Source organism: Mauremys reevesii, linkage group 3, assembly GCF_016161935.1.
Source record: "Mauremys reevesii isolate NIE-2019 linkage group 3, ASM1616193v1, whole genome shotgun sequence".
Classification (NCBI taxonomy): domain Eukaryota; kingdom Metazoa; phylum Chordata; order Testudines; family Geoemydidae; genus Mauremys; species Mauremys reevesii.
In genome coordinates, this window is record NC_052625.1 from 59063171 (window position 1) to 59177919 (window position 114749).

Here is a 114749-nt window from a genome sequence, read left to right on the forward strand (position 1 = left end):
CAATCTCCCTACTCCCCGAATAGGCCCTGCTAGAAAAGGAAAGCCAGACATTCTGTGTGCATTGAGGGGGTGCAGGGAGCTGATGGGCTTCCTGGATTTCAGCTCCCCCCGTTTATCAGTTGTTGCCACAGAACAACACAGGCAGCAATATGATCCTGTATAGCAGGATCAGATTGTGTATGAGAAACCCACCTTGATTCTTTTTTGTTTTAATAAGAAACACTTCCTTCTGCTACATAGCGAGTGATCTCTCTTGAAACCCCCCTGTAGAAATTCCCCTTCCAAGGTTTATAGCGTGTGTGGAGGGGGGAGAGGGAGACAGGGCTTATCCTGCCACTCCAGAACCCACACAGTGGTTTGGGGGATGGGGTGGCTCGCTGCCCCCTTCGATTTCCCTTTAAATGGAAGCCCTGCCCACTGAAATTGACACAGTCCTCCTTGGCTGGCCAATGGGAGCCTTGGCTGGGTGTTCTGTTTGTTACAAGTTTCACATTGCTGGAAGACACAGAGACTGAGAGAAACAGAGAGTCAGTGTGTGTGTGAGGGAGCGTGGATGAGGGGGGGAAGAGAGCGAAGAGGGGCGCGACAGAGAAAGAGAGAGAGGGAGGATGCCTGTTTGGAGCAGCAGGCATCAAGGAGAGAGAGAGATGGCATATTAGACCATTACCATGAGCAGAGCCCAGGGCCTCTGCTAAACAGCTTTTCCATTTCTTAAATAAAAACATATTCCACCAAATGTCTCCTGTCCCTTGCAGAGCCCTGCCAGCTGGTACCTTCACTCCTTCTGCAGCCTGTAGAAAGAAGGGAAGTTTAATTTTGTTTAAGTGTTGAAAAGGGATTTTTTTCAAGTGAGGGCCAAAAGACAGAGAGTGGTGGTGGAGGAGGAAGGGGAGGGGCAGTGCTGAAATCAGGGTAGCTGAAGCTTGGTCGCCTTTAGGAGGTCTGTGTACCTGGGGGGGCTGCTTGAATGCAAGCTATTCTGAGTGCCTCCAAGCAAAGCTGCAGCAGCAACAGCTCAGCAGATGTAGATGTGTGCGAGTGTGCATGCTTAACCCTTTCTTCGCTCCCTGGATTTATACCATGCTGAAGATCTTAACCAAAAAGCTCAGGGACCAGAGTTTGAATGAGATCCAGCCTTTCCAGCTAAAGGTAAGAAAAGCTCCCAGCATGTCTTTTTTTGGGGGGGAGGGGGGGGTCATGGTGCAGCTAATTAATAAGAGGGATAATAAAGCTATTAACTTTCAGCATTCTGTGTCCGGGGTCAGTTGCCTTTCACCCTGCTCAGAGTGCCAGTCAGGGTTGGAATTGGCCTGTACTGCATTAATGTTATTAAGACCTATTCCTTTGAATGCAGGCCTGCCTTTTTGCCAAGGCAGGATATAATATAGAAGGCGTGTGTGGTGGAGAAACATATATATTGGTCTTTTAGACTAGTAATATTTTTAATAAGGTGCATGTTTGAGTGCCGAAGTTGCCTAGCAGAGGGGTGTGTGTGTGTATCTATATCTATATAGGTATCTAAAATCACACCTCTTTGATGTTGCAGTAGCACCTAGAGATCTCAGCCAGGTTGGAGCTCCATTGTGGTAGGCACTGTGTAAACATTACTACTCTGAGCTCCATTCTCTTCAATATTTTTGCAGTTCTCTTTCTCCTGGATCTGAAGGCCAGAATCAGGCCTGGAGTTTGCAGCCTGGCTCACTTCACTGACCTAAGGCTTTCTGTACCTTGCTTCTATCCATGTTTAGTTTGTACTGGAAAGCTAGGGACTGCAGACTCAGGCCAATGTATATCCAAGCCCCCTCTGCAAAAGGCAAGGAGGAATTTATCAACCATATGTTGTGAAATAAAAATGGAGCCAGGGTGAGAGGCATACACAAAGTGCCAGGTTCTGGTTCGGGACACTGGGGGGTGAATCTGGAGTAATCCCACTGAAATCAGTGGAGTTTCACTGGATTTGCATTGGTGCCAGTGAGATCAGAATCTGGCCCCAAATCAAAGAAGGGGCCAGGGAAAAGTAGCAGCCTTTATTGCCTGGTTTGGGGGCGGGGGTGCTATGCAGCGGTCTCCAGTGGAGTCTTTTGTATGCATTACACAGGGGCAGATTGTAGTATGCATCTGTGCTCCTGCATAGTTGCTCTGGCTAGATTGGTGGCAACTTTTTGAGAAATGGGGCTGATATTTCCTCCACGTTCTATGTCCCGTTCACTTCTTCCAGTTTGGATTGTGGATTCTGTTGTTTGGAGGCAATAGGAACATTACTTTAGATTGTGTCTGATTGATCCCATGCAGGACATGCTTTGTGCGTGGGCAGCGCGCAGGGCTATTTCTTTGGGCCTTGTGTGGCTCTAGCCATCTTTTGTTTTAATTTTCTTTCTGAATCTTGAATTCCAAAACCTGCAAGATTTCTGGGGCTGCAAATGAGACACTGAGAACCAACAGGGCCCCACAGGCTTTCAGGATGCACATATGCATCCACAGAAACCGGCGCTATAAGCATCAGCCATTTTATTCACACAAGTGTCAAGATTCTGCGGCACAAACAAGCGAGTTGCATTTTTGAAGGCCTCTTGTTACAGCCTTTAGATCTCAGTGTCTCCAAAGCCTGACACTTAGGCCTGTGCAAGTGTCATTGCAACCTGCTGGAGTTGCTCGTACAATGACTGGCACAAACGTGCGTGGGCACGAAGCCAGAGTTTCCACACTCTGGACTCAAACATGCCTTAATGGCCACTGGGGGCAATGTGGAGCTGAACCACTGTGGGGAGCTCTGGGTGGGATTTTACTTCAGGCCAGCATCCCTTCCTCACTGCTTCATAGAGTACACATTACTATCCCTTGGGTGTCTGGCCAGATCTTCTAGTGGCTGTTGACTTGGGGAAGGTACCACCGGGGACATGTGGAGTACCTGTGCTTTGGAGAGTTGTGTCTGGGGCCTGCCCAAACCCCCCACCCGCTCCCTTACATACTCCGGGAGCAGCTGGTCACAAACGGGCCCTCTGAGCTCCACATTCTTGGAGAACACGTCAGCATCTTCTCAGCTTCCCAATTTGCACATTTTGCTGCATGTGTGATGCATGTATTCTTGGGTTTCGAAACAGCCTTGGGCGAGTAATTGTAAGTTTAAAGGGGCCAGTCCTGCAGGCAGTGAAGTCAGTGGGAGTTTTGCCATGAATGGGAGTAAGATCAGGTCTATTGTTGTCAGACTAAGGATGAGTGAATCACTTTGGATAAAATAAGATCTGACCTCCAGCCAAAACCCAAACCAAGCAATTTCTGAACTTTTTTTTTTTTTTTTTTTTTAAATCTGGTTAGCTGATTCCACCCACGTTGTCAGGCGCTTCTGCACTTCACATGCTTGCTGGAAGTTCCTAATACTATGGAACAGACTGTTCTTAACGTTTCTAGCGCTACTGGAAGCAGGCAGTACTGAAATCTTGCAACTGAGAGTGTTCTTCAGTGGATTTTCAGTCCAATTTTGCAGACTCAAGACGTTCAGAAAGATTTTTAGATTGGCACTCAAACTTTTGGATGCTTCTCAGAATAGAGCCCCTGAACATTTTGTGGATCTAACTAATGGTACTGCATGTAATAAATGGGCTTAGTGTGTTTGGTCATGTTCCTTTAGTGGCTGGCCTCATTGAGAATAAGAACCTGCCTACCATAGCAGCTGATGGAATTACTACTCTAGCTCATGCAGGTGCTGCTTGTGCTGTCAGTGCTGGAGGCCCTGGGTTCTATTCCTACTAAAGGTGGGGTCTTTACACATGTGGCCATACATTTCTTACACTGAGCCATCCCATACAGCTTCACCTGTTGCCTCTGTCATCTGATCATATTTGCTAGAAAGGAGGACCAACTTGAAACCTGAAATACAAAACCTTCCAAAACTTGGTGGAGTGTTAGAAATCTAGAGGCAAAGCCAGATCTGAATTTTACAGTTTGGGATCCATCTTCTGTGACAACAGGCTGCTGTAGAACAGACTCTGTAGGGGTGGGGAGGGTGTCTAGGGGAAAGAGAAAGGGAGTTTAAATTTGTGAGCAGCATTCTGTTGAAATTTTCCAAGTGAGGGAATAAGAGAGAACCACACCCCTCCATACCCCTGCTTTTTAGGCCTCAACCAGGCCTCCAGAATTGAACCACTGAAGCAGGTGGTTAGACATCCCAATGAGTGCAGTTATTTGTACCCCCATGTGACACACTGGCAAGTGATCCCCTGTTCTTTGCTAACAACTCTTGTCTCAGACCTGACAAACTCACTACATCAAGTACATTGCTTACAGGGTATTTATCCATAAAGAGTAACATGTAAGGTCTCTGTTGAAAACTTGCAACTTAGCGACATTCATAATCATAGTGTTATGTGTGTATGTGTGGTATGCAAGGAATAATGTAATTATATTGAAGTTTATGCCCTCGCGGTCTTAAGGTTAAAAGGCGTCACCAGGAAATGATGTTACTGAGTGACGGCTTGTTCATGCAGGAGGGAGTTGCCAGTCCTCCCTAGTTAGCTGGTGAGGTAATGCCAGGCTCAGTTGTCTACCATTGCTCCATCCCAGAACAGTCAATGGAAAAACATCAAAGGCAACTGCAAACAGTCAAAGCCACTGGGAGGTAAAAAAGGACCATTACAACAGACAAGGGGGGATTGCCCTGACTATGAATAGAGACAAATGAGTGTTCCGATATAACACAGAGGGAGGAGAGGCACTCTGGATCCATTCACTGAGGAGACATCTTGTTGAGCTGGGGTGTTTTCATGTACGTTTGGATCCTGGTTCCTGTGAAACCAGCCCACTCTGCAACAGACTGAACTTTGGGGGGAAAGCCTAGTGTATTAGATAGGAAAGGTAACTATTAATACATATAGGCACTAGTTTGTGTTTTCTGATTTTGTTTTGTATTGTAACCATTTGTTTCCATCGCTCTCTCTTGTTTCTAGGGGAATCACTATGCTTTCTTAAATAAACCTTCCTTTGTTTCATTACAAGTGCTGTATATTATTACGAGTGGTGGTTTAAGGGAAACCTAATAAACTGGGGCACAGAGGATCTGGGATTTCTGTGAGTAGCCAGTGTCAGGGGCTGGGAGTCACAGGGCACTGCTTCAAAAGGACGCCGTGACTGGGGTGCACTTCTTGTTAATCTGCAGGGCAAAGGCTGGGCTGGCTTAGCCCAGAGGGGAGTGTTTGAATGGTTAATAAGCTGGTGGTATTAGGGAGCTAATACCCATTTACCACGGTCAGGGTAAGCCTTCCACTCACTAGAAGCAGAAGATAAGGTGACTCACAGTCCTGGGTATGCAGAGAACCATCACACTCCAGTTTTGGGTTGGCTGCATTGGAGATCACTTCTGGAAGAACTAGGCCTAGGTACATGGGATAAATAAGGTACAGGTAACAAAGCATGCAAAAATATACAGCGATAGGAACAAAATGGCTAATTGTGTCCAAATGAGTTTGCATGTGCAACTGTAGCACTCTTTTTACTCTCACAAATCACACACATGCATTTTTTTTCCATCCACAATTAACAGTTTGCACCACTGCATGCATATGTAGTTGGTGCAATTTACGAGTCGAGTTTTTAAGCCTAGATTTCAAGCTTTTCGGGGCAGAGACTGTGTGTTCATTGCATGTCTATACGTCTGTCAAACTAGGGCCTTGAGTGGTGTGCCTACGTGCTACTGCAGTGCAAATAATCAATGATAGATTGAAATACCTAGCCCAAGGTGCACAAAATTAATAGCTTTGATGCATCCATCACAGGTTCTAGCCTATTACTTTTTATTCACACCATGACAGCAGTGAATGTTTGACAACACAGTAATTGTTGAATTACTGTAACATCAACACCTTTATTGTTATGTGGGGAGGGATAACTCAATGGCTTGGGCGTTGGCCTGCTAAACCCAAGGTTGTGAGTTTAATCCTTGATGGGGGCACTTAGGGATCTGGGGCAAATTAGTACTTGGTCCTGCTAGTGAAGGCAGGGCTCTGGACTCAATTTGACCCTTCAGGGTCCCTTCCAGTTCTAGGAGATAGGTAACCTCCATATATAAACATGTTATTTTAATCCAGAAATATTACTGAAATGACTGTATCTGGAATACTAATTCTGTACTGGCATGAAGCACTATTTTCTGGTTAGGGGAACGAGAAGGGTGTCCACTTTTTAGCCCATGAAAGGAAGGTAAATGCTGTTCTCATCTGAGTCTCATTGTAACGGAGAACAGCCTCTCATGGCTGCTCAGTGCATACAGCAATATGGTCTAGTCAGTAGAGAAGTCACCTCAACAGACCACTCACTCCTTCAATTATTTCCCCCTGGCATCTGCCTCCAGAATCAGCGATGGGATTCTGCTGTGACCTCTGGGGTTTTGATGGGTCCCAGCAAGAAGCCATGGACAGATTTTGAGTCCTGGGTGAAAAAGGTGGAGAACCACTGGTCGAGTGGGCTGAACATGGGACTGGCAGACAGGGACTTCTGACCCTGCTCTGACTCACTACTCTGTATTGCCATGGGCATGCCACTTAACTGCTCTGGCCATTTACTGGGTCTCAATTTGGCCCCTCTCTCTCTCTCTCTCTCTTTCCCCATCTGTAAGATGAGGAAAATAGTATTTACCATCTAGCTCATTACTAATGCTGAATGGGTTCCCTTACAAAGCGCTGCATAAGTGCTCATGATTATTATTCGTCAGGGCAGAGTATTGGCTTTCTGATTTTTCTGCTGCTGCTGCAGTTGTATGCTCCAGCTATCCGCTGGCCTCCTACCAGATTGCTCATTCAGCTGATGAAAGTCTTGCTCAATGGAATTTATTTTCATCCCTGTCTCCTTAGGAGGCTATTCCCCCATCCCTTTCTGCTTGCTGCTCATGCTCGTTTAGCTCTTCCCATCACAAAGAATTAATTCCCTTAAGATTGTCAGGCTCCGTTTTAAAATCTGAACTGAAGACATTTTCCTTTCCTCATCACTGTTTGTAGCTTTATGCTATTTTGGTTAGTTTCAGTCTTATTGGGGAGTCAAGCAGTAACTAAGGACCCAATTTAACGAGGTACTTTAAAGCAATGTGCCTAATTTAAGTGTGTAAGTACACCTTCGGATTTCAATGAACTGTTAATGTGCTTAAAGTTAAGCATATGCTTAAGTACCTGGTGGAATTGGGGCCTAAAATACCACCATCAGGTTAAAATGAGATCCTTAGTTGATCTATATAGCAGTATTGCCAACCCACAACCATTCAAAATCATGACTCAGGAGGTTGCCAAAAGTCATGAGATTGGCTTAGAAGTCATGAGACCTTGAACAAATCTGGGGTTGCTTCTGGGTTTTGAACTTTTAGGACTCACATTTGCCAGCTTTTCTCCTCTGTCATGAGGGCTAGAAACTTAAATAAACAAAAATAAAAACCTGAAAACTGAGATTTTCATATAATCTCGTAACTTCCGAAACTGAGGATTTAAGAAAAATATCACTCAGTGTGAGGCTTGTGTAATGTGAGAAGCCAGTGAAGCAACACTGATTTATAGCTGATAAAGATCTAACCTGTAGTTTTAAAAAAGAAATGTCCTTAGCTGTGGGTCAAGAAGGGACCTCAGGGTTTGTCCCTATATTTACTAATCCCTGAGTTTATTGAATCTAAAAATTAAAAAAATCCTAATATTCTTTACCCTCATTGTAACACTATTCATTTACTTTTTGAATTTCAATGAAAATAGATTGGTCCATTTGCTCTGGTTTGTGGTTCATTTTGAGCTGGGTTCCCTTCCCGGATGTCAGGCAGCAGCAAACACGCATAGAAGTGTGTCTAAAATGCACCACAAGCGTTCAAGGTGCTACCCGAAGCCCTCCATCTGTGTTTGGCTTTGCATGTTTGGCCCTCACCACTGGTCCAAGCAACCTTCCTGGTTCCTCCTTATTTTTTTTTTTCCATCCTTAAAAGTCCAAGAGCAAGTTTGGCATCTCTGTCTTTTTCAGGCTGGAGTGGATTCGTCTGAGTGATGATTTCTCTTATCTGTGTTGGAGGTCATAACTTGCAGTTGCGTACACGGGCGTGAGGTGGAAGAGGAAACCTTTGAATGGGGAATTTCCTCTCTCGATATAGGAGTGCCAGACTGCTAGCCAGATACTGCAATTTGGTGGGAAAGGGTCTGCAGTTGAGCTGGGGGAAAAAGAAATCCTCGTTTGCCCTTTCACCTATTACATACTAAACAACGTGTTTGTCCCAGGCGACCATCTAAAGTCAGCTTCATTATTTGGAGGAGATAAACAAGACAGTGTGGCAACTAAGAATTAATATTGCTGTTGGCACCATGGCCAGTGGTTTTAGGGGGCTGTGCTGCGGCCATATGTGTGTACGCTAGGGAGAGAGGGAGCCCAGTTGACAGACTGAGAGATCAACAGTTTCTACGTATATATTTTTGGCTAACAGAGGCCACTTCAGCTGGTTCGGATTGGACAGTTCTCTCTTGGGAAACCTGTCGATGGCATTACCGAATCAGCCTGCAGGGGTCGCTGTAGAGCAATGCAGCTCCCTCCCACTCTTTTTGCCTCCTCTCTTCCAGAGACTAGGCAATTTTTCCCCCTCTGACACAGCTTTCCCTGCCTTCTGCTAGCCTGAGTGAACGAGAAGACGACCCCAGGACTCCAGCTCAATGCACATTGTATAGCATTGGCCACCAGGTTGGCTGGCAGGGTTGCTACTCATCTTGAATTGCATGAGTCTAACCTGCAAAGATAAAAGCAATCCCCCAGTTTCTGTTTGGGGCATCACTGGATTGCAATGCAACATTGGGATATGGAAAGGTTAGGTTATGCTGGCCTGTTACCACTGGACCAGATCATGTGTGTGATGGGGAGGAAACCCTGCTGGCTGGTTCTTGTGCTGCAAGGTCAAATTCTTCCAAATGGGAGACCCTGGGGAAAATCTGCTGGCTGGTTGGAAGGGATCCAAAGTACATAGGGTCACCCCAAATTTCTGGTCCTGATTTTTTGCCAGCAGCATCTCATGTGATCTGAGCTTGTGGGCACCAAACCTGGACAACTGTGTGGCTAACAAGCTCTGGGTTTTACTTTGGAGACATTTGAACAGGTGGACCCAAGATCTGATCCTGAACAGCAAGTCCTACATTCTTGGCTCTCTTGATGGGGAAACGCAAGAGACCTGATGTAAATCCCTAGGGGAAGGGGCACTTAGATCTGCTGGCCCTGAAAGGGTTAAACAGGGATTTATCTGGGTTGCCTGAAACATCTGCGCTGCCCCTTACAATGCATTTTCCAGCTTGACTGTAATACTGTCGTTCGTGTGTGTGTGTGTGTGTGTGTGTCTAATGCGATTCCACCTGGTTGAGTAGAGATTATTGTCAAGCGAGATCTCCCAACACAGGGAGCTTCTCGTCAGCTAACGACACCTCTCTCGGGGACAGCAGGCGCCTTGACTGGATCTCTTAGGGAGGGGGCGGGTCAGAAGCACCGTTATCAATTACACTGTTTGAGCCAAGTACTGTTTGGCTGTGATTGTCTGACTGAGGGGCCCAGGAGGTTCTGGGGAGTCATTGAAAACCGTCAACTGAACTGGCCTTTTGCCAAATGATCTCTGCTCGGCACAAATACAGTAACTCCCGACTTAATGTCCTCTCGCTTAACGTTGTTTCGATCTTACGTCCCTGCTCAATTGCAGAACATGCTCCGTTTAAAGTTGTGCAATGCTTCACTATAACGTTGTTTGGCTGCTTGCTTTGTCCACAGCTGGCAACCCCCCTATCAGCTCCCCTACGCTCCCCAGCCACAGCACCTCCCGCCCACCGGCAGACCCCGCGGATCAGCGCTTTCCCCCTCCTCCCCCTGCCTCCTGCCCGTGGCAATCATCTGGCTTGCAGCATTCAGGAGGGAGGTGGGAGGAGTGAGGACTCGGCGTGCAGGCTCCCCCTCCCTCTCGAACGCCGCAAACCAGCTGATTGCTGCGGCCAGGAGGGAGGGGTGAGGCTGTGCGCCAAGTCCTCGCTCCTCCCCCCTCCCTCCTGCCTCCTGAACGCTGCCTCTACCAGCCCTTGAGGCTAACAACATATGGTTGGTTTGAGGAGACAATGTCACTGCCCCGGACCACCTGCAAATTCACTAGTCACCTCTAAGGTTGGTGCGTTCCAGGGCATAGGAACCCTACAATACTGGGCCCATACCATTCTGCTGCCTGGCAGGAAGGGCAGGCCTTGTCTTTGCCTGCAGGACCTTGGTGGTATTCAGCGGCATTCACCCTGCCCAGCAGGAAATGCCCAGCAGGACAGGAGGAATTTAAAGGCTTTATGGCTCCAGGGTGGCTGTACCTTTCACCCCTCGCTCCATCTCGCCATGGGTACCCTTCTATGTGCCCGGCCCAGCGCCGGCCCATCTCTCAAGGTGGAATGCAGCTGGTCACCCCACTCTTGTGGACACTTTCCCCTCCCATCTGCGATCACGCTGACTGCCTCCTCCCATTCATGAGCCTGTAATGTCCCAGTGGCAACTAGAGCCACTGCTGAGCTGGAAAAATAATACTGGGAAAGTATTTAGCAAATTGTAACTGTCTCTCAGTTCAGCCTAGCGGTGGGGAAGGAGGTGATCCAGCACCAGGGGCCCAGCCTGTCTGTGGGGTCTGTAGGATGCCCATTACTGTAGTGTCTGCTGGAGGCACCATAGAACGGTTGGGCAAACTGACCCGAGCCCCTTGCCTGAAATCCCAGCGGGAGGGGGCAGGAATGAGTTCCCCCAGCAATGTAATCAGCAGCAGGACTGGGGCCTCTGTCTCTCTCAGACAGGTTAGTCTTTGCCCACTGCAACCATTGAGACTAGCTCAGTTAAGCCTCTCTATAGGGCACACGTGATCTGGGCCTTCATTTAGTAGTGGCTGAGGTGATCTCTGAAGAGCCAGGGCTGAGCTACGCCTGTGCAGCAAGGAGCTCTGCAGTCTGAAGCACAGCGGTACCTATCCTAGGAAGCCAGCGTTCCAGAAGTGGCCTAGGTGTGCCATGGTGAGGTCCCATGGCCTACACACATTCATAGTGCAATCCAGGAGTGCAGGCCAGGGGTTCAGAAGGAGCATCTGTAGTGAACTCAGCTGCCTCAGATACTTACTGTCACCATTTTGGATGGAACAAGCTGCTGCTTGAGGAAAGGCAGGAGTTTTCCAGCTTGAAGGGGGAGAGTGAACTAGCGAGATTGAGGATGATTTGCAGTTAATCCCTTGCCCTTCCAGTCGCAAGGATGGTTTGTTTCATAAATGTATTTATACAGCCCCAGCTTCCCGCTGAGACGATGTGTGCGTCACGGGGAGTCCTGGAAACAGCAGGAGCAGATCTCTGATTCAACACACGTGTGCGTTGTGCACTCGCATATGTTCCCAGCCTCTCTGTCCTGAACGTAGTCACGCATGCACAGCAATGTTGTCACGCACACGCTTGCCCTCAGAGACGCATGCTTGCTAGCACAGGGAGGCGAACACAACCACCCATTCAAACACTTGCACGGACACACCAAAGCACATACCTTTGCTCTCACTCCCTGATGCTCCTGTGCACACACAACAGCCACACATCTATACTTGCACCCAGACACACTTCCAGACATACTGGCTTGCATTGTCACACGTGCACCGATGAACTGCCATTCACGCGCACACAGACATTATATGCACATTTGGCCCTCACGCTCCACCCCTGACCTGTAGCTTGGGGACACTTTTGTGTGTGTGTGTGTGTGTGTGAGAGAGAGAGAGAGAGAAAACTGGAGACTCCCCCATTCCCGCTAGTTTCACACACAGATGCAAACACCATTTCTTATGCAGTGAACGAAGAGGGAGCTAGTTGGCCTTTTTGGCACATATGAGCTTTTCCATCACCAATCCTGTTTCTGATGCAGACAACTCATTGATGGATGCTGTCATTTAGCATGAAGGATTGTTTGGACAGAGGCAAATTTGAGGCTAATATAAAGCATGGGTCATTCAGTGGACGCATGAAGCTGATGTTGGGAACACCTAAGAGAGCAGGGTATTATGGGTAAAGGTCAGGAGGAGCTAGGGAAGAGAATCTGTTCTCCACTTCAGAGGTTGCTTATGCACTGAAACATGAATGTTTATATCCTTCCAAAATGTGTGTTTAAATTTTACTGGAATACTGGAAATTCTTATCCATATAAATGTCCAGCCCTTATTTTTTTTTTTTTTCAATTTTGCTAATCTCTTGGCCTTAGCGATATCTTGTGGCAGTGAGTTCCACCAGCTAATTTTATGATGTGTGGAAAAATATTCAGTCTACCATGAAAGCAGCCCATCTGTCAGGGTTGAGGCACATTTCTTGGGTATCATGCAGGGGAAGCTTCACTGCTGCTTCTGCCTGTACAGTATCACTTCTGGAGATGAATGGAGGACTTCAGTTTCCAGGGCTGTCAGTCTGGCACCTTTCATCTGCACTCTTTTTTTTTTCTTTAAGCCTAACTATGATTTAAGATGTGGAGAGGTTTACTAATAAAATGAGAGATTAAAAGAACTAAAATACAGGCTAAATAACAACTATGGAGATGCATGATAGTTGTTTGCAGATATTTGTAAGGTGGAGAGACCAAAAAAGGAAAAGTAACTCTTGAGTGTGGCCTCTAGGGGTCTAACTATAGTAAGAGTATTGGGATGTAATTGAACAAAGGAAAAGGCGAGGCTGAGTATCAGGTGAAATATTCTACAGGTAAGAGCTGATGGATGGAGGAATGGCCTCCCCAGGGAAGTGCTGGGAAGAGATAGGATGACTTAGTAGGTATTTTCCATCTCTAATTGCTGTGATTCTGGAATTAGCCCTCACTTGGTGGTTTTGTGAACGCCATGTAAGGCAGAACGGAGCATAGCTTGTCTCGTGGCTAGTGCTAAAAACCTGTTTGTCTCAGTAAGATAAATAGTTATACAGATGGTAGAACCACATCTATCCATGTAGGCGTTTCTATCACACTGCTCGCCATACCAGAGTATGGGAGCACTTATGGGCACTCCTGTGGTATTACTGCCACAGGCTCAGTTTTTCCATTCTAATCATCATTAAAAGCACAGAGTACACTCTTTGGGGCAGGGACTGTCTCTTGCTGGGCCTGCCTTCACTGAAGTGTTAACTCCAGTTATCTCCACTGGAGTTACTCAGCTTGAGCGAGAGAAGTCACAGCGTGAAATGACACTCCAGCTGCTGTGGTAGGTAGCATGCTGAGACGTCTGAGGGCATGTCCCTAGGGTTGCCAACCCTCAAGGATTGTCCTGGAGTCTCCAGGAATTAAAGATTAATCTTTAATTAAAGATAATGTCATGTGATGAAACCGCCAGGAATTCATCCAACCAAAGTTGGCAACCCTACATGTTCCATGCTTCTTAGTACTGCTTAGTAAGCTGAGCCGCTCTGTGTATTCTTTCCCAGGGAATTGTTTGAGAACTTGCCTGCCCTTTCTGGGCACATGGGGCATTGTGGGAAGGCACTGGAGGACTAGCGATGCTCGAGGCGCTAACCTGCTTCCATACTGCAGAGTGGTCATGTTAGCAGCTGAAAAGTTTTAGCCTATCCCTCCTGCTAGGCCAGCCAGCTTGAGTTAACAGCAACCACACTTGAGTTCAGTGTGTGTGGACAGAACTCAAGTTAGGGGCAGCAATCCAGTTACAAGTTGAGTTAACTCTGATTTGAAGAGAAGCCCACTGTGTGTTTGTATAGCAAGTCCCACAATGGGGCTTCAGTCTCAGCTGGAGCCTCTGGGCACTGCTCTAATACAAATAATAGCTACATATTGCACTAGCCCTGTGGACAAATGGAGGACTTCATACTCCATGGCTGTTAACTTGGCACATCTCCTCAGCGCTAAATGTCCTTATTAAATTGTGCGTGTGTGTGTGTGCGTGCGCGTGCGCGCTCACACGCATAATGTAATCTTAGCTGCTGTGGAGAAACAAGCAACTGCATTGACTTCAGCAGCATGCCGAGCTCAGGAAAATCCAGCTCCCACTGTCATGGTTTGACAAGTAGTAGTGGGAAATTATCAAACCATCCAGAAGGAAAATGTTTTCCAGTTTCTAGCAGGGCATTGCAAATACAGGAGGGCGAGACGCAAATGTGAAGGGATGTAGGGAAGATTTGACAAAGCCCACTTACATCAGACTGCAGGATGGTGGTTGGGTTGATACAGATGCTGTGCCTGTGTTTGGTGCCAGCTGTAGACCTTCTCCACTCCTCTTATTTGTTTTTTCCACATATGGCCCCAGTGAAGTGAATTTTCTCCTGTACTGCTAGTCCCTGCGTGCACCTTCTGGGCTGTGTGACTCCAGTGACGTTTCCTGGGGACCAGTGAAGTATGAGAAGATGGATGTGTACCAACATCATGTGTGCATTCTACCTGGGTCACTATGCAATTTAAAAGGCAGCCTATTCAAAACTTTGAAAGGAAATATATTTTTTCCCCTCTCCTATACATAACTCATAATTAACCTGTGAGACTCATTGCCACAGGATACTGTTGTGGGCCAAGAGCCTAGCAGGATTCAGAAAAAGCTTTTGATAATTAGATGAATAATAGGACCACACACAGTTATTTTAGGTAGGATTAAAAATGTATAGAGGATGGAAAACTGTATGCTTTGGGTAACCACTAATTGCCTGGGGTTACAAAGTAAACTCCTCTACCGGCAGTTTATTCCAAAATTGCCCATTATGTGGGCTTTCTTGGGATTCTTGCATCTTCTTCTGAAGCATCTGGTGCTGGCCACTAGCAGAGATGGGATACGGGGATATCAGGTCTGAGCACGATGGTAATTCCTATGTGCCACATTCAGCAGCATTGCATGCACAGTCTCCATAGGCGTATCAGCACATTTGGCAGCACAGTAGGTGTGTTTTACCCAGCTAGCTGTGGAATGTTCAGCAGAATGTCAGATGTGTTCTATCTAGAATTGGATCCAAGCGGCAGCAATTTGATCCAGGACTCTGCTTCAGTCTGTCTCAGGCATAGGGGCCAGCCACCAAATTTAGATTAAAAAATTCCAAACCATCCCATAGCCCCCATGTTAGTGGGTGCTTGGATATGGGGTTTTGGTTCAGGCGCATTGGATGGCCAAATCCAGGTATATCTGGAATTGTCAGCAACATGAAATGTCTATTCCAAATATACCTGGAAGATCTGGCACCAGTCAAAGTGGCTGCTAAATCAAGTCACTGCTAATGGGGAAAGCCTATTGGTGGGGTGCTGGTGGGGGTTGAGTGGTGGCAAGCCATGTGTGTTTGTGGTGGCATGGCATGTGTGCCTGTAGGAAAGGGACATTGTGGGTGTTTTGGCTTTGGAGAAGAAGGTGTATATGTTGTATGGCCATGTGTAAGGTCCTTTATGGAAGAGTCCTATAGAGCATAATAGCAAATGAGAACCTTTCTAAAGATCTTTTTAATCTGTCCTATAGGATTTAATTCGTTATGAAATTTTGGGGGGTGGTTCTAAAAGACCTATAGAAGGAGTCTCTTTCTGTCATATTCTGTAGGCTTTTGGAAGTAAATTCTAGACAGCCCTATTCCATTTCTATAGGATCTAATTTGTGCCATCGCTGGTAAATTGCACTGGACTCTTCCAGAAAGCATGGCAGGGCGTGTATGTTCTTCGGTGGTTTGTGTGTTCCTAGAAGGAGCGAGTGGGTGCACATGGTGGGTGACTGGTCTAGGGCCATGTGTGTGGTTTGTAGGATGGTGTGGTTGTTGACAGGATGCGTGTGTGTTGGTGGGGGAGTTGGTGGCAGCACGGTGGGGAGGAGTTGGGGAAGTGGGCGTACGTGTGGGGTGGATGTGGAGACAGGTTGTGTGTGGTTACAGAGTGTGTGTGTTTGGGGAGATTGGGAGGAGGAGATGTGTTTGTGTTGTGGCATGGGTTCTCAAACTGGGCATCGTGACCCCTCAGGGGGTCACAAGGTTATTACATGGGGGGGTCACGAGCTGTCAGCCTCCACCCCAAACCACGCTTCACTCCAGCATTTATAATAGTGTTAAATATAAAAAAGAGAGTTTTTAGTTCATAAGGGGGGGGTCGCACTCACAGGCTTGATGTGTGAAAGGGGTCACCAATACAAAAGGTTGAGAACCACTGTGTTACGGGGACAGGTTGGGGAGGTGAGGTGGAAGCAGGCGGTGCGCGTTTGTTCTGGCTTTCGTAGCTGGGTACGTGGGGGTGGGGGTGGAGTTTGAGGTTGAAGAGGAGGATGTTTATGCAGGGTGTCTGCGTGGTGGCAGGATGAGTGTGGTTCATGGTGGTAGGTGGCTGCAGGATTTGAGTGGGAGAGGTTCGGGAAGTGGGAGTGGGCAGCAGAGGTGCAGGGGGCATCAGGTGTTTAATACCAACCTTCCCTTTCTGACTTCTCGCTTAGATCTCCTACCCCCCAAGTGATGAGGACAGCGACGACTCTGAGGGAGAGAACCAGGAGCTTGCTCAGATCGACAGAGGTAAAGGGACAAGGGAGTCGAGCATAAATCAAGGCTACCATGGTGGAAGTGCATTTTGCCTTGCCCCTCTGCCCTGATAGAGACCTGCCTTCCAGTTCATATTATCCCTCCTGCACCACAGCCAGTTCTACTGTCCTGCCTGCATCTCCCTAGCGGACGCTTTGCATACGCTCCCATCTCCATGCACATCCTCCTTAGCTTGACAACTTTTGCTCAGGAAGCCCTATAGGGCTGCTGGAATCAGCAGGGGTTGTAAACAACAGCTCACAAGGGTATCAATAGAAAGGATCCTTCTTAAGCTCCCTGTACATGAACAAGTTCCCGCCAGTGTACAAGTACACAATGGGACTAATTTCAGTTGTTCTATTCAAGCGGCTTTAAGCCAGTCTTGCACCCACATACTCTGAGACCACGCATAGCCCTGCTCAGCCCTGGCGTAAGTCAGAGCAGCCTTGAAGTCAGTGGGACTACTCACATCAATGAAACTGTGCAGATGTTTGCAGGACCAAGGCCACAGTTCTCTAAGCTGTTCACTAAAGGCTTGTCTTCACAGGGACCTAGCTACTGCCTCTCAGGGAGGTGGAATAATGACAGCAATGGGAGAACCTCTCCCATCGGTGTTGGTAGTGTCTACACTGAAGTGCACAGCGGTGCAGTTGCAATGGGTGCAGCTGTGCCACGGTAGGATTTCAAGTGTAGACAAAGCCCTTAATCCTCCTCTAAAAGGAGTGAAGATAAAGTGAACTAATTCCTCTTTACTTCTGAATGGGGCCATCCATGTAGCGGGGTTCATGCACTTTAACTTCACACCTTTAGGCTGTGGCTACACTTAGCACTTCAAAGCGCTGCCGCGGCAGCACTTTGAAGCGCTAAGTGTAGTCAAAGCGCCAGCGCTGGGAGAGAGCTCTCCCTGCGCTGTCCGTACTCCACCTCCCTGTGGGGAATAACGGACAGCTCTGGGAGCCGAGCTCCCAGCACTGGGGCTTTGACCACACTGGCGCTTTGCAGCGCCGCAGTTTGCAGCGCTGGAGAGGGTGTGTTTTCACACCCTGCTGCAGCGCTGCAAATTTGTAAGTGTAGCCAAGCCCTTAGTTAATTCAATTGAGTGTCCCTGTGGAGACAAGCCCTAAGTATCATTAACCTTCTGTTAATGGGCAGGGAAACAGTAGCTCAGGGAGGAGAAGGTCTCCGGGCATCTCACTGGCAGAGCTTAGAACCCAGTCTTCTGGCTTGCAATCCAGAGCCCTATCTACTGGACAATGCTTTCTCTTTGTAAGTTTCAGATAGCAGGCCTAGTTTTTATATAATATCATGTTACCCACCAAAAACTACATTAAAAGAACATGATTAATGTTGCCAAGTCTAGCTCTCAGAAGTTAGGAAGTGCTACAAGTAAGGTTTCCTGTGCTACCTTAAATCAGTCCCCTTGGGGGTATGCATTATGAGACAGTTTTTAATTACATGAGCACATACTGTTTTTCTTCCACAGGACCCCTGGCTCACTGAGAGCCCAGAATGTACAACACTCGCTGAATGAGAGCTTGTCAGTATTTTGTTTTCTCGTCATTGTTGAGTGTTGTTTATTTATTGCACACCGTTCAAACTCTGCTGTGAAGACACAATGATTCATTTCCTCCTGGGTTTTTCTATGGTGCTCATCACTACAGTATCAGAGTGCTTCGCAAAGATTAATGAATTTATTTTCCCAACACACCTGTGCCCCATCTGAGATACATAATACTTGATTTTTCAGAGAATTTATCATTGTCTAGCACTTTCTATGTCCAAAGCACAGCTCCCATTGGGATGAGCGCTCAATTCTGCAAATCAGATCCCAGGTTTTCAAGTCAGGCACCCAGAAAATGGGGAACACAGAATTCATGGCCACCTGTGGAAAGTTTGGTTGAAGTGATTTGCCCAGCACCACACAGGAACTCTATGGCAAAAGCAGGGATAGAATCCAATTCTCTAGATCAGCATTCGACTTCCTACATCATGAGTTCACTCCTTCTCCTTCCCCTGCCTCAGTGCACACCTGATTCTGTTGGAGTGACTTTTAGCCACTCTTGCACTCCACATACGAGGTAGGAGTTGTACAGGCCGCAGTCTCCTGCTTCACTATACAACCATGATTCATCTCCAGAGCATGGTCCATCCTGTGCACTGAATGATGCAGGGTCCTGTGGAAAAAATAGTGTACGTTCATGTAATTGAGACCATCTCATAATGCAGACACCAAGGGGGCTGACTTAAAGAAACACAGGCAACCTTACTTCTGGTGCTTCCTGACTTTTGAGAACATGACTTTGCAACCCTTCATATGGTTCTTTTAATTTAGTTTGTTCTGGGGGTGCCATTTCATAGGTTTCCTAAAAAGAAACGGAGAAAACAGAAATTCCATCATGTGGCATCAGATTGACACCCATGTGGGTCAGCAGCAGGGTTGAACCTTGAGATCCACCAGTGAGACCACTGCCACATGAGCTAACAAAGTAACGGGTAGCAGTAGCAGGTTGCCGTCCTTTCTGTGGACCAGCATTAGATGGGGATGAGACACATGGCCAATGGGTTTCACAGATATTTGCTGACAGAAGAGGGTTCATCTTGGGTTCCATTCCAGGCTCTAGAGAGGATTCCAGACTCTTCTGTCCATTTCCTCCCAAACTTGACCCCTTCTACCCTATATACTCCAACCTGTCCCAATCCTTCCTCTTCCCCGCTCTGGCTCCTTGTCCCACCCCAGTCTGTCCCACACCTGTCCTACCACTCACATTTCTCCTCCTTCCCTCAGAGAGAAGACGGAATTGCACACTGACCCCTCTTGCGACCAATCAGCTCCAGAACCAGGAGAATCAATGCTGTAAAGTCCGGGCCCTTTTCCATGCTAGCCTGGATCGCCACAGCTCGGAAGAGGAATTGGAGCGCATCAACCGAGAGTTTGCCACCGAGAAGCGGAAGTGGTCTCAGGTCAGCAGGCTTTCTTGCTGTGGTGACAGCAACAACACGTCCTCCAGTGACGAGGAAGTGAAGAACTTGTGTGGCATGTCCTTCCGGCCCGTGGTGGAACAAGCCGATGGTCTGCATGCTAGCCCCAGCCCAGTGCTGTTCAGTGCCTCCCCTCCTAAGAGACTCCAGCCCCTCGTGCGGAACCCAGCCTCCAGGCCGCTGATATTCACAAGTGTTGGGGCCGGCTTTGAGCAAGTCATGCCTTGTAAGAGACACCGGCAAGGCTATGGGGACAAGGTCAACAGACCCAGCCTTGACCTGGAAAAAATGCAGCAGGTAAGTCAGCTTCACACAATTCACAGGGGAGAGGCAATGCTTGATTTAGTCCTCAATTGAGCACGGGGATCTGCTCCAACAGGTGATTATAACTGAACCCCACTTGGTAATAGCGACCATAATATAATTACATTTAACATCCTTGTGAGGGCGGGAGGGAAACACCAAAGAACACCACCACAGCAGCATCTAACTTCAGAAAGGGGAACTACACAAACTGAGGAGGCTAGTTACATGGAAATTAAAAGGAACAGTCACAAGAGTGAAATGCCTGCTAGCTTAATGGAAACTTTTAAAAAACACCATAATAGAGGCTCAAATTAACTGTATACCCCAAATTAAAAAGAATAGTAAGAGGACCAAAAATGCCACCATGGCTAAACAGAGTAAAAGAAGTGGTTAGATGCAAAAAGGCATCCTTTAAAAATTGGAAGTCAAATCCTACTGAGGAAAATAGAAAGGAGCATAAACTTTGGCAAGTCAAGTCTAAACATATAATTAGGCAGGCCAAAAAAGAATTTGCAAAGCAACTAGCAAAAGACTCAAAAACTAAGCAAAAATTTTTTTTAAGTACATCAGAAGCAGGAAGCCTGCCAAACAACCAGTGGGGCCACTGGATGATTAGGATGCTAAAAGAGCACTTAAGGAAGACAAGGCCATTGCGGAGAAGCTAAATAAATTCTTTGCATTGGTCTTCACTGCAAAGGATGTGAGGGAGATATCCATAACTGAGCCATCTTTTTAAGTGACAAATCTGAGGAACTGTCCCAGATTAAGGTGTCAATGGAGATGATTTTTGGAACAAATTGATAAATTAAACAGTAATGTCACCAGGACAAGATGGTGTTCACCCAAGAGTTCTGAAGGAACTCAAATATGAAATTGAAGAAATACTAACTGTGGTATGTAACCTATCACTTAAATCACCTTCTGTACCAGATGCCTAGAGGATAGCGAATATGATGCCAATTTTTAAAAATGGCTCCAGAAGCGATCCTGGCAATTACAGGCTGATAAGCCTAACTTCAGTACCAGGCAAATTGGTTGAAACTACAGTAAAGAACAGAATTATCAGACACATAGATGAACATGATTTGTTGGGGAAGAGTCAACATGTTTTTTTGTAAAGGGAAATCATGCCTCATCAGTCTAATAGAATTCTCTGAGGGGGTCAACAAACGTGGACAAGGGTGATCCAGTGGATATAGCATACTTGGATTTTCAGAAAACCTTTGACAAGGTCCCTCACCAAAGGCTTTTAAGCAAAGTAAGCAGTTATGGGATAAAAAGGAAGGTCTTCTGATGGATCGGTAACTGGTTGAAAGACAGGAAACAAAGAGTAGGAATAAATGGCCAGTTTTCAGAATGGAGAGAGTTGTAAATAGTGGTGTCCCCAAGGGGTCTATACCGTATTGTTCAACATATTCATAAATGATCTGGAAAAAGGGGTAAACAGTGAGATGGCAAACTTTGCGGATGATACAAAATTACTCAAGATAGTTAAGTTAAAAGCAGACTGTGAAGCGTTACAAAGGGGTCTCACAAAACTGACTATGCAACAAAATGGTAGATGAAATTTGATGTTAATAAATGGAAAGTAATGCATATTGGAAAACATAACTATACATACAAAATGATGGGGTCTAAATTAGCTGTTACCACTCAAAGAAGAGATCTTGCAGTCACTGTGGATAGTTCTTTGAAAATATCCACTCAATGTGCAGTGGCAGTCAGAAAAGCTAATAGAATGTTAGGAACCATTAGGAAAGGGATAGATAACAAGACAGTAAATATAATGTCACTGTGTAAATCCATGATAGGCCCACATCTTGAATACTGCATGCAATTCTGGTCGCCCCATCTCAACAAAGTTATATTAGAAATGGAAAAGGTACCGAGAAGGGCAACAAAAATGATTAAGGATATGAAACAGCTTCCATATGAGGAAAGATTAAGAAGTCTGAGTCTATTCAGTTTAGAAAAGAGATAACCAAGGGGGGATGTGATAGAGGTTTATAAAATCATGAATGGTGTGGAGAAAGTGAATAAGGAAGTTTCATTTACCCCTTCACATAACACAGGAACCAGGGATCCCCCAATGAAGTTAATAGGCAGCAGTTTTAAAACAAACAAAAGAAGTACTTCACACAACACCCAGTCAACCTGTGGAACTTGTTGCCAGGGGATGTTGTGAAGGCCAAAAGTATAACTGGGTTAAAAAAAGAATTAGAAGTCATAGAGGATAGGTCAATCAATGGCTATTAGCCAAGGTGGTAAAGGATGCAACCCCTTGCTCTTGATGTGCCTAACTCTGACTATCAGATACTGGAACTGGATGACGGGGGATGGGATCACTCAATAAATTGTCCCGTTCTGTTCATTCTCTTTGAAGCACCTGGCATTGGCCACTGTCGGAAGACAGGATACTAAGCTAGAGGGACCATTGGTCTGACCCAGTATGGCCGTTCTTATGTTCTTATGACTTGAGAAGGAACCATTGCAAGCAGAGGGTAAATGGAGGCCTGGTTGCTGCTGAGGTAGAGGTAGTAACTCTGTACATTGCTTGACTTCATGTGAAGATCTCTTCAGTTGCATCATCAATCCATCCCTCTTCTCCTTTCTAGAATTTCAGATCCGTGGCCAGCTAGGGCTTCTTGTTTGAGGTAAAGGCTCCATTAGCTATACTGACTCTGTGCGACACTGTTGACCAGTCCTGATTTCCATCCATTAAGAGGGTGGAGGAGACACAGCCCCACTAGCCAGTTCATTGCACTATAGAGAGCCAGATTCAAATTGGCTGACTTCAGTGGAGTTATATCTACTATTTCCAGGTCTTAGGTTCACCGACAACATTCAGTTATTCAGAGGCAGGGATTGTTGGTAGCCCAGTATTTTTTTTTAAGTCTCATTGTATGAATAAATGTAGTTCTGTAAGTCAGACAATGTTGGATCCATTTCTGAAGGTTTTGGACTCTGGAGTCTACTTCTTCACTGACTCGTGTGGGTTTTACTCAGGTGTAACTATCGTCTTAAATGGCGTTGCTCCTGATTTCACAATGTTGTATCTGAGCAGGATGAAGACATATAAATCACTGGATCTTGCACTGACTCTTACTGAGTATAAATAAACTTGGTATTTGTGGGCTGAATAGATGTCCTGCTTCCGGTATGATTGGCTGAACTGTTTCATGCCTGTTTGATCTGTCTCCTTTCACTAGAATATTATCCCACTGTTGACTATCTCAACTCTCACCTTATTTGCTTTTCTTCCTGCACTGATGTAGTGTCAAGTTTTAAAATCCCACCAGGTGGAAAATGGGTGTCATATGCCTCTGGACATCTGGTGACCCCAGTTGAGTAAGGACAGAACCTCTTATTTTAATTGTGAATTTCCTGCCTTCAGGCCTCTAACTCAGACTTTTCCTGCTCTGTTTTTTGCGTTGATATACTGAATTTAGCCTTGTTAACAAGGCCCCTTTTCAACTTGTGTGAGGGTCCCACCAAAAGAAGGATCAAATCTGTTCTGTATCGTTAAAAAAAAAAATACAGAACAAAGGGCCCTTTTTCCCATTGTCTCCAAGACATCATCGCCCCTATCACAATAGCTACCCCCTCTCCATCACGGCTGGCATCATGTGCTCCATGAATGCATAATGCCCAGCCTCGTGATTTCAGCACATTACCCCCATCCGCCAGCCTCTCTGCCCTGCTCAACAAGCAATTAATGACAGAACATTCAGAGGGCCCAATCCTGTACTCCTGGTGCACCCAAAACATCCACTGACGCCTACAGAAGTGTTAGCTGTGCAAGGCGCACAGATCTGGGCCCTGCATAGTTAGAGAAGAAAAAACAGAAGAGCCAGTGCTCAGCTGAGCAAAATGCGTCAGTTTCGGGAGGTCTGCGTGTATGGTTGGAGGGACGGGGACCCTTACTTGGCACCTGACACAAGTCTTTAATCTCAGAGTCAGGGGCATGAATTGATTCTTCCCACGGTCGCTGCGCAGCACCATGATTACGAGTGTGCGTTGGCAACCGGTGAACTTCAAAAGGGTTGGAGGTTCCTTCGATTCAGCTTCCCAAACTGCTGAGGCTTTTCAGAACCCATGAAATGGAGGTGGGGAATCTTGCAGAAACAAGCTTCATCCTGGTACTTCCTGCTTTCAGCGACGATGGAAGCTCCACCAGACAGGCCTTTTTCACAGTAGTTCCTCTCTGCTCAGATCACAGCATGAGAACTGGGAAAGAAGAGTAGGCTGGAATTATTTTGAACAAGACGTTTTTGTTTTTTTTAATGAAACATTTTGCAAGTTGCCGTTTTAGAATTTTTTTGTGACTCTCTCTTTAAAGAAATTTTGATTGAGAACATTATTGACGCTTTTCATTTTCGGAACCCCCAGGTTTTGGTAAATGAAAAACTTCAATAGTGGTTTTGATTTAAAAAAAAAAAGGGTGGTGAGGAATAAAAATGGGTCAGTCCATCTTGACTCCTGCAAAATGGAAACATTTTTGCATTTTTTCACAATTTTATTTTTAAAAATATTGAACATAAGCTAACCAAACACTTGAAGGCTTAGAGCTTCATGATCACAGCCCAGAAGGGCTGTCTGGCCTCTCATTTATCCCCTCGTTGGTTGCTACTTGTGCCCAGTTTTGCAGGACAGACCCAAGTCCAGGGGAACTCCCCTGTATTCTGAGGACTAGTCTAAAAGCACCATTGAAGAGTGGTTACTGCCAGAAAAATCAGTATAGAAGTAACATGATTGAGTGGACTGTAGAGGCCATGTCTACACTACAGCTACTACAGTGGTTCAGATACGGCGCCATACACTTCCTACAGCAATGGAAGGGGATTTTCCATCACTGTAGGAATTTCACCTCCATGAGTGGCAGTACCTACTCTGACGGAAGCATTCTTCTGTAAGCCTAACAGTGTCTACACTGGAGGTTAGCTGACATAGCTATCGTGCTCAGGGGTATTTATTTTTCATGTGCTGAGTGCTGTAACTGTCAACCTGACTTTTAAGGCCTTAGTCTCCCCCGGTCATTTCAGATTCACTTTGCTTCAGCTAAATCAATGATCTTGTGATTAAAACACTTGGCTGGGACTTTAGAGATCTGATTTCAATTCCTGCTCTGCCACAGACTTCTTGTTTGACCTTGAGCAAGTCATTTAATTTTCCAGTTCCTCAGTTCCCCATCCATAAAATGGGAATAACCTAATAACCCTTTCTTTGACTGACTTGACTCTTTAGATCGCATGCTCTTCAGGGTAGACACTGTCTCTTTTGAAATGCTTGTACAACACTTGATGCAATGAAGCCCTGGTCTCTGGATACTGGTGTAATTCAAATGAGTAGTAATAAAAATGGCCAGGAGTTGCAGATGCCACCTGAGCTTTGAACTTCAAGCTGTTCCTTCTGCCTTGTTCATTATCTTTACTAATATAAATTCAGCCAGCAGAATGTAGTGGATGGTTTTGTTGGATGCAAGGAGGAAAATAAGCTGTCTTGCTTTCCTCCAGCTGCATTGGGTCTGCACGGCCAGCAGTGGGTGCTGGAAGTTGGCAGGTAGGACTCAGACAGGCAGGGAGCAAAAATGTGGGGCTGAGCAAGAAGGTGCCTGTTTGTCTTGGTGGAGTGGGGACTGCATGGTGTAGAGGCGGAGGTGGGATGCTGAGTCCTTCACCTCTATGTCAAACCCAGTCTAGGTTGAATAGTGACACAACGTGGATCCAGAGAGTCGCTTGGGTCTCTGTGAAATGAGACGGTGAGTCTCAGTCCTGTTCCCAGTGTCCAGGGAAATTGACACAATTGGCCTCTCCCTGGCAGTCTCTGAAGAGAGGCCAATGACTAGCTGGCTAAGTTCTCTGGAGCAGGGCCTGTCGGTTTGTCTGTGTTTATATAATGTCTAGCACAACATGGGGAGAGCTCCAAGATGCTACTATAATACAAATAATGGACTTTGAGTCTGAATTCCCCACTCCCCTCTGGAGGTATGGTGCCCCTGGGTCAGGACTGAAGCACATTTATGAGGTACAGTGTATGGGGGAAGCCTGACCTGCTGCTCCCCATACCTTACCGGTCCTGTGGATAGCCAGAGGATTCTGCTCTGGCCTCTCAGCCCAACCTAAACAGGTGGGGTTTTAAAAGAAGATCATTCTGGGCAGGTCCCTTCCCAGCATTACATCACAGCGTGATGGTGTGGCATTGTGCCATAGCAATGAGCTTGGACAAGTGGCAGCCCCATTCCCTGCCACGCCTGGTTGCCACACAGTCTCTGCCCTTTGGAGCTGGCATGATGCAATCAATAAACTCTTGCTTTGCTACTGCAGAGGATTAGAAAAATTAGCCTAGAAGATCTTTTTCCCATTCTTTCTTTTAATTGGGCTGAAAAGCCCTGGCATGTGCCGGCACACACGGCTCCCGTGAATAGCCTGTCCCAGCTGCCGCTTGATCATTGTCGTTGGGCAGCGCCTATGCCAGCTGCATGCGTTTCAGCGCGGGGTGTGCATGTCCCTGAAAGGCTGGGGCCGTTGTTCCCCTCTGGGGATGGGTGTGGCGTTTATTTGGAACTCCCAAACTCTGGGCAAGTCACTGCACCTCAGTGCCTCAGTTTCTTCATATATATATATATATATATAAAAGGGGATAATATCTTACTCCCAGAGGGTGATTTGGGGCGTAATTCATTCCTATTTGTGAAGTGCTTTCCAATCTGCAGCTGCAAGGGGCTACAGAGGAGGAAAACATTATCCGGTGTTTTCATTTGGAGCATATCCTGGGGGAGAAATGAAGCTCCCCCTGTTGACTTTGTATCCTCTCTGGCGGGTGGAGAAACCTTCAGTGTGTGAGCAAACGAAGCTGGGAGGAGGGCCTAGTGATCTCATACCAAATGTGAAGGGTCTGAGAAACATCTGCTCCACGGACTACTCGAGGCAATCCTCTCCTCTGGACTTATCCATGAAATCCACCCTTTGCTCCAGCTTCTGTATGGCTGCAGGTCACATTGCCATTCCTTTCTACTGCTGACGAATACTGGCATCTCAGGTGGAATAAACCTGCCATGCGGGGCAGCATTGAAAGCTCACCTGGCCCTCATGCTGGTCATATGAAGGAGCAGAAAAACAGTGGGAATTGTGTGTGTCTGCCCCACTGTGATGGGAATTCGGCACAGATTTAGCTCTGGTTGCTGAGCTGTAAACATGCAGCTGATTTCACTGCATTAAGTAAAAAGGGGACTGCAGGATGGTGGTGATTTACAAATCCCCATGGTGGCTGGGGCTTGCCCTTGTCTGGTAAATGGAGACAGGAAAAGCGGCCTCTGGACAGAGAAGACTCTAGAGCCCTTTTCACCTCCAGGTCACCAGTCTGAATCAAGCCCAGGTTGTTAATGACTGAAAATTATTACCGTCTGCCGCAGAGGCCGTGTGAGCCCATTGGGGGCCCTAAGCAGGAGTATTTTTGTGCTCCCCCCCAACACATACTAAATAGTGAAGAGGGGCCCCTTTGAGCTGCTCGGGATCCGGCCTAGACAATTGCTTAGTCTGCTTATCTGCTGCCTCTTTGGAGCCCTTCATCTGCTGCTTGATGGACCCTGCAAAACTCCTGTCACAGTTGGTGCTAACTTGTCACTACCTATGTTGTTCTTTTTTGTGGTTAAGTGGTGGACTTCAGTCTCCAGGGCTGTCCATCAAGAAATTCCCTGGCTTGAGTTTTGCAGGTGCTCAGACCAGATGATCCCAGTGGTCCCTTCTGGCCTTAAAAATCTATGAATCTTGCCCCTACAGCTCCTAATGGTTTCAGTGGAAGTTGTGGTCATTCAACAGCTCTGAAAATCAAGCTGTTGACCGAGTAGCGTAATGATAAGCACTGGAGTTTGAAAATGTGGGCCCTCAGCTGCTTTTGTGTCTAAATGCTGCTCCACATCCTGGTTGGAGCCGTATTGTGAGAAACCACGACAGCAGCAGCCTGATCCCCAGTGCACCATCCGTGTCCTGATTCCTGCTTTTCGTAACCCTCTGGCCTCTGCATTTACGAAATCCTGGATTCCCCCCCCAAATCGCATCTTGCAGTTCTGCCTTATCACAATGGAGAGTCTCCCGCCGCTCTGTGCCTTCCCCCAGCCAACATTCCGGGGTGATATGCCAGGCACAACGAGGGGTTCAGAGCATTGCGGGGGGGATGGGGAGAGGCTTGACTGCTGTGAGGCAATCCTAGGACTGTAGCAGTTTCGGACTGAAAAGATTTATTAGCTCATCCAATCCGTCAAGCCCACAAAGATCTATAGCCCTGCAGCAGAGAAGGGATCAGACATTACCACACTCACTGCTGACGAGGAATGGCAGACGGTTCCCATTCTCTCTCTCGCCCCCTGTCTCCGTTTCCCTGGAGGAGGCCGGGAGATGGTGGCTGTTGTGTTCTCTTGGTCCAATGTTTACTGGAGAGAATCTTTGGCTCTGTGCCCTCAGAGCTGACATCTGGTTTGCTGATTAAGACATGTATAGAGTCCGTGTAGGCAGATAGCAGGGAAGGGAGGGAGGGGTGCCATCTGAGAACACCCAGGCACTGGGAAGTAGAGAGAGGCTCAATGGGGAGGGTGTGGGCACCCCCACCCTGCCTCTGAGGAGGTGATTATAATTCTGCCAGCCAGCAGATCTCTCTCTCTCTCTCTTCCGTTTTGCCCTGTAAGTGTGCTGTGGATGGTTATCACTATGGAATACCTGGGAGATGTTTTCTGTGCAAACACACACGACAATGGAAACTCTTGTGCACTGGCATGGCTGGTTGAATCGGAGCAGGAGAGCTGCTCCTCAGCTAGGGATCAGCCACTGTTCTGCAGGAACAGCAAAGCTGTCTCTGAGCATGGGTCACCACAAATCCGTTGATGTGTGGGCTCCCTTCACACAGCTCTCTGGGTGCACATCAGTAATCCCGAGTTGTGAGCACCCCTCTGCTCTTCCAGTTCCTGCCCCCAGTCAGCTCTGCTATTGCCCCTCAGTGCTGAGTTGGAGCAGCTGCTGCTGCTCCATTTCTAGGTCTCCTTATAGCTGTGCTGCTAATGAACCCCAGTTCCCACCTTCTAGCATCTCCTGTTATTCCAGCCACAGCTCTCACAGTGCACTTCAGTCCTGATGTGGAATATATTTGCCATTCCATGCCTGGGCCCACACATCTCTGCTACTGTCCCTCAGTGCCTTCCTTCCGGTTTAGGTCCTGGCCTATCTTGAGCAAGTTAAGAGTTGCCTTTGTCATACATGCAATGGGAGTAGGCTGAAAGAGGGAGGATGGGTGAGTCTCCACATGGGTGCCTCTGTCAGGAAAGGACAGCTGTGCTTCGATCTTGTTCTCCCCAAGGGACCGGCAACACAGCATCACCTCCTCTGTGCTCTCCATCCCTATGAGCTTATGCAACTGAGAGAACTGCGTGGTGAATATAGCTGTTCTGAGCATCATGCTGTCTTAACACCACCCTTGCTATTACCGGCTAGCAGCAAACTCACATCTGTTCCTTCTGGGAGCAGATTCTGGAGCCTGTTGCCTTGATGACCTCCTGCTTTGGTTCCTGACTGAAGGCATGAGGGGGTGTCTCCTGAGGGAGCATGAGTCAGTCTCCTGAGATCTAGTGGTCGCATACCAAGCGAGAGGTTACACTTGGATTAATAGTCCCAGTCTCTCCTTCTCCAGGATAGCAGAGAATGGGAGCCCTGCAACAGTAATGCGGTCAGCCCCCATGGAGAAAGGCAGTGACCCAACAGCGACCCCTTCTGGCTACTTAACGGATGGCATCAGCAAGTCCCAAAGAGAGTCTTGTTCAGTCCTGACCATGCTTGTGGCTGCATTGCAGGGCTTTGAGAAGGGAAGGAAATCTGATGTGCATGGGCTGGGGGAGAATGAGTTGAAGGGAATGGAGACCCAGAGGAGCCCTCTGAGGAGCGAGAGAGGAAGCCATCTTGGGTGTATCGGGATCTTCAAAGAGACAGTAATAGCACCTGGCATTGGGGACACTAAACCGTGACCCTGAAGTTGAAGTTACTGGCTTTTAATTGGGGTTGGCAGGCTGGCTGGAGACCTTTCCAGCCTTGCTGTCTCCCTTTATCTCTGAGCCCTAGCCGCGGGTAAGAAGGCATTAGACTAAGACTGGTGCTCTGACTGCAGGCCAGAGGGAAAAGAGGTCAGGTGGGCACATTGGCATGGATACTTCGGACGTTGCCCTGTGCTGTATCAGCTCTGGAGTGTTTCCAGTAGCTATGGCTGGGCTGGAACTGAGATGTATATGTGCCTCTAGGGACCAAATCCGTGAGATGGGGTGGTCTAGCCCAAGCTACTGGTGAGAGGAGGCCTGGCCTGGCTGGTGAATGGAATGTAACTTTGCCCCCGAGCAAAAAGACGGGCCACTCACTGGGGCATCTGCATGGGGGAGGAGGGTGTTGGGGTCTGAACCTTACTGTCTTTGTCACTCAGACATATTGTTACATATGACAGTGCTTGGCAAAGCCTGACTCCTCCTCTCCACTGGGTGCCTGTCTGCCAGCGTCTGGAATTGTCCGTGTTTGACTGGCAGGCCGTGTGCAGGCCAGACATGTTCTCAAGGGTGGGGTTTTAAATCAAAGGCTGTCGTAATGCAAAAGTGACTTGGTTTAAATTGGTGACTTGAGGAGGAATGAGCAACTTTAACTGCGTGGACACGAGGGTGGATCCTTGGGAGCTGCGTTCCACTGGTATTTCCCCCCTGCTTTGCTTTCAGATAGCTGGGTGCTTCCTTTCTGCAGAGGGTTTCCCAAAGGCGTTCCTTCAACACAGCCCGGGAGGACAATGCCAGCTTTCTCCCTGGCTCTGCACTTGCCCCAGCTGGCTCTGAGGGCCCTGGTGGATTAAAAAGTTTTGCTGGGACCTGTTTGTACTTTCCGGCAGGACAAATTAGTAGATACTGCTTGGGAATGTACAGATGGGGTCTGGCCTATGCATTACAGCTCTTGGATAGAGAGAGGGGAGGGTTGGGTTGTTCCACCGACATTTTCCTTGGCATATCAGGGCTAGGGAGACAGCTTGGATTCTGAATGGACTGTTTGTCTGCCGGGCCCAACCCACCCTGGTGTGGGTGCTTCATTGTGATGCAAATACCGCACGTATCTGCACACTCCTCATTGCACTGTTGTAGGGGGAGCGGGCAGGCAGCTCCTCCATATGCTATTGCTGCCCGTGTTGTATTCGTTCTGTGGGTGAACCGATCTCAGTTTCCAGGCCTGGGAAGCCACACCTTTTGCTAGCATTGAAAGGCCCGAGCCCCAAATGGAATCCCCAGGGTACAGCATTGGTGGCGGAGGACCAGGAGCTGTTTGGGCAATGCAAGGCGCATGGCTGTTGGAACATGCTCCGCTATTCTCCACATAGTTCAGCTAATCCAAGATTAGTGTCAGCGATATGTTGCATTTTGGCTTGTATCCGAGGGTCTCAAAGCACTTTACACTCATTAATTAAATCTCACAACACCCCTGTGCGTTACTGTGTATCGCCATTATATAGATGGGGAAATTGAAGCAGAGAGGTTACGGGCCAGATTTTCAAGAGACCAGCTCCTATTTAGGCATCTAACTCAGTGGCCAGACTTTTGACAGAGGAACAGTGGGACCTGGCTGCTGAGTGCTCTTTGGCTGTAAGTGACTTGCCCAAAGTTATATAGAGTTGGTGCAGCTGTGGGAGCAGAACCCCAAAAGACGTACCTTTGCTCTAGTTATTATACCCGTTCCCTCCAGTAGCACCCTCCTGCACTTAACTGACAGCACCAAGCATTGCTGCAGTGAGAAGTGTCTGGATCACATCATCTCCCCATGCAGAGATCCTGGGTTCCAGAAGAGCAGCAGGGAAACGGGGGAGCGAGGGAACGACCGCAGCTTGGATTTGGAAGTGGTAGGAACAGGATGGTCTCACGACGATATGGGATTAGCAAGTAATGCCAGGATTTTGCACTCCCCTTGTGCAACGACAGAATTAGAGAGACTTATTACAGAGCTTGCCTGTGCCAAGTTTGAGAGTCTCTGTCGTTCCAGTTTGATGGGCAGGACTGGCTGTGCCATCAGGCCCATAACTAGAGTTAATACTCTAGGAAATATTATTTTGGAAAAGCTTTGGCTTGGGAGTCTGTGCAGCCCAGCTGTTACTAGCACAGCTGTCCTAGCATGGGCGGAGTTCATAACTTAGATTTTTCCTTCTTAACTCTGAGTAGCCCATCTCCTGTTGGTTCAAAGGAGACTCTTAAAAGTTACAAAACTGCACTTTTGTGGACCCATCTTGCCTTTCTTGCACGCATTGAAATCAGTGGGTGTTTTGCATGCAGGACCGGGACCTTTGTGTTTGAACCCTTAGGCTGAGATTTTTAAACCCCTCAGTGTTGGTCTAACTCTGCTCCCCCTGGAGTTAATGGGAGCAGAGTTAGGAGCCTTTGAAAATCTCACCCAGGCGCTATTCCCACACACACAGCTCTTTGTTGAGCTTCAGTTAATGTGGAGAAAGGTCAGTGGTTTAAAGGAAACCCCCTGAAAAGCAAACTGTAGTTTTAAAGTCACACATCGAGAAAATAGAGAATCTCTGCTGGCTAAAGGGAAGTGAAAAGAATAAAAATTGGAGAGTAGAGTTGGGAGATCTTCACCCCCCGACCACCACCACCATACCATGCCTATTTCTTATACAAAGTTGTCTCATATGGGAATGAGCTTGCAAAGCTTGGCATTCTCCTAAGGGCTGTAGGAATCCTGTAGTCTGTGTTGTAAAATCTATGGCCATGCCTACACTAGGAAAAAAGGTATGTTTTTTACAACAAGATAGATAACATTGTAAAATCCTAGTATAGCCAGGTCAACCTGTAGTTTTACCTCTATGTAGCTGGTTAAGGTGAACCCTAGTTGCCCAGGTACATCAAGGTAAATCTACAGCTTGCCCTGCCTACATTAGGATTTTATAACACATTAGCTATCTTGTTGTAAAAACACACCCTTTTCTTAGTGCGGACATGACCTTTGGCTACAACTGCAGAGTTTGCAAGCTCTGTAGGGTAGAAATCCCCTTGTATGTTTGCCAGATGCTCTTGCAGGCTTTGGCTTAACGGTGCATGGGGCGAATGTGGTGTTCAGGAAGCATCTGGCAGGTTGGTAGATAATTTCCGAAGCTCATATAACTGGGCCCGCACTGTGGAAATGCGGAAATGTCCACAACGTGAGAGCACCTCTGATTTTGCCTCCCCCGCCCCGTTTCATTCAAATACCTGGTCCAATTTTCCTGGATAAATTCTGTGTTGCTGTAAATTCACACTTGTGACATTGCAGGCAGGGTGGTTTGGTGAAGCTGTTGGAGATCAGGGAGTATAATGAGGTTTATAACGGAAGGCTTGTTTCAGCCTTTACCGCTGAGGAGTTTAGTGTCACTCTGTACTGGAGAAAGAGACGAGACACATGCACACCGATGCAGAGAGAAAGAACACACTCTGCCCAGCTAGGTGATAAGCTGGTACGTTCAGCATATCTTAATGCAAACCTCCAAAGCAAAGCTGGAGTGTTTTGTTAGGTACTCACTGCCTGACATGTCGCTGTGATATCATGATGGGTGCAGTTTGGTTGTAGTTTATTTATAACACAAAGTGTTCTTAAAACATTCTTTCAGTTTAATCAGGGTTCTCCTCATTCCCTGAATCACACATTTAGCCCTCTTGTCTCTTCTTGAAATGCTTTTTGGAGGAGTGAGCCTAATTGTCAAGGATGGAATTGGTGCCATCTTGGAAAAGGGCTTTTGGAAAATACATTGTGCACTGATGAAGATAGCGATAGTACAGGATCCTGTTAAGTATGCCTATGTCTTTTCTCCAATTTTGATCATCACCATAGTGTTCTTTCTGGAATATCTAACTGAGTCATCCTGCATGGGGTGCTTGAAAGGCATTTTATGTTGCCTTAATCCTTCCCTTCTGCTCGCTACATTTTGCAAGCTCTCCAACTACAGGCAGATGCTCTGAATATTCTACAGGGAGACCTCAGAGAGGAGTGAAACCATAAACCACAAGAGGTTGAAAAACACCAGGTTATTTTCCTCCGAGTGTGGCTGCTGGGTGTGTGGTGGGGCTGTTGGGTGAGACAGAAAGCAGCAGGAGTTAGCAATTTTGAAACTTGCGTACATTGCTCGTTCTGCAGTACACAACTCTCCACTAAATTCAGCCACTAGTTTCTTTTGCCTTCCAAACTTCTGGATCCAAATAATTTGTATTAAAATACATAGGCATGTGCAGCGGGCCAGAACACAACGTTTGAAGTTCAAATTTGCATCTGTACTCTGAATATTGCTATTATGGATTGAATCAAAATCTTGGCTCCAAAGGCATCACTGAGGCAGCAGCTTGTTTCAGGCAAAGTGCTGGGAATGAACTTGATTGAAATAAGACCCTGACATACACTAAGATCACTAATGCAGAGGATGCAGTTAGGCAAAGAGAGGCAGAAGTAGGTTCAAGAGAGGTCTGATGAAGTCCAAATGGAGCTCTCTTGCCATAAGAAGTTTAAAATGGTGTGACGTGTGGCGGCTGATGTGTGCTAACAGCCATGGGCAAGGATAACTGCTGAAGCTCAGTCTGGTATGGGTTGAAGTGTGTATGTGGGTACGGGGAAGAGTGCTGCCTATCGAATTGCCCACTCTGCTTCCTGAGTATCTAGCTCCTATTGGCCTGTTTCTCCGCCACCATGCACCACCTGCAGTGATTTAGAATGGAGCTAAGTGGATGTAAAATGCTACCCGATCCAAATAGTGCTTGGAGACTGCAGCAATGAGGGCCACATACATACGTGCACTGAAAGACCGACAAAAGGCTAGGCAGTGGAATAGCAAGTCTTGTGTGTTCCGTAGTGATTACTCAACCAGGTGCCAGATCTAGCCCTTTCAGCACGTGAGATCAAACTCCATCACAGCCCTACGTGCTGTTGCCGCAGATGGTGCCCTAACCCCCCTGCCAGCTAGTGAAACGATCGTGATGTGAAGCAGGTGCAGACAGGGTTCCGTTGCATTCAGGCCTCGTGCAAGTCTCAGGCAGCCGAGCAACTGCTGGGGAGAATGTTCTGCAAACACAGCGGTTAATTACGTGTCCTATAAATGGATTAGCTCACTGGAGAGTGAGATCCTTTTATCCTATTAGCCAGCCAGCAACTCCAGTGTGTTCCCCTGTGTCGTTATTATGTACGTGGTGTTCAGAAGGGAATATGAGGCAAGTGAATGGCGGAGAGCAAATGGGTTAGTCCGGCATTTCCCGCTATTATTTATTATTTTATTTATTATTCTAGTCGTCGTCTTCTATTATTCTCATCCCCTGGTAGCTCATAATGCTATGAGAAGTAGTCCCTTCAGTCTGTTAATCATCCTGGCCTGTAATTTCTAATATAGTATTTATTTATGCAAAAGTGTGCTCATTTGCATACACAAATGAAGTTAATCCTTCATAAACAAGCCCAGTCATGTGAAGGTGAAAGGCTTGCTAAGACACTGATGGGGTGTCGTTATGTGGGTGCGCGTATGTTGGGAGGGAGGGACGGCGCTTAGAACCATGTGCTCAGGAGATCAAGCAAACCCCAGGGTCTCAGCAGCGGCCTGTGTGTCTGTTTTATGCAGCCTTGTTTTGGCTTCACAGAGCCCTTGATGCAGTCAAAAGAATGAGCTTTGGCCTCTTTAGAGCTGCTCCACCATGCAGACATTTAAATCTTAGGTGAAGATCAGATCTTGTGGGGGGTTTTTGACACCCCCCGCCCCCCATAAATGGCTGCCTGCTGGATTAACAAAGCAGCCTGTGGCAACATAAACTCAGTGGGCTAGATCCTGAGCTGAAGAGAGGCGAGGAAGGTGGCCCTAAGTCACCTGAGGCTGCTGAAAGACCCCGGTGTCACTCAGAGCAATGTGAAGGCTACACTTTACACTGGCTGGAGAGATCCCATTGTAGGGATCTTTGTGCTGCTGATCAAGGATCCGCTGACCCAAATGACAGTCCCCTACTTGACAATCTTTTCATACGCCCCTCATATGTGGGGGAGGGGAATGGAGGCAGGTGCCGCAGAGCTTGCAGTGCTGGTTTTATGCCACCTAGACATTCCCCTGGGCTAGGACAGCCTTCTGGCTGCTTTGAGCCGCCTCAGGGCCCAGGGATCTGTCCCATTAAACACAAATACACAGTATTGCCCACCACATGCATTCAAACATTGTAAGTCAGGGTCCAAAAAATCATGAGATTTCACGAACAGTTAACCATTGGGTTGCTTTCATGTGTCTTCTAAGCCTTTAGGCTGCCCTTGCTTCTTGTTTTCAAGCTTTTCTCTGCAGTCATAGTGGCTAGAAACTTACTTTTAAAAAAAGTGAAAGCTGAGATTCTCATGCAGTCTGTTGATTCCAGCAGCTGGGGCTTTAAGAAACAAAACACCTGATATTATAAGGCTCTGAATAAAATTCTGAGAGTTGACAGCAGTGAATACTTGAAACACCACTATAAATGCTGGATTTAACAACATTCAGATTATAGGTTCCTTATTGCGGGTGATGAATGAGTCAGAAAGGACCAGATCAGACCAGGCTCTTGGATCAGAGTGGAAAGGTTTCAGGGCTGGCAGCTGGGGAAAAAAAAACCCTTTTCTAACCTTGCAAAGTGTGTAGATTTGGTCTGGTATCACTGCAAGACAATATACATTGTCAGTGGTGCTTACAGAGCCACTTTTTAGAGTACACCTGCCCTTTAAAGGGGCACTTGCTCTCAGATAATTTTAAAGCTTAACATTTAGATCCTATTTTCTTCAAAAAGTTTTATAAATCAGATATAATAACAGAAATTTCTTCAGAGTATGTAATGGATGTGTGACTTAAGCATTGGGCACCATTGTTACTGTGGGGTTTGCATATGTATGGTATGGAGAAGAGAACTCTGAACCCACGGTTTCAAAACACCAGCCTCAGCCACTTATACGCTAATGGAGAATCTATCTACTTATATGGCCCCCCAATGCCAAACAGAGCTGTAAAGGGTTCTGTCACCACCTGGCCTGTAATTTCAGGGTGCTGTGGTGCCATATGGCTATGGTTCAGATCCAGGAGTGCCGGCAGCCTTTTTGGCGCCCTAGGCGGCAGAAGGTCCCGCCCCCAAAATGGCACCCCCAACAGAGGTGGCGGAAGGTCCTGCCCCCGAAATACCGTCGACGACTGCGGCGGCCGAACATCCGGCCACCGCAGTCACCGCCCCCCAAATGTCCACGCCCTAGGTGACCGCCTAGGTCGCTTAATGGGTTGCGCCGGCCCTGTTCAGATCCCTGACACCAGTAGCCAGCCTACAAGCATAAGGTCTCAGCTTGGTGCTCACCAGCCTAGTTACTCATTGCAGGATGATACAAACAGCCCATCCCGTACCAGGTCTCCCCAAATCTGTCCTCCCCGTGTTCTTCAGTACCAGACATGTTGACCCTTCCCTTCCGGTTTGTAACCTCCAAAGGCATGAATCCTGCCTTCCAGGTATCAGTTCATTTTGGCACACATACTCCACACAGTTTGCACAATGGAGACCTGTTTAGAATAAAAATAAAGCAAAAGTTTATTTAATAAAAAACCAACAGATTCAAAGATCAGATAGCGAGGGAGAGCAAACATATTTACAAGTTACACAGAAAATAAACGTAAAGATGCAACCTCAGGCTTTACACTTTGGTATTAGACAAAATCCCTTTTCTAATACAAGTTACCTAACGCCTTTGAACAGTTTCCCAGAGTATCCACTAGCTATAAGAGGGATCCACCTAGATGCTGTTCTCAGTTGCTGGATGACCAGCCTCCATTCCAAGCCTCTTTTTAAAAGGCTTTTTCCTTTCTCCCCCCTCTCTCAGACAATGTTGCCTCATGGTTATTCACAGTGGGGAATTCCCTCTTGGCATGATTGCCAGGATGTCTCAATGTCTTCCCATTAACTGTCCATTATTTTTTGTCCTGGGCTGGACATTGGATGGTTATTTGAAGCCAGTTCTGTGTAGACATCTGACTTGGGAAGCGCCTCTCCTCGCCTAACTGCTCACCACCCTGCAGGGAGGTGGAGTTGGAGTTTGTGAGCACAGTTTTCTATGCAGACAAATTCATAAATTTATAACCATGGTCTGTATACATGTCTTGTAGTGACCATCAAGTTCAGAATATTATAAGCTTTCATAAAAGACCTTACTTGATATATTTTATAATATAATACAGTATGCAATCAGAGGGTTTAACGGCTTATTTGGGGGTTTAAACCTTCTGTTTTCCTCTGGAGGTTCCTTCAATTTTGATTTTTCATGAGTTCCTCACAATTTTTAATGTATTTCTCCTTCCAGCACTCCTGTGATGTAGGAAAGTGCTATTGTCCCCAAGTTTCAGATGGAGTATTGCAGCGCAGAGAGAGTAAGTGACTTGCCCAAGGTCACACAGGAAGTCTGTAGTGGAGCAGGGAATTGCACATGGTTTTCTGGAGTCCTAGGCTAGCTCCCTAAGTCACAGTACTAGTCTGATTTATATTCACTAGGGTCCTCCAGCCACTAGAGGGCTATGTATGCAGAAAGGCATCAGCAGGTCTGACTTTCCATTCAGCAGAGGGCCGTGTTGCATATATACATGAAGAAGTGCATTGCAAAGGCTCCTAAAGTTCTGGAGGGGAAAGTTTTGATTTGGAGCAATTGAAGGGATTTTATTTTGGCACCAAAAGAGTACATTTTGGCGCTGTTAACAAACATTGGGCACTATTGAGGCTAAGGTAATCACTTTTCCCATCATAATATACAGGGCCACAGACTTCCTTGATCAGCAGGTATTTACTGCGGAAGAAAGCAGCAAACTACCAACAAAACGAGTTCATTTCCACCTTTTGTTGATTTCCCGAGTATGCAGTATATGCAGTATAGGGACGTCTAGTGCCTGAACAGCATAACTGCAAGGACATGTCATTACATCCCTGAGCCTCTTGTGCTCTGCATAATGCAGTCACCTAACCTGTGTTGCCTAAGGGCATCCTGTTAGCTGGTTGCTTTTCTGGCCAGGGCTTAGTCTCAAGTATAGATGATAGTGTCACCCCCCCAGTGGCCCCAGCCTGTATTGCCTCTAAATCCCCGTGCTATTTGCAGGTTGGCACTCATATCTGATTAACTTTAGAAATCCCAGTACAACTGCTAGGCATTTGTGTTGATTGTCTGTGTGTGTCTATGCTTCCTTCTCCTGGAGAGAACCTGCTCAGTTGTATGTAATTATGTTGCCCATGAAGCCTAAATAAGCTGCTCCTTTAGCTTAAGTTGTAAGTGACCTTTATTTTGGGAGCAGAAGTTTCTGAACTCTGTCCCTCCTGATGTCCAGCTAAAAGATAACGGTTGACAAGGAAGTCGGTTCTTGCAGTGATTTCTTTCCTGTCCAGGGACTGCAGTGGAGGTTCCCTAGCCCGAGAAGTCCCTGTGTTGCTGTTGAAGGAACAATCCTGCATATACACTTTAATTTACTCTATTGCCTGATTTGTGTTAACAATTTAACCCCTTTACAGCACTCAGGACCATCATGCAAACTAACAAGAAAACCTTGGATGGGCACATGTTGGGCCATATGGCTGAGAGGTACGCCCGAATTCACTCTTCTCTTTTGCGGTGCTGCAGCACTTGAAAGGGAGTGAGAAAGTGGTGCAGGAGATGTCTGCCATTGGCAGGACTGTTACCCCAGTGGAAACATTGCTGGCAGGATTGCAGCTCACATCTAAGCCAGGACTTATTCGTTAATATTTCCAAGGGTCTCTGGCGGTGACTGCAAAAGTGAGATGAACCATGTAGACATCAGATAATATGCTAGGCGAGACTGGACATTCCCTATGGACTGCACTGGACCTGGCACCAGGAACCTGGGGAGGAAATGTCAGATTGGCAACAATGAATCAGAAGCCTGTGAGCTGTTTCTGAAGACCCCCTTCCAGGCTTGACAGCTGTGAAACTAGAACCCCAGACATTTCAGCAGGGTCTGGCAAACAGGAGAGTTAACTTGTTGTCTAAGCAGTGGCTAATCTTGGAACATACTGTACAGATGAGCTGGAGTGAAAGGGATTTAATGAATGCTGCCTCCGTGTTTATTTTTCACCTTCCAGGTGTCTGCGTTTTCAAACAGGGCATTTCCATGTGCAAATGGAGTTTTGCTTGCGTAAGGCCCGAGAGAAAACTGAGAAAGGACTTTAATATTTGGCTGTAAGTGAATAGATGGACCTGCTGACATGCTCTGCAGATCAACAGGCATGGGCCAAATTGTCAGGTCAAATCAGGAAGTGAATGCAGAGCTGAGGACTCTCCCCTGAGGATGTCCAGCTCCCTGGCCTCAGAAATCAAATCTTAGGGATGTTAGCAAAGATGCCTTTGCTGATCTTGCCAATTTCAGCAGTGCATAAGGAGATGAGCTGTCTGTAAAGGTACCTGGAGCCCATATGTTATAGAGACAACCCAGAAACAATAGAGAGGACGTACATTCAGACAATCCATTCCCTAGAGAGATCATAGCTCTATGCAAGTGGGTAACTGCACTTTGTACTAGCTGTAGCTTCCAAGTGATATTCAAGGGTGGTCCCCAAAAAAGTCTGTGGGATTCTCTGGTGTCACTGATGCTATCTTGGACTTTAAAAACAGATGGGATCCAGAAGCACTGTCAGATTGCAGACCTCACCGAGCTGTGATGCAGAAATTAGGGTTCTGGTCTATTTTGTTCTATTCTAGATTGGTTCCTACAGCGTCCTCCTCACTATAGGATCTGAGCACCTTCCAGCAGTGCATTAAGTAAGGTGACTAACATCTGTCATCTGTGGTTTGTTTAGTCTCTCATCCTCTCCCTGGGGTGGGGTGGGGGAGAATTTTGTGTGTAGTGAAGTAGTTGCTTCCCCATACTTAAGCTCAAATTTTCATGTGCCCCCTGATTTTGACTCTCTAACCTCAGATGACACATAGGATCTGATCTTCAGAGGTGCTGAAGATCCACTACTGTAATTGAAATCAAGGGGAACTGTAGATGCTCATACCTCCTAAATGCAGGCCCAATATGCCACCCATTTCTGGCAATAAAATAGATTCTAACATCCTTGGCTGCATATGAGATATTGCTGCATGTTAAATGGCTGCTGGATTCACCTACACAGGCACCACACTGGTAACCCTACTGAAAAATAATACACTATCAGCCCATAACCCTGGGGAGAGGTGGGGAGGGGGGTAATACTAGAGTAAGCTGCAGTGATTTTGACCTTTACCATGGAATACCATTGAATTTCTTTAAGGGAGTATTAGAGAGACAAGGTGGGCGAGGTAATATCTTTTACTGGACCAACGTCTGTTGGTTCAAGTTACACACAGCTCTTTTTCAGGTCCCAGAAGTTGGTCCAATGAAAAACATTACCTCACTCACTCTAATAGCTTGGGACCAACACGGCTACAGCACCGCCTACATGTGAGGGAGTATCTCTTTCTTGTGTATGTATTATTAATTATAGGTTTCCCATTATGCTTATCTCCAAAGATAGTATCTGAGTTCCTCAAAACCATTGATGGACATAGCATCACAAAACCCACTGGAGGGAAGGAGGGAAGTATTACCACCCCATTTTACAGATGGGGCAGCTGCTGAGACACAGAGCTTAAGGAGCACACTTTCCAAAGGGTCCATTAAAGGATGTTAGAATCTATTTTATTGCAAGACAGAAAGATGAGGGATGGGCCAGGATACCTGAATTATCCCATACTCCTTTTCCAAAAGTCCCAGGATGTCTGCAAGGTCTAGTTGAGCAGCTCCCAGAGCTGGGTCGAAGACATTTTGGTGTAACATTTTATGTGAAAGACAGCACCCTGCAGTGTTAGTCCTGGGCAGGGACCCAAGTCCAAGTGTGGGACATGAGCTCACAGAGCTTGATTCATTGTTGTGCTAGCCATAAAGCCAGTGGATCCAGCCACTGGGAAACATAGGCGGCGAGTTATATGGGCCCGTGGTGCTCGTGCTCCACTAATATTCAGGAACGTGGGCCTGGCTCCACCAATGATTGGGCTTATATTTTCAGAGCCGTCCCATCCATAGGCTGGACCGGGGCAACTGCCCTGGGCCATGCACTTTGGGGAGCCCCATGCTTCAAGGGGCCGTGAGGTCCAGGGCAGACTGGGGGGTTCTGGGGGGCCTGGCAATGGCAGCAGCGAGCAACACGGACCCAGCCTGCCCTGCTCCACTCTGCCCCGCCTGTTCCTGCCTCTGTTCTGCCCTGCCCCCACTCCACCCCTTCCCCCAAACCACTGCCCCGCCTCCTTCCGCCCCTGCTCCGCCCCCTCCTGCCGCCATTCCACCAAGCCCCCTCCCTGCCTCTTTCTGGCTTCCAACTCCTTGATGCTGGGAGCCAGGAGGGCAGGGTGGAGCCGGCTGGGGCCGGCTCGCTCGCTGTTGCCAGTGCCAGGCCTCCCACTAACCACCCAGGCTGCTCTGGACCCCACATCCCCCTGAAGCATGGGGCCCCATCCTATGGACACGATGGCTCATCTTGGACCCATTCTGGGCACCACCAAAAATTATACAAACCTGGTGCCCATGCGTGGGGAATTTCCTTCATACAGTGGAATTGGGCTAGAGCAAGGGATTGATTTCCCTCCCCCCCCCGGTAACCTTCTCCTGCTGTAGGGGGCATAGCTGAGGGAAAGAGTACATGACCCCAGTGACACTGGCCTCTGGCTATTCCCAGCTGCCTCAATGGCCCCTAGGGGTAGCCTGGTGTAAATTAAGGCAGCCCTGAGAATAGGGGAGGTGTAAAAGTGGTGAAAAGCTGCCTTAGCCTTCCTTCTTTAACCCATCTTGATTTCTGTGTTGAGCGGAGCAAAATGGTCCATCTATTTTCTTCCTATCTGTCTAATCTAATCTAGCTAATTAATAATCTGTCTAATCTGCATCTGTCGACTTGCCTCTCTGATTCCCCCCACTATCCAGTCTGAGCCTGATTCTGATCCCACTACCTGGTGTAAATCTGGAGCCAGTGGAGTTACTCCAGATTTACACCAGTGAAATCTGACCTTTTCCCCCATGTTTTTTTTGCATTGTAGGCTCCTCACCAGACCGAAGCATTTGTGCCCAAGCTCTAGCAACATTGCTTAGTGCTAAGGAATTCAAAAATCAAACACCCAACCCAAGTCTTGACAATAGGGAAATCACTCTTTGTTCTCTCCCGACTCACAAGGTGGTGAAACCTGCCTTCTGCTTTGGGGAAATCTCTTGCCAAGTAAATGAAATGAAGAGACAAGTGAGGCTTGCTTTTCTGTTGTCCTGCACCCCGTGCAGTGATTCACACCAGTGCAAAGCACAGCTATTGTGATCAGAGGTGCTGGAACTGTGGGCTCTGCGGCACCCCCACGCTCGAAGTAGTTTCCATCACATTACATGGTTTACAGTTTAGTTCAATAGCCCTCAGCACCCCCGCTGTACAAATTGTTCGAGCGCTCCTGATTGTGATCTGGCCGCTTGGTACCGCTCTGCTGCAGTGTATGTGACTGCACAAGGTGCAGGGAGTCAGGCTCTGAGATGATTTTATGGAGAAACTGTGGGGTGGCAGGGGAAGGAGAATCTGAAGGAGCCAGGTCTGATGCTGAGCTCTGATTGTGCCCGGCAGGCTCCTGGCAGGGAGGGCAGTGTATGGGAGGGCAGTCCTTGGCCAGTTATTGGAGATGGCCTATCCCCACCTCCCCAGTCATTCTTTCTGGCCTTGTTTTATATAGAGTCCAGCGAAAATCCCATTTTGTGCTGATGGGGTGAGGGATGGGGTGAGGCTGCAGCGTGTTAGATGGCATGGGCATCCCATCCCCCCACCGCGACCCTGCCTGCACCCTGCCACGCGGTGAGACGTAGGTGGAACTCAGTCAAGCAGAAGCCTGCAGCAGCAGCAGCGTGCCTCACAATAGCCACTTTGTGCTGGGGCCTGACCTCATCTGTCCGCCACGCTGCAGCTGCTCCCTCCCTTGCACCGCGTTAACCCTCGGCACGCCGGGCCAGACGCAATAATTGCTGGGGAGGTGGGAGGGAGTCGCTTCGTTCCTTCGCTGGTGCTGTTGGCTAGGGTGTGGTGGGTTGCTGTTCCCACCCTAATGACGGGTCTGGTGTCCTGGTCTCCTGGAGCGCCTGCAGAGGAGCGACACTGTGTGGTTGCCCTAGAGGAACCTCACCTCGTCCACATGCTGCACTTTACTTTTTGGCAGCGGCGGTTCTTGTCCCTAAAGAGGATTAGTGCCCCTGAAAAGTGACAGCCCTGGAGGCTGAACCCTGGACAAGGAGAGCTTCTCCAACCTTGGCCATCTGTCTCATCCCACCTCTAAGGGCAAGAGGGGAGCTCTTTTGGTGGCCCCATTGAGTCCTTTGCTTCTCTGATGGCTCTGCCAACAAGGGGGCCAGTGCGTCATGGTTTTGGTGATGTGGATGCCCACCCAGTGGGAACTGGACTGTGAGCCCCCCCACTCCTTTTGCTTCAGACACCAAGGAGCCATCGGAGGGCCGTGGCTTTCCACAGCTAGTGCCCTGGGTCTAATTTGGCCTGTTGCTCTAGAGGTGAAAGGATTGCCCATTGCCAGTCCCCTGAGCAATCTAGTCCTCAACCATCCAGTTCTTCGTATATATTTCCCCTCCCCTTTGCTTACCCAATACTCTCCCTTCTCTCTCAGCCCCAAATCCTCCTGATCCCCACTCTCTGCAAGTTTGAAAGCTTCTGCTATGCTTAAAAAGTGTAATGGCCAGTTACAGTGATGTCTCCAAGTGCCATACGTTCCCTTTGCTTCACAAGTTAAAGTGGGTGTCTTAGAAGGAAGAACGCACAGGGCAAGACACCGGAGGCTTCTTTAAAGGTGACCCGCAAAGGGGGGGAAATGGTCTCTGCCTTTTTTTACTTCTTTATGATGGATAAAAAAAAAAAAAAAACCCTGAAAAGTCCTTTTCCAAAAATTGTTTCCCTGCATGTTATTTTTACTTTAGAAAACCAGACCTTGCCTGCCCTGTTTTTCCTAGAAGACTCTATGGACTACTGGAGAACTAGTAAGGGTATGATATCCTCTCTAGCATGGAAAGTAAACCTGGCTGAGGACAAGTGATTTTTAATCAGACTGTTGAAATTTTTTTGCTTCTTTGTGAACACCTATTTAACTCCAACCCCTGACAAAAAACCCACACACCTTCAATAAAAGCGGAGACCGCTCCCAGTCCTCCACAAAACCAGGGAAGGGCAGATCTGACATTCCTCATATTATAACAAAGGCCTGATCTGCACATATAGTTACAGCAGTTAAACTACAAGGTGTGTTTTAAAATCATTGTCATTAAACTGGTGCAAAACCTCTAGATGGACATTCTCCATTCACTTTCAACTTGGTTTATTTCAATTGATCTTAAACCGATCTCTTGTTCATTTAAATTAAATTGATGTAAACCAATATTAAACTGAATTAAGATTCTTCACACAGGAGTTTGCACCAATTTAACTAAATTGATGTAAAAAAATTTTTTTGTTCTATTGAGTGCAACTTTGGAGTGGAAAGAAGCCCAGTGGTTAAAAAAAAGAACAAAACAATCTATTCTGGTTTGTTTTAAGTTGTGGGGATAGTAAAAATGAAACCAAGATTTCTAAAAATTGTTTGATGTAGAAATATTTGAGGCTAAATAGGCATATGGGTAGAGAGTTAAGGCTGGTTTTCAAAGTGTAGTGTGATATTTTACACTTGTACATTGAAGAGATTGTCTCAGCTGCAAGTGAATTTGATTATTAAGCCACGGCACTTTCCTTTCACTGTTCATTTCCATAGTTTTAAATGCTCATTTTCTAAAAACTGTAACATGATTTAGAATTCGTATCTTTTAACATTCATGTTAATTAGTGAAGCAGCCTTAACTTAAAGGGTAATTATGTTTTTTGTCTGTTAATATAGATTGCAAAGAACTTGTAGCATGGTAGCTTGTGTGTGGTTGTATAAACATAAATGTGCAGTGACTTCTACTGGACAGAAACAGAACTGCTCCAAAACATGTCATAGGCTCTATATTGCTAATGCCTACATGGAGATTTCTGCTGTAGCACAAGTGTTTAGGAGGGTGGTGCTTTAAGAGCAGCAGGCTCAGTGTTTTGTCTCTGCTGTTTACATGCCACTCTGAATGGCTGTGATATACAGCCAAGTCCTAGGGGATCATGGGTTAGTTGCAATATTTTATTCAGTGGCTATGTAACTCTCTAAGTGATTGTATTGAATCACTGCAATTTTCTTTTAAATCCCAGTCTGGGATAAAGGGGATCGCTGTGTGTGCTCTTGTGTGCAGGAGGTGGAGTGGGTGGGAGGATTTCTTAGGCTGAACTGCTTACGTTGTGCTCAGAAATTTAACCCTCAGTCAGCTCATTCAGTCTTCACTTCAGAGCGGCTCAGCATGCAGTCCTGGAAGAAACTTTTCTTTTCTTCAGTCAGTTTGGTTTTGCCTTCACTTTGGGAGCCACTGCCCTGTTGCAATATGTTCTCCATTGCTCTGATAACTGTAGTTAAGCTTCTAAAGCCTACAGTCAATTTGAGGTCGACAGGAAGGACATTTTAGTTTAAATGAGGGGTTGGGAGTAGGAAAGGTGCCTCTTTCATCCCATTCCCTTTATTGCCAAGGGAAGAAGGATAGTCTTGGCTCAGAATCAGCATCCAATTTTATTCCCAACTCTGTCACTCATTTGCTAGTTTGTGACTGCAGGCAAATCATGTCACCACTCTCTGCCTCAGTTTCCCCATCTGCAAAATGGGAAATTAATGGTAACTGGGCGTGCCACCTCTCTTATGGGCCTTTCCTCCAGCTTTAAGCTGCTCCAAGTCATGCAGCTACGTTAATGTTACTTCAGCCATGTCTGTACCTATGTGTCTATGAATTAATGAGTCTCTGCTTCTCAGAGCCGGACCAAAAGCCCTAGAGAGCCAGGATGAGAAGGGGCTGCCTTGGAAAGTCCCCACGTTGTTGCTAGGCAGCAGCATGCTTTAGCTTCCTAATCTGAAAGGCAGCACTTGGGCTTGGCAAGGAACTGGCTCTGGAACAGGGAACCAGAGGGATGTAAAACCATACAAAGAGGCTTGACTTTATTTTGTACTTGTACCATTGCTGGGGTGCTGCAGCCCTCCATGGAGAGGGGTGATGGCAGCGTTATCAGGAGCAAAGTAGCAAGAAATTTCACTGGATAAAATAACAGCTGGATCCACCCTTATTTTGAGGGGCAAAAACATTTAATTCCCCACCATTTCATGCCCCTCTGCGCCTCCTTGATCCTCACGGCAAAGCTGAAATGCTGCAACACAGTTGCTCTCCCAAGCAGAAGCCTGACAGCAGAGATTTATGGCCCAGCTTTGCAGACTCATAGACTTTAAGGTCAGAAGGGACCATTATGATCATCTAGTCTGACCTCCTGCACAATGCAGGCCACAGAATCTTCCAAGAGCCTGGGTGGGGCACGCATAGAGGCATGGAGTTTCGGCCAGAAGGGCCCACCAGCTCCATCTAGTCTGACCTTCTGTACATCACAGGCCACCCGCACCCCTCAACAGCCACACACTTGATCTGACAACTAAAATGAGACCAAAGTATTACAGCCCACAGGAGACTAGACCATTATGTGCGACAGGCAGAGAATCGAAGGGACTGAGATGCACCAGTTCTTATCCAAACCTCAGACCCTCTTGGAGTTCCCTCATCCCTACATTTTACTTCTGTACCCAGGGAAAGTCCAGCATGGGGCATACCAGAGAGGTCATTACCAAGTAACAAGTCCATGGCTGCCTAGGACTTCATAGCTACCAACATGCTGTCTGCTTGGAACTTCATAGCAGAAGCAGGGATGGAACTAAGATCTTCTCACTCTTAAAGCTTAGCCCTACTACTTTAGGTAAAAGAGAATCTCCATTTATCTGTTAGCAGTATAGGGCTTATGAGACAGCTGAGCAATACTAGTTCCATTCACTGGGCTCTGTCCATCCATCTGTCTGTTCACTCCCCCCTAAGCCAGTTCATTAAAATATGTAGTATTTAGTCAAGTAATGTTTGGCTGCTTCTTTAAGAGCATTAGGTACTTACGTAAGTGCAGCTGCAGTTGCAATGAATTGTCTACTCAACCCAGCCCCTGACTAAATGGGGGACATCAGGGCCTTGGTGTCCATGCTAATTTGAAGCTGGTTATTTGGAGTGGTGTGAATACATGGTACCTTGCTGGAGTAAAGGGATCTATGAGTGGGAACCCTTGAATCAGTGGAAGCTGTGCAGGGGAGACTGGGAGGTACCATGCTTGCCTCCTGCAAGCAGGGGCTGGGCCAAGCAGGCTGCTTGACAATGCTTCGCTCTTCTATAGCTCCTTTCAGCTGTGGAAAATGCTTTACAAGCATCATTGAATTAAGTGGTGTAACTCCCTCCCGCCCCCCTCGGGGATTGCTGAGACGTATAAGCTCAGTTTTACAGAGGCATGGACAAGTCCAGTGACTTGCCCAAGATCACACAGTTTATAACAGAGCTGGGATTTGGAACCCAGGAGTCCTGGCTGCCCAGTTCCCTGCTTTAGCAACATTCCCCTCTCAGAGGTGGGATGAAAACCTAGGCTCTCACCACCAGACCATGCTGCTCCCCCTTGTAGGCAGTTCCTCTCCTCAGAGCTTGCAGAACTCACCTTACCCTCCCAGCCAGTGGGTAGATATGGTGAGAGTGAGACATCATGCAGTGGCTTTGTTAGAGAAGCTTGTGGTGAGGACAAAACCTTGTGAGACCCCACGACTCTTCGCTTCTGCATACCCTGTACCATGCAGTCGGACTCTTTGTAAAAGGACATTTAGCCCCACTAGGTTCCCCACGCTGCCCTCCCCTCATCTCACTCAGCAATCAAGAAGGGTCTTAAAAACAGGCAGTCACCTCTCAGTAAATACCAAGTTTATAATAACTCCCTTGCAGCAGTGTTGGGAATGGAGCCCTGCATTGTTTTATAGGAATTCCCAAAGAATTACGCTGAGCCGGATGGCACAGGCCTGGGTTAGTTCAGCAGTTCTCTTTGTCTGCTTGCACTTAGTTTGTGCTAATCGCTGCTGGAGTCCCTTCAGGGTTAGAGAGCTTGGGGCTGCACTGACTGTGGTTATAGGGCAGAATTCTGGGGCGGGAACTAATACGTGTAGCTGTGACAAAGCCCTTAGGTGGCCAGTGAAAATGGTGGATTCAGGCAAGTAACTATTTATATTTGTCAGCTATTAACAGTCCTCAGGGCACCTACACTTTGAAATGTACTTGGTCCAAACAAACCCAAATCTATTAGTTTTCAAGACATACTGCAAGACCCATCTCTTTCCCCAGGTATCTGGGAAGGGATGTGTTTGCGGAGGGCTGGGTGCCCTGCTCTGGTATTTGTGCTGGTGGTGGGTGGCTTTTTCTTCCCTTTCCAAGTTTTGGGAAGTTGCTTTGTTTCCTTTGTTTGTACTAGCATTTTAAAAGTGTTTACTTGCAGTAGATTACTTAGAGCTGGTGAAAAAATGGGATAATTTTTTCCCAGTGGATCAAAATTTTTTGGTTTCCATGGGAATTTGTTGTTTTGTTCAGAACAAAAAACTTTTTTAACCTCAAATGTTTACTTTTGTTTCAGTTTTTTTAGCCAGGTGTTTGTGGTTTTTTATTTTTTTTTATTTTAGTTTTCAGATGCTTTGTTCCCCCTTTATGTATTTTGCCTGTTTTTACACTGGAAAAGGGAAGAGAGAGGTTTTAAAAAAGTGTGAAAAACTGGGGAGTACCCCAGTCTTCTCACTTTTTTACTATTGTCCAGTTGGCAAAAGTTGGAAATCAGACAGAAAGTGGGGGAACGTTTTTCAAGTTGAAAAACAATAGCAAAGTGTAAAAAGTGAGGAAGAAAACACCTTTCTATACTTTGTTACTGTTTTCCAGCTAATAAAAAGTGGAAAACAGAAAGGGGGTGGGGAATCCACTATTTATATACAAAAATAAATAAAATAACTGGTGTTTCCTTCAAATTTTTCATTTTGAAAAATTGAAATATTTCTCTGAAATATTTTTCCATAAAACATTTAGTTTTCAATAAAGCTCTTATTTTCCAACTACAAAAGTTTGTGTCAGATTTTTTTGGACTAACTCTGATGTTTATACAGCACCCAACTTTTCTGGGTGCTGTATAAAACTTCCTGATGAACAAAGGAGACAGAGCTGGGACTCAAGTTGTGTGGAAGCCTGGTTGTCTCTGTAGCTGTTCTCTGTAACAAACTCCTCCCGTTCAAGGTGTATGGTTCCATATTTTATGAAAAGTGTGATGGCTTTTTGAATACCTGCCAGAGGAACCTAGAGCCATGAGTACAGGTATGTGCTTTTAAAATCTATGATGTAACTCTAGATAAATATAATAAAAATAAATACGGATAATGGGAACATCCACACATACATTAAATAGGATAATTTTTTCTTCCAAAAGGAATATAAACTCTCCTGCTTCAGGAGAATCACTAATTGATGGGAAGTAGGGAAAAAAACTTCCCCAGTGGGCGAATTCTTCAATAATTGTCTTCTAGAAGGTTTCTTTCACCGTTCTCTGAAGTACTTGGTATTGGCCACCATCAAAGACAGTATGCTGGATGGACCACTGGTCTGATCTGGTATTCCTGTCTTATCTTACTCCTCTGAATCATCCATCCTGTTTGACGTAAAGTGACTCCATGCAGGCTTTGTGTCTGTTCCCACCACACCAGTGCTACTAATCCTTGCATTCTGTTTCTCTTCCAGAAGATGCTGCTCAAGAAGAACTGTGGAGCAAAAACAAGAGTTATTAAAATTCGCGTAAGTTGCCTATTTCCAGTGTGTTTCCAGATGTGTCTGAATGAGGTGGCACCCTTTGAATCTCTACAAATGAGTTGGTTTGTGGAGGTATCCTTTGGGATGGGTTTCCACTGAGTTGTCAGTCTGGAGGATTTTTCCAAGCCTGGACTGTAATCAACATAATTGAGGGGTGGTGCTAAAGGCGATCATATATTGGCCTTTCCGCTCTGGAGAGCTTGGGGTCAAATCTTGCTTGAAGAGAAACTCTACGGCATCCTCTAAATGCATGTAATTGCACAAAGCCACTCTTCGATAGAGCTCTTCTGATCCTGCTCGATCAGGAGGGGACCAGATCTGCAATAACAGGGCTATAGCAGTGCGGGGATGAGATGCATTAGCAGGGCTGTTTGGGAGTCCCAGATACAGAGTAGCAGAGAACGTGGCTGCAGGTTACAACTGAAGAGAATTGTGTGGGACTCAGGACTGGAATAACCAGGGATGAGAGCTGCAGGTCAGGACTATCTTAAGTGTTTATGTGGCCCCCATTACCAGAGTATCTGAGCGCCTCACATTCTTTATGAATGTATCCTGACAACACCCTAGTAAGGCAGAGAAGTGCTATTAGCCCCACTTTACAGATGAGGAGTTGAGGCACAGAGAGGCTAAGTGACTTGTACAAAGTCACATAGGAAGTTTGAAGTGGAGCAGGGAATTGAACCCAGGTTGCCACTGGACCATGGTGCCCTTCTCCAAGGGGTCATTGGCAATGAGGTCCATTGGCAGAGCTTCGTGGGAGGGTTTGCACAATACTCTCCTAATACATTGACTTTGTTCTAGCTGACACTTTGCCTAATCACCATCTCATTCAGAGGTATCTTAGCTCCATATTAACAACAAGGAGTCCGGTGGCACCTTAAAGACTAACAGATTTATTTGGACATAAGCTGTCATGGGTAAAACACCCATTTCTTCAGAATGTTGCATCTGAAGAAGTGAGGTTTTTTACCCATGAAAGCTTAGGCCCAAATAAATCTGTTAGTCTTTAAGGTGCCATCGGACTCCTTGTTGTTTTTGTGGATAAGGCTATCCCTTGATACTTAGCTGCATATTGGTGAACGGTATCTAGCAATTATATCTATAGGGCACTGTGAGAGATTTGTGTATGATATCTCACACTCCAGCATTCCTGAGACTAAACCAAATGCCTCAGTAGGCTAACAGCTGAGTCCCAAATGATCCTCAGATGATCTGCAGTGTAACTGTAATATACAGGCGAAAACAACACCATCAGTTAACCAGAGAGAAGAAAGCAAATGTCCCTTGTGTAAAAACAGCCACTATCATTGCAGTAATTGCATTCAACAATTACACAGCCGTAGGTGATGAATGGCAAATGCAAACCAACATGCATGATGGTGTCTTCGTGGTTTACACTGTATCCTCATGACATCTCACCCCAAAAGCAACTGGAGCATCGAGGCCCTCTGTGTACCTGCATCTGCTGCACTACCTTTCCATGCCATCATTTCCTCCCCACCCCCATACTAATCCCCTCTGCCAAGGCCCTTCAGTCCCGCCCTGCAGGAGCCCCCGCTGTGACCCAGCACAACTCTTATCAAGTCTCTTAATCCTGACTTTACGTGCACCCTCTCTTATTCCAGCCTGAACCTCTAGAGAGCTCCGTCACTGCAGCTCACTCCTTCCCAGCAACCAGCTCTTGCTGTTCCAGTATTGGGCGTCTCAGGGCTGTATCTGTCCTGCACACACACGCTGCCGGTCTAGTTGTGGCCCCTGTATTTTGGTGCAAGCTGTTTATCAGCTTCCTTCTTTTCCATACACCTTATGCGCACACACTTTCAGTCCGCTTGTCTTTTCTGTCCCTGGGCTGGTGGTTATTCCTGTGCTACTGGGTAACAGCTCCCCACGGATTTCAGTGGCACCTACTAAGGGAGGTGAGAGACTCAAGGGAGTTTCCCCAAGCGCTGTGAGCTCATTACTCCAACTCCCTTCGTATGCCTTGGAGCATCTGAGACCAAATTATTCCTTCCCTCCCTATTGAGCCTGTGTCAGGCCTCACTAAAACAAACAACTAGAGCGCAACCTTTCTGACAGGTGGGGTGAGATTCATGCTTCTGAAGTCACCCCAGGAAAACAGGCATAAGGATATCTCGCAATCTGAGGTACTTATGTGGGCCCCATTACCATAGGATTTGAGCGCCTCACTGTCTTGGATGGATTTATTCTCATCACCCCCTGTGAAGTGCTGTTATCCCCATTTGACATCTGGGAAACTGAGGCACCACACAACTAAGTGACTTGCCTGAGGTCACCCAGCTAGTCTGTGTCAGATCAGGGAATTGAACTCAGGTCACCAAAGTCCAAGGGTTACCCCAACCACTGGACCATTCTTGTTGTCTAGCCCCATAACCAGCTTCTTACCCATAAGACTTTTAGTGCCATACGCTCAGCGACGATTTGGGTGGTTGCCTTGGTTTTGTGTGACGTTGGGCTGGGTCAGTCCTGTAGCAGCATTGCTGATAAATAACAGTGCAGTCCTAATAGGCGATGGGCTACAAGGAAGCCATTTGGAGGTTTAATTCAGAAAAAGAACCAAATGTTAGAAAGGTAGTGTTGTGGTTAGAGCTGGGTCAGAAACCACTGCCTCACTGGGTGACCTCAGGCAAATCTCTTAACTTTTCTGGGCCTTGTTTTCCTCACCTATAAAATGGAGATAATATTTAAAACATGTTGAGATCCTTAGCTGAGAGGCCCTATCAGACTGCCAAGTATTACTACTCTTGTATTGGTCCAACTCCGGAAGCATTTACTCAGTCCTTGTTCTGGCGGAACTCACGTGGACTTCACAGAAGTAGAAATCTGTCCATTTGGGTTCTTATGACACCATCCAGGGATGTAAAATAAGAAGCGATATTAGGACCTTTCTCTCTTGCTGCTCTGCGGGAAGAAGCAAGTCTTGTGATTAGACTGTTGGGGTTTTGTATACGTGAGAGGAACATATCAAGGGGAAGCCATGTCAGTGAAAGGTTTTGCATTTGTTTCGGAATGAGGTGACGTTCCTGGTCATCCTTACCTCTTGTGGGGGGTGAGTTCCATAGTGTAGGCCCAGATCCTGTCAGAGTTCTGTACCCCATGCTCATTTCTTCCCCCCCCCCCCACAATAGTTTCATTTTTCCAGTGGAATGTAGTTGTTGTGGGAAGTCATATTTGAGAGGGAGAGGTGGCCCCTCAGATAGCTAGACCCAGTGCCATTAAGAACTTTGAATATCAGGAGACACTGTTAACTGGACTAGCACTTCTGCCCTTGTGGTCACACTGTTTCCCCTGACTGCATCATATAAATGTTGAAGAATATGGGAGAGAGGACTGAAGCGTGTGTGACTCAGAGGGGAGGGCCTTGAAAGATGCCCATAACAACCTTCTGGGTTTGGTATGAGAAGAATCTGAATCAGTTTAGGGCATTTCTGTTCCCCCTTCGGCTGGTGGGATAGGAGTACTTGGTGATGAACAGTATAAAAGGGGCAGAGAGACCTAGCAGGATGCTTACGGAGCTCAACCGTCAGAGCAGCAAGGGTTCCGTCTGTACCACGGCACAGCCTGAAACCTGACTTAGAAGGATCCAGGATTATAGTGGCTGACAAGTGGCCCTGGAAACTTTTTTGCTAGGTCCTTGACTCAGCTTGCCTGGAGAAAGCCGATGAGACACTGAATGGTAATTTGCATAGGTCTCTATCACTGAGTGAAGGTTTCTTTTGTAGTAAGACTCGTGCATAGTTGAAGATGAGTACTAGACTTGCCTCAGCAAAGGAGGCATTGACAATCTGTGCACAAAGGGGTCCCGAACATTTTCTACTCTCTTCTACCATCCAGGAAGGGCAGGGGCAGAATCACAGGTGAAGGCTCTATTTACCATCAGTGCTTCCATGATTACCGCTTGTGGGAGGAGGCTGGGCTGCTGGAAGGAACCAGTTGCATTTCCGCTCCTGTGTGTGGCTTGCTGTTCTTGGTGGCCCATGAATCCAACTTGGAAGTCAGTGATCTTCACAGTGAACTGAGATGATTGCTCCTCCCACTGAGAGTGCTGGGTCCTGAGTGGAAATGGGAGTATTTCTAAATAAGGATGGTTTGACATTAGAAGCAGGCAAAAATTTCACATTCCAAATATATGTGCATCTTTGATGCAAAAATGGCCATTTGGGGCCAGCTTTTCAAGGTCTTAGGTGCCGGTGTGCACCTGGTGGGATTTTCAGAAGTGCCTAAGCAGGTTAGATGCATACGTCTCTAAGTGAGATCAGTTTGCAGTGCAGTAGCGATAAGAAGCCCCAGTCAAGGCCCAGGACCCCATCATGCTAGGTGCTGTACAAACACAGAACAAGAAGATGGTCCCAGCTGGAGCTTGCAAACCCTCTTTAAATTCAGATTGCTAGCAATGGCCCACATTCTGTAGCAGCATAAGGAGAGATTGCAACGGAGTCAGCCTGAAGTGTAGGCAGGTGGAGAGGCAGTGTGGTCTAATCATTTGTACAGGGGCCTGCTCCTAGTCCTGCCACTGATTTGCTGAATAGTCTTAGGGAAATCACTTCACCTCTCCGTGCCTCAGTTTCCCCCTCTGTGAGATTGGGACAGTGATACTGATCTACCTCCCAAGGTGTTTTGACGCTTAGCAGTGTAACGTCAGGGGAAGCACTTTGAGATCCCAGATGTAAGGCTCTACAGGAGGGCAGCGTACATCTCCGTGAGAGAGTTGCCATTTCAAAAATACTGTTCTTGTAAATGGTTGTTGTGACGTGACATCTTCGGGGCGCCATTGCCAGTGTAGCCATGTCTCAGTGAGACATTGTGAGGATGCTGCCCGCACCCCAGGAATATTTGAGACGTGAGAGCAGCCTGTGAAAAGTAGCACCGCTGAGTACAGGTCAGGAGGAGCGGCAGTGGTTTTGGCCCTTGTGCTCTGGAGTACGCGTGCTGCGTTAGCATTTAGAAACGTGTGTCCTCCTTGGCGTGGGCTGCTGACCTCGCCTGGGCTTTACCTTTGCATGGACTTTGTCTCACCTGGCTAGTTGCACTAAGACACTGCTTTCCTTGTGCCAGCTCAGGGCGTGTGAGGCCGCAGCCCTTCCATCCTGCTCAGTGCCTCTTTTTCTTCAGCAAGGTGATGGGCTATCGATGTGACATGTGTAAGAACCTAGGCAGATTAATGGAATCCCAAACACTGCAGTGGCTTGCCCTTGTAGGAAACACTTGCAGGAGCAACCCTGAGGCACCAGGTGCTGTGGTGGAAGAAAAGACTCCCAGAGAGGGTTCAAGGCATAATGGAGTAGGAGGATTGCCACCACAGGCAGGGGCGAACGAATAAATAGGAGGTAACAAACTGTGTGTGAAATACAATGTGTGTGTAATGGATATGTGTAGTATGTGTCCAGGCAATACCTTCATGTGTAATGGGGGTGCATGTGCACAAGGTGTGGTAAAGTGCGCATTGTGTTTCTCTGTGTGCAACGTTTGTAATGTCCATATGCAGCTGTGGTGTAGTGCGGGGATGTGCGTGTGTAATGCGTGTGTTGAGGATTTGCATGTGAGTAGTGCATTTTTGTGTGGTGTGCATGCGCATACGGAATAGTGTGTGTGTGTCTGTGGGTATAATGTACGTGAGTGGGGTCAGGTGTGGGTGTGTGAAAGGAGGCATCAAATTGGCCGAGGAAGGTGGCTGCGTGATAATATTGGAGAATCTTTTGTCCCCTGCCTCTTGGGGATCACCCTGAGTTATTTCCTTGTTCTTCACTCACTTACCATGCGTGCAGGAGCCCTGAATGGGAGCCTGACAGAGCTGTGTTTATCTCAGCAGCAACAGGCATGTAGAGAACACAACGTCTAAGTGCCCGTGTGTCTCCAGAGCTCTTGCGGGGGCAGGCAGAGAGGGAGTGTGGATTTTGGGCCAATCTGATAATCTGCCCGATCAGGGAGATGTTTTCTGCAATGTGAAAATAAAATAGGGAATAAAAATCAGAACATAAACTCCCTTGTGTTCTTGCCTCAGTCTTATCAGTGCCTGAGAATGTCCCCTGCTTGGACAGGGGCCAGGTCCTGGGAATGACTTCCCTGCCTCTTATCTTTGGCATCTGTATCCTAAATGGCTGCTGCAGAACCGCACCATGTTCTCTTCCCTTACAACAAGGGAACCTTTCATCTTGGAGCCAAAAGGAAGATGTGCGGCCTTAGCCTCTTTGGCAAAGGCCTGCGCTGTTTGCAAATGAGAAGTATTCCAGGTGGCAGAGCATCATTGATGCAGATCTCCGCTCTGCAATGAGGCGCAAAGAATGTGCCTTCCCAAGGAGCTAGAGGGCAATGGCATTTTGCACATCTGTGAGTGCTTTGCAAGCGTTCATGAATTTAGCCTCACAGACCGGTAAATGTCATGATCTTCATTTCACAGAGAGGCAAACTGAGGCACAGACAGGCGAAGTGACTTTGCCAAAGCCTCGCTGGCTGACCTTGGGTGAGACAGGAACAGAACCCAGAAGTCTTTAATGCGGGGAACTCAATCCTGTGCTTTAGTCTCAAGACCCTCCGCCCTAATCACGTGGATGTGGGAGGAATGGTTCTAGTGAGGGAGCATCATTGTTCATCCCCTACCGTATAGCGTGACACCCTTTCCTTCCCTTCTGGGGAGCTCGGGCTGACAGCGCTATCGTGTACCGTAAGGAGTTCCGGTGGCTCGTGGAGAAAGGAGTGGGAAGTTGATATTTAGGTTGCCCAAACTCTCCTTGAGATTTTCAGTACATTGCTGAATCTGAATCCAGAAGAGTACCCGGATATTCGGCTGCTCCTCCAAACTGAAACCCTGCCCCTTCTGAGGCTGGCCCAGCACCAACGGAGGGGCCGTCCTTGATGTTTGCTGCTGTGCTGCTATGGGAGGGACTTGTGAAGAAGATGAGTTGGAAAGCGCCGTCCACATGGAGAGCCGCAGCAAAGGAGTAAAAAGCTCAGGCCTGTGACAGTTGTGGTGGGGAATGAAACGGGCCTGCGGGATCACAAGTGAGGTGGCGGGAGAGACCTATAGGGTTTCACAGAGGAATTAAGAAGGAGGTATGGGGTCACACAACTAGGAATGGGGCCTGGGAGGTCACCTGGTGGGTTCTGGGAATGAGTGGCCCAAGAGGTGGCACAGCACGAATGTTTGGGGCGGGGAGGGGGGGAGGAGATGAGGGTTGCACCGTGGCTAGTGGTGCTCCATCAGAACTCTTCTGTTTGCCGGCAGGAAGTAAAATCAGAGGTGGTGGGGCACTTTCCTTGTTCACTGCATCTAGTGCTGCTGCAGTTGTTTCCAGGCTCCCCTTTGTTTGAGAGGCTTGTGAGAACCTGGCTCCCATTCACGCTCACAGAATCCACAGCAGAGTAATCCTCTTTCCGTCTGCACCTCGTGTCATCCTACGCCCAGTTACGGTACTTGGCTTCCATGACCGAGGCTGTTTGTCCACAGGCAAGTGCACTGTGCCAGCGGTCTAGTTATGCCAGGGTGATTAATACTCACTTTGCACTGTTAATTTTGATTCTTTCTAAATTGAAAGGATAATCTCCTCCGTGCCAAACTACCTAGTTCCGCGGAATTGCACTGCCCTGGGCTAACACAGAGTGGAGGATGGAGGTCACATATAAGCACGCAACATGGGCAAAACAATTGGTGCCATTGCTCTGCAGGTTCCAGGGCCAGCCTCTGAATGGAACTAAAAGTGAGCGTAAGTGTCAGACCCAGGCCATGTTGCCTTGTGGGGGGTGGGGGTGGATCTCCTTGTCATAGGAAGAGGACGGGGGGGGGGGCACTGTAACTTCAGCAGAGTACAGACAGGTGATCAGGGAAGACTCGATGAAGTTGTAATTGAGAGAATAAGGACCAGGTTGTTTCTTGTCCATACATGGGTGTGCTAGGAGATCCCGCCTTGTGCCCTCTTCACAGGCATAATTGCAGTGTCTGCACTATACAGGCTGCAGCTTGTTAGTTAGTACCCCCTGGGGCACTAGCTGTTCCAAAGCAGAGAGGGACAAAGCAGATGAGCTGTGACCCTGCCGTGCTCCGCACTGGCTGGCGCATGGGAGCATTGTGAGAGCAGTGTCCAGAATGCAGGTCTTCATTTAGTCTCCGTGGCTAGTGAGCCACGTGGCTTTAGCCATATTGCATTCAGAAGCATGCCTTGCTAAATGTATTGCTGTTCTCATTTCATCACATGCCCTCTGGGCCTCAGCTTATTAGGCAGGCTAAAGCAGGGCCTGTGATCAGCTTTCTCAAAGGCACAGTACCGTGCCAAAAAGAGGGGAGGAAAAGGCTTATCTTGTAGGATGGCGTCAGCAAGAACCCAGATCTGGCACATTTCCTGCTCTCCTGGGTTATGGGTAACTGACCATAAAGCATCTGTTAGGCCTCTTTGAAGGTCTTTCCAAAGAAGTTCACATATTATTGTCTGGTTGCACCTTTGTAGCACTGCCAGTTGCCACCTGACAACTCTGCAAACACATTTGCAAACACTTGGCAGCTTTATTTTATATCCCTCCCTTCTACGAGGACACTGGTGTGTTTATGTGACCTTCATAAGCCGGACTGGCCCTAGCAACATTGCTGTACAGCGTGAAGTGGGTGCTGGGCAGCTCTTAGCTGATGGAAGAAAAGACCTGGAGAGTTCCATGATTGTACAGAAGGGTGTGGGGAGAGGGAAAAGTCAGCAAGATGTCTGTAAACATTAGGGACAGGCCACAGCTGCAGACTTCAGCTATGGATCTGAAACCCCTCAAGCGAGGGAGTGTTTGGATCTGGGCTTTCATTCCTAACTCCGATAGAGGGAACTGTGTTTACGCATAACCATGGTCCCAAAGTTAAGTTCTTTCAGGAGACGTATTTTGGATATTATCCCAGACTAAGCTAAACGTGTCTGGGGGAAAGACAGTGGAGGATGGGGTTTTGTGTTTGTAAAGAGGAATATTCTTTGATCCGCTCCAAATCCTCAGTTGCTGCAAACCATTGGACCCCCATTGAAGTTAATGGAGCTACAGCAATTAACCCTGCCTAAGGATCTATATTTTGCAAAGTGCCTGAAGCAAGAGAGTAAATTATAGGAAACTGCCTTTCTGTGGATCTTAGCACATGGACATTAATTGATTAATCCTCAGCACACCCCTGTGGAGTGGGGATTATCCCCCTATTTTACAGATGGGAAACTGAGGCACAGGAGAGGTGATGTGACTTGCTCAGTGCCACACACCAAGTCAGGGCTGGGACTAGATCCCCGATTCCTCACCCACAGTTTGAGTTTACACATCGAAGTTGAAAGGTCTCTGGTGTTTTGTGACAATGTTGCAGAGGTGACAGGGAGGAGAGAAGGAACTGGCATTAAGAACACTGTGCCCGCCAATGCTGCCACGTGGACTCAGGCAGCATTTACTCTCCCCAACTTACCTGCAGGCTCCCCTGCAAGCGGTGGCTGGGAAACATCCTCCTGCACACCTCTGGTCCTGCCCACTTACGAAGGCAGAGCACCACCGACAGTCCTTTGCAGGGCCCCACTGTGGACTTTTTCCTTTCCATACATGGTGGGGGGATTGTATGAGCCTTTACACGGTGCCTTTCACCTCAAAGGACTTTACAAATTGACCTACAAATTTCACCCACCACCAAAAGGCAGCCACCTCTGATGTGCAATGCAGCAGCTATTTAACAGGGCACTGCAGCACTTTGCAACCATGTTGATCAAGGAGAAAAGAAGACTCCTATGTCCAGTTGAAACTGCAAAGGAAATTTAGGCTGGCAGAGTGTGTGAATTAACCTGAGTTTGAATTTGGCCAGGAAACCAGGGCTAAGTCCCTCGGTCTTATGACAAGGGCCAGGAGTTTGTTAGGCTGTCAGGACCCTGGTTTTCTATCAGCTCCAAAAGATGGCATCTCCAGCACAGCACCCTACAGTAGTGTGCTACAGTGTTAGTTCAGCACTGGCTTCATCCGTTTCTGTCCTTGGGGTTTCCTGGGTAGCTTTAGATTTTATCTCTGTATGGGGCTAAGCTCTGCAGCCGTGAACCCTAAACACACCATCTCTTCCCCATTTAGCTTTTTCCGTGGTTCTTTATTCATGCCTAGGTCAGCCAGGAAGCCAATTTGTGGAGCAGCTGCAAACTCCTCTGCTTTCACAGAGCAGCTAATCTGCTGGGCTCTGGAATTCTGGATTTCTTCTGTCATCTTCAATCTGCGTGGTGTCCCCGCCTGCCTTTGAGACCCCTGGGTCCAGTCATCATCCAGATTTTCTCTAGCTCTTTAGTTAATGTGTTTCTAGCTCGTTCTCTCTTTAGTTAATGTGTTTCAAGATGGGTTTCTTATTTATTGCATTTATACAATGCTGGTAACAGTCTGTTGTTATGGCAGAGGTTTGCAAGAGCGTGCATGTGGGAGAACGGACGTCCGCGTGATCGAGTGTGTCGAGTGAGTATATATAAACAAGGCAAGTGTGTGTTTGTGTGTGGGTGCATTAGGGCAGTGGTTCTCAACCAGGGCCCCCTGGGGGGCTGTGAACAGGATTCAGGGGGGCCTCCAAGCAGGGCCCGGGGCAGAAAACAGAAGATCTACTGCCTGGGGCTGAAGGCCAGGACCCTGAGCCCTGCCACTCGGAGCTGAAGCCGAAGCCTGAGCAATGTAGCTTCACAGGGGCCTCTGTGGCATGGGACCTCAGGCAATTGCCCTGCTTGCTACCCGCTAATGCCGGCCCTGACTTTTATATGCAGAAAAACAGTTATTGTGGCACAGGTGGGCCGTGGAGTTTTTATACCATGTTGTGGGGAGGAGGGCTCAGAAAGAAAAAGATGTATGTGACTGAGGCTCAGGGTACATCTACGTTGTAGATGGGGGTATGAGTGCCAGCTCCTGCTGGTTGGACTCTAGCTCGCTAAAAACAGCTGCGATGCAGCCACAGCAAGGGCTTCAGTACCAGCTGCATAAGCCCGCCTGATTTCCCCCGGTCACCTACACACTTGCACCGCCCACGCTGAAGTCCAGGCTGCAGCATCCACCCTGCTTTTTTGAGTGAGGTGGCTAGAGTAGGGTGAGTGCAGGTACAGCTCCAGGAGCTGCCATTCACACTGGCAGCTGCTGTGTAAACGTAGATTATGTCTTAACTGCAGCGATCACCTGAGTTCTCTACATTCGAGTTCGCCTAGCTGTGCGGTGAAGTAGCACTCCAGCTGCACAGAGGGACTGGATTGCTGCACGGGGCAGTCCGGTCAGCAGCTGGCGATCGCGCAAGCTGTAGCCGATACCCCCTTGGGTTAAAAGCTCCACCCCACTCGCGTGAAGGCTTTTGTGTGTGGCTGGGACTCAAGTTAGGGCAATGCTGCAGAGAAGACAAGCCCTGTGAGTGCATGTACAGTGTGTGGGGGGAAGGGTGAGCGATCAGTACGTGTGTGTGTGTGTGTGTGTGTGTGTGTGTGTACTCGTGACTGTGGGAATGAGTGTGCAAGTGAGCCTGTGCAGGCAAGTGTGCCTGTCAGTTTGCATGTGTGCAAATGGATGTGTGTGTTTGAACAGGTGTGGGTCCTAACAAGTGCGCGCCCTTCTGTCAGCAGCCAGGTTGCTGCATGTCAGCCTGCTTTCCAGCTGTGTAAATAAATTGCTTAATCCATTAAGGCCCCCGGTTAATGATTGCAGTGAACGTGCAGCCATATTAGACTGCGGCCTGTATGAGTCTCCCACCTCCCAGAATGCCATTACAGTGGAGGCATTGCCTTAGGGTGACCAGATGTCCTGATTTTATAGGGACAGTCCCGATATTTGGGGCTTTTTCTTATATAGGCTCCTATTATCCCCCACCCCCGTCCTGATTTTTCACACTTGCTGTCTGGTCACCCTACATTGCCTTGGAGCATCGAACACTGAAAGGCTGCCTTCCAAGGAACCGCCCCAAGAATCGGGCTGTGGCTGCACCTTAGCACCCTGCCAAGCAGGTTTATGGCAAGCTCTGCAAAGACCTGCCAACATGGGAGTGACTTGGATCTCCTTTATCAGCAAGAGTCATCTCACCTCACCTTCGTCATAATGCACAGTTAGATGCCGGAGGGAAGGAGAGGGCTGGTAGGAAAGCTCCCTTGACTAGGTGAAGGCACTAGGCAGACCCAGAGGGTGACTCTGTTCTCCCACCTGGCAGTCCTCCTTTCTGGGAGGAGATCAGTAGGGCTTTACCTCATCCTGAGTGTTAGAGCGAGATGACCACATGCTGCACCCTGAAATGGTCTCACAGGGTTACATCTGGTCAGTAGAAGGATGGGAGGCTGAACTCCAAAGAAAACGCCAGCTCTGCAGGAAGTGGTAATAGCAAATCAGTCAAGGGTGCTCTTCCCTCTGAACCACTACTGAATCCATGGTGCTCAAGGGCGCTGTCCTGCGGGAGAGGCCATCTTTTGGATCAGACATCAAACAGATCCTAACCACTTGAAATTTTAAAAGATCCAGTGGCAGTTTCTGCAAGTCTACAGGTGTCCTAAGTAAGTTTCAGTTAGAGTAAATCCATTAATACAAAATGAGAATGGATTGCCTAGGAAGAAGTGCTGCAGAAAGGGATCTGGGAGTCATAGTGTATCACAAGCTAAATATGAGTGAACAGTGTAACGCTGTTGCAAAAAAGCAAACGTTCTGGGATGTACTAGCAGGAGTGTTGTAAGCAAGACACGAGAAGTAATTCTTCTGCTCTACTCCATGCTGATTAGGCCTCAGATGGAGTATTGTGTCCAGTTTTGGGTGCCACATTTCAGGAAAGATTTGGACAAATTGGCGAAAGTCCAGAGAACAGCAGCAAAAATGATTAAAGGTCTAGAAGACATGACCTATGAGGGAAGACTGAAAAAATTGGATTTGTTTAATCTGTAGAAGAGAAAACTGAGAGGGAACACAACAGTTTTCAAGTACATAAAAGGCGGAGAGAGGAAAAATTATTCTCCTTAACCTCTGAGGATAGGACAAGAAGCAATGGGCTTAAATTGCAGCAAAGGCAGTTAGGCTGGGCATTAGGAAAAACTCCCTGTTAGGGTGGTTAAGCACTGGAATAAATTGCCTAGAGAGGTTGTGGAATCTCCATCATTGGAGAGTTTTAAGAGCAGGTTAGACAAACACCTGTCGGGGTGGGGGTCTAGATAATACTTAGTCCTGCTTGAGTGCAGGAGATTGGACTGGATGACTGCTCGAGGTCCCTTCCAGTCCTACGATTCTATGATTCTGTCACCCCTGCGGTTTCTGTTGGATACAATATTCAGTTCATGTCCTCAGCTGTTGTGCACTGTGAACCAACTTCTGCCTCAGAGGTGGCTGCATTCCAGTGATTCTTACAGTATAGTCTCTACAGAATCAGGGCTGGGGTCCCATTGTAGAAGGTGCTGTACATAGATATAGTAAACAGACAGCCCCCACCCCAACTCCCTTACAACTGAGGGGGTGGGAAACAGCAGCTGGATACAACAGACAGGCTAGGTTGAAGGCAGGGCAGCAATGGATCAGTTAGAAGCAGCACTCGGAGCAGACCAGCCTCCTGGGAGCTCCTCTTTTCCCACTATGTCTTTTACAGTTTTCTCGGCTCCACCTCTGCTCTCGTTCTGGGCCGGGCGCCTCATGTTGGGTTCCTCGGGGCAGTGTGAAGGCTGCTTCGTCCACATGTGGACTCTGGAGGATGAAAGAGCTCCTTTCTGCCCAAGATGTGATGAGTTTTGTGGGTGGCTTTTCTTAGGTCCTCTGGGTCCCTCTCTCCCCAGATCTTTCTCTTGCTGCCTGGGTCTTTGCTACCCCCCAGAAATCATCTCATTCAGACCCCTCCCCTTGTCGCAGCTGGCATTTCAAAATGGAGGGCACTGCCAGCTCTTTGTTCCCATCCCCTCTTAGCATTGACAGGCAGCTTCTTTGCTTAGGAGAGGGACAAATCTGCTGATTTATTCTGCCCCCCTTAGCTCTGAATAGGGGTTGCTACGTTACCCGCCAGCCAGCTCCAAGCCCTGCCAGAGCACGCACCATATATAACCCCACAGCAGGTGTCTATTGAGCAGAGGCTCTTAAATCTGCCTCTCTAGTTTCTCATTGGGCCAGCCAAGGTGGCAGGGGAGGTAGCAGGGCACGATTTGTTGGCTGGAGCTTTGGGCCGAGCTGATGCCAGACACAACCTTGGCATCTTCCATGCTGACGGACCACCTCAATTTGCGGATGAGGGGGCAGCCGTGCGTGAAAGGCAGGGCGCACACAGGCTTTTGTGTGGGTCTCCTTTTTAAATAAATACTGTCACTTGGGGACACAGCGGATTAGTGGCAAAGCTGGGACTAGAACCTAGAAACGCTGACTCCCCCCCTGCACACCTTGCATCCCACACCAATCCCTGCTCTCATCATTAGACTGGAGTAAATGCTGCAGGGGCTGGATGATCTAACAGATTTTTTCCATCTCTAAGGTGTAACGACCCTATTGACTACCTCAGCTGGCCGGAAAGCCTGCAGGGAAAGGCTGTGTCCCCCTGCTGATCACAAATTAAAATCCATCAGGGAGTGGGAAGAGGGGATCAAAGGTTAAGGCCCCAGAGTCTGGTGACAGCCACATGTTAGACATGACCTTGAGGTGTCAGAGGTCATGTCTCTGTACCAGGGGACAAAAGAGCTGCTAATTGTTTCTAAAAGCTCTGCTCCCTCGACAAAAGGGCCGTCCACCCAGGCTGGGTGAGTAACACTAGCATTCAGGAAAATAGCGAGTCCTTGTTAGGGGATGCAGAAGAGAGGCTGGAGCCTGGTGCATCCAACTGGCAGCCTTAGGGACAAATGTAGCCCATGGTGGCCTAAGGTGTAACCCACAGCTGCCCTCTCTCCCAGCCACACACTGCTCTCAATGATGCCCATAGCCGAACTCCCAATGATTTCAGTGGAAGCAGGATGGGACTGAAGGGAGAGGACCAGGGAATGCTAACCATAAGTGGACAGTATCCCAATTCCAGTACATAAACTCTCTGTGGGGCGACACAGGATTTCCACCTGAATGCTCTGCTGCCTCCTGGTGGTGCTAATGGATACCCACTCCTGGCCAACGGGGAGATGGTGTCATGCTAGGGGTAGATTTGTTGTTACCTCCTGAGGGGCAGAAGACCTTTGCGCTTTGCAAAGACAGGGCTGAATGCCAGATAGGCTGGAGACAGGCAAGGATGGTTTGCAAACCACTCTGCGCTGTGCTGTAGCCCAGGTTCGAGGGGATTAAAGTGTCCTCAGTGGGTGTGCCTCGGGGAGCGGGGGAGTGATGTGTGGGCCTGTGGTGTGAGGGCAGGATTTCTAGGCATTTTCATTACTGCAGAAGATGCTTGGCTGAAAGGCGAGTGGGGCAGTGAGAATGGGACACTCGGTACCGGGCGCTCTATAAGAGGAGCAGCCAGATTAGCTAGCTGGGCGAGTGGAGGAAGGAGGAGTGTGGAGGGCAGTGCAGAGGTGGCGCGGCAGCGGGACGGAAGAAGGTGTGGAAGTGGAGAGCAGAGCTGGGGAGCGTAGCTAGGAGTTGGGGGCACAGAGCTGGAGCTGTGTGGCAGTGGGAGCGGAGCTGCGGGAGTGTGGAACAGGGAGCAGAGCTGGGGGGCATCTGTGGTCTTTCTGGATAGCTTATGTAGCACTAGTAGAAAGCAATACTGAGATGAAAGAGATTGTGCCTCCCTAAGGTAGGTGAATCTCTGCCTCTATCCCTTGCCCCACCCCTGGCCAGCGGTGGAGCTGGTTGATGCACAAGTCCCAGCCCTGCATTCCAAAGAGTCTCCCTGGGAGCAATGTTTCCATCCTGTGGTGCAATACAGCATCACTGCAGGGTCTTCACTTTGTGTCTGCGCTTGCCATGCTGGGGCCTAGGGGGAGGAATCAGGCGAGGGGGTGGGGATGGTACAGACCAGGCTGCGAGGCCCTGACTACGATCTGTCGGGCCCTGAGTGAGCTCCAGCCAGCTCCTGGGCATTCTTTGAAGGCCGTGTGGTTTATTTGGGGACTGCATTGTCTGCTGCATGGAACGGGCTCTCTCTCCTAGCGCTGCAGATAAGATCAGCTCCATTGGTCACCACCCACCCGCTTTCCACCCTGGCCTGTCTTTGCAACCTTGTGGGTTATTTTATTTCCTGTTTATTAAACCTGGTTCATCCATGTGGCCTTGTTCCCTCGAAGAAAGCCTGGACAATGACATTGGTCTGAGGCAGGGGGCTCAGTTTGGCCCAGAAGGGATAGCAGGCCGGATGTCTCCATGCCAGTGTAAAATCCAGAGAGGACATGATTATTAGACATGCTGAGCACACGCTGCTCCAGCCAATTTTCCTTGGGAGCTGCTGATGCTCAAAGCTTCTGAAAATCAGGCGCATACAGAGGAACCTACCTATAGTGAACTGAGATAGGGTAACTCCTTCGGGAGGGAGACTGCAAATCCAAGAGGTTCACGGGCAAACTGCAATCCCAGTTAGAGTCAAATCTCCCCAGAGAAAGGGTGAAGAGCGAGAGAGAGAGATGGATTTGGGATAGATTGGAGAGGCAGACAACAGAAAGCAAGAGGTGGGGTGGATTAGAGAAGGGAAAGTTTAGAGAGACATTAGAGGTCAATGGGGTAGAATAGAAAGAGATTAGAGAGATCAAACAGATTAGAGAGAGAGAGGAGATGTACTAGAGAGAAGCTAAAGACACAACAGAGAGAGATGAAATGGCAGACTTGAGAGGGAGATGGTAGAGATGGGCCCAGGGTGCAGAACCTGGATCCAGATCCCCAACGTTTCAGGGTGCATGAGCCCAGGGTTTTGGGTCTGGGCCATCTCTAACAGATATTGACTGAAATACCAGAAGCTGCTTATTTTGTGATGATAATCTGGTGTGTAGTGAGTGGCTTGGAATTTACAAGCCTGGGAGCAGTGATTCTTAATTTCACATCCTAACCCAGCACCCACTTGAGCTAAATTCAAGTTCACTTGGGCCTAACTGGGATGCTTTGTAGTTGCTTGACTGTTCTGCCCCCCCCCCCCCCCCGACGCTGGTTGCACCCTGTACATCCTTTCCCCTATTTCTCACTGCTGCATCATGGCACTACTGGCAGAGGCCATGGGTCCTAATCACACAGGTACCCAGGTGCCTCCAGTCTAGTGACATGGTTTGGGGAAGAAGAAAAAGAGGAAATAACTTTACTGTTTGTACTGTTGCTATTAGCTGTTGGTGCAGGACCTGTGACACACATTGGGGCAGATATGATTGCATCCAGGAGAGGGCAGTCGTGTACATACCTACTAACCAGTTCGCTGCTTGCAGTGTGCATGAGCACTGACAAAATCCTTTTGCCTTTTCTTTTTTCCATACAGAGTGTGAACGGGAGCCGTCCACCATCCCACTTGGTGTACGACCCATCCACCTTTGCCTTCCGTTCCCTCAGCACCTTGAAGCCCCTGAGCCCAATAGCTCCAGTTGAAGAACCGTCATGTGCCTACTGAAGGAGTTTCTCCGAAACCTCAGGAATTGTCGTACCACCCATCCCCCCGACAGGGATGGGATGGGATGGAGGACCAGAGGGAATGGGGACATCTTTGCAATAGAAATCTCCGTGGCAGTGGAGAAACTGGTGGATTTGCACCAGTGCCCAGTTTCACATCATTGGGAGTGAAATGAGCAAGTCTGCTTCATAAGCTACGGTGGAGCCATGAAGATGGTGTCAGCCACATGGACATGCCAGGTGTATTTAGCCCTCCAGGGCTAGCAGGCAGTCACTGCGTAGAGGCCAGCAGTGGAGACCGGGCAGGTTGCTGCCGCATGCCCTCCAGAACAGAGTAGATTTCTCCCCTGATGCTTTGCTGGAGGGCCAGCTGCTTCCCCCAAACTGAAGAGTTTTCAGGGCTGGAGACAGAGGTTGCCTAGGGCACCCTACAAAGAGAATGGGGCCCTTCTGCAAGGTTGTTGAAATGATGCTCATTTGAAGCTCTGTTACAATTGAGGGGCCCCGGGAATTAGGGTCTGGGGAGTGTGAATGTAGAGCCTGCAGGTGCCTACCCTGATTATTCTGCTCTTGGGGCACTGATCCAATCTAAAGATGGTTAAAATGGGCAGGCACAGAGCACCAGTGTTAAGGGAATCCCCGTGTCCTCTGCTGGGCTTTGCAGTGGGAAATGGAAGGTCTGTACTCAGCTGACTATGGATACAGTCAGACCTCCGCTTTCAGTCCTCATGCTACAAGGCTAGAGTGACAAACCGAGAGGGGTGGGGCATCCTTGGGGTCCCTTTCCACTGGGGCTGTGTGCAGCCTAGAGGTGGTGTGGGGTTTGGCATCGGGTATCTCCCTGTGACTGGCCCAAGACAAGGTTGAGTTTGGGGACACCACACCACGTTCAGCAAAGTCCAACATGCTCTCCGGGAAGCCTGCTGAGCCCTCATTCTGCCAGTGCCTTGTGCTGTGGTGGATGCTGAGCTCACTTGAGTCTGGTCACACCAGCAGAGTAAATGATTTTGACACAAGTATGGCGGGAGGAAGCTCTTGTTGTCAAACCACAGCAGTTTCCAGAGGGTAGGCATGTCCCAGGCATCTCACAAGGCCTTGTCACCAGTGAGACTTGCACCAGTTTTGAGATCTCCCTGGACAGCCAGGTGGTTTGTGCCATGAAAGATGCAGTTAACGTTGGGCTGCCCTTGTTTCACTTGGCTGAGCTGGGGAGACTCCGTATTCGGTGCACTCAGATCCTGTGTCCCTGTCTGGTACAGAAGCTCCTGTTCCCTGGATGCTCCCCTGCTCTGAGCAAGCGTTCTGAGCCTTGGGCAGGTGCAAGGGGGCGTAAGCTGCATCCTTTGCAGGGCTGCAGTAACTTCCTCTCCTTCTCTGGAGCACGAGGGGCCCAGTGGAGGAATTGTGAGGTTTCTGAAAAATTCCCACATGCTCTTGTGTGGCGAGCTCTTTGGTGCCCCATATAAAATGAGCTGGCCCGCTCCCAGTCCCACTCTCCATGGACAGCTCCCATGGCAAACCAGTACTAACTGGCCTCTTTGCTGGGAATCTCAGCAGAGAGGCCAGCTGGACCACTGAGACTGACTCCCCTTCCTTCCCTGCAGGTCCGAGTTGGGGCACATTGGCAGGAGAGGGCGGGGGCAGAATTGTGTCCTGATGCTGCCCTTGCTGTGACTAAAGGATTTCAAGGCTGCAGATAAAGCCCTTTTCCCCAGCATTAAATAAAGGGCATTGGCTTGATTTAGTCTCTTGGTGCTTCTGTTGGGAATGAAAGCTTTAGTGGCTACCAGCAGGGCGTGCTCATTTCAAAGCAGGTGTCGCTCCTAGTTGATCTTCCTCCCTACGGGGGGAGGGGGGATTCTGTTTATACCCTCTTTTGATGGTGCACATGATCTTTAACTGCTGCCGGATCAAAAGGTGGAGCGTTGCATGGTGAGAGCTGTCATCTCCTCAGGCCACATCTCTCCATATTAAAGATGAGGGCAGCAATATCCTGGCTCCCTTTTCTGCATATTAGGTACGGGCCTCAAACTGCCAGTGTGGCCCTCAGTTGGGCAAGGTTTGGGTGCCCCCAACTCTAAGACGTCAGTCGGTGCTGCTGGAATCAGACCCCGATCACCCAGCAAGATGAGGTGTTTTCATTGGCCCGAGGCGATGCCGTGTGCTGCCGTCTCTTACGATATTCCACGAGGTGGGACTGGAGAACAGAGAGTTCCTGTCAATATTGTTGCCTTTCTTTCGTACTTTTGTAACTTTTCTCTCTCTCTTCTTTTTCAATCAGAAGAAAAATAAAGTTAAACGTTAACAGCTGCTATATTCACACCTGCTGTTGAGCTTGTCACTTTGGCTTTTAAGGCTTGGGTGCGTTCACAGAGGGAATGGAGAATGAGCCAGACAGAGGCAATACGGCCATCTCCAAATCTTCAAAAATCATGAGTCACGCCCCCACCCCCCCAAATCAGGAGATCGGCTTAAAAACCCTGAATAAATATGTTGGGGGGTGGGGTATTTGCTTTTTGGTTTCTGAGCCTTTAAGGTGCATTTGGGTCACATTTTCAAGCTTTTCTCACAGCCATGAAGACTAGAAGGTTACTTTAAAAAAAAATGGACACTAAGAGTCTCTTCCTAATCACTTGGCTCTAGGAGCTGGGGCTTTACGTTAAACGTCAGAGATCACAATTCTTGCCCTAAGATCGCAAGAGCTGGCAAAAGGGAATTTCTCAATCTACTACAATAACAGTAATCGAATAAATAGCTTGCATGTGTACAGCTCCTTTCAGCCCTGGGGATTCCCAAGTACCTTGTGCAAACTATACCCAGCAGGGATCATGTCACCCACTATAGAAATGGGGGTTGATGTGTGACAAAGCATGTTCTAGCTCAGCATAGCTTCTTTTTGACTCCTCCTGATTCCTGGGATCTCACAGCTTCAGAGTGAGCCCTTCCCCTATTGCACACAGCTCGGGGGGAAGGGGGAGGTTGCTTGTGGTTGAGTAGCAGGGCAGCGCCTGTAACTTCTCTTCCCAGCCCTCACCCTGCTACTAATGTCTCTAGCTGGGAACGTGCAGGTGTTTCCCCTCAGAGCAGAAAATAGACTGTTGGGCTCTGCGTGGGAAGCGACGTTGTTGTGCCTCGGTGTGGCCCAGAAGCTCCCATTCTGCTGCCTTCACCATCCCTGAGGAGGTGGCTGGGGAGAGGGGAGACAGATTCTCCATCGATCTTGGTGGCGTCCCTCATGAATTTCAGTGACATGAGAGGAGAATGAGGCCCAGGGCAGTACTAAGTGGGCTGCTCTATGTCTCACCTGACCAGAAAGCCTATTAACTTTAACTGGGCCCATTTGAGATGTAATCTGACCTTTTGGCTGCTTATCCAACCTGCCAATCCTTTTGAGTTTCATCCATCCCTATAGAAATCTACTTACTATCCACTTGATCATCCAAAGTCCCCCCTAAATATGCTGAGCCATGTCCTCAGACCATCCTATGCATTGCTTTACTATGACTGGTTTGCATCACACCTGCAGTAGGCATGTCTTTTTCATCAGCCACACACTAGGAAACATAAGGCATTTAAAAACCTGCTCTAAATGCTAGCTGGTGTTCCAGCACATTGCTCTCGCTAATAACCCAACATTAGGCAAATTCGGGGTAAAACAGAAGTAATGCCACTGAAGCAAGGGGACATACTCCAGGATGTAACTTGAGTCAGTGAAATCATAATCAGGCCCAAGATAACTAATTGAAAAGCAAACACACCATTATAATCCCTTCTTAGCCAGGAGGAAGGGGATATACAGTGGGGAGGGGGCTGATGGGCCTTGAGGGCTCCTGCTTTGCAGCTCCATCACAGTATGTTTGTAGGTGCGGGGCAGGGGGGTAGTATGTGCATGTGGGGTGGGCAGGACATGTGTGTTTGGCAGAGGGGGTTGTAGGTGGAAGTGTATGCATGTAGAGTATGTGTACATGTATTGGGTCCATTTATAGGAGCAGGGGAGGCAGCAACATTTCTGAAATGGGATCCTGCAGAATTTCAGTAATTTGCACTATAACCTGGCAGACTTTTTGGCACCCCCTTGCACAGCTTGTCACACCGATAAAGTCTCCTCAAATTGTATTGACTGAAATGTCAAGAATTTTGAGAGCCTCATTCTGCACCTTTGAAGTCAGTGGATGTTTTTGCTGTTTACATTAACAGACATGATCTGGGCCTTAAATGGACAACTGTAATTAAAAACAAAGATGCTCCATCACAAACTGCACTTTGTCATTGCACAAAAGTAGTTTTAATTCTATTTCATAAGAAATTCTGATTCTACTTTCCCTGAAGCCAGGGGCCAAATTCCCCACTCACTTAAATGGGTGCAGAATCCGGCTTCTATTTTGTAAAAGTCTTAGCAAAGCAAGACCTCACTAGTGACTCTGCCCTTGAATCTTTGCTGAGAAATGGCAAGAAGCCACCGTGCTTTATGTATGAATTCCACATGGGCATAGTGGAGGTGAGCAAGGATCTATTGTCTGGGATTTGGGACAAGCAAGGGCAGGCTTCCCTCACTAACGCACTGCCCCATGATGCAATGGGCAAGTGGACTCACTAAGGGAGAGAGGAAATCTTCAAAGGCCCATGGCATCCTCAAAAGGAAAACAAGTCAGTATTTGTGAAGAGAACAAATGCATTTAAACAACAGGCGTCTTGGCAAATAGTGTGACAAAGTTCCTCCTCTACCTTGAAAAAAGAACAGGAGTACTTGTGGCATCTTAGAGACTAACAAATTTATTTCAGCATGAGCTTTCGTGAGCTACAGCTCACTTCTTCGGATGCATAGAATGGAACACACAGACAGGAGATATTTATACAGAGAACATGAAAAGGTGGAAGTATGCATACCAACAGGAAGAGTCTAATCAATTGAGATGAGCTATCATCAGCAGGAGGAAAAAAAAAAACTTTTGAAGTGATAATTAAGATGACCCATAGAAGGTGTGAGGAGAACTTAACATAGGGAAATAGATTCAATTAGTGTAATGCCCCAACCATTCCCAGTCTCTGTTTAGGCCAGAGTTAATTGTGTCTAATTTGCATATTAATTCAAGTTCAGCAGTCTCTCTTTGGAGTCTGTTTTTGAAGTATTTTTGTTGCAAAATTGCCACCTTCAAGTCTGTCACTGAGTGGTTAGAGAGGTTGAAGTGTTCTCCCACTGTTTTTTGAATGTTATGATTCCTGATGTCAGATTTGTGTCCATTTATTCTTTTGCATAGAGACTGTCCGGTTTGGCCAATGTACATGGCACCTCTACCTTGGTGGCTCCTGCGCTTATTGGCGGATTTGCTCACCTCAGTGACCTTCCCCTCTGCTGGAACCCACAGTCTGGGTCAACGCCTCCTGTGTCTGATCAGGAGTTGGGAGGTTTGGGGGGAATCCGGGCCCGTCCTCTACTCCGGGTTCCAGCCCAGGGCCCTGTGGATCGCAGCTGTCTATAGTGCCTCCTGTAACAGCTGCATGACAGCTACAACTCCCTGGGCTACTTCCCCATGGCCTCCTCCAAACACCTTCTTTATCCTCACCACAGGACCTTCCTCCTGATGTCTGATAATGCTTGTACTCCTCAATCCTCCAGCCGCACACCCTCTCACTCTCAGCTCCTTGCGCCTCTTGCTCCCAGCTCCTCACACACGAATCTCACTCACTAACTGGGAGGCTTTTAACTAGTTCCAGCCAGCCCTTAATTGGCTTCAGGTGGCCCAATCAATGTAGCTATCTCCACTGCCTTCCAGAAAGATCTTATTTGGCCCAGGTGTCTTGATTAACCTGGAGCAACTGCCCTTTGGTTACCATGGTACTAGGGATTTGGTTAGCCTGGGGCTAACATATCTGTTCCTTACTGCTTTACGGTAGCCATCTGACCTTGCCCCATCACAATAGTTAAATTTGAATTGACTTATTCAAGGGACAAGCAATGAAGTAAGGAAAGAAAAGACGTTGAGCTTTCAGGAGCTAGCAAATGGTGTAGTTGTAAGCCAGGCTGACAGTGCTTGACCACATGTTTTCAGTTAGCCCGGGACAGGATATGCAGATATCTCCGGACATACAAGGAGCCCAACAATCTGTTTTCCTTTTTGTGGCTGCAGCACATCACGGCCCACTGTAATAATAGCTCTGTCTGTTAGCGGGTTGGCTGGCTTGGTATCGATTGCCTGTCCCAATGCGATGTGTTCACAACTTACTAGCTCCGAGGTCAAACAAGTGCAAGAACTGAAACTGCTGTGGGGGCGGAGTGCTGAGCCGAGAAATGCATAGAGGGATGTGTTTAAAAAGCATCTTATGTCAAATGCAAAGAGTAACCGCTTCTACTGGCAAAACATTCGTCATCTTCAATAGAAGGAAATTTGCTTTCTATAGAGTGGCCCTCTGGGAATTTCAGTGTAATCACTATGCTACACACCACAGCCACCTTGAACTAACAGACTAACTGATAGCAGTAGTACGTTGGCAACCTCTATCAGTGGTGCTGGACCAGTTTTCAGAGTGGGGGTGCTGAGCTGTGCCCCACCTCACCCCGTCCATACCCCTCACCACCCTCAGAGCTGGGGCCGTGACTCTGGGAGCGGGGAATGTGCACGGGGTAAGGCGACCCAGGCTGGAGCCATGGCTGGGGGCAGATGTGGAGCCCCAGACTGGGGCCAGCAGCGGAGCCCCCGGGTGTGGGGCTGGCGGCCAAGATCCTGTGCAAAACCTGGGGGTGCTGGAGCACCCCCTGCTCCCCTAGTTCCCGCGCCTATGTGGGGACAGGACACACTTTGCAGTGGATTTCAGAGGAATTTGCTAACAGCAGAGGAATAGTGAGACTCAGGAATATTGGGTTTCATTTCAGGCTCTGAGGGGGCGTGTTCTCTAATGGTCATACATCCTTCTGTCCCTCTTCCCCACAAGACTAATCTCTTCTGCTCTGTGCCCTCCAACCTGTCGCAGCCCTATATCGTCTACCCCTCACTCCAGTCTTCCCCCACCCCTGGCTCCTTATCCCAGTATCCTTGCGCAGGCAGTCCCAGAGTCCCCCTCAGACCTCCTCGTCCGAGTCCCAGTCTCCTTCCCCAGGCTATTTGCCTAGCCAGTCCCAGTCTCCCACACAGAGCACCTCATCTGATCTTAGTGTCTCTCCCAAACACTCTCACTCCACTCTCCCTCCCTGGGCACTTGTCCCAGTCTCAGCGGTACAAAAGTTTTGACATGGGCAAAACAATGTCGTTTTCCTTAACCCCATTCTTGGAAATGGCTGAGCCAATTTTGCTGAAACTTTCCAAAAACAATTCAGCCTCAGGCAGGCACTTGGCATGGAATATTTCAGTCTGAATGTGAATGGTTAAAGTCTGGCAAATGAAAACAGGTTCTTATGATGAGAAGTGTTGGGCAACTCTAGCACTAGGCAGTGCTACCAATCCACGTATAATAGAACAGAGCCCTGAGTGTATAAATCCCCTTTGAATCCAAAGTGCCTTTGTAAATTCTCCAGCCTGCGAGCGGGTTATTGGTCCCTCTCCTGAAGAGATGCTTTGCCCTTTTCTACCTTTAAACTAATCCCAAAAATAAATCCACCACTATTTACGGGCATTGTTTTCTTCCTCGTGTTCAGTGCCGACAAATAATCAGGCCAATTATGGCATATTCATGTCAGCTCTGGTGGAAAATAATTAGAACAATTACTACCCAATCAAAGTGCGGCTGTTTCTCCTAGTGTCATTAGCATGTCCCAAACATTTTGTTCTCGTGCTTTAAAGTGCAATAATAACACAGTCTGCGTGCAACACCCTTTTCAATGTAACTCCCCAGCACCGCAAGCTTCCCAGCCGCGTTCGCCTCTGCCTCCTCTGAGAGGCTGTTAATTTTCAATCATGGCCTCAGCTCCACTCCTACCTCAGGGAGAGTGCCTGTTAAGCCTGTGATTTACCTAATTTACTTGGGTAATAACTGAGCTGGCTGTGTGGCCATCTGTCTGCAATACATGGTTCTCTCCCTACCTCCCCCGGGCATACAGAGCAGGAGCAGTGTCCTTGTGGCAGGAAAGAAAGCAGAGACAACTTTACCTATGAAATGGTCCTTGGTGCACTGGCTGCAAAGAGTGCTACTCCTCCATGCAGCACCCAGGAATGGTAACAGTGAACACAGCAGGCCTGTTTCTTGTCGGCTTTGTGAGGTTGCGCTTGCCCATGAGGGTGTCAAGTGATGGTGCTGCTCAGCTTTGAGGAACCACCAAGTCATTTCAACATCAGTCACCAAACAGACTGTTGGACAACGGACAGTGATAGATTTGTCTCTCCTGACCTACACCTGGATTGGCCACAGTGATATACAGGTGAAAAGCTCTCTATTCCCACGAATAAGCCCCCAAGATATCCAGTCCTGTTACCTTTATTTGGCAATGGCATATCAGAACAGCTATGCTCAGACTGTACAGGGTTCTTGCACTTGGAGAGTTGTTAAAGTCCCTCAGTCTTTGGGTCTGATACTTGCTTGAGGCAAGTTGTAACCAGCCAGGTCAGAAACCCAGTTTTGGCTTATTGCTACAGTATTAATAATACTTGGAACTTCCATATAGCACCTGCTATCCAGGAACAGTGAAGGACTTCGGAGATCATAATGAACTGAGACTTACAGCATCTTGGAAGGCAAGATAATGTTATTCCCATTTTAGTGATGGGATCACTGAGGCACGGAGAGGTTAAAGATTGCTCCCGGATCATATAGGAAATATGTGGCAGAGACAGGGCTAGAACCCGGAACTGCTGAGTCCCTTTCTTCAAAAGTGAGCTCAACCACACATGATTATAAAAGTCAGACTAAATGATTCAATCTGGCTTGACTACATGGATCCACCACCCATTCCTCCCCCTCAAGAGGAGGAGGAGGGTTTTCACAGTAGCATCAGGGGCCACTGCATTCTTGAGATGGTAGAAGTGGCCATGGATTAGCTCCCCTGCCACTCCATGTCTTGACAGGAAGTTTGTAAACTACTAGGGTGTTTGGATACTCTGCTATGCACTGGATCCAGCATTTGGGCCTAACCATACTGAACCCTCCGTTGGATGGGGATAACTCTGAAAGTCTCCAAGGGCATAACATAACTGAGGGCTCAGCGCCTTCTCCAAAGCCCATTTCAGTACATGGAAAAATACACACTGACTTCAGAGGGCTTTGCGTCAGGCCCATAAACATACAACCCTGTGTGGCATGTGCTGCTGCTGATGATGATATATAAATACACTAGATCATTGTAAAAAAAAAAAAAAAAAAAAAAACCCATTTTTATTATTTATTTATTCAAACATATTCACCCCCTCTGTTTCAAAGCAGACATTAAACAAGAGAGGGGAAAGACAGAGGAGCCAGGTCAATGGTAATTCAATAGTACAATTACCTGAGACCGCTGAGAAAAATCCAATACAAATAGAAGCAGAAAAGGAATTCAAAGCCATCACAATTGCATGGGGGGAGCATCTTCATCCTTTACAAATCCAAGAATAAGAGGTGAAAGAGCAGCTTATATGTATCCAACACATTCTTTATAAAAAGAGCTGAATATCTGATTACTTACAAGAGTGGAAGGACTAGAAGCCAGATTGATGACTGCCTTGGTTCCTGGTGGAAAATAAAAGATATAAGACCGCAAGGAGATTGCAGAAGGGAGTCTTACTAGTCAATATAGACCACTCATCTTATATATGTCTCTTAGAATGAAGATACAGAGGAAATCAAAGAGTGTAACACTAAAGATAAGGTGGCAAAACCTGCAGGGTAAGGCTGAGAAGGACTTTAGGGAGTTGGTTATGGGCAAAGGAAGTTATGGGTGAATCAAAAGGGAAAAACCTTTCTTCAAAAAGAAACTTGGTGGTGGGGAGAAGAAGTACAAGCAGTGATAAAAGATAAGAGAAAAAAGTTTAAATTCTGGCAAGGGAGTAGCAGCAAACAAGATCTGGAGGAATACGAAGATGTAAAGAGATTGGCCAGGAATGTAGCTGCAAAAGTGAAAGCATCAGTCTTTGAGTAACTTTAAGGAGGACTAGGAACAAAGGAAGTGGGAAAAGAAGCACACAGACTGTGAAAACACGGGACAAAAATAACAAAGCTCTAAAGGAAGTGAGGTTCATCAAAGGTGGTATGGTGCTGATTGATAATAGTCAAATAAAGCATTGATGGAGAAGGTATTTTGAACAGCTTTTAAGTGCAGAAAGCCCAAGAGCACAATGTGACTTCAAAATAATGAACTTTGGTGTAGTGGAGCCTATCACACCAGATAAAATAAATGAAAAATAATAAGACCCTAGATCCACACAGAATTCATTCTGAAGCATGGGAAAAGCTTGAACTAGAAGGCATCTGCTGACATTCCTGTTCAACTCAGTCATGAGATGGTAAAAGATCCCTAACACATGGAGGTAAAGTATCTTGGTGCTGATATATGTGAGAAAAAACGCTGCTGGCAACTGCACAAATTATAGAGGTATAAAGCTGATGAGTCATACAATTAAACAATGAGAGAGAGAGAGAGAGAGAGTCATCGATAAGAGACTAAGAAGGGAAGTAGATATTAATGCAAATCAATATGGCTTTGTGCCAGGAAGGTAGACAATAGATATCCACATGGTGCTCATTGATCTGGAAAAGGCCTTTGACCAAGTTCCGAAAGTCATCTGGCGGGGAATAAGTGAGAAAATGGTACTAGCACTTTATGTGCGGTTTGGTCCAGCCATGTAGCTAAGTGCAATGTCAATCGTCAGAACTGCTAGTGGAGAAACAGATGAACGGTCAGTAAAGATGGGAGTGCATCTGTGTCCTTTCTTGTTTATCCTTGTCCTGGATACCCTCACAAGGAGCATACAAAAGGAGGCGCCTTGGTGCATGCAGTTTGCAGATGATATTCTATGTAGTGAGGAGAAAGGCTGTCTAGAAGAAGATCTTGATAAATTGATGTGTTGGAGAGACATGGACTTAAAATAAACAAAGGACAAACAGCGTGTATGATATATAATTTCAATAATCTAAATGCTGAAGAATTATCCTTGAAACTAGATGGGCACACAATACCAATAGCACAATTTTTTCAGGATCAGGGTTCCAGAAGCTGTGGAAATGGAGGATGAAATTGGAGCTAGGATAATAAATGCCTGGCTCAAATGAGAGAGACATAAGTGGTGTAGTATGTGACAGGAAAATAACAGGCTATAAAACGGTAGTCTGTCTGGTTTTAATATATGGTGCGGAGTGCTGGGCAACAAAGAAGAAACATGAGCAAATAATCTGTTCCACAGAAATGCAATGCAAAGGCTGAGATGGATGAGTGGTGTAGGCAAGAAGACCCATGTGAAGAATGCGTATGTTAGAGACACGTTCAAAGTAACACCCATAAATGAAAGAATGAGGGAGTGCAGGCTTAGACTATTTGGTTAGGTAAATGTAGTCCAGACAACTATGTGGGGAAGAGAGTCCAACAGATCAATACTGAAGGAAACAGACAGAGGCTGATCCAAGAAGAAGTGGTGGCATGTCACAGAGGAAGACAGAGGATATGGCATTCAACAGAGCACTTTGGAGGGAGAAGACTCACAGAGGGGACCCCACTTGGTGGGATTAACACAAGGAAGAAGATTGCAACAACCATTGTAATGCAGTGGTTCAGGTCAGGTTCAGTGCAAGGGGCCACTTAGGATGTTGAGTTCACCAGTTTATGTTCCTTGGTAGTATACACAGTTCATATTATGCCACAGAACCTCTCTCTCCAGTGGTATTTATACATCATTGCGAGATTTTAGTCTCACAATATCCCCGTGAGGTATCAGCCCCACTTTACAGAAAACTGAAACACCCAGTAGATTAAGTAACTTGCCTAAGATCATATGCAAAGTTATGGTAGAAGCAGGAATTGAGCCAATGACTTCAGAATCTTAGTCTACTGCCCTATGCAGAGGATCAGCCCCTTGTACCGCAGAGGCAGTCTGTGCTGTTTGCTCAGCTGATTGATGTTTCCTACTCCCAGGATGTATCATTTGCTCACAAATCCCCCTAACCCCTCCCAAACTGGGTGGGGCTGATTTTCATGGGTGCTGAGCAACCACAATTCCAATAGTAATAAAGAGGAGTGTCAGTGCTCAGCAGCTCCTGAAAATCAGGCTCTGCATACCCCTGAGCCCAGTACTTGGAAGCGGTTGCTCCCGTTACAAGTGAAGGTGTGTACCCTCTGTGTGTACCCTCTGCTGGTGGAGTGGGTGTTACACCGATTTCTTACTGGCCCTGCCATCTCCCCCAAGGATGAGAAAATTCATCCTGCCAAAAATAAGAAGGCTTCAGCACTCACCCTGAAAAGTGACCTTCCCGGTTAGTGAAAGCTTCTGTAGGGGCAGCTCAGTCAGTGGTTCAGCCCTAATACCCCATCCGTACAGCTCTGCTTAGCACTGGATAGCCATAGGGAGCACATCATGCTGGTGTGCCATCTGCTGCACTGGTTGTCTACTTCTGGGAGCAATTCAAGGTGTTTGATATTGGTCCTTACAGGACCAATCCTGCCAGGTGCTGAGTGCATTCAACTGCCACAGGAATGTTGTGAGGCTTATTTAGTATTTGCAAAGTGGGATATTCACAGATCCCATCCACCAGTCGCTGTGTTTTAATAACCATACTTTGCCCCGCTGCAGAGCTTTCCATTCAAGCACTGCAAAGCATTAGTAAACAAAGCCTCCAAACAACTCAGGGAAGCAGCAAAATAGCTTGAGCTCCATTTCACAGGCTGGGAAGCCAAAGAGATGTGAGTCAAGCTGCCTGTCATCACAAAGAAAGTCTGAAGCAGAGGCAAGACTAAAACCCCAAAATATTAACACCCCCCCCACACACACATTAACCTTACCACCACCCTTCCTTTATAGTGCGCAGTGTGCCTAACACAGCTGAGCAATGGTTGGATCGTGCAGCCATTCAAAGACTAGCAATTTAACTCCCCCACCCCCCATGCACATACAGCCAGGTGCTGTAGTACTGCGGAAGATCTGTTTTCTATTTTCACATGGTCTGCTCTCTGAGGGTGAATATGCCAAAGCTTGAGTTGTACTGGGAAAAGATCAACTGTCCCCTTCAGCTTCCTGCTGATTGAGTCAGTGGTACATGGCTGGTAAATTTGGTAAAGCGGTGATAGGGTCTCTATCTCCTCCTAATGGTGATGTGATCAAAAAAAGACTCCCCCCCTCACCTCCAAAAGCCTGCACCATCCCTTTGCCCCACAGATACTCCTATGGAGCTGTGCAAATCCTGGTGGTTTAGTCAGCAGAAAGTTGTGTAAACCTTTTTCCTTTGGTTCATGTGGCTTTAAAGCTCTTGAGTTAAAATGCCCTAGAAACTCAAAGCTTCAGTCCAAAAAACAAAAACAAAAAACCCCCAAACCATCCATTTATGTTTAGGCAAAACCATACCATAAGGCAGGGTTCGGCAACCTTTCAGCAGTGGTGTGCCGAGTCTCCATTTATTCACTCTGATTTAAGGTTTCGCCTGCCAGTAATACATTTTAATGTTTTTAGAAGGTCTCTTTCTATAAGTCTATAATATATAACTAAACTATTGTTGTATGTAAAATAAATAAGGTTTTTAAAATGTTTAAGAAGCTTCTTTTATAATTAAATTAAAATGAAGAGCCCCCCGGACCGGTGGCCAGGACCTGGGCAGTGAGAGTGCTGCTGAAAATCAGCTTGTGTGCCGCCTTCAGCACGTGTGCCATAGGTTGCCTACCCCTGCCATAAAGGCTCAGCCATTCCTCCTTCCAAGGCTCAATGAAAAGTTCACAAACCTGGATTCATAGTTATGACCTAGCCCAAAGCCAGGCAGGTCCTCTAAAAGCAGGGAGGGAACAAATCAGGACATTTGGAGCTGGAATTCGGGGTGCTCTGGGTTTATAGCTCAGCCCAGGGGGGGTTAAAGGGCTATTTGCAAAATACAACCAATCCCCCTCCCAAAGTCCAGGGTTTTGGCTCAGGCCCATCTGTACTGAAAACTTCACTAACACTGGCAAAATGAGCCAATAGGATACCAGCTACAACAGAGGGTGACAATTTAGCCAGTAAAGCCCAGATCCTCAGAGGCATTGAATGTCAGTGGCAGTTAGGAGCCTAAATAAATACCTTTGAGGATCTGGGCCTAAGCGTGCTCAGTCTGTGCACCCTGCTGCCCACGCCAAGAGCAGTAACTCACCATATGCAGCACTGCTTCCTTATGTACAGCCCTGGCTACGGGGCATTAACTAATGGTGTTAAGGAATAAAACTCAGCACCTTGCAGTGAAGAGCTCAAAGTACTTTTTCAAAGGTGGGGGAATATTATTTTGCCCATATGGCCAGTAAGAGCATTTAAATGACTGGCTCAAGGTTACACAACAAGGTAGTGGCAGGGTCAGAAAAAGAACCCAAGTGTCTGCTGCCAAGACCCCTGTTCTAACTGCTATGCCACACTGCCTTCCTTCTTTTCATTACTTTTTCTCTTGAGGAGCAGCTATGGAAGGTATCTTGAACCAAGACCTGGCCTTCAGCTGATCACACTTCAGGGGAACGCTTATTTAGCTTTGATCTACTGCTGTTTCAAACGGGATTAGGTCAGCGTGCACAAGGGGACTGATAATGTGTGCCAGTAGGGTCCACACAGACAGTTTGTGTGCTGCAAACTCATCCTCTACAGCTTGACACCCCCAACTTGTCACACACGACCTCTCCCGCTAGACAAACCCCCAGAGCTTCCCAAGTAGCCCGCAGACAGCTGAAGAAGAACTCAAATTTTTCCTGACACGTAAAAGGAATGTACAGGAAGCAATTCAGTACTGGCCACATGCTGGGCATGACTGGCCAAAACTGAAAGATCCAAGCGTCTTGTTATGCTGAATTTCCTCTAGTGGCTGACTTGGAATTTATGACTGTGGCGGAAATGGAATTGGGTGGTTAAAGTGTCTGTTCTATCCAGGAAGCTTTAGATAGATCTTGCAAGATGAGTAACCATCCAAATTGCTTCCAGATAAATGGCAGTATCCCCAGCTGGAGTTATGTTAAACGAAAAATGTGTATTACCGTTCACAGGTCATGGGAACCCTACCTCCTTGGGCTTTTGTCCATATAATTTTGGCTCAGGGCAGTGCTGTCTAGGTATATTAATACTAACATAATAGTCAGACTTCACACTTACTCACTGGGAACACTGGTCCGGCTCAGAGCATGTGGCAAAAGCTGACTCTATTGCCCAAGATCACACAGTGAGTTAGTGGCGGGGTGGAAATAGAACCCAGGTCATCTCACACAGCTGTACTAGTCACTGCTGTCTCCTTGCATGGGCCTGCTAGACTAGAGGAGATTTCTAGCACTTGCCTGGCAAAACTAAGCTCCTTCCTTGCAATAACCCTGTAGCGCTTCAGGCCTTATTCGGGGTAAATTCAGGGCAAAATTCATTCTTGGTGTAATCCCACTGGCTTGAACAGAGTTACACAAGAGATACATTTGGCCCATTGTACCCAATTCTGCCCTCACTGTTAGGGGGCACAATTCCTGGTGAAGTCAGTCCTTGGCCTGAGGTCATGGCTGCTGCACCTATGTCAATGAGGGTAGGAATGGATCCCTTGCACTAAACCCTGTCAGATTTGACCCGTTGAGTTAGATCCTTAGCTGGTGCAAATTGAGGTGGACTTCAGTGGAGTTATGCCAATTTACTCCAGCCCTTTGGGTGAAATCCTTGCCCTATTGAAGCCAATGGCTTTGCCATGGATGACGGCCCTAGGATTTCAACCTTTATTTTGCATGTGTGTTGCTTGGCTCTACTGAGTCTGCCCATGAGGGATGGCTCCACTGTGGCATCTTGCTTTATAGAGATTGTAACAATGAACCTCTCTCTCCAGCCATGGCCACTTTATCCTGAGGTGGAACAGTCTCTGGCCAAGTGCCGTGTCTTTTAAAGCCAGCCCCTGGCCTGGATGCTTCTTGCTGAGATTTCGCAGAAGGGAGTGACCAATTTCCTTTCATTGCCGGCGAGGCTGGATAGCTATATAATGCAACAGAGTGGGCAATATTTCTTCCTTCTTAAAAATCAAAGGTTTCTTGATCACAAAGTCATTCCCCATCCCCTCCCTCAGTGTCTGGTTAGCAATCTGGATTGGGATTGGGCCAAAAGAGCAGAGATGAAAACACACAGGATGTAGCTCCGATTATCCTTTCATGTTATGAACTTGGCCTAGCTGAGCTGCTTGATATACATGACAGCAACAGAAAAAAAAAATCAGTGGGGCAAAACTGGATTGTTTTCTCCAACAGCCCTTCTCGGTGACTCCGCACACTTGGAGGAGTGAGATAAAAAATGAGATCTGGGACTGAATTAGCTCTGGTTTCACAAACGAACTGACAGTGTCATGCAAAATGAAAAGTGCCCCTGATCTGAAACAGCCATGGCCCCGAACAACAAAGAACAGGTTTAAAAAACGTTGCCTAGAGAACTTGTTTCCTTCCCAGCAAACGCAGAGCCTAGAAACCCTAATGTGGGCTCAGTTAATACCAAGCCCCAACAGAGGTAGAGATAAAAGGAATGGTTTCTACGCTGAGGTTTTATTAAGGTTAAAACTGTTGGCTCAGTAAAGCAGGAGGACAAAGTGCATCACCGAAAGGGCATCCTGCTCAGAGTCTGAGCTAGACACACTAGAGCAGAGGCCAAGCAGCCCTTTAGCCTCCCCGCAAACTGACAGGCAGCCAGCAATGATAGTCTGAGCTGGCATCTCAGCCACTCAGCTGAAGGAAAGGTGAAGGGATCGTGGGATAACAAGACTCAGGCTGGCGGCTGGCAGAGCGGCAGCACTTTCAATATTGCAGTGAAATAATAACCCTCAGTCCCACCACAGTCTGCCTCGGCTTGGAGATCGCTGTGGTAACGGTCAGCCCTGAAAGACGTGAGAATGATAGAGGAGCCAACTACCTCGAGTCTTGTCCTAGCATTCCTTTGTGTATCCTCTTTTATTCTAGGGTGGCAGGTGTAAACTTAATTCAGAGGACGTGGTTACTGCGATGGGTTGGATCACAGAAACCCCCTCGGGGCTGCCAACTGATGTGCCAAGACTACTTCTGCCCCTGCTTTCCTGCCCTGGCAGCTTGGGACTTCAGTGCCCTGCCTGGTTTGAGCCAGACCTGCTAGCCTGCTGCAAACCCAGACCCAGGTCTGAACCACATCCCCTAACAGCTGTAGGCTTAATTGAAAGCAGTGTCCCTGTCTCTAACACTCAGATGCCCAGCTCCCAGTGGGGTCCAAACCCCAAATAAATCCATTTTACCCTGTATAAAGCTTATATGGGGTAAACTCATAAATTCTTCACCTTCTATATCACTGAAAGAGAGATATGCACAGCTGTTTGTCCCCCTGGTATTAATACATACTCTGGGTTAATGAATAAGTAAAAAGTGATTTTTATTAAATACAGAAAGTAGGATTTATGTGGTTCCAAGTAGTAACAGACAGAACAAAGTAAATTACTAAACAAAATAAAATAAAACATGCAAGCCTATGCCTAATACAGTAAGAAAACTGAATACAGATAAAACCTCACCCTCAGATGTTTCAATAAGCTTCTATCACAGACTGGAGGCCTTCCTAGTCTGGGCACAGTCCTTTCCCTTAGTACAGCCCTTGTTCCAGCTCAGGTGCTAGCTAGGGGATTTCTCATGATTGCAGCCACCTTTGTTCTGTTCCACCCACTTATATATCTCTTGCATAAGGCAGGAATCCTTTGTCCCTCTCTGGGTTCCCACCCCTCCTTCTCAATGGAAAAGCACCAGGTTAAAGATGGACTCCAGTTCAGGTGACATGATCACATGTCACTGCAAGACTTCATTACCCCCTTGCCAGCACACATATATACAGGAAAACTTACAAGTAAAACAGAGCCATCTACAGTCAATTGTCCTGGTTGATGGGAGCCATCAAGATTCCAAACCACCATTAATGGCCCACACTTTGCATAATTACAATAGGGCCTCAGAGTTATATTTTATATTTCTAGTTTCAGATACAAGAATGATACATTTATACAAATAGGATGACCACACTCAGTAGATTATAAACTTTGTAATGATACCTTACAAGAGACCTTTTGCATTATGTTCACACTCGTCAGCACACTTTCATAAAATCATACAGAGTGCAACGTCACAGTTACAATGCTTCCAAATGCTCCTGAGGGCAAGTTGGTCGGAAGAAGTCAGAGAGAATGAAATCTTCCACACTGCATGTGGTTGGTCCAGTGGCGCTGGAAATCTGCAGTACAGCCCATAATGTACATCCACAAATGTCAAGAGTCCATTGATCCAGGCCAGTATGTCAGTTTGCAAAGGCACACTCATTACGAGATGCTAGTACTAGTTGAGACCATCACATGCAGTGGTATTGTAGCCATGTTAATCCCCGGGTATTAGAGAGACAAGGTGGGTGAGGTAATATCATTTATTGGACCGACTGACTATTGACTATCATGCTCCAGACACAGGTAATAAAGTGAAGTTGTGTCCAGCTCTGTCCACATATCCATTCAAGTGACACCATCACAGGACCTAATTTACACCAGCTCATCTCAATTGATTAGACTCTGCCTGTTGGTATGATACAGACTAACACGGCTGCTACTCTGAAAGATGTAGTATTGTTAACCTCAAGTTTTCAAAAATCACGAGTCAGGCCCCCAAAATTGTGAAATTGGCTTAAGATGCACTTGAGATTGCAAGAAAAATCTTGAAAATGAGACCCAAGAGCTAGAAACTTACTTTTTGAAAAATGCAAGCTCATGTTTTTTATATAATTACCAGGCTCCAGGGGCTAGGGCTTTAAGAAATACACCCAATTTCACAAGACTGGGGATAAAATTGCAAAAGTAGGCAACACTGCAGACAGATTAATTACAGACCAAATTACTGGCTGGCTCAATACATTTACGAAAGGAAGCTGTACAACAGATTGGTTTGTGACACTGGAAGTAAAGGAACAAAGTTAATGCAGCCTGCTGCCTCTCTAGCAGGGAAGTAGTGAGGGCTTGGTTAACTTTGTACATATAGGGCCAGATCCAAACCCATGGAAAGCCTCCTGTTGAATTGAATGGGCTTTGGATCAGGCTACTGTGGGGGCTGAAACAAACCTGTGTGTAACTTATGCCACTGTGTGTTTGTGGAGTTCTCTAATTTACCACCAACTTCCCAGGGTGGCCTATGGCTTGCAGCACAAGCCACAATGGCCAAAGCCTGGTATGCGGTGACCCTGCCCCCACTCCGTATGACATGCCTCCTCCGATCCCCAACACAGTCCATGTCCAAGCTGAGGGTGGGGACTGCACAGGAGCCTCCATGGTGGTCCAACATAGTTTCTGCTCTGGGGAAATTCCTCATTTGCACCTTGCTGGCTATCTATGGTCCCTGCAGGCTGCCACAGCAACATAGAGGGGCCAGAGCAGGATAGAGACACCCTCACTCTGCTTTAATTAACACTTTTAATGATGGTGAAAGAGAGACAAAGTGGGAGGGGACGTGAAGGGGTCAAGAGGGACAGGCAAAGGTAAAACGGAGGGGTGGTTAAGACAGAAGAAAAATGGGACTAGTCTGTGCAGGGTAGAGCACTAGATAAAAACAGCCCCTCCATGCCCTGCGCCTAAACACCCCAGTGCAGCGATGTGTTGCCACAATTTTAACAAGGGGCTCCCATAGAAATAGCGCCCCCATCACCCGTGATGAATCCTGCACCCCACAGAGGTAGTGGGGGATGGGTGGAGCTGAATTTGCAGAGGCGTTCTGTGAGGGACAGGGGAAGCTCGTTGTTTGTTTTTCCATTTAAACAGAAACGCTTTCTCCTAACCGCAGCCAAAGAAGGAGGCAGTGCCACTTGGCAAACCAAGCTTTGTTAAGTGCACTTGCTGCTGGAAATGTTTAGATGTTGTTCCCAAAAAAGATCCTGAGCATGCTGAGATACAGCACGGTGCTCAGCGAGGGCTGTTGGCGGTGTGGGTGGGGGTGAGGAACTTGTGTGTGTGATGGGGTGGGGGGAGAAATCCTCCTTTTGGACATTAAAAAAAAAAAATCTCCTCAATGATCTATTCCAAAGGCACAAATTATTGCATTTCAGAAATATTTTTGGAGCCCCGGGATGGTTTTGCAGCATTCACAGAGGAGGTGACTCCATCAAAAGCTAGGACATCCTCTCAGTATGGTGGCAGAGTTTTAAGAATGGTCTCCCCAAGAACCCCACTCAGCTCACATACACCACTGCCCCCCCCATCAGGTATTTTTATCCCTGAGTCAGGGGTTCTGTGCCATTCTTCACTTTCATTTATTTCTCTACGTACACAGCCCCTGCCTACTCATCATCATACTATCTGAGCACCTCATGGCCTTCAATGCACTCACTCTCACAACTCCCCTGTGAAGTAGGGCAGTGCTTTTAGCTCCACTTGACAGACAGGGAACTGAAGCTCAGGGAAGTGAATCCAGGTCTCTGATGTTCCGGGCTAACGCCCTAACCACAGAACCAGCCTTCCACTATACACATGTCATAGGTTTGACCCTTACTATCTGTTTATGACAACACAAGATGCCAAAAAAAAAAAAAAAAAAAAAAAAGGTCCTGCCCACTTTGGGAGCTAATGCTCCCACACAAGATCAAGGCTATTAACACCACTCTCCTGGCCAAATTGTAACTCAGTTACGACATTCTATTTCCCTAAAAATCCCCTTCACACTTTCAGTTGGAAACGGTGACCTACACTGTCCAGTGACTAGTAATTTCGGGTGCCCAGTGGGGACCCATTACCATAGCCTGATTCTTCAGGCGGTAAGCAAGCAGGACTTTCTGAAAAACAAGAGTTGCAAGTGGGATACCCCCAAACGGAGGCGCACACAATTGCTGGTCACTGGTATTCTGCTGCACCACATTGCCGTACACTGCAGAACAGGTAGCAGAGTGCCACTCCAGAAGTGGCTGCCTGCCAACGGTGAGCAACATGATTCCCTTCTCCGCTGAGTTTGTAATGCACTTTGGGATGAACTATAGAGATGGAAGATCAGTACAATGAGTCTGCTGCTTCTGGGAAAGATTTACAAAAGCCCTTAGCTAACCCCATCTGACTTCACATTTCCTCTGACCTTCACCATTTCTATTCCAAACCAGTGCCAGCTTGTTAACTGCAGGGTGGCAGGGCTCACTTGCATGCCCACACTTGGGCTTTTATTGTTTTTTTAAACAACGCACGTTTGTGATGTTATGCAACTCTCTCCAAAGAATCCATTTGACTGCATGCGAACCCACAGCACCACTGGCTAACACAACCCTGGTGAAAAATGCAGTCCTCTGAATTCAGAGCCCTGGAGGGCAGCCATGTTGAAATTATGATTATTTTGGTCCATGTCTTTCATTAGAGCCTGCCAGATAAATATTTACAGCTGACAATGGAGGCGGGGGACGGGGGAAGAGGAGGGACAGCTGCAAATTCTTTGGAGCCTCACTATTTAATTTTTTTTTGCCTTCCATCCACACATATCAGTGTCTCCTTTCTTAAAAACACTAGAGCAACTACAAGCAGCTTTTTCTGAACATGTGAGGAACAGAGGTATAGGTGAAAGGCTAGGGGTCAGATTCTGATCTTGGTTACAATGGCATAAAATCCAGAGTAACTGTTGAAATTAATGGTATAACTGAAAGCAGAATTTAGCCCTGGCTTACTAATGGGTGTAAATCTGGTGTAACACTATTGACTTCAGTGGTGTTACACTGCCTTTCACCCAGGGCACTCATTTACACTCAGGTAAAGTCAGTGTAGAGTAGATGTAAAATGCTCACAAATCAGCATGAGAGTGTTTTCACACAGGTGTGTCTGACTCCCTATATTTTCACGTGACTCGAGTGATTTTGGGTACCGCAACTTTTTTTTTTTTTTTTTTTTTAAAGGGGCCTGATTTGACACAATTTAGGCCTGATTTTCAAAAGTGCAGAGCACCTGCCTTGTGAACCTCCATGCCCTGTAAGGTGTCTCAAGCTGGGATGTCGGCCCTTATCTCTGGAGGCTCTCTGTGCCTATGTATGTCCAGTTCTGAAACACATGCAGGAATCTGTAGCTATAAAAGCAATTGCACTACCCTATAATCCAGCACATGTGGAGCACTCCTTTCATGGTGCACTCAAGAGACTGCTGTGAATTAAAGCAGGCTGTGTTTGAAAGCATTGCTAGAGTTTACTAAACCAAATTAAAAGGGACCCTCAGCAAGCAACTAGCAGAGCTCCAGAACTCCTCCTCTCCTCCATAAAGCTGGTAGCAAGAATTGACTTCAACGTTTGGGGTCAGAACACAAAGCATCTGTGCTTTGGCTGAGTTGTCGAAGAGCATCCTAAGGTAATCAATAGAGCCCTGCCCTCATCACGAGCTCTATGAGGAAATAAAAAGGCCTCAGATTCCTGCTTGAGCTTCATAAGCTTGTTAATCAAGATCCAAATAGATACATGAACCTCTGGAAAACCATCGGCAGGGGTTACAAGCTTCAATCAGGATTCCAGCAAGAAAAATAGAACCTGGCTAATGACATTTTGAATGAACTTGCAAATGTGCACTACTACTGCCTTCTATAGGAGAAAATCAGAATGGCTCTACTGTGTGTCATAGGCCCCAGTTTGCAAGCAGATAAGTGGGATCCTCCTTCTGCTCAACTGATAGCAGCCAATGCTTTTTAGAGCAGATAGGTCTGAGTTTTAGCTCCATTGTTTGTAGTGAAGTTTCAAGTGACAGGTGTGCAGGAATGCAACAGTTGTGAAATCCCAGGTTATCACAGCTTTGTTACAATGTAATCTGGGATTATATGAATATTTATGATGTTTATATAAATACTGATACTTAACGGAAGACTAGAAGACAAAGTCCCTGTTTTAGGACTTTACAATCTAAATCTAAAGGGTTTAGTTATAAACAAAGTTTGAAACTCCGGGAAGTAAGTTTATGTCTGGGAAAATAGATTATAAACCAATACCTACATTAGTTGTAATGTCATAATTTATTAATATATTCAGAGATTTTTAGGCCAGAAGGGACCATTGTGATCATCTGGTCTGACCTCCTGTATGACAGAGGCCATCGAACTTCCCCAAAGTAATTCCTAGAGCAGAGCTTTTAGAAAACATCCCATCTTGATTTAAAAATGGTCAGTGATGGAGAAGCCACCACAACCCTTGGTAAATTATTCCAATTATTAATTACTCTCCGCATTAAAAATGAATGCCTTATTCAACTGCCTTACTCCAGATTTACACCCATGTAACTCCATTGGAATCACTGGATTTACACCAAGATAAAACTAGAGTGCTGCAGTGGAGAGTCAGGCCCTCAGCATTTATGAAACTCACAGAAATAAAAGCATCTCATTGTCTGAGGACCTAGGCAAGGTTAGGCTGTTTTCAGAGGATGGACCACCACCACACAGTCAGTGACCTGTTTTCCCATCAGGACCTTACACTCAGTGCTATCAGCCCAGATTTCTGATGGTGATTGGAGTTTTATAGCCAAGTTCGCATGCGTTACTTCCCTAAGACTCCCAGTGGTGATATTACCTCAGAGCTGTGACCTTCACTGGTAGGCCATTTGGAAGACTCTTGAGGTTCCAAATGTGAAGAGAGAAGGATGGAACCATGTGAAGCTCATGGAAATTTGAAGAAAGCAAGGAAAAACCATCTACAGCTCTCCCCTTCCTCCCCTCAGCTTCCCCATCTCTTTGTTCTTGACTGGAATTGGTCTTCACACTCCCTCCTGTGTGAAAGGTAAAGGCTTTTGTAGACATGTGGACTCACCCCTACAGTGCCTCCTGCTGGTGACTTCTAGGAATTAGTTCATGCCAGCTCCAGAGCACCCTCTGCAGGCCAGTGAGCCACCTGTCCTCTGGCCCCTGGGTCCCTCCCGGACATAGTGCCCTGTTGTCTAGAGTGCTGCCCCCTGGCAGTAACCCCCAGTCTTAGGCTCTCCCCTCCCCAGGGAGCCCCCACCCACTATCCCCACCTCACCTCAGTATACAGCTACTGCCAGTCAGCATCTAGCCCCCATGCCCTGGGGCAGACTGCAGTATCAGCCTACTCATCACTGGCAAGGTTGGGTTTGGACCTGCTGCCTTTGCTTACCCCTGGGCTGCCCTCTGCAACCCCCAGTACCTATTAGCCCAATGCTAGGCTGCAGCCTGGGGCTTTCCAGGCTGGAGCTCCCCAGATCCTCTGCCTTTCCTCAGCCCTGCTCCACTCAGATAGCCTGTCTCTAGCCCCCTAGAACCAGGCCCATCTCCCTCTACAGAGAGAGACTGTTGAGCTCCTGGCTCTCAGACTCTTTATACAGGCCAGCTATGGCCTGATTGGGGCATGGCCCAGCTGCAGCCACTTCCCAATCAGCCTAGCTTAGCAGCTCCCAGCCACAACCTTCCCCCAGGGCTGTTTTAAGTCCTTCAGGTCCGGAGCAGGGTAACCACCTTGCTACAGCTTTGTCCTGCCCGGATAACCCAATAGTACAGCTTTGTCCTGACTTTATCTGTCAGTCCAACATCTGCCTGAGATTTGTTAAGGCATTCCCAAGCCAGCCCTACTATTTTTGATAGTCCTTCATACTGCAGGCTAGGCACTGAAAAGCTCCTGAAACATCTTCAGTGACAACACAATATCTGACATCTGCTTTGTGATCTTTGGCATTGTAATGTTGCAACGTGGCATCAAACCACCCAAGTGCAAATGTCTCTGTGCATTCACATGAGACTGGGGGAGCAAAATGTAAGCAGGGAAATGTCTTTTGACAGCTCCTGGGATAGCCCATTGAAGCAAGTCAAGATCAGAGGGTGGCTACCTCTCACTGGAGTCCGTGCTGCCTAGTGGAGATAGGCACCAGGCTGGTGTTTACTCCCATGCAGACGTATTGCTGTTCATCTCAGTGGCTACAGCATGAGAACAGAAGAATCAGTTTGGGGAGAATACCGACCACCAATAGCCACCCAAACTGGGACCTTTTACAGAAGTTCTAAAACGTTCAGTAACTCTGAGGGCCAGATCCTCAGCTAGTGTAAATTGGCATCGTTCCCTGGCATCAGCTGAGTTTACACTGATTCACACCACTTGAGGATCTGGCCCCGTGTCTTAAACTGGGCTACCAGACACAAACATACCCATTGGTGCCAACGTTCCTGATGTTCTCTCTCCGACACCATCCCCAGGCTTACACTGTAACCACTAGTGCAGTGGTTCCCAAACTGGGGTTCGTGAAACCCTGGGGGTTCATGAAATGTTACAGGAGGTTCTCGGGAAAAAAATCCCTAATGGCGGACAGAGCTGCCCCTAGGGACCCCGGGCAGCACGGGGCCAGCAGCCCAGAGCCCCTGGACTTCCAAGAGCCAAGCAGATCAAAGCAAGCCTATCTATCACACTGAGGAGATTTAAACTTCAAGACTCCTTATAAGAAATGGAAAGGGAGGTGGATATTTTTTGCTGTTTTTAAAATGAAATAGGCAGCTAGTGTTATTTTTTAAATTATTATGAAGAACAAGTTTAAGCTTTGTTGTAACGTGCGTTGTTTGCCTGGACTGCTCAAGACCTGAATGCTTGTGTAGGAGGAACTCTTTGAGTTGGCTTCTTAAATACCTTCCTGCTGTTTCACATCTGATACTCCTTGATGAAACATAGAAACCTAGTCTTATAACAGACTTATTCAAAGTGATACAAGCTACAAAAGTGAGATCTTGGAAGAGTGGTGCCGTTTTCATAATGTAATAAAAATACTGTATAGATAAATAATAATAATAATAAACAGTGCGTAATAAGCATGTCATAAAAACAAACTGTGTATTTCCAAGATCACTGCTTTTATAATTTATACTCAGGTAAAGGAGAAAATCCCTGGAAATATTCATTTTTAGGAGGGGGGTCACGAGACTTGACATTTTTGTGAAAGGGGTTCACAGGTTGTTAAAGTTTGGGAACCACTGCACTAGTGCTAGTGTTCATTCAAATGTCCTGAGAAGGGCTGTTATCATTGCATTCCTAACTTGACCTAAGAGAGGTATTGTGAGAAATCTCATGAGAAACCCAGTTTTTTCAGGGTTTTCAGAGCTAAGAGTCTTGTCTAAGGTTCAGGTGAGAATCCAGGGCTTGATTTTCCTCTCACTGACATGGATGTAAATCAGGAATAACTCAAGTGACATCAGTGGCAACAGACCAGTGTAAATCTAGTATAAGTCAGAGGAGAATCAGGCCCCCAGACTTCTGGATACTCACCTGAATGGAACCCCCAGGACCTAGTGATGTTTGTCTACCTCTAATAGAATGCCCACAAATTCCTTCCAGCCTCTCTTCAGATATGGGACCGGCAAGTTAGTTCCTGTGTTCTAACCTGCTGTATGGAAGTAGGACAGCCTGGGCTCTTTTCTCCCACAACAAGTGTCAATTACACTGAAGTCAGCCCTCCTTGCTGTAGGCTTTAGTGAATCCCGAGGCAGGAAACGGCAAGATTCCTGATACAGAAGCAAAAAACTAAATGATTAAGCATCTGAAAAGAGAAAGGAGAGAGTGGTTAGAGCATTGGCCTGGGACTCGTGAGTTCTATTCGCAGTTCTGCAACTTGGGACCAGTCACAACGTCTCTGTGTCTCCATTTCTCCTGCAGCCATCACTCATAATCAAATATCCCTCACTGACCTCTGCCTGACTGAAAATGCATAGTCCATTTCTCAGCAGAGAGCATCTCATCCACAAACCTCAATCAATGCAGCCTTCAACGGCTTGGAGTGTTAGGCTGTGAAGCAGCTGGAGTGAAAGTTCTTTTGAGATAGTTAAAACCGTAATGGGAAAAAAAAAGCACAACAGACCATTGGGAACTCTGCATTCTGCTCAGCCCTTCTGCCTGTGATATACAACCTACGTCTGTCTAAACACCAGCCCCTTCCTCCACTTCCCTGAGATAAATCAACAACAGCTCGGCATGGTTTGCTTCCAGCTCACACTGAGGCCTATAGAGCTCACCGGATCCCCCTTGTTAAGTTGTCTCACCAGGACTTGAACTGTGTCGGATGTCAGAGGTTGGTTAAACTCGCTCAGCAGTATTTACAGGAAATTAATTTGCGTCAGATGATTTCTTCAGTCCTTCCTTTGCTTTGCTGTTTTTGGGGGAGCCGAGGAAGGGAATATGAAGAAGAAACTGATTTAATAAGCCACTGATATTCTAACTTACCCTGTCCTCGCTGCAGTGCATGCTGATTCTGGGAACATATCTCCACCGGATTGACTGCTAAAAGCCAGGGTGGGTTGCCTCAAAGCACGACGTGAACCCCCTAACGCCTATCCGCTTTGGGGGATGGCCAGGCCTCTTATAACCTGGGGCAAATGGGAGTGGGAGGTTATGGAACTGGAAGGCTTGGGCCTGATACTTGTTATGATCCACCCCTTTATGCCTTGGGTGGGTAACTGGCAGAGATGGCACCATGGAATGTCCCCAGTGCAGGGGGCCTCCCCAGTCAGTCTGGAGTGGTGTCCAGGGGCTCCCCACACAACGCCCAGCTGTTGCCACATTTTCATTTTTTGATATGCCAAAGATTTCTGTGTTGACAACAAGCATCTGCATTGAAAATGCTGTCAGGGGGGAAGCTGGAGGTTTTGGCAGTCGAGCAAGGGGCACATTGGGCTTTCGGTACCAGGGCAGGTGTGAGAGACTGGTTAGGATTGTGGCACTGAGACCTCAGCTGCATGTTACTGACAAAATGCCCAACAGTGAAACAGTTAAACAAAACTGACACCTGAATCATCATCTTTAGGTTTCAGAGTTAACAAGCTTTTTGAGATGGAAAAAGTTCATCACTCTCAGAGCTGTTTTTCAGGCTCTCTGCAGACTCAGGAAGACAACACTGTATCAATTACACTCAGGTCATATCTTCAAGATTTGTTTTTCATGACCATAAGAGCTAGAAACATCTTTTAAAATGAAATTTTGGATTCTAGAAGCCCAATTCTGTGGCCAACATACTGCAGAATACACGGGTGCTTGACCATTAAGAATATTAATGAGAAGCAGTGACTTTCCCTAACACAGTGCTTCATGGAATCTCACCTCCCGGCTACGTCTACACTACCCGCCATATCGGCGGGTAGCGATCGATTTTTCAGGGATCGATATATCGCGTCTCATCTAGACGCGATATATCGATCCCCGAACGCGCTTCTATCGATTCCGGAACTCCACCGCCGCGAACGGCGGTGGCGGCGTCGACATGGAGAGCCCCGGACATCGATCCCGTGCCGTGAGGACGGGTAAGTTATCGATATAAGATACTTCGACTTCAGCTACGTTATTCACGTAGCTGAAGTTGCGTATCTTATATCGATTTTTCCCCTTAGTGTAGACCAGCCCTTAACTTCATGCTCCCAGTTTCAGGCTGTCCTGCAGACAGAGTGGGCATCAGCTTGCAGCTCAGACAATAAGCTCACAGTTCTCCTATCTCCTGCTGAGAGCCTGTCAGTTCATATCAATTAATCAGGGTCAGTCCAGGTCAGTACATGGATGTGAATTCTTAAAGGAAAAGCCTGGATATTGCATGATGTGATGTCAACTTTGCAAGTGGCACTCTCCCTCTGAGTCATGACTGACCATTAGCCCTGCATAGAACTAGGAGGTGCTGCTGCCATTTTTTTTGAGTGCTTGACTTTGCAACCTTAATAATGTTCTTTTAACATAGTATTGTGTGTGTGTGTGTGTGTGTGTGTGTGTGTGGTACATTTATGTCATGCTTGGAACTCTGCTATGTCCATTAACACAGTGTCAGTGTGTTAGCAGAAAGTAGTGTGTTAATCTCAGTGGTGTGTAGGATGGGGGTTGCATGCCACACATCAAAGGGAGAATTCATCCCTAAAATGTTTATTTCAAAAACTGTATCTGTTGCTGTTCTGCAGCCCAACATCTTCAAAGAGCCTCTGATTTACTGTCTCGGCAGAACTGGGAGATATTTTTTGAAGATTAATAATGGATGAATTAAGGAAGGGAGCCAGGGATGTAAATTGCTAAGTAAAAACAGGAGCGGTTGCATTAGCTGGCTGTGTGACTGTGATTTGTTGGGGTTTTTTTTTTGCTGTGATTGTAACCCCCGCCCCTCCTTCAGGCATCCTTCTGAGCCAAGGAATCCTGTCTGTGTTTCCATGTGTGGCCACATGGAGTGTATCCTGACAGCTCTGCTATCTCCTAGGTAAACATTGACATTAGCCAGGCATGGCTCTTAGGCAGAAAAACTCAGCACAGGCCAATCGGCTCAGTTTTTATTATTGAGAAGAGAAGGTACCGTTTAATCTCAGCCCCTTTATTCCCACAGCAACTTCCCTTGCAGGAAAGTCCTCAACGCAATATATGGCAAAGAAATTAACTCTAAGCAGTGGTCATGAATTTTAAGACCAGAAGGGACCATTATGGTCATCTAGTCTGACCTCCTGCATAGCACAGGCCAGAGAAGCTCACCCAGTAATTTCTGCATCAAGCTCATCACTCCTGGCTGAGCTAGAGCATCTTTTTTAGACAGATATCCAGCCTTGATTTAAGGCTTCCAAGGAACAGCGTATTGATAGGCATTATCTTCTGAAACCTCACTCGCCTACACATGGAGACAAGAAGGCTTGTTGTTTTTTATTATTTGTATTACTTTAGCACTCCCAAGCCCCCAGCTGAGATTGAGACCCTGCTGTGCCAAGGCATAGGCACTGACTTACTCAGATCCCAGGGGATGCTTGACCCCCCACTCCACCCGTTCTTCCAAGCCCCTCCCTCACTTCTTCCCGCCCCCTCCCCCTTCCTGCCCCCACTCTTCCCTCTCTGTACCCCAAGCACCTCCTGAACACCGCTGAACAGCTGATCACCAGCGGGCAGGAGATGCTGGGGGGGGGGAAGATATATGGGGAGGCACTGATCTGTGGGGCTTCTGGTGGGTACTGAACACCCACTATTTTTTTCTGTGGGTGCTCCAGCCCCGAAGCACCAACGGAGTTGGCACCTATGGTGCCAGGCACTCTACAAACACATAGTAAGAGACAGTCTCCCCCCCATCTAAAGCCTACCCTCTAAATACACAAAACAGATACAGGGTGGGCGGGGAAACTGAGGCACAGAGAGACAAAGTGATTTCCTGAAGGTTGCTCTCACTGGAAGAGTCAGAAGGAGAACCCAAGCCTCCTGACTCTGAGTTAAGTGCCTTAATCACTAGCTCACACTACTTCTGGGAGTCCTTTAAAATTTTTCCTGTCCTACAGAGGATTTCCTACCTGCAGGGTGAATTCCACTGAGTTACCCTGAGCTCCTTCCTCCAGGACTGGAGGAATTTTAAAGAGCTAGGATTTCTGATTCCACACTCTGTAACCCCAGGGATCAGGGAAGTGTGTTTTCACAACAGACAAATCTCAGGGCTTTCAGAGACTTGTTTTAGATGAGCACCCAAAGAACAGATGCCTGCACCTCAACTGTGGGCCTGGTCCTGAAAGGTGCTGAGCACCAGCAGCTTCTGTGAACTAGAATGGAGACTGCACTCAGAACCAGTTTAGAACTTCTTTGGTCTGCTAAAATGGGGCTGAACCTCTCCTGAGAAGGGCTGTCTGGTGAGCTTTCCCGGATTGCCTGCTTCCAGCCAGATTGCGCCTCCTGCTTCCTCTCTAGTCCAGAGCCGGGATGTGCAGAGACATCCCCAAAATGAAAAATTACAAGAGGGAGCGAGGCAAAATGGATGGAATTTTTACCAGGCTGTTAAAGTCACTGTGGCCAGCAGGGACTAGTGAGAGAGTGGTCTAGCTGAATCTACCATAGTGCATGTGATCATGTCTCCCTCTAGTGGCAGCTCACAGTGATTTCAACAGCCTTTTACTAGCCTGCACTACTTTAGTTCAGACTCAAGTCCTGTGCTTTGGGTGAGGAACATTTCTGGGTTCAATCCCCACTCATGACCAGCGTGCCCTTATATTTATGCAGGTTAGTTACACTTGTGTGTGATCCTCACACATTTACCAGTCTGAGCACCTCCAAAGCAGTTCTCACATCTTACCCATGGATCCTGCTTCCAGCTGCAAAGGCCACAACACTTTAAAAATAGGCATCTCCAATGAGGTTTTCATTTAGATTTAATATCACACTCACGGCATGTAAACTAAATACCACTCGATTATTAAAACCATATTCCCAGAGCCTAAACTCTCATGTGAGAGATGCATGTGCATTTAATTGCTGTTAAACCTCTGCAAATATGCTTTCAATAAGGCACTGGTATTGTTTAGCATACGGATAATAACAACTACTGAAATCGAGAGCTGATACTGGAGTTTTCTAAGATCGGGTTTCCAATGCTGCACTGGACAACAGATTATTGCGAACCAGTTTTCTGAAGTTGTGCAGCAAGGGTCATGCTGTGTGTCAGTGCTTGCTATCTCTGGCCATCAAACCCGGCCTCCAACAACTCCACTGGCTCCCCTCCCTGCTCATGTCAAGGTCCAGATCAAAACTGCCCTCCTTGTTTTTAAAAATCTTTCATGACAGAGATAATCCCACCTCTCTCAAGATCCCGGAGCCTGATTCCCCTCTCACGGACACAGTGAAAATCCAGAGCAACCCCACAGAAGACAATGGAGTTACAGGGGTGTAATATCCCAGAGAAAGGAGAATTAGGGTCTGACATCTTTTTACAGCCCTCCCACACTCTCTACTCAGATATACCCTTGGTAGCCCTTCACTTCCTCCTCACCATCTTGGCATTATTGGTGCAAGAGTCTTCTCCTTTGCAGCTCTTAAAGTCTAGCGTACCCTTCCTATATCTCTTGGCTTCTCTGATTCTCCAATTCTTCACTTATTCTCTAACTCTCTTTTGAAAACATGGTGTATCTTTACTACCATACCAGTGCTTCTTAACACACTCCCCACCCCCTTCCCTCCCTCTCCTGCTATTTAATACTGTAACTGTGTTGTCTAGCTCTGGCAACGGGTTTTGGGACAAAAAAAAATCTATGAAAAACACACGATTTGGTTCTCTCTAGCACCTTTCAGGCCCTAAGCATCTCAGAGATCTTTGCTAAGTGATGTCTTGGACACTGAAGAAAGAAGAGGCTCTAGTTCGATCCATTTGAGTAGGGAGGATAGGAATTGGGGGAAATGGTATTTTATAGGGTGAATACATCCAAAGAAATATGGGTCTTGTTCAGGTTCTAGACTCATAGTTTCGTCAAACTCTGATTGCATCACACTGTGTTTACATAGTAACATACATATCATGATGCTTAGCACAGTAGAGTTCATGCTATGAGGATGAAGCATGGGTGATTGAGAGGGGCTGTCAGCATGGAGAACTCTCTTGACTTCTCTTTCATGATGTTCCATAAAGGGTTTCTGGAAGGCCACCTGCTGTAGAGACCCTCCTACCACTCTCAGAGTTCACCTCCCAAATTGTGGGCTCTTCATGTCCTGTCACACACCAGTGTCATCAGCCCTCTGCTACCACCTTTGCTCTTGGGATGGGTTCCTGGAGCACGAGTTCTTCTGGGCTGCAGTTGTAGCACAATCACCTGGCAACATGAACATCAATTACATGGTGGCATTGAGCCTGCTACACTCATGAGGTTTGGTTTTGGGTCAACAGACTCAAACAAGCCCATTCAGAGAGGCTCAGAAATTCCCAGTCACCCTATTTTATAAGGGATCCTAAGAGCGAAGGGAAGCAGTTGACTATCTGTGAATGATACTTATTGTGATGGGTATGGCAATTTCCTGGCCAAACCTTATTGAACTAAATTATATCTTACAGAATTAAGTATTTTAGCAGCTCGTATTAAAAAATGAAGCTGCCCCCTGAGGAGAAACCCACTGTCTGCTGATCACTTGTTACATGAGGATGGGACCAAAGGCTCAAACTGCATAAAGGAGTGATTTTCAGATTTATGGGGGTGCTTGTTCTGAGCTAACAGTTGTTATGAACTTGTGAGCTTGGAAAAACCCCTTGGATGGGGTCTGAAGGACTGTTCACTGACCAGAATCCTTGTTGGAGTTGGGGGTGATCTCCGGTAAGCTTGTTAGCACTTGTGTAGGTTCTTTTATTGTTGAACTGTTTTCTCTGTAATGCTTTTACCTGAAGAATAAATGTGCTTGCTCAGAAAAGGCTGTGTGGTGCCTTATACCTGTTACACTGTTTATAGCCTCTGAGGAGAAACAAAACAGGCTCTTTCAACTTCCATTGAAATTAGGAACCTAAATACCTTTGTGGATCTGAGCCTATGTGACTTGCCCACAGTCACAGAGGAGGTTTGGGGAAGAACAGGGACTTGAGCCCAGTGCCCTAGGCACTGAGACCATGGTTCTGTATGCCATGAGACTGACAAGAAGCTTGTTGATGCTTCACAGTAGGTGGCGCTCTTCTCTCTGACTCCCTGTTAGAACCATGTCCCAGCATGCTAGTGGGAGGCACTGTGCTGCTGGGGGTGAAGTCTTTTGGAGGACAGGTGAGATCAAGGTCCCGACCATGCCAGGACAATGAAAATCCCATGACAAGAGGGGGGTGCTACTCTGTTCTTGGAACATTCCAGTTGGGATACTTACATTCTGCCTACCTTAAATTCCCCCTAAAATTACAACTGGATGCAACTGGTTCTTCATCTCATGAATGAAACTCTTTAGCATCATTGGGGGAGGGGGGGTGTTCTTCTGGATCTGCAATGCTCCCCACTAGTAGCGTCGTCGCAGCAATGGATAGAGGGATAGTTATAAACCTTTATATAGGTTTATAAAGCACTTTGGGATCCATTTGGATGAAAGGGTCTATATAACATAGCAGAAGACAAGAAGCCTCAATCCCAACTGCAGATCCAGATACAAACTTCTCATCTTGCAAAGAGAACAGGCCAGACCTGGCCTGGACCTGTGCAATCCTAAACATTGGGATTGCAAATCTGAATTGTCACCGATTTCAGGGTGATGGAAATTGGCATTTGGACTTGGCTTAGCAAGCTCCAACCTGGATCCAGATCCAGAGATGGTTCTGGCCTATCTTTAATAAAAGATTGCTCTCCTTCGCTAAATATTCCCTTGACTAGCTCAGGGAAAATATGGAGTCTGACATGAGACTAACCTCAGGGGCTCAGCTTTCAAAGAGGAAAAGGTTAGATCGGAGTTGCTGGAACTAAGGGTGCTGCCACACCCCATCTTGAAGAGGTTTCCATCATAGACAGAGTTTACAGATTAGTTCAATGACTCTCAGCACCCCCACTATACAAATTATTCTAGCGCCCCGGGTTAGCTATTCTAGCCTTGTTAGGGTGACCAGATAGCAAGTGTGAAAAATCAGGAGTGGGGGTGGGGGTAATAGGTGCCCATATAAGAAAAAGCCCCAAATATCGGGACTGTCCCTATAAAATCAGGACATCTGGTCACCCTAAGCCTTGTGGGTGTTGGTCACGATATTCTAGAGGCCACAAAAAGTGTGGGGGAAGGGTGGAGAGGGGAGACAGAAAAAGGGAGTAGAGTTTTTTCCTCCTTCCAAGATGCGTCAGGGTGTGACACAAAATGGCCTTCTCAGAATGGAAACAGTGACCTCTCTTCAGGCTAAATATTGGTCTGTGCTTAAGAAGGGTGGGAGCAAAAGTTGCTATTTACTTTCCATACTGTTTGTGTTTGTTGAGAGCTGGCACGCGAAGGGCCCCATAGCAACAGCCCCTCTTTTTAACTCTGCCTGGCAAAGCGCTTGGCCAGGGAGGGACAGCCATCCCTTTGGGGGCAGAGAATCTATCAAACCCACCTGATGTCAAGGGCCTGGAGAGAGTGAGTTGTGAAACATACAAAGAATGTGCAGCTGCGTGGGGAAAGAGGTCCGAGGAGAAGAAAAGCCAATACATCCAGGACCTGACAGCAAGGTGAAGAAGAGCTCGATGCGAGACAGAAAGGAGGAGGATCCATGAAGGAGAGCGAGCTTGTGTGTGTGCGCATTAGTCTGAATGTCACTGGAAGTGTGTGAGGGGCTCCCCCCACAAATAAAGGTTGTTCCAAACTCTTACCCCTTGCTTTGGGTGGCAAACCCTCTTACAGCCTTTGGGGAGCTGGGAACTTACCCAGAGTCACAGAGCTAGTCCAACAACTTCATCTGCATGGCCAGAACAACACTGTCATTAACGGCACAGTCAATGCAAGTAGAATGAATAAATCCAAGGTGCTTAACAACAGAGCTCTAACTCCATCAGTGACCGTGCAGTCCAATGGCTCCTCCAGCTTCAACCCACCAGCTTTCAGAGCAGAGGCTGATTCTTGAGTGAAATGCAGTGCAAACCTAATGACTACATACTCAGGCACACACCCCCCTTCCCCCGGTCTCTTATAGAATGGCCTTCCCATCGTCCAATGAGAGTACAGCTAGCAACAGGACAGGGTTAACGTTTCCTACCAGAAGCCATGATGGGGATGGTCAGGCTGCATGGTCAGAGCTGTGGGGCCAGAGCCAGAATCAGGATTTCCAGAGCAGGGTTGGAGCAAGGCCAGAGTGAGAGCAAGCCTGGAGTAGGACTAGGAACAGGTCTGGAATAGGCTAATGTTTGAGGAGTCTGTTGCCACTGTCAGGCAGGGAAGAGCTCCAAACCTTGGCGTGACATTGAGCAGACTGAGCTGCTAGGCCTCTTGTGAGGCTTATATACCTGCCCTGAGAGTCACCAGACCAGTTCCTAGCTTGTGGATTGGCTGGAGCCTGGCACAGGAATGACTCATCACCTTACACTACCCAACCAGGGCTCGGGGGAGAGAAGTAGAGAGCATAGGCGCCGACTTCTGCTGGCGCCGGTGGGTGCTTGACCCCGCTGTCCCCGGCCCACCCCGACTCCACCCCTGCCCCCTTCCAACTCCTTACCCAACCTCCCCACCCCAACTCTGCCCGCTCCCTGCCCCTATTCCAACCCCTTCCCCAAGTCCCCGCCCCGGCCCTGCCTCTTCCCTGCCTCCTCCCCTGAGCGTGCCATGTTCCTGCTCCTCCCTCTTCCCTCCCGGAGCTTGTTTTGCAGCGGCAAGCACTGGGAGGAGAAGTGGGGACGTGGCACACTCAGGGGAAGAGGCGGAGGTGAGGTGAGGTGGGGCAGGGAGAGGAGCATGGTTGCCAGAGGATGCAGAGCAACTACCTGAAAGGGGGTTCCAAAGAGGATGGCTCTAGACTATTCTCAGTGATACCAGATGACAGAACAAGTAGCAATGGTCTCAAGCTGCAATGTGGGAGGTTTAGGTTGAATATTAGGAAAATCTTTTTCACTAGGAGGGTAGTGAAGCATTGGAAGGGGTTACCTAGGGAGGTGGTGGAATCTTCTTCCTTAGGGGTTTTTAAGGTCAGGCTTGACAAAGCCCTGGCTGGGATGATTTAGTTGGGGATTGGTCCTGCTTTGAGCAGGGGGTTGGACTAGATGACCTCCTGAGGTCCCTTCCAACCCTGGTATTCTATGATTCTATGATTCTGTGACACGTGTCAGTTTGCAGGGCTTTGTGCAAACCCCTGTCCCTGCCCACCCCCGCCCTTGTTTTTCAGGGTGTGTGGGTTCATACCCTCAGTCTGGGGTTTGGCTTAAAATGATACTTATTGGAAACTGCTAGCTGCTGCATGGTTTCAAAGGGAACCATAAATCTTCCCTGGAAGCCAGGGATTCACTTGGAACTGGGTGAGAGAGGCCCAGACCTGAAACCAGCAGAGTGGTTGGGGGCTTTTGAATAAAAGGCTCCCATAGCTCCCTTGAGGAGCTCCAGTGTGAGGCCTGGCAAACGAATGGACTGACCCCACTGCCCTCACTCTCCAATCTCTTCCCATGGAATAAGGACCTGCAGTTCGGTGGCTTCCTGAAATGGGCTTTGTGTATCGGCCAAAGGCTGCCTCTGAGCAAATCACTGAGGCTCAATTCCCATTAAGTTCCTGCCTCCCCCATTCCTCTTCACAGGCCAGACAGCATCTGTCTGACTAATGACTGGCCCGAAGCGTCAGGTTTCAGTTCTAAAAGTGATGGACGGTGTGCGTGGAGGGGCATGGCGATATGGAGGAAAACGGGACAAGATTTACCTTACAGGGGTTATGATCCCCCATCCTAGAGCTCATGGAGTTGCACCAACAGTAAGTTAGGATAGGAGGCTTTTCTTTAGTTTCACATTCCCTGACTGCTTTGGGTGTTTGCTTCATGCCCGCTCTAATCTTGCTGTTGCCACCAATGTTATTCCCCCACATGCCACCCCCGGAAGACCAAGACATGCCTGCACAGTCAGACCGGCCAGCCACTGTTCCAAACAAGGTACTAGTATTTCACAGACCAGATGTTAAAATAATCCCACTCTCCCCCCTCTGGGTTTTTAATTGATCCCTCCAATAACCCAAACTCCCTACAAAAGGACTGGAGGCCTTTACTCAGATTAATGAATCCCAGAGCAGGATTTTCATTCCCTCAGCTGGAGATCATTAGAAACTGTTATGGCTCCTTCACCAGAAGAACCCCCCTCACCATCTCCCCCCCCCCACCCCACAACCAATGGGGACTCACTGCTGCTGCTTTCTTTATCCTCCTCCCTTTCCTTTTGAGCACCCCTCCCCCCTTTTCATTCTGGGATTTCTACTGCATGTTTAGGCCCCAGTGGAATATCCGCCTCTCACAGCTCCCCGCAACCCCACTCCACATGCAGACACGTGTCACGCGTCACCTTCATCACAGCACATGCTGGGGAAATCTGCTATATGGAGCAAGGGAGGGTGACACATTCATGAGTGTCAGGGCCAGAAATAGGGGGCCTCTGAGTGACTATCTCTTGGTCTCTGTCACTTCCCTCACTTTACTCACTCATGATTCACAATGTTACTTAGCACAACCCCCCAGTGAGGAATACTTAGCTATAGAACAGGCTACAGCTCCCTGGATCTTGGGAGATCAGCACAGTTTAGGGGTGAAGCGCTGCTTGTCTTGGGGATGGGGGTGAAGGAAGTGCAGGCCACGCTGTGGCCCATGGGCTGGAATAGCAGCAACAGAATGACTGCACTGGTGTTCCAATCCCTGCCATTGGGGATGTCTCATGTGCTTAGTGTTTGCAAAAGAGAAACAGGATTTGGTCCTGAGGGAGAGAAACAGTCTAGTGTCCTGAGAACAGGGCTGGGAGACTGGAATGCCTACAGCTCTGAGACCCACTCCGTGAGCTGCTTTGGGCAAATCACACTGAACTTGTCTGTCTGTGAGCCCCTTGTAAAGTTTGCTCAGTTGTGGGAGTCCAGTGTGATAACTGATTAGCTAATGTCTGCAAAGGGCTAAGTACTTTTAGCCAATGCACCTGGCTTCAGGCTTACCAGGGCCAATGACAGAACAGTGTTTGCTCTGCTATGGTACACTAGCGTGTTGGCAGCATGTGAAATTACAGCCCTGTGTCAATGGCACATGTGTGGTCTTATTACTCCTTATTGCTACATACACGTCCACTCACTTGCATGTTAATTTATATATCCCACAATGCACTTGTGCATCTGTTCCTTATTTCCTGTGTCTGCATTTGCTTTCCTAGTAGTCTTGAAAATATTGAAGCAGAGAAGGTGAAATGCATTGAAAATTTTGATTTACTATTTAAGTCTTTCATTAATTCCTTTAAAAACACTCCCCATTTATTATGGCGGGAAAAGCAGCTAGAAATAACGTTAACAGTGAATTGCAGAGCGCACACACTAACTCTAGGGCAAGCCCTCGTCACGTAGGGATCTCTGGAATCCTGGAGTGTGGGCTCCAAGCTTGTTCCCCACTGACTGGACACACTGCAAGGCACTGATATCACACTCATATTATAGCAAGAGGCAAGATCCCCTAAGTGGGATTTGCAAGGCCTTTGGCCAAAGCATGGAGAGCAATATGTTTAAAAGGTGCCTCCCATGGATTAGAGGTACTGTTCTGATTACCCATGTTCTGATGCTCCCTATTGCGTATTGCAATTGGCTTGAGAATATTTGCATTTGACTAGTAAATTCCACAGGGGATCAGTATGAGGCAGGTGCATGACTGTACAGTGACTCCCTTTATTATTTTATATGCTCAAAGGTCATCACAAGTTGCTCTGTAACACTACGAACAGCCCATGACACATCTCTCACACTCCTGGAATTATGCGCCTATTACATTGTCACCCATTATAGCAGTGGTCTATACCCATGCACACGGTTCAATCCCTTCACCCAGAGATTTTCTGTTTGATTAAGGTTCAACAACACAGCTGACGACTGTGTATGGAGGCTTATCTGGAACAAAAATATTCCACTTGACTCAAGACGGTTACACCACGGATGAATTTGGACCCTCCCTCTTCTTCTCAGACTCTCCACTACATTCCCTTTTTCTTTGCTTCTTCAATCCTGTGTCAGTAAAAGTTAACAAGCGTAAGACAAGATTTGTTACCATGGGAGAAAAGGACTAACTCCATCCAAGTATGTGTCTTCAAAAATGTCCCCTTCCCACTCATTGGTTGTTAAAGGCAAACAAGATGCACAATGGGAGGGTATGTGATGTTTCCCAGGTGCATCCAGTTCAGCTTTGTGAATTCAAAGGATGCAGTTTAATGGGTTGTGTATAAATGGCAAATAAAGGCAGGCAGACAAATGGGGGAGTTGGGAAGATGAGGTCACACAGGACCACTGGTGTGTTACCCATGCAGCAAGCAGTCACTCAGCTATGAAGCTCCCCCTCGGATAACGGTGGGCGCTAATGGAGCAGTCAGTCTCTGGTGCAAATCCCATGACAAACTTCATCCCATTAATGTTATGTGCCACAGCCTGGGCAATGAATGTTGCATTGTGCACATATCACAGCACCCTTGCATGCACCGCTGAGGGGTGCGTGGGAGGTGGTAAATAGAAAAAGAAAAGGAGGGGATCGCACAATTTAAATGTCACAGCGAGTTCCAACATGTCATGGTACAAATGCCACTGTTCTGATTCACTAAATGGAATGGCAACAATATATTGAACTGGTTTAAGAAGGTGAGGACTCTGACTCTCCGATTCCCTTCCAAGGAGGGAGAACTCCGGGGCTAAAAGGCTCACAACTATAGGTGCTTGTAATCAGTTGGTCGGGGCTCGACCCTCCAGCGGGCAGGAGGGGAGCCACTCCGACTCACTTCTTGTCTCCTGTTAGTCTGCTTGAGTGACAGGGAACAACGTTAGGAGGCCCAGGCCCTCTGGAGCAAGGGGCTGGGCAACAGCAGTACAAAGTAGGCCCAGGCCCTAGCTCAGGGCGGGGCAGCAACAAGATACAGGGCTCAGACCCTCGGGCAGGGCTGAGCAGCAGTTCAAGTTCAGGGACTCAGGTCCTCAGTCAGGAGCTGAGCAAACAACCAGTAAGTCCAGACCTTTGGGTCGGGGTGCTGGTGTGAGGGGGGAAGACTGCCACCCGTGAGTGGGGTGGCAGGGGGGACACAGGCCCACCCACTCCACTCTGTCCCAGCCCGGGGCCCTAGCAGCGGCGTGGATCTGCGGCAGTCAGTGGGGATCCTGGCCGCAACACACTGACATGGGCACATCAGTGCCCGCAGCCTGACAGGGGTCGGCTACCCCCGGGCTACATTCCATTCCCCCCTCAGGGCCTACCTCGTCGGTCGCACTGGGTTCGGGCCAGTCCGTCTGCATCGGCTCCTCTGGACCCGGGCTTGGTGGCAGGTCCGGCAGCTCCTCCGGGAAGTTGGGCCAGGACTGCTCGGGCGGCTCCTCCGGGTAACAGCAGGGCCGGGGGGCTCCTCGTCGTAGCGGGCGCTCGGCAAGCCTGGGGGCTCCTCGTCATAGCGGGTGCTAGGCAAGCCTGGGGGCTCCTCCCAGTACCGGCTCCGGGGGCTCCTCGTCGTAGTGGGCACGGGGAAGCTCAGGCTGAGGAGGGCTCCCAACCAGGAGCTCCCACCGGCACATCGGCTCGCGGCGGCAGCTGCCCTCTGACTGAGCTTTGGTGCCCTCCTTTTCTACTTCCTGCCCCGCCCCTTGACTTCCGGGGGGCGGGGACTGATGGTGGAAGCTCCGCCCACTGGGGGGTTGGCAAGGGAGTTCCCTCTGCCGGGCAGGAGGGGAGCCACACCGACTCACTACAGTGCTCCCTTAATACCAAGCTTTTGGCTAGAGAATAAATCCCTCTTCTTCCATCTGGAAATTCATGCTCAAAAGCCAGGCTCTCTGCAAGTTTGTCCTTGCTGGCCCTGAGTCTCCTGGTGGAGGCTAGGGGAAGGCTGGCATGTGTTGCTGATTGGTGAGGAATTGCTTTGTCAGCAAACAGCTGGCTCCAATTCCCACAAAAAGGAGCTTCTTTCATTCTGGAGTGGTAGCTAATTTCCTTCCTGGTGCCGTTGTCAGGCACCATCACCTACGGAACAGGGGGCTTATCACGACACCATTTGGAAATGTGTATTGCGTCATAGCTCAATGGTGCTGAAGGGCTGGAATTTGAGATTAGGACTAGGGTTCCCCAGATAAGGCTCACAAAGAACCCAGTCCTGCACCAATGGATGCCAATGGGAGCAAGAGCAGGACCACATGCTGAAGATAGTTTGTGTTCCCCATGCAACCTTCTAGTGCAGAATCCCCCACACCCTGGTTCACAGGTTGTGCTGCCCATTTACCTAGGGACTGTCTCACTTTGATACTGAATCTGGAGTCTCAAAGGAAAGCCGTTTCTCAGCCTGTAGAAAATTCTTTGCCTTGATTTACTGGCACTATTTGTTTGGGTAGCAGTTGACCTGCAGGTGTCTGGGTCCACTGTATCACACCCCTCCCCACCATGTAAAGTGCAAACTCACTGCCTGTCTGGGCTTTGACCACAACAGTAGGATAAAGCTCAGCTCATGCCTTCTGCTCAAACTTGGCTGCTCCTAGGCTTCCTACCACAGGATTGTTCGACCCACACCACCTACCTCGCTCAGTGAGCAGATCCTACTTAACTCTTTCCAAGAAGGATTAATCCCTGCTCACAGGGTGGGGAGTTTCAGACAAATGCTACCACCTTGCTACTACCCTTAGACCGGCACTGGATTTCACTGTTAAAGGAAGCCAATAGCTAGAGATCCTCATCTTGGGAACTGTTCCCCAGTCCATGGGACCCCAAATATTGGTTTCCCTAACAATCCAATTCTTTGCATAAGAGAATCCTAAAATTCCCCAGAACTAGGGTGACCAGATGTCTCGATTTTATAGGGACAGTCCCGATTTTTGGGTCTTTTTCGTCTATAGTCTCCTATTACCCCCCATCCCCGTCCCGATTTTTCACATTTGCTGTCTGGTCACCCTACCCAGAACATGGCAAAATCTACTCAAGGTAGAGCTAGTGCAAATCATTGACATGAGCTCAAAATCTGAGGAACTGTGGCTGCCAGCCACGTTCACAGCTGGAATCTCCCGCTGACCAAATGAGGTTGCCCCATCAGATTTCGACCCATTGCATAGAAAACTATTGACTGCGCAATTAAATTAAGCTAAAGATCATTTCGCAGCTTGGCAGAAGGATTTGTTATGTACACAATGAATTACCAGCTATTTCAGTGTAATAATTGTTCACATGTTGTTTCTCTGCCTTTCACTGGCTTTTATAATTCATGCTGTGCAGTCGCCCACTTGACATTTCCAAAACCATTCTGAAGCACGGCCTTTTTCTTTTTGTCAACATGAGAGAAGTGTTTCCAATCACGATACGACATTTGTGTTTTCCTGACAAAAGGTTACCTAGGAATTATTCTTAGGGAAAATATTTGCTTGTTTAGAAAGGGTGTGTGTGTGTGTTGGAGTTTGCATTTACTCTGGTTATTTAAAGGATTCTGAAATAAGAGCTTCCCACCCACGCACAAGGGGAAGAACCAGAGCTATACAGGAAGAGACATTATTTCAGGCTGAAGGGAAATCAGAAATGCCCTAGGTTTCTGTGCAAAAGGTGACAGGAATTAAAGGACGAAGAAGGCCAAATCCAGGATCTCATGAAAAGGGGGTTAAATGGGCAGCAATGCTTTCTACCTCATCCCATGCTAGTTTCTAACACACTTTTATTGACAGAAGAGAATCATTTAATGAGTCCAGAGAGCTGATCATTTAATTAAACCGTAATCACCATCTACTGGTGTCCCGGAGTCACAGTCTCGGTGCTCTGGAACTGCTCGGAATGAAGTCAGGCAGGACCTTAGTGTAGTATGTCTCCCCTCAGGGCACACTCTCATGAGGGCAAGAAGCCTCCTCAGCTTCAGTGCCTCCTTGGTCTGACCTCGGCGTGTTCAGCATCTCTGGTCACAACGTGAGCTTCCCGCAGGGAGTCCACCTGAATGGGACACCCGGGGAAGCATTACAGGCCCCACAAAGGGCCATCCGCCCCAACGTCACAGTCAGCAGTGACTCTCAGCCAGCATTGGGACACAGAATGGTTTATTAGGCATCGGGAACACAATGCAGAACAGATCTTGTTAGCACAGAAAGCAGGAAGTTACAGCAAAGTCCATCTTGGGGGGAAGGGGTGGAATCCAGAGCCCAGAGCTCTGCCCCCGAGTCCCAAACCAGGAGACTGACCAGCTTCCAGCAGCCCAGCCTCAGTCATGACCCCCTGCCCTGCCTTCATCCTTTGTCTCTTTCCCCAGCAAATAGGTCACCTGGCTGGCACCTTCAACACCTCCAGATATAGTGTCGGCCATTGGCATGTGCCCAGCCAGCCAGACAACAATCACACCTGCCCTCTTGGGGTCTCTGCAATGATCACACACCCTTGTCCCACCACCTAGATACTTGAGTAACACATAGGGGAAACTGAGGCATACACACAGTGTTCAGACAAAACATTAAGAACATTCCCACTTCATCACATCTGGCCAGAAGATTGCACCGAATGATAGAATCACCATGAAAGGTTAGTTTGCCCATCCATCTTACAGGATGTTCTCCCCTGCTTTTTCCAGTCTGCTGTTACATGACTAGCTATGAGCCAGATCCTTCAAACACACAAATGAGTAGCGTTACTCGCACGAGTGGCCCCATTGCATTCAGTGGGACTATTTGCATGGGTAATACTACTTAACATGCATGTTACAGGATCAGGACCAATGAGGATTCCACCATTTCCCTGAGGAGACAGTCCAGCTTTCTATAGCAGTGGTTCTCAATCTTTTTGAGCTCAGGACCCATTTGTAAATATTTATGGCCTATCACAACCCAGTAAATAAGTCTCGGGGTGGGGTCCTGGGGTGGTTTCAGTGGGTCCTGCCCCTCGGGGGAGTTGGGTCCTGCCTGGCACTCACTCACCCCACAGTGACAACTCCTTCCTTTTGGGGCTGGCTGGGCTTCGCTCTCCGCTCTGGGCGTTGCAACCTCTGGGGTTGCAGCACTGCTCAGGTTTGGCCTTGGATCAAATTTGTGTGAGTGGAGTTATGACCTGCCTCATGGGGTTGCAGTGTCACTCACTCAGATTTGGCCTACCCTGACTCCTGTCATCATAACGGCTGGGCCAAACCTGAGTGGCTCTGGGACGCCCTAGGTTGCAGTGGCCTGCAGGAGGGAGATGAGCCCCAGCCAGCCCTGCGAGACAGGAGCTGCCATGCTACTCTTCAAAATGTTCTGGCAACCCAATTTTGGGTCCCGATCCATTGGTTGAGAAACCCTGGTCTAGAGAGTCTGCCTTGCTGTGGATGAATAATTCTCGTGTTTGCCTCTTTCCAGTGTTGCACAGCCCCTCAATTCCTTTGTATTCTTTATTTAGATTTATCTAAAACACACCCCTTCATGGCTCTGAACACACAGACACTTTTAAAACCCTACAGATATAAAAACAAACTGAACAAATATTCACTTAAAACCCTCTCCCATCAACTCAGGCCCTGTCCACACTGGGATTGTCTTGGAAAACATGTTCACTAACACAACGTTAAGCACATTTTAGCACCTAACACAGACTGAGGCAAGTCACGATTAAAATGTGTTAGCTACTCCTGGTCAAAGCCAGGAGCCACCATAGGTTTCTTCCTAACCCCCATCAATCAGAGATTGGCTTATGCCCTAGAGCATGAAATTTTTTATTCAAATGAGATTGCAAAACTGTTTATAATCCTAATTACATAGTGGTCACCTTCTGAGAACACTACAGATGTGGCAAATGGCAATGAGAAGATATCAGAACATGGCTGCACACAATTCATTAGATAAAGCTGCGTGTGGTCTTGTTTGGGTGGATTTGGGACTAGCTCATCCTAGGCCTCAGTACTGGTTTCTGACAGTAGCTTCAGCTGCTGTTTACACTCCTCCTCCTTCTAAACAACAGAGATCCATTTGCCCTTCAACCATACTTACCCTCCTCTTCTGCTCTAATAAAGCACCTTTCAGCAGAGGATGCTAAAGCACTTTCCAAGCGTAAGATGAAACCCTGGCCCCATTGAAGTTAATGGGAGTTTTGCCACGGATGTCACAGGGGTCAATATTTCACCCGTTAAGGGCATGGCTACACTAGAGAGTTTACAGCGGCACAGCTACACCGATGCAGCCGCGCCATTGTAAACTCTCTAACGTAGCCGCTCTAAGCTGGTGGGAGAGAACTTCTCCTGTTGGCTTAACTGCTCCAGCCCCTGCTAGCAGAAGCAGCTCTGTCAGCAGAGAAGCTCTCCTGCCAACATAGCACTGTGCACACCGGTGCTTATGTCACTATATCGTATGTCACTTGGTGTGTGTGGATGAGATTTAGTCACCCCTCCAGAGTGACATAAGTTATTCCGACACAAACTGTAGTGTAGACATAGCCTTAAATAGAGGTACAGTGATTAAAATGGAGATAAGTAACTTCTTTGCAGAGATGTTGAGAGACTTAACAGGAGGAATGCTGACGCCCTGGACATCAGTGGCAAAACTCCCATTAACTGGGCGTTCATTCGTAATGCCTGCATTCTGATCTTGACTCCTGTGCCTTAAGTCAGAGAGAGAATAGAAGTTAAGTTCAGAATATAGGAGTTACTAATACCCAGGCCTGAGCTTAAGCCACTGGCTCACACTTACCACTTATCTGAATGACTTGAGAGACAGAAGAGATACTGCAGCTTATCAACTATCAACACATCACAGTACATTTCCTTGTATGACTGCTTTTCAAAAACAGAAGCCAGAAAACAGTTTGCAAGCAGAGCCGCTAATTTTCAGAAAGAAAACGGTTGTATCCGCTTTGTGGTGAGAAACACCTGAAGCTAAGGGAGCTGCTTTAGAAGCAAGAACAAAATGGTCTGCGGTGCTTACAGCTGTGCTTTCAACACTGGAAAATAAATCAGCATTTCAACACAGACCCCAGCATAATTACATACAATAGCCTGTAAGAGCTGCTAGGGTGTTATTGGCTTGCTGTTATGAATCTGCCTTGGTTGATGTTTCTTAAAGACTGTTAGGAAGGTTATTTACAGTAGGGGGATCAAAAGGTTGATAAGCAAGTTACAAGACTTACAGATTTATAGTACCATTTTGTTCTGACATCACTCACTTCCTATCATGGGCTTATAGCACTGCCAACTGCTTTCTGAGGAAATTCCCACGGACAATATGCTGCTGCTTCCAAAACAGGACAGATGCACGGCTGTTCTAAAAGGGAAATATTTCGCTAGTAGATCACCATAGCTTCTTGTATTGTTTCACTTCACA

The 114749-nt window shown here is 47.5% G+C and overlaps 1 protein-coding gene across 1 annotated transcript; it reads left to right on the forward strand.

The window, feature by feature from the left end:
- The first annotated feature begins 486 nt into the window (after nt 1–486).
- On the forward strand, nt 487–70404 carry LOC120399918. The gene is made up of 5 exons (XM_039528149.1): nt 487–1149; nt 16397–16472; nt 19264–19754; nt 50559–50612; nt 67957–70404. The coding sequence occupies exons 1-5, from the start codon at nt 1045–1047 to the stop codon at nt 68083–68085; spliced, it is 855 nt and encodes a 284-aa protein (XP_039384083.1). The 5' UTR covers nt 487–1044; the 3' UTR covers nt 68086–70404.
- The last annotated feature ends 44345 nt before the right edge of the window (nt 70405–114749 follow it).

Excerpts from the sequence above, each read along its gene's own strand:
- LOC120399918 (XM_039528149.1), top strand. The coding sequence starts at position 1,045 with ATGCTTAACCCTTTCTTCGCTCCCTGGATTTATACCATGCTGAAGATC. Across the intron at positions 19,755-50,558 it reads ACCTGGAAAAAATGCAGCAG|AAGATGCTGCTCAAGAAGAA; the intron begins GTAAGTCAGCTT and ends TTTCTCTTCCAG. Across the intron at positions 50,613-67,956 it reads CAAGAGTTATTAAAATTCGC|AGTGTGAACGGGAGCCGTCC; the intron begins GTAAGTTGCCTA and ends TTTTCCATACAG.